The sequence below is a fragment of the Mesoplodon mirus genome, assembly GCF_964341445.2.
Source record: "Mesoplodon mirus genome assembly, chromosome: 4".
Taxonomy (NCBI): Eukaryota; Metazoa; Chordata; class Mammalia; order Artiodactyla; family Ziphiidae; genus Mesoplodon; species Mesoplodon mirus.
This window is the reverse complement of record NC_138979.1, coordinates 63,612,187-63,743,065: the sequence shown is the minus strand read 5'-3', so window position 1 is coordinate 63,743,065 and position 130,879 is coordinate 63,612,187. Positions and strand designations below refer to the sequence as shown.

General features: G+C 54.3%; 3 protein-coding genes across 8 annotated transcripts; 1 reads left to right on the top strand and 2 right to left on the bottom strand.

Annotated features, from left to right (window-relative positions):
* Window positions 1-15,359: 15,359 nt before the first annotated feature.
* LOC309802853 (coiled-coil domain-containing protein 33-like) lies at window positions 15,360-87,668 on the bottom strand (the record flags this gene model as incomplete). Its single annotated transcript, XM_082618740.1, is given in 15 exon segments — window positions 15,360-15,539; window positions 16,183-16,377; window positions 29,163-29,234; window positions 30,201-30,334; window positions 37,186-37,195; window positions 37,949-38,034; window positions 38,037-38,043; window positions 41,289-41,405; window positions 43,012-43,068; window positions 43,072-43,121; window positions 47,117-47,250; window positions 61,723-61,886; window positions 86,155-86,466; window positions 86,468-86,511; window positions 87,353-87,668. Coding segments are annotated over 15 exon segments (1,878 nt in total).
* A 7,219-nt stretch (window positions 87,669-94,887) lies between these two features.
* On the top strand, window positions 94,888-123,918 carry STRA6 (signaling receptor and transporter of retinol STRA6; the record flags this gene model as incomplete). 5 transcript variants are annotated; one of them, XM_082619003.1, is made up of 19 exons in its annotated part: window positions 94,888-94,932; window positions 101,524-101,654; window positions 106,774-106,840; window positions 107,144-107,229; window positions 108,792-108,931; window positions 109,518-109,541; window positions 109,725-109,891; window positions 111,243-111,365; window positions 113,592-113,659; window positions 113,826-113,902; window positions 114,175-114,236; window positions 115,176-115,338; window positions 119,181-119,256; window positions 120,293-120,426; window positions 121,565-121,682; window positions 121,772-121,873; window positions 122,520-122,683; window positions 122,948-123,097; window positions 123,749-123,918. In XM_082619003.1, 19 exons carry the CDS (start codon window positions 94,927-94,929, stop codon window positions 123,916-123,918), a joined length of 2,028 nt encoding a protein of 675 aa, XP_082475129.1. The 5 variants fall into 5 exon arrangements, with proteins under 5 accessions (XP_082475129.1, XP_082475128.1, XP_082475127.1 ...); XM_082619002.1 differs by lacking the exon at window positions 94,888-94,932 and adding an exon at window positions 101,347-101,392 and having other exon boundaries at window positions 101,522-101,654; XM_082619001.1 differs by lacking the exon at window positions 94,888-94,932 and having other exon boundaries at window positions 101,539-101,654; window positions 108,819-108,931.
* Window positions 123,919-126,971: 3,053 nt separating this feature from the next.
* On the bottom strand, window positions 126,972-130,110 carry ISLR (immunoglobulin superfamily containing leucine rich repeat). Of its 2 annotated transcripts, none has more exons than XM_082618709.1 (2): window positions 129,844-130,110; window positions 126,972-129,013 (listed from the first exon to the last, which is right to left on the bottom strand). In XM_082618709.1, exon 2 carries the CDS (start codon window positions 129,003-129,005, stop codon window positions 127,719-127,721), a length of 1,287 nt encoding a protein of 428 aa, XP_082474835.1. In that variant the 5' UTR covers window positions 129,006-129,013; window positions 129,844-130,110; the 3' UTR covers window positions 126,972-127,718. The 2 variants fall into 2 exon arrangements, with proteins under 2 accessions (XP_082474835.1, XP_082474834.1); XM_082618708.1 differs by lacking the exon at window positions 129,844-130,110 and adding an exon at window positions 129,211-129,353.
* Window positions 130,111-130,879: the final 769 nt, after the last annotated feature.

Here is a 130,879-nt window from a genome sequence, read left to right as displayed (position 1 = left end):
CCATCTTTCGGGGGAGGGTGATTACTGCTTTTCCCCCAACCCGGGCTAAGGATACTAGGGTCCATCTATTCAACACACACTGCCCAGCAGCCCCATCAGGCCAGGCCCATACTGGGCACCAGGAACACAGATGTGACCAAGGCTTGGAGCTTGTATCGTCCCCGAGGAGCTTGTCTTGTGGTAGATGTGGCAGCAGGACCCAGTGTGATATGATACATCAGTACGGTCGGTGCATTAGTGGGGGAGCCTCTCAGCCAGGCCCTTCCCCCCACCAGGGTGCAGGCAGAGGAGTAAAGGGAGGGCATCCCAGAGCCCCAACGACTCTTGAAGGGTGAGAGGATAAAGGACTAAAGGGGTGGGTTCCTGGCAGAGGGAACAGCAGGAGCAAAGGTGTGAAGGTGAGAAGCAGCCTGGTGCACTGGGTGAAGTGCAGACAGTCAGGATGTGTGGGGAGGAGGGGTGGTGAGAGATGAGGCTGGGGTGACTGCAGGGCCCAGTCACAGGGACTTTAATGCCAGGCTGAGGCCTAAGCATGGAGCCTGTTATAGTCAAAAGAGGTGGGCTGGGCTGGCACCAAGCCTGACTATGAATTTCCCAAGACCTTCCCAGGATAAGACCTGGTTGCCTTGTAAACATGCCCAGTGAGCTGCAGAGGGCACCAGAGCCCAGAGAGGGCAAGAAGTTGCCCTGCTTCCCACAGCCCCTTCGTGGCAGAGCCAGCTCAGCATTCGTAGCTCTTCAGGGCCGGGAAAGCCTGGCCGTCTCAGGGATCTGCTGGAAGCAGTCCAGAGGGCTGGAAGCACAGTCTCTCAGAGTTGGAAGGGGCCGAGACCTTCTGGAGGAAAGAGTGGCCCTGATGGGGTAGGGGTGGGATGTTAGCCGCCAAGAACCTGGGGATGGGGAGCCAGTCACGGGCATGCAAACTCAGGATGTTGCCCTTTCTCAGTTCTCTGGGTGGGCCACCTGCCCTGGCAGCTTGGAGCCACCAGGCCATGCCCCACCTCGCCCTGGGGACTGGGCAAGTCTAGGCCCTGTACCACACTTGACTCACACTGCTCACGGGAAACAGACTTGGCTGTGGCTTCTCAGCCCCCGCCTACCCTATGGCTCAATGATGTCCCTGTTCTTAGAGCAGGGACCTGAAAACCTCAGGCTGTGGGAGCCGGAGGTGGGACCAGGACCAGAGCCCTGCCTCTCAGCCCCCCGGGGCGGCCAGCCTTCTGCGGGATGGCTTGATTGGGACTAGAGGGCCAAAGCCCTGCCTGGCGGGGGAGGGCTCGGAGGTGGTCTGCAAGGGCCTCAGGTCAGGCACGGCTCACCAGGGTGGGGGGCTAGAGGTGGGGAGGGAGATGAAGGAAGAGGAGGACTTGGCCTCACCTTCAGGAGTCCTAGACTGAGTGGGGGGACAGTACCCCAGCTTGTGGAGCCCCAGTCTGAGGGGAGGTGCTATGTCCTTGCCTTGGAGCATATCTGAGGGGGAGGCAGGACCCACACGCTCCCGATAAGGACGCATGAAAAGAACAGATGGTGCCAACAAGTGCAAATTAATTGAGCGAAGCCTGTGTACATAGGTGCTGTGAACAGGCAGGCTGACAGGCCCGGGAGGGGGTGGACGGGGGACAGGGCAGGGAGCAGGGAGAAGCTATAACGAGCACTTATCGACGTCTCGCTGGATCTGCAGTCCCAAGCACAGTTATTGACAAAGCCTGTCTATAAATCTCCTGGCCATGTCTCTAGAAACCTTAATTACGGGGCCTCATTACCCCTCACACCTCTAGGCACAGGGGACCAGCCTGAGCCAGAGTGGCTGCTGACACTGAGGCTGGCCTGTGACAGCCGGGCTAAGCTGCTGCAGCAAGAGATGCCCAGCTGGGATGCCTGGAGAGACACAGCTTAGGGTCCTGTGCCCCAAGGTGTGGGCGGAGGCTCAGCCTCCAGGCCAAGGGCAGGGGTGTGGAAGAGACTTTGGTGCCAGGGAGCTCAGGGTTCATGTCCCAGTTTTGCCAGTTACTCTTGGCTCTGCCAAGCACTCTGCCTCTCTGAGCCTCAGTTTCATCATCTGTACAACGGGGACAGGGCTGGGGTGAAGATTAAGTGGGCAGTGATTGTCCAGTGTCAAGCACAGTGCCCAGCACGGGTGCATGTGTAACATGCCCTTCCCTCTCTTCTTGGTCACTCTGCTTGAAGCTACCGGGAAAGAAAGCAGTAGCCCCTCACGTGCCAGGAGCTGGCCTGGCACACTCAGCTAGACCTTGGTGTGTTCCTGTGGAACATAATTTCACAGCATCATACAAGGCTACTCTCTGACCAGCAAGACAAAAAGAAGACCACTCCATAATCGTGTCTGAACACCGATGAAACACGAACATTGTCCAAACCACACAGATGACGAGACGGCAGCCTTTCCTGGCTAATACGAGTGCCTGCTGCTTCTTTACCAAGGACAGTTGCAGCCTCGCTGTTCCCCTGCCTTCTGGATAAGAATCACTAAAATCCCCACTCGTAGAATTATCCCCCCTCCTGAGAGCATCTGACCAGAGCAAAGCCTTATGTCCTTGAACCCTCCCCTGAATCACCTAACAGGAGCCTGAGTCCTTTATGTCCTTTCCCAACACAACTTCCTAATACCCTCCACCCACCTTCTTGGTTGTCTTTGGTTGGAAGGAATTGAGATTATTAGTAGAACATCATCTCTTTAGATTAGCGTGCTCCAGGCCTGAATTCTAGACTCTCATTTTCACCCTCCCCCATCTCATCTTCTGTGAAGTTGTGTGCCCACGGCTTCCCATTCAGTGTTCCCTCCCTAGGCCAGGAGGAAAAAAGCCCTGGAGCAGGCCTGTGGAGGGAAGAGGTCCCAGGGCCACCTTCCAGATCTCTGGTGTGGGGGAAGGAGCCCCAGGCTGGACATCTGGGCCTCTAGTGGGATTCAAGAGGGGGCAAGACAATCTGGAGCTGAGAGAGGGACAGTGAATGGGGGAGGGACTGGGGTGACAGAGGAGCTGAAGGTGGGGCCTCTCTTCCTTCTTCCCAGGGCTCACCTTAGCCCCTGGAAAGCCAGCACCGGGAGGGGTCCTCTGTTCCAAGTGCCTAGGCCTGATGTGCCAGCAGGGGCCGACTCCCTGGGCTTTCTGCGGGAGGCTGGCATGGATGGGCAATGCCTCAGTGTAGTTGGGAATGGGCAGGTGTAGGTCCCCATCCCTGGGAGCTCACTAACCTTTTCTCTGCCTCTCTGGCCCCATCTAGATTCTTTTAAAAAGGCTGTTATGGCTTCTGCCCCCCATCCTCAGTGACTGGACCCTTTCTGGCTGGTTCTCCCTGCCTGCCTCCAGCCCAGTCCTGAAGTGCTGAAGACTGTGCTCCACTTCTGCCAGGCTCTGGGCTCACCCCATAGTTTCACAGAGGGTTTCTGCTCTCAGACTCCTGGAAATCTGTGTTACACTTTGCCTTCGGAGCCTTGAGGCACAAGGTCTTTTCAGAGCCCCTTCTCACCTGGCTGGTGACCCAGCCTCTTTTAGCCACTTTGCCCTCATGACTTGCACCCCTCCCATCCCTGGGAATCCCCCGGGCCCTAGCCCTCACAGATGCAGGCAGCAATGAGGGGAGGGGTTTCATGAGGGGATGCTCCCATTGCCTGAGGGCTCCTTCTCTACCCAGTGTCTCTGGGTACCCCTGCCCCTGTCTACCTCTGGCCCAGGGTTCAGTCTCAGAATGCAAATCCTGATTAGTCAGACCTGCCCCAAGCACATCTCCAGTCCTGCCTCAGGGCCAGCTCCCCTCCCACTTTTAATGTCAGGCCTCGAGCCCATCCTGCTGAGATGGCAGTAAGATCACTCACTCCACAGAGGATCTGGGAAGGTCTGGGGTGGGTAAGGCAGAGACCCATACATGGTGGAGGAATGTATTCCCCAAGGGAGTGGCTGATGTTCATCTGATATGAGGGTCGTGGAGGGGCTGAGAGAGAGGAAATCTGGCCTCCCCCCATGCCCCAAACTCTCCCATACTGTCCTTCTCACCTCCTGCTATGAATGTTAAGGCACCAGAGGCCCTTCACAGCTCACAGAACACTTTCCAGGCACCACGGGGTTTTTGCAGCCAGCCTGTGGGGTAAGCGTTATCATTATTCCCATTTCACAGCTGAAAAGACTGAGGTTCCTATAGGTGCTGAGTGGGTGCTGAGTGGGAAGCAAACTTCCTGCCTCTGATCCAGACCTGTCTTCTCCCCTGGGCCATGTGGCTCCTTAGGAAGGGACACTTTATGCACCTGTGGAACCATTTACGGAGCACCTACAGTGTGCCAGGCCCTCCAGAGTGTGGGTGGGGAGAGGCTATAAGGCAGAGAGAACAGGGGAGCAAAGGCCTGGAGCTGTGAGTGAGTATGACTGGAGTTGGGTGTGGGTAGAATATTCTGGGTTGGGGCACAGGTTTCAGAGGTCACAGGGGTCATCAGGCTGAGGGGCTCATGCAGCAGGTGAGGGAACTATTGGAAGGGTTTAGAGCAGGGGCAACACACCTGGTGGCTGTGTCCTAGGGTGGAGACGGTCAAGCGGGCAGGAGGGTTCCATCTGGACTGGCTCCTGGACTGAGCCAGCTTCCTGAGAGAGCCCCTCTGGCACTCCACAGGAGCTCCCACTTCTTAAAGGAGAAGGTGGGAGGGAGAGGCCTTCATCTTGGCCTCCACAGGACTCTCCCCCACTGGTGAAGCAGGGCTCAAGAGTGCGCTCCCCACCCAACCAGAGGAGGGACCCTGAGATGCCTCCAGTCTCCCAAACCAGTCTTCTGAGGGGCTCCAGTCACCAAGTCCTTGCCTTTGCTGCCCCTTCGATATTCCTGAGCCACTATCCAGCCATCGCCTGGGTCTACCACAGGGAGGTGGATTTGCATATCTGAGCGTAAAAAAAATTCTGCCGCAGAAGCTTAGTGTCATCAGGGCTGCTGAGCTCCCTTTTGTCTGTCTGAGTAAGAGCTGGCTAAAGGCTGAAGGATAATTAGTCCCCTGTGGGCAACGCTGTCCCCCCTCCTTGAAGATTTAAAGGCACAGCCCACCTACTCAACCTGCTTCTCCTCGCCACAGTTCCCACTGGCATCTCGGCCCTTCTCTTGCAGCCCCTCCCAGCCCAGCTGCTCAGTCCTGGTGGCGCTGAGGAGGGGAGGTCCGCCGCTGGAGGAACGATGAATAGGCATTTTATCTGATTAAACTGGGAGTGAACTGGCTCTTCTCTATTATCTTTGGACCTGATTGGATATTTAACACCAAATGTAGTGTGTGTCAGTGCGTGTGTGTGTGTGTGTGTGTGTGCATGTGCGTGTGTGTGTGTGTGTGTGTGTGTGTGTGCACGCGCGTGCATGCGCATGAACTGGGCTTTTCTAGTCCACGTCAGGAGGAAATTGGATTGTACTGAAAAGCATTTAATCTGAGCTCAGGAGTCCACCCTCATAGAGGCACTGAGCTGGGGGAGGGACAGTTCTGCCCTTAGCCCTGGACAGGAAGGGGCCCTGCCCTGGGCCCTGTGTGTTACAGGATCCTGCTCTGGCCCTCCTAGGGCTGCACCCTCCCCATGGGGAGAGAGGAGTTGGTGAGGCCAAGGGATGTGCCCATCCAGAGCCTGAGTATTGTTCTAGACCGCACCCCGGTACAGGGGACCCCAGAATCCTCTCCTGCTTCCAGGGCCTCTCCTCCTAAAGGGGACCGTGCACTCTTACGCAGACGAAAGGTCTCACAAGATCATTGGGTCATTAGGGTGTGGGACCGAAACTGAGCTGCATGAGAAGGAAAGGGGACGTCTCCTGCTAGATATGAGGGGACTGGGGAGGGACTGCTCTCCCCATGTCGCCAGGGTCCAATGTGGAATCCAAGAATCCTCTGAGGTGGTTTCTAAGGTATATTTGTCAAGATAGAAGAATAGAACATGTGTAATAGTTTGTGGGCTCCGGCTTGATTTATAATTTTTCCTTATCTCTGGTATAGGTAATGTGGTGTGTAGACCTCCACATGTATTCTCAAAGGTTTGGAGTGGGCCTGGGGAGGGGACCTGCAGCCACAGAGCTCTGTTTGGGGGTTTAAGAGAAACTAAGGCAGCCATCCCACCCAGACAGGCTGGGAAGACGATGAGTCAAACTCACCAGGCTCTTGACTTGAGTCATGAGGCTTGGCCAAGGCAGCTGCAGGAGCAGGCACTGGGCTGAAACCCCAAACCTGCGATGGACCAATGAATGCTCCCCCACAGTCTTGCCCTGTGGCCCTGGGAGGGTTACTGAGCTACCAGCTGTTTCCCCAACTGTAAAATGGGGATAATCATTGTATGTCCTTCATCAGATTGGCACAAGGATGAAACAAGATTATGACAAAGTTCTGGGAGCAGAGTAAGAGCTCAATAAAGATCGATGGATATAATTAGTATTATTAAAAGGTGGGCTGAGCTGGCAGTTTGCAGAAGGGATGGGCCCCATTTCCCAGGTTAGCAAATCTCTCCCAGTCCCCCCTGGTTCTGGAGTCCCCCCTCCAACCCTCACCCATCGATGATTTGAGCCCTCAGCAATTTATGGCCTCATCATCTTGGCTTTATTTACAGAGAGAGCTGCACTCCTGCCCCGCCCACCCACCATTTAATCAAGAAACTGAGATGGACAGTGATACAGGGCAGCAAAAGCCATCTCACTAAGGAGCGGAGCCAGGAGGCTGTCCTATCTCCACCTGCCTTGTTGGCCGGGATGAAGGACGAAATCATCAAGACCAGGCACCTCACTCCACAGAGGAGGAGGCTGAGGCCCAGAGAGGGAAGGGGGTCAAACAGGGTGACTCCTCAAGTCAGTGGCAGAATAGAAACTGGACCCCATGTCTCCGGATACCCTTCCCGTCCAGTGCTCTCTCAGCTGTTGATTTTCTCTCTTCTGGGGGCCACTGCCCCAGTGGCCCTCTCATCCCCATCTCCTCTGAGCCCAATCTTTGGGTGCTTGGGGCTAGGCCCTGATTTGGCCAATCCCCATTTTATAGACAAGGAAACTGAGGTCCAGAGAGGGAAAGGACTAGCCCGAGGGCCCCACAGTGTCTCTTGGTGAGATCGTAGGCCAGGGTTCCACCTGGGAGATACGGACATACACACATACACACACACACACACAACACACAAATACACACACACAAACACACACACGTAATCTCCACTCATCAGATTGCTCTTGCAGGAACAAGTTCACCCACCTACACTTCTCTTCTACCAGCAAATCAAAGATCTATTGTGGTTTTCATACTAACAACCACCGGCAACAGTGCTGTCTGTATACCCTGCCCTGCATTCCGTATAAATTGTGCCCTGCCTGGCAGTGGAGGTTAGAGTTAGGTACACTCCCCTCTGTTCTCCTACAGTCCCTTGAGCAGACTGCACCCCAGTCCTGGCTACAACTCTCCTCCACTGAATTCTGATGTGTCTCTTCTGCTGAATGGGGGCTTCCTGAGGACAGGGACCTTTGTAGGGAGTTATCTTTATGTTACTGTCACTTAGCCTGGGGACAAGCTTCTGGAGAGGGATCAAAAGGGAAGGTCTGGGACTTCCCTGGTGGCACAGTGGTTAAGAATCTGCCTGCCAATGAAGGGGATGAGGGTTCGATCCTTGGTCCTGGAAGATCCCACATGCTGCAGAGCAACTAAGCCTGCGAGCCACAACTACTGAGCCCGTGTGCCACAACTACTGAAGTCCGTGTGCCTGGAGCCCATGCTCCACAACAAGAGAAGCCAGTGCAAGGAGAAGCCCTCGCACAGCAACGAAGACCTAACGCAGCCAAAAGTAAATAAATAAATAATAAATAAATTTATTTTTTTTTAAAAAAAGGGAAGGTCTGGGTGAGTTGTGCCACCTCCCCCTTTCTCCCTCCATTTCAAAGGACCCCATGAATGCAGTGACTATTAATAAGCTTCCTGCGGGCTTCCCTGGTGGCGCAGTGGTTGGGAGTCCGCCTGCTGATGCAGGGGACGCGGGTTTGTGCCCCGGTCCGGGAGGATCCCGCGTGCCACGGAGCAGCTGGGCCCGTGAGCCATGGCTGCTGGGCCTGCGCGTCCGGAGCCTGTGCTCTGCAATGGGAGAGGCCACGGCAGTGAGAGGCCCTCATACCGCAGAAAAAAAGAAGAAGAAAAAAAAAAAAGCTTCCTGCAAAGTGGACCACCTTTCATAGTTTCCAATGCACTGCCATCCACTCTCTTTTAAATGCACTCAAAAGCCTCAAGAGTAGAGTAGGGGGAGAGTATTCCCTCCTTTTAACAGATGAGAAGGCCCAGAGAGGTGGAGTGACTTATCCAAGATCACACAGCTCCTGAGTGGCGGAGACAGGACTCAGACCTGCTGTAGCTGCACAGATGAGTAGATGGGTCTGCAGTGGGAGATAACAGGGCTTGGCACATAGTAGGTGCTCAGAAACTGGACAAATGAGTGAATGAATGAACAAATGAGTGCATATGCCTGACTGTAAAGTCAATAGGGAAGGGGAGTGGTTCAGGGTGTGTGGGGGTCAGGGAGTGCTTGACATTTTGTTCCCTGTGCTCACGTGCCCGCTTCTTGGCTCCTCAAGCACTGCTCAGACTTGGGGCAGAGCTCTTTCCCTTTCCCAACCCCGGGGAGGCGCCACTTTCTCACTCACCTCCCCAGGTTGTCTCACTTCCCTTGGCCTCTGCAGGCTCCTCCTCAGTTAGGCTGGGGACCTTCTCCTTGGAAGCATGCCTCCCCATCTCCAGATCTGCCCCTGATGTCTGTGAGGCCCAGGACAAGGGCATAAATGGAGGCTCCCTGCAGGTGCCCACCCTCCCCCCTAAACAGCCATCGCCTGATCCTATGGGTGCATCCCTGAAAGTATTTGACTCTTGGGAGGATAGGCTTTGGGAAGAGACCTGCAGGGCCCTCAGAAGCAGGCTCAGGTCCATTTGGGCAGGAAATTCTGGGGTCTTGGATACCTAAAGACTGGTCTAGATTGTGGGGTTTGGGCTCCAGAATACATTTACCTGGCCTTGTGGACCCCTTGCTCTATGGGGAGAGATGAGGCTGGAGGAGGCCCAGAAAGGACCCTCTAAATCATCTAAGGATGGTATCCCTCTCCCATCCTGTCTAATACCCTGTTCCATGGCCCTGGGGACCTTTTCTGGAGCCAAGGCCACTTGCCCCTCTGGTCAAGTTGGTCAGAAAAACAAGCCCACTCCAGCAGCCAGTGGCTTTCCCTGGCTGGTCAGCCCTGGGCTCCCTACCAGCTCCAGGGACCTGGCAGGGGTGGGAGATGGTGTGGGGGGAGTGAGCCCACGAGTGAGAGAGATGTGGAGTGGGGAGGTGGAGCCAGCCTGCAGTGGGCCTTGCTCAGCCATGCTCACACACACACATACACACACACACACAAACACACCAGGACAATAAATCGACAAACACTTAATCTCTCTGCAAATGGAAACGGAGCTGTAAATATCTGCTGTATCCCAGCAGCTGAGTTATGAGTCTCGTTTATTAATCTCTTTAGTCCCAGGTGATGGATGGAGGAGGAGAATGGCCCACTGGGGAGATTCTGGGGATGGGGGAAGGAGGGAGGAGAAGCGGGTGAGGGGTCTAAGAGTAGCCCTTCCGGAGAAGGGGTCAGAGCGGGGAGGCCTGGGGTGTGTGTGCTTTCCCCCCTTTTATTCTCCACCTCGGAAAGCTCCATCAACACAGTGACTATTTATAAGCCTCCTGGCAAAGTGGACAGCCCTTTACAGTTTCCAATTCACTGTCATCCACTCTCTTGTTATTCCTTCCCACCGCCTCAAGACGTTGGGGAGAGGGGGCAGGAATCTCTTTCACTTAACAATAAATAAGGAGACAGGCCCAGAGAGGTGGAATGATTTATCCAAGGTCACACAGCTCTTGAGTGGTGGAGACAAGCTCAAACCTGCTAGAGCTGCACGAATGAGAGGAAGCCAGAGGAAGGGTCTGCAGGGAGAGATAACAGAGACGCACAGGATGGGGTCCTTATTTCTCTCAAATGCTTGGTAAGCACCTTTCTCTCTCTGTCTCTCTGTCTCTGTCTCTGTCTCTGTCTCTCACTCTCTCTCTCTCTCTCTCTCTCTCTCTCTCTCTCTCTCTGTAGGAACTGGAGGAGGAAGAGAAGGACAGAGAGGAAGAGGAGTGGAGCTGGTGAGCGCTTTCAGCCAAGCCTGGGAGCTGTGACTGTTGCACCCTCACAAGATTTATTTTTAGAAAGCCCCCGAGTGCCAGCATGCAGGGCTCACCACTCGGGCTGCAGGAGTGCAGGGGAGAAGCCGAGGAGGGCTGGAGTCCTCAGAAGACTTCTTGCCTGCAGGAGCTAGGCCTGGGAGGGGGAGTGGGGTCCGGTGCCTGTGGGTGATGAACACGTGAGGACAGGTGGACAGAACAGGGGTGCTTGTAGAGTGACAGGGACAGAAGACTGACCTGGGACATGGGACCACAAGCACTGGGCAGTGGAGTCGGGACTACTGAGACTGGGGTGTTGGAGCAGGAGGGATGGGGTGACAGTGATGTTTCTGGAAACACCTGGTGGCCTGTAGAGGTCACGGAGTCAGGGCCCTCTGATTGGAGGCTGTTGAGGTGGGCACCAGAGGGCTGTGCTCTCTTTATCTCTGTCTCCATCTGCTTCTCTTGTATTTTCCCTCCCTCTTGTGGTCCAAAGATCTGGGTGGGGCTCAGACTCTCAGGGACCTGGGTGATCTGCCTCCCAGGTTGGGCTCGGTGTCACTCTGGTTTATGGAGGCCAACCCCAGGCTCCTGGGCTTTGTGATGCCAACACCCTGAGCTGACGTTCTTGCTACTAGGTGCCACTGACGTCAGTAGTGTCCATACCCAGGCGACCACTGCTGGCCGCTGCCTCCTGCTCAGGACCCATCACCTGCCACCAGGTGGTGCCCAGGGAGCCGAGGTTGGGCCTGAGCTTCTCAGCCTCACCAGTCTGCAGACCTCCTCCTGGGCCAGAGCCTGGGGGCAGGACCAAGGCTCCAGGAGCCCCAGGGGACTTTGGAACATCTGCTCCAACCTCCTCTGCTGACAGAGGAAGGGACTGGGGCCCAGAGAAGGGAAGGGAGTTCAAGGTCATTTCAAGGAGGTGGTGAGAGTGCTGTGAGTGCAGGGGGTAGTGTGGAGCTGGGCTGACGGGCAGAGGGTATGTGTCCTGTGGCTGTGGGGTGCTGAGGGGGCTGAGGGTGTAACCGTCATGAAAGGAGCAGGGCTGGGGCAGGGGAGGGCGCACGCCATGACCACATCCTGATTTGCCTATAGGACTATCGGGTTTAGCACTGCACGTCCTATGTCCCGGGACCCCTCAGTCCTGGGAAAACAGGGATGGTTGGCCACCATAGGGCCACCCCTGGGACACTCACAGGACCACGTTCACAGGTGTCTCTGCTATACTGCCAGCCCTTTCTGAAGGCCCCTCACCTGTTCCATTTGACCCTCAGAGGTAGGTAAGGCAGGTAAGCAGCTCTCTTCTATTACAGACAGAAAAATCAAGGCTCAGAGACACAAAGTGCTCCAAGTCACCCCGGGAAGGCATGGGAAAGCCAGCACCTCTCCCCCTGGCTGGGAGGGAAGCAGTCCCTGGGCTGGGAAGCCTGCCCTCCTGTCACCCGAGCCCCAACCTCTGCTGCTGTGTGACCTGGGAGGAGCCACAGCTTCTCTGGCCTTCCTTCTTCTCCTCCTCCTTGAAATGGGGCCCTTTGTCCAGAGGAGCTGAAGTCAACCTACCAGATTAAATGGCGGTGAGGACAGCTGGAGAAGGGGACACTAAAAAACCAGAAGGTGAGGGGGATCAAGGGATCATTCTGGGCTCAGCAGACTCAGGAGAGGGAGAGAAACAAAAGTGTTATGCTCAGAGCAGGGCGGGCACGTGGGGACTGGGGAGGGGAGAGATGAAGGGAGGGGTTTAGGCTTTCAAACAGAGAATGAAAGAAATGAGTTATTCCAGTGTGGTGAGGTTGGAGAAACTCCACTGAATCTTTAAACAACCCTTGTCAATTATTCATCTGCTGGTAGGAGGGCCCTCTGGTCTGCCACAAATCTCCTCTGAGCAGTGGAGGAAAGGAGGGAGGGGAAGAAAAGGGGGCTGGGGGAGAGGGAGAGAAAGAAAGGCAAGTATTTACTGGCTACTGTGCACCTACTCTGTCACTCCTGCCTGCCGGGGAGCTCCCAGAGCTCAGAACCTTGGCCTCTTCCCCCCCACCTGCCTCAGGACCCTGCACTGTTGGGCACAGGGCTGGGCACCTGGCGGAGGTGGGGGGTGTCTCTTTTCCTGGCTGATTGGAGGAACTGCTGATACAGCTGCTGGGGAAGGGGAATCTGCACAGTGGCAAGGGTTTTACAAGCCCTGGTGAATGGAGCTGGCTTGTCTGGAGGCTGCATGGAACCCCTCATCTCACCAGCTCTCACCGGTGTCAGAAGACATTGCCTGGCTCAGCATGAGGTGGGCTCAGGGGATCTAGGGGGTGAGCGGGGAATGCTTACAAGTTGTTTAGTGTTTGGAGAGTTACAATGTGTGGGAAGTCTCTTAATGTCTCATTCTTCACCCTCACTTAAAAGCCCACCTCTTCCAAAAAAGACTCCCTGGGCTGCTCAGAAGGGAGGTGAAGGCTTCCTCTAGCTGTGCCCAGGCCTTACACTTGACCCAAGGTCATACCCACAAGATCCTGACCCTGGTGGGTCCACTCAGACTGGAGCTTTGCACCCACTTTGATAGAATGGAACTTGAAAGGCCTATGTCAAAATCAGGTGTCCTGGATAAAGGGAGGAAGAATTGACTGGACTGAAGGCAAATCCAAGGGCACACTGTGGGTAAGGGCGTCCGGGGGTGGTGGTGGGGTGGGACTGGCAGGCCCCAGGGCAGCAGAGAGCATCCATGGCATCCTGTCTGAAGAGAGGGTACAAACCCTGGTCTCCTCCACTCCTTTCTCTGTTCCCAAGGTGATCCTTTCTCCAGAAAGTGTTGAATTTTCTATTAAGCTCTGGAGGAAATCAGTGGCAGAATTGTTTCTTGGGCTCTGGGGAGTGTGCTACAAGACCAGACACAGACTTAGGCACTCCTGGAATTGAGAGGCTCACAGCCCGGATACAGTGGACGAGAGCTGAGGGACACGGTTAATCGTTTGCTCACTGCACAATCACTGCCATGTCACTGGGGCCCACAGCTACATCCCCAGGCTCTGCTGCTGGTGGCCACTCCCTGACCGCACGTCCAGGAGTCACACATCTTGCAACAGTGCCATTGCTACCCAGATGTGTTCTAGGGCAGTCAGGTATTTTCCATGTTCTGTGACTCTGTCTACAGTGTACACGCTGTATCCCGTGCTCATTGCCGTGTTCTATGGCTTCATCTTCCTGGAATGCAGTGTTGTGTGATATCATTGTATGGCTTGGGTCTATTGCTATGCAACTACACTCCACTGCTCCTTCACCATGTCCTATAACTTGTCACTGTGTCTGTTGGTCGCATGAGCTCGCTGACTGCTATGTAATTTTGTTTGGTTGCTATGGAACAGTGACCCATTGCTTCATGCTACCTGTCATGGAGCTGTGTGCTGTTGCTACTCACCCATGTTCTAGTGTTTGTTACTGGGCTCTACTGGCTGCATGAATGTTTGTCTGGCTCCTACCCTGGTCCTTCTGGGCTCTGACTAGGTGCTTGGAACTGGAGCTGGGGGCTGAGTCTCTAGGACCCAACCAAGGCAGAGGTGGGAATAGCCAGCGTGGTAAATCTGTGCTGACAGAGAGACAGAGAGACAGTGAAGAATGATGCTTCAGAGGACTGAGGCAGGGGTAGAGGGTAAATAGAATGAAGCCAAAAGTCAGGAACAAGGAGGGAATAAGATGGAGGCTGGGCCTGGGACAGGCTGGGATGGGCAAGGGAGAGGGGCAGGCCTGCTGGGTCCCAAAGCCTTTACCTACATCTGTGTAGTGTCAGGCCTGGCCTGGGCCCTGGAGCCCAGAGATGAGGAAGGTGGTGGCTGAGTGTACCTACGTCAACGGCAAGCTAGGGAAAGCAGCCAGTGCTTGTGACCTTGCCAGGTGCCCAGCAAGGGGAGGGTAGAGGGACCAGCCCCCCGATGGGAGTTCTGGGGTGATACCCAGAGCGGGCATGCTTGAATTAGTCTCCATATAGACACAACTCACAACGTCTCTGACAGTGTAAAGGGCAGCCTTGAGCCCCCTTGTCCATACTCAGAGCCTCCCCAAATCCTGCCTTAGTGCCCTTGGGCCACTTATTTCTCCTCCTGCCCTCTGTTTACTCAGCCCCTTGCTCAAAAACGGTTCCTCCTCATGGCTAACCATGACTTCCCAAATGCAGTCTAGTTTCATCTCCATGGTTTAATCCTTTAGAGGAGATCCACACTAGCTGGCCTACTACCCAAGTTATTATGCTTTAAATATTAAAGGATATGAAAAGTATATATATTGTTTGAATTGCTCACCTATTGGATCCATCCTATATGTCCAGGCCCTTCCCCCTCAGCTCTGCTTTTTTCTCCTTCTTTCCCCCATTATCACCATCAACAATATCACCATTGCATTTTATAAGCAGAATGAAGATTCCAACTCAGCCGATGACAGCCCTTTCTACATCTTACCTCCCCAAGCAAATATATAATATTAAGTCATCTCTAATTTCTCTCAAATAATCCAGACCCTGAGACCCATTGACCTCCACTCAGACCTTGGATCCTTTGCCAAGCAGAAATGTTCACTGGACTCCAAACCAGAGAGGGCCTGCCATGCACGGTACCAGGAGTGGGGCCAGCAACGAATGGCTGAGATGAGAGGGTCATCCTACTCCCCGGGGTAGTATGAGATCTGCATCTGGCGATGAGGTGAGGGCCTCCCTGGGTGATGCCTGAGGCTTGGCTGGCTCGGCATCCCAGGGAAGGCTCCTGGAGCTGGAGGGGTGAGGGGAGGAGAGAGCCCTGAGCTCTCTGCAGGGTTGTGACCAGGGAGGGATGCCTTTGTCTTTCCCCTTCCTTCTTGTCTGCCTTTCCCCTTCCATGGTGCCTTCCCTTTTCCTTCCTTCCCTGGCCTTTACCCCTCCTTCTTTCTCGCCTGCACTACCTCTGCTCAGAGGCACAAGAGGGGCGTCATGAGGCCAGGCTGTGGAGGCAGCAGGCATTGGTTTATTCAAAGTCTCCAATGGCAGGTCTCAATCTTTACTTTCAACCCAACTGATGGCTGAGCTGGCAGGTCAGGCCCGGGAGCCGCCTTCCCGAGGGGCAGAGGTGAGAGGAGTGAGTGTAGAAGATGGCCTCGGAGTGCTCTGGACCTGCCAGGGAGGGTCCCACTAGGGGTGGGCAGGGGTGCTCCATGTGGGAGCATCCTGGGCACACCCAGCAGACAGCACCTTTCCTATTCGTCCGATGGGACATGTTCCAGGAAGGTGCAGAAGTGCCAGGGGAAGATGCAAAGGCTGTCGGTGGAGAGGGTCAGGTCCTGGGAGGAGGAGGCCCAGGGCTTCCCTATGGCTCGGTGGCCTTGGCTCCGGCCTTTTCTCAGGATCTTCCGGAGCAGCGTTCCCCATGGGATCTGCTGTGGAAGAAGGGAAGAAGTCACATGTGAATTCACCCATGGTGGTTGGGACAGGACTTCAATTGGAGCCTTTGACTGGACTGTCTTTCTGGTGGCTTGTCCTGGAGCTTTCTGCATCAAGGGGCTAGGACTCAGCACTGAGCCTTCAACAAATTAAGGCATCACCTCGGCTGGCTGCCTGCACCATCCCTCTCCCAGCATCTTGTCAACTGGTAATGGGAAACCAGACCAACTCCCACAATCAAGAGTAGAGACTCTGTGACCAAAGACAATATCCTCTTTGCTTTGAGTCCTACTTTCCTCTTTCAAAAGTTAAAACTAATCTTTCTGGGGCTTCCCACTACCCAGAGGACAAGCTCTCGAGGAAGTTCTTAGTTGATGGCTACTTGAGTCAGAGGAACCCAGTCTTACAAGTGTTGCAGGGGTTGTTTTGAAAGAAATCACCTAAAAGTTCCATTCAAAGGTGAAGAAACTCTGTAAGATGAAGACTCCACACCCTCCACCAGTTTAGGGTGACTCATATATAGAGTGTGCCTAAAGCGAAGGTCCACTCGCCACCCAAGGAGTGAACAGCTCACAGGTGGCAGGCAAGTCCCTTCTCCAGGCCCCATCCCCACTCTGGCCCTGGAGGGGAGACACTCACCACTGATTGGGACATCTTGGGCACCTGAGGCTCTTCTTCTGCTTCCTGAGAAGTGGATGTGTTGGAGCCAATTGTGGAGCTCACTGTGGCCTTGGACCAGGACTCACAGATGGTACCTAGCTTCTCGTCTAAGATCTTGGGGTCCAGGATGGGCAGAACCTTGCTGTTATTTGGTGTCAAGAAGTTTTCCGGCCTCTGGGAAGAGAAGGTGCAGAGACATTGCTCTCTGCCTTTCTACCATCAGTGTGCCTTTCTACATCCCCAAGCCGCTCCTCCTCATGACTCAGGAGGCCCTGCCTGCCTGGGCCCTGTCTACCTCCCACCACCTGCCCCCTTGCTCACTGTGCTCTAACCACACTGTCCTTGCCTTTTCTCCAACAAGCCGAGCTCTTTCCTGCCTCAGGACCTTTTTATCTGCTGTTCTCTCTACCCAGAGAGCCTCACGAGTCTTTACATGCCTGTCCCCTTCTCATCATTCAGGTCTCAGCCCAGATGTGATCTTCTCAGAGAGGCCTTGCCTTTGAGATAGAGGCTCACCCCACCTAGAGTAACCCCTCCTCCAATATACTCTATTCACATTATCCCATTTTACTGTGTTCACAGTACTTACTCTACCAGAAAATTCATTTCCAAAAAATGTGTTTACTTGTGGACTGTCTGCCTTGCTCCTCCACTCTCCACACTCAAATGCAAATTACCTGTAAGCTGGGAACTCATTTATCCCTAGTGTCTGCCTCATTGTAGGTACTCAAGAAATATTTGTTGAAAGAATAAACAAACCGTGCCATCTATGACCCCCACCCTTGGTGCAGTAACAACAGATTCGAAAATCTCCATGTTCCTTTGACACCCTTTGCTGTGTAGACTTGCTTTCCATTCCGTCTCCTTGTCATCCATCCTCTCATCTTCTCAACCATTAAACAGTGTCTCTTCTCTCTCTACTCTGATGGGACTCTTTCTCCATCCATGTTCTTTTTCCTAATTCTCTTCTTCCTCTCTTGACATGACTGCCACTCTCATCTCTGCTTGTTTAGAATTTAACCCCACTCAAATACCAGCCCTTCCAGGAAGGCTTCAGGGCCTCCACCCACACTTGCTCAAAGCTTTTCCAGGTTCTCCCAGCCCAGCAGTTGGTTCTCTCTGCTCTCACACTGTCCTCTAATTCCAGGCTTATTTGCCATTATTGTTTTTCTGAGAAAACTTTAAGTTCCTCGGGCTTAGGGACATGTCTTATACTCCCACTGGGGAGAGGTTATTTGAAAGCTCTGCTGGAAATCCATGGTTAGCCCCCAAAACATGCCCATTCTTCAAAGAATCATGCAGACTCAAGTTTGTAGGGACCTCAAAGATGACCCGCTTCCACTCTACATCAGCTGTTGGAATCCTGTCTTGGCCATACAGTAGACAAATATTCCACTGTCTAGAGTGTTGTGCTAGAAAGAAGCAAATAGAACAGTGGGCACAGTGCCAACCAAGACAGATGTGCTCAGGGTTAGAAGTGCCCAAATGTCTGACCCTGAACAAACAGAGAGAATGAGTGCAGGTGGGCCTCTCTTTAAGTGGAAGCTCTATATGAAAAACCACTAGGATCCTTTAAATAACTACCCTTTAAAAATAAATTTGGTGTGCAGAAATTCATTAACAAAAAGCATTTTCAGTCTTGCATCAATAGATTAAGGGACATTCATACAAGTACAGAGGTATCCAGTCCAGTCTGGGCCTCATCCGCCCCTCCCTCTACCATCAAATAGGTACCAGGAGAAAGCTGCTATATGAAGACTCCTGGGGTGGGAAGAGTGACGCATTGGATGGCTCTGAGGCTGACTTTGGCACTGACTGCACTTTATAACCAAGACTTCTGGGGCTGTGTTGTCCCTGGGTATTAGACCTGGCTGTCTCTCTCACCTGCTCCTCTCAGTAACTTTCATTCATTCGGAGGCTCCCCACTGAACATGCCCTCTGTACAGCATCTGAGTCAGATGGTTTGGGGTTTTCTAGTTGTCTGTGTGTTTTAGATAAGAAAAAGCACCACATCTGTCTCCTGTTCAGAACAGCTGAACACAATTGGCTGTAGCAGAAAAACTACAGAATGTGTATTAGATGGATGGCTGGGTAGATGGATGTAGGAGAGAGGGAAGGAAGAAATAACTAGCCAAGGCAAAGACCGACTCGCCATTGACCAGGTGGCCCCTGGGGCTGGGGTGAGATGCTGATTCAGGACGTGTAATGACATTTCTCCTCATTTCCAGGCAGAAAGCCAATCTTGATGCCCTGGATTTCATAGACTGCCATCTAATCCAGTTAGGGGAGGAAGTAGAAGTAATGAAATCAAGGGAGAATTCTCCAGAGGCGCCCTCATCAGTTCTGAAAGCAGGGACACACTGTTGAGAGAGTCTCTTCCTCCACAGCCTGTCACCCTGACATCCACCCTGCATGGCCCCAGTACCAAGTGGGTCAGCTCAGTGACCCAGAGCTGACACTTACTGGGCCCCTGATCAGAACTGGGCACTCACTAATTTTATGTGGATTCTGAAATTTATTATGTATAATTAATTTAATTTCATCACAAAGATGAAATAAAAATGAGACGGACCCCTCAGTCCAGACCACCCCATGAGTCTCCAGTGGACAGAAGTGTTGTTCCAAGAAGAAGGAAAGGCAAGGCAGAGTATCTATGGACTTCAGTCTATTCCGCCCATCCCACCCCCTCCTGACCCCCAGCTGCTCTTCCTGTAGCTTCTGCCAGACTCAGTGGTCCTGCTCTGCCCTCTCCATGGCTGGCTCTGGCTTATACCTGCTTCCACAGCTGCTTCACGAGAGTACCTCTCCAGCCCTCACCCCTGCAGGTCTCCCAGTGAACTTTGCCAGGATCCATCCCAGCCTGGAGTCTGGGGTAAGATGGGTGGGTGACTTTTATAGAAAAATCTTTACACTTGCACATAATGCAGGCCCCAAAGGGAAGGTCAGAGGCAGTTGTTCTAGTCATGTGAGGTAAGGGTCCCAGGAGGACCACAGTGCTTCACATAGTGCTTAAATTCTCTCTATTGTTCCCTTACATTACCTGTCCAGACTCATCAGCTTCAGTCTGCCTACATTTTGGGGAGGGGCTTGTGCCCCCCTCTCCTTGCTCCTCATGGGAGGGACCTTGTCTGAGACTACAGGGAGGAGCTAGGCTGCTGGAAGCGGTGGGTCAGGGTGGAGAATGGGGGAGAAACAATGCTAAAATGGGGATGGAAAGAGGGGGGAACTCTGGGGACTAGCTCTTCCGTATTCGGGCCCAGACTTGCCTTGCTCTCCCGCCTTCCTCCAGGTGGGGGAGGAGGCTTCTGGCTCACCCCACAAGCCTGCTTATTTGCTTTTCTATTTGGCAGGCTTTGCCCTGCCTGCAGAGGCAGCTTGGGGCTGACAAGTGGCCCCTCACTCTGTGGCTCCGTGGCTACAGCACATCCTGCTTCATTAGGACTGTAATTAGGAGACCTACTTTGAAAGCTCAAAGTGATGCATGACCGCGCACTGGCTCAGACTCAGCGCCCAGCCCACTGTTCCTTGTCCTGCTGCAGCTGTCCCACACCACATGAGTGGATGGTGGGGAGAAGACACCCCTTCTTCTTCCTTCTCAGCCCTCACTGTTGCCTGCAGAGGGTCTGTTGAGACAGACCAGGCCAATAGCATAACAGGTTCGAGGATTCTTGGGTCACCTGTTTCCCCCTCCTCCTCTAACATCTTCTGCCTCCCTCCTACCCAGTCCATCCCCTAGGTCCCTGATCATGCAAAATGCAACTGTTCCAGCCTGCCCTGGCAATTACAGACTAGCCGAGCTGCAGCTGCTGTCCTCGGTGCTGAAAGTGCCCGTCTTGCGGCCTGCCTGCCTCTCGCCCCGCCCTGAGCCTTCTTGCTGGAGCGCACAGGCTCTTAATTCAATTAGCTGGCCCTGAACCCTCCCCAGGGAGCCTGGAGCGGAAACTGACAAATTCTGTTTAACAAAGACATTTGTCCCCCGCCCCGCTGGCTTTGGGCTCTGCCCGCCTGTATCCTGCTCATTAGGTATCTAACAAAGTGCGTCCCAAGAAATCTGCTTCCAATCGCTAGTAATTCAGGAGGCCTGATGCAATTTTCTCCCTGATAAGGGTGTCTCGCCCGCTGGCAAGTGCCATAATAAGCCCTGTGCAGCGGATCCCCCATCAGTCGCTGCTTTGTCATTTCCTGTGGCTGCAGTTGTATGTTCTTATCTCTTCAGCTGAAGGAGTTTCAACGGGTCCCTCCAAGGGGGCTTGCTGCCTCCCCTGCATATCGTAGGCCTCATTTATGACAAGCCATGTGGTCTTGCAGCTGCGGTGGGGTTTGAAGCTCTGAGTCTGTCTGCCAGCCAAGAAGGGCCCAAGTGTTAATCCTCATTGGGGCCATGATTCAGTCTCCAGAAAATGGTGTCAGAGGGTTAATCTAAAAGCAAGTTGTGACGTCAGAGGAGGGGAGCCAGTGATAAAGATTTTTTAAAAATTCTGGCAGGGATTTTATTTATTTATTTATTTATTTATTTATTTATTTATGGATGTAGTACCATTCTTTTGTCTATCTATCTATTTATTTATTTATTTTTGGCTGCGTTGGGTCTTCGTTGCTGCCCGCGGGCTTTCTCTAGTTGCGGGAGTGGGAGCTACTCTTCGATGCAGTGCACGGGCTTCTCATTGCGGTGGCTTCTCTTGTTGCGAAGCACGAGCTCTAGGTGCGTGGGCTTCAGTAGCTCTGGCTCACAGGCTCTACAGCACAGGCTCAGTAGTTGTGGCACAGAAACTTAGTTGCTCCGCGGCATGTGGGATCTTCCTCGACCAGGGGATCGAACCCGTGTCCTCTGCATTGGCAGGCAGATTCACAGCCACTCTGGCAGGGATTTTAGTATTAAATAGAGCCCTGCCTATGGCTCAGTGGATAGGCTGTGGGTTCACTCTTGTTAGCCTGAAACCTGGTCTTTCTGCACTTAATTTTTTCCCTTGGGTTCCTCTTATTCATATCTAGAGAGACCCTTCCAACATATAGGTCAGATGACATCCTACTGCTGCTCAAAGATCTTCCTTAGCTTCCTATTACTCTATGATGAAGTCTATACCCTGTATTCTGGCGTTCAGGCCCTCCAGAATCTAGGCCCCATCTCACCCTCCAGTCTCACAGCCCACAACAGCTTCCTCATGTCCCACGCACTCCAGACACTGTCGTGTTTCCATGGCTTTGTACTTGTGGTTCCCTCTCCCAGAAGAACCCTTGCCTTGCCTATTTCCAAGCCACTCTTTGAGGCAGAGTGCAAACCATGCTTCTCTATGACTCTTCCCCTGACAATGCAACTACCTCAACTAGAACCCTTAGCAAGATGAATAGTGATAATCTTTTGGGGTGCTTTACTGCTTGGCACAGGTTAAGGATCTAACAAATGGTTGATGAATTCATGCCTGAATGACCTTGGCTGGACCAAGGGTGCACATGGTTTTGCTAAAAAGAGGTCTAAGGCTGTGGTAGTCTGGCTTTGAGATGGGAAAAAACCCAAGAGCAGCCCCCACTTTCTGAGAAGTCTGGTCTGGAAGCTTCTGCCCTGTCTTACTTCCTCTCCTCCCCCTTCTTCAATCCTTCAGCTATGCATCGGGCTCATGTGGAGAGCCGAGCAGGCCAGGGGAAGGCCCAAATGTCCAGTTCCTTAGTCATCCCTGCATCCTGACTCAATCCACTCCATCTGTGGCTGGGAGTCACAGGCTCACATTCTCAAGGCAACACAGGGTGGTTGGTGAGGCATTCAGGATGAGCCTGCAGTATGGCTCTGGGTCCATTCCTGCCCACCCTGGCCTGGGAGCTCACAGGCCAAGAAGCAGGTCTTCATTTTCTCTATCTCCTCTATAGCTCCCAGCTCAGGGCTCTGGCCTCTAGAGAGATGATTGTCTGTCTCTTCTCCATTTCTTCATTCTCTGAAAAATGGCTGTGAGACCAAATGTGGTGCTGGTGACGTTTATCTTCAGCACTTGACAAGGCCTCCTGATGTCCTTACGGATGTGAATCTGGTGGAGCAGCTGTCATGAGGGGCGGGCGCCGAGTGATGGATTAGCAGGGCTCTGTCGTTTCCCTCCCCCTGGAGCTCTGTCGTCATCCCTGATGAGTTCAGCATGTTTGTCAGCAACTTGGGTGAACGATAGTAAGCGCTCCCTTTACTGAGTGTCTGCAAGACCCTTTGCTGGGCACTTACACATGCTCCCTTATTCAATTTTCACTACATTTCTGGCTGGTAGGGATCACAACCCCTTTCTATGGATAGAAAAGTAAAACTCATGGTGGCTAAGATCATGTGGAAGATCCAGAATTCAAACCCAGATCCAAGGAGCACGCTCTTTAGTGCACATTGCAGCAAAGTGTCCTAACTACATGCACAGATGACCCGGAGCTTGGAGTAGGGGTGGAGGTGGGGCTGTGAATGTATGACGCATGATGAAATCAGGGTCCAGAGTGATCTCAAGCCCAGACAATATGCTGAGACAAAGAAGGTGCGTTCAAAATAGAGCAGCAGAGGTTCAAGGTGAAGGTGTGCCCCCTGACAGCGGCTCACATACCACACAGGACTCCCAGGCTCTAAATGGACCCCACAACCTTGGTTAGGAATAAAGCGAATGATAGACTTTGGCTGCACCAAAGGGGAGAATGTGTTTGCAGAGAAAGGATGATAGTCCTATTTTACCCACCAGTATTGATCCAGCTCCACAGTTTGGGGCGACACTTTAAGAGGAGTGTTGTCAAGATGAGACAACCAGGAGGATGAGAAGCAGAAACCCAGTGTGACAAAGAGCAGTCAGAGGGAGAGTTGGTCAGGCTGGAGATGACACAACTAGTTTGCAAACAGCAACAGGGCTGACCTGGACATGGGCGCTAACTTCTCTGGAGCCAGTCTCAGGAAGGAAAAGGCAGGATTGGGGGAGGCAACTGGAGAGAGATAGGAGGAAGAGGTCTACAAGGGAGCTGATAGAGGCTGGGGAGGGCTTCCTGAGAGGAAATGAGGTCCCTGTCACAAGAAGTGAGCAATCAGAGTCTGTAAAACCCTGTGTGTTGGAGGGAGTGTCAAATGCCCTCCCTGAAGTGGGGAGCATGGGGGGAGTCTCATAACCAAGAGACTGTTGGGGGAGCATGGAGCACTGCTGGGAGGGGTTCAGGCATTGTGAAAAGCAGGCAGGAGCCTCTTACGGTGGGATGGTGAGCCCTGACCCGACGCTGAGCATCTGTGAGCCAAGGGCCAGGCTGTCCCCGGAGAAGCACGGGCTCTCCCCTCTCGCTCACCTGTCCCCAGCTTCCTTGGGTCATATGTGATGATCTCTGAATTGGGCCTAGAGTCTGAGCAGGTGGGGAAAAGGGTACCTGTGAGCTGGGGAGGGATAGGTCTTTTCCTCTGTCTCCTGCCATGTGGCCTGGGAGAGTGGGAGGACAGGGAGGTAGGGGTCGCAGGGTGAGGTTGGGGGCCTGCGTGTAGGGCAGGGAAGACAGGCAGGGATGGTGTGAGGTTGAAAGAGGGGAAAGGGTATTTTTCTTTGGATTCATCATTAACCTTACGGTAGTGTTTTCAGAGCTGGAGTCTTGGGCGTGGAACAGAAGCTCCCAGAGGATAGAAGCAGCTGAGGAGGCTGCTGTGCCACCCTGGACACTGGGCCTTCTGGGCAGCTGGGCTTGGTGAGGAAATGGAGGACGGCTTGTGTTGGGGCTTCTCTGAAGACCAGCCCAGGGCTGACATGTGTGGCTTTCCAAAAATCCATAAGAATTCTTCAGAAGTCAACATGTTTCTGCCTGTCCCCTGCCCTCCACTCCACATCTGCTAAACAGCCACTTGTCCCCACTCCAGGCTGGTCTCCAGAAAGAGTGGTTTGAATAAAAACACCGGGGCAGCCTTTTACACGGCATCAAGGACCTGCCCGCACCCCACCCTCCCTTGAGGGGAACAGGGAGGGGAAGGTCAGATGGGGCTGTGGGAGCCGCCCCTTCCCTCAGTGGGGGATAGCAGGGGCCACCTCATCCTCTCCTTAAAGGCACGCTGTCTGTGCCAAATCCAAAGAAGCAGTGGGTTTTGAATCCTCCAGCATCTCTCAAGTCTGTGGGCTAAGGAGAGGGGGCTGCTCATCTGAGAGGCTCTGCCTCTGCCTGGTGCCCTGGCACGCTGCCTGGGCAAGACCCTGGATCCCAAATCCCAGCCCCAAGTGGGCCTCTGTTGCTGAACACCCAGATGACAGCATGGACTTGTCCTACCTCATGGAGAGGCACATTTCCAGGCAAGGAGGCAGGAGTCGACACACTGAGCACCTACTGTGTGCAAACCAGGCTCTAATCCACATAGTCAGCCTAGGAAACCTGGTCAGTTGTCTCACTTCAAAGAGGTTGTCTGCAAGCTGGAGGGCACCCAGGATGCTGTGGGATCTTGAAACCAGTTCATTAAAAGAGGCAGACTGCTTAGCCTGGAGAATCATAGACTCCTGGGGGACCAGATCACACTCTTCAAAGAGAAGAGGCCAAGATCAGAGAGTGAATGGAGGAGACTAAGGGTTTATTCATGTATGTATATATGGAGTAGTCATAGGCTCATGGGTTCTCAGAGGCTAATGGACCTCCAAGGTGAACTCCCACTGAACAGGGAATAAAGGGAAGTTTTCTGTGTATACACAGATGTCTGTGTTTTTCTAGTTTTTTGTAGCTATATGTAGTTATACATGTATGTACTCATCTACACACACGACCCTAGCTTAAGGCAGAACACTCTGAGCAGCAGGTGTCCACAGAGAAGTTCCATCAGAGGGAAAAAGCTCAACCCATCACCAGCAGAACCAGCTTCAGGCACAATATCCCAAACCAGGAAACCACTCCTTCTTGCCATTGACTATGACTGCTAGTCTGCCTGCCAGCGTGCTGGAAGGAGGCTTGCAGGGGTTGCATTGCAGCCCCAGAGGGCAGAGTCAGGAGCCTGGGGCAGAGGGAGAGCCCCTGGAGGTAGGGTGGGCTCAATGTGGGGTGAGCATTTCTATCAGCTGTAGGCACTGAACCATGGGATGGACTGCTTCTAGAGACAGTGAATTGCCCCCTGACATGGCAGAGCAAGAGGAGAGGCTGGGGGCTTCCAGCTCTGTGGCATGTGGGATCTTCCCAGACCGGGGCACGAACCCGCGTCCCCTGCATCGGCAGGCAGACTCTCAACCACTGCGCCACAGCGGCTGGGCCTGTGAGTCATGGCCTCTGAGCCTGCGCGTCTGGAGCCTGTGCTCCGCAACGGGAGAGGCCACAACAGTGAGAGGCCCGTGTACCGCAAAAAAAAAAAAAAAAAAAAAAAAAAAGTCGGGGGAGAGGCTGGGTTGACCACCCATGGTGGATGGCATCAAGGAGATTTCTGTCCCGGGTGGGCGGTGGAGAGACATCTCTGTGGTTTCTGCCTATTTGGAAATACCACATGTTCTTGTTCCTGGAGCTCTGAGAATGGGTGATATGGAGCAGTGGGTGTGGGGAAACTGTGTTCCCCAAAATGTCAGTTAACCAGGATGGCCTGTGCCCAAACCTCCAGGGCATGAAGGCTCTCAGGAAAGAGGCTGTGTCCTCAAGTGGGAGGTACCCAAATAGGACAGACATATTCATTTGTTCTGAAGCATCTCCTCTCTGTAGTACAGCTGTCTATGAGCAAGGAGTTGCCCCAAGATGATGCTGTTAGCCAGGTGGACGAGGGGCCCTGAGAGGCCCATTATCACAAACCCCGCTGCAGATGGAATATCCACAGGACTCTAAGATCTCCAGGCTTCAGGTAGTGGCTCTTGGGGTTTTGAGCAGTGTTTGATTTAAACAGTGGAAGAATCGATAGTTCTGGTCCTAGGTCTGGCGCTTCCTTCCCACGGACTGGAATGCAGAGATGAAAGCTGGGTACCTCTCACCATGAACTGGTGGCCAACACCTTAGGTGAAACAATAAGATGGAAGGAACCGGGTCTTCTCTGTTACAGCGGCTTGGCTGGTAACCTTACTCAGAGAGCACATCAAATCCAAAGAGCCTGTCTGAGCACTCCCTATCGTGTAACCTCGTTTGAGTTTCATCAGGCCTCATATCATGAGCTGATATCTGCTCATGAATTGATTTGCTCTTATCTGGTCCACACTCCCTGCTCTCTAAGAATGCAAGTTTTATGAAGACAGGGCCTTTTTCTCATCTTTTTCAATGGAAGATTCCTAAACCCAGGACAGTATCTGCTCCACAGCCAGGTGCTCAGCAAAGATTTGCCATTGCATGGAGAAGAGCTGTGGTATTACAGAGAAGCCGATGGTGAGGAATGGAGCTGGGGACACGCTGTAGATGCAGTGCCATCTGATCTGTTCATCAACACTCTCCCACCTCCACATGAGGAGGATGACAAAAGGGCTCAGACACTAACAGAGAGCCATGTCCACGCCTGAGGGTAAATTCAAGCAGACGGGCTCCACGGCTGCCGGCCTCTTCCTCTCCTCATTGCATTCCAGAAGGGCAGCCAAAACTCTAGTCCTCATCAAATATATGTGGGATAAAAGAACGAATGAGCGGGTACCATGGCTGTAAGATTATGCCAAGTCCATCTTAGCTTTTCATATTAAGGCCCCCACATTGGACTTCAAGCTTCTAGAATCAAAGTGAGTCAGTTATTGGCCAGTTCTCAGATAGTTTCACCAAGAAACAGTTTAACCACAAAAAGACTTCTCTTCTGTGTGTGCCAATGCGGGTGTGAAAACATCTGTGCATCAGTTTGCTCGGGTGTGGGAGCATGTATATATGCAATAAATGTGTGCACTCTTGCAGAGGGATGTGTATGTTTGTGTTGCATGTCTTTGCATATGTGATTGTCTGTGTATGGGTATTCAAATGTGATTGTGTGAGACTCTGTATGTGTAGAACTGTGTGTGTGAATTCTTGGCTGCAGAATTTGAATTTCCTCCAGTCCTATTTTCCTGGTACACACCCAATCTTGATCTCCTTTCTTTTCCTTTCTTCTCGGAAATCCACTACTGAAAGGTTTTTTTACCCGCCTCCAGGGGGAGGGGGCTGGGGGAAGGGGAAGCTAAAATCACAAGGCCCAGATCAAAACACTCAGCAGCTAAATGAATTCGGCAGCATTTTCCCGCATGACTTGGAGGGATAATTTAGTGAAGCCACCAGCTGGAAGGAAAGGGATTAATTCTGCACTTAGCCCAGCTCCAGTGAATAATTCATCACTGAGACCTTTGTGCCCAGCCCCTGGGCAACTGGGGAAGTGTCCTGCCCACCTGCCTGTTGCCTGCCTGGGTCCCCCAGTGCCCTGACCAGCGGCACTTGACACTTCTTTCGGTTCTCAGGACACACGTGCCCTAGCGAAGGTGTAGGAGGCAGGGGGAGGTGAGAAAGGGGCTGGCAGTGGCCACTGACAGACTCTAGACCCTGAGAAGAGCCATGGAGGGTTGAGCTCCAATCTGGGATATCTGGGATCCCTGCTTCCCCTTTCTTGGGGTCTTTTGTTGCCTCTGTGTTCCCTCCCCTCTCCGTAACTTCTCCATCCTGTACCTGGTTTGGTGGTGATGGTGGTGGTGTGGATGTCAAGTTGTATCTAACAAACTCTCTCTCACCAAGAATTAGAGGAGTCTCTACAGGGCAATGTGGAACATTCCACAGTGGGAGTGTTAATGGGGAGGTTTCAAACACTCACGAGAGGCCTTGCGGGGAGACAGTTTTGGGTGGGTACCTTCCCAGATAGACCTCTCAGACCCTCCAACAAGGAACTCCCTGCATTCTTCACAGGTAAGGTCACAGGGCCAAGTGTTACCCCAGAGCTGGTGACTATTTTTCCTGGCATGGGAAGCTAGCAGGAGTGGGCTAATCCAGACATCAGCCCCTGTAAGCATTTCCAGAGGGTCATGGTCCTCAACTGCCCACATCCCAGTTTCATGCCTCTCTCAGCACCACAGAGAGAAAAGTGGGAAAATTCCAGCCTGTCAGGTGCACTGGAGCCAAATGACCCGAGTCCAAGCTGGACTTCAGAGCCCAAGTATAGCTGATAGAGGAAGTGATCCCATCCATCAGGCAGGGCTCAGTCCCTGGGGACTTTCAACTTGGGGCAACCCAGCTGTGGTGGGCAGGATTCCAAAACTGAGCCTACAAGATTCCACACCTTAATCCCTGAAACCTGTGAATATGATGAGCTTTCACTCCTGTGATTATGTTAACATGACACAGTTGACCTTAAGATGGGGACATTATCAGAGTGAACCTGACCTAATCACATGAGCCCCTTTAAAAGCAGAGTGTTTTCTCTGGCTGCTGACAGAGGAGAAAGTCAGAGAGCTTTGCAGTGTGAGGGGGATTTGATATGCCTGCTGGCTTAAAGATGGTCGAGGCATTGTGAGAAGGAATGTGGGCGGCCTTCAGGAGCTGAGAGAGGCCCCTGGCCAGCAAGGAAACAGGGACCTCAGCCCTCCAACTGCAGGGAACTGGATTCTGATGACAGTCTAAGGGAGCCTGGAAGCACACTCTTCCCCAGAGCCTCCAGATAGGAACAGAACCCTGCCAGTATCTTGATTTCAGCCGTGCTGTGTTGCATTGCCTACCTACAGAAGTGTGAGCTCATAAGTGGGTGTTGTTTTAAGCTACTAAGTCTGTGGTAGTTTGTTACACAGCAACAGAAGCTAATATCCAGTTCACACTTGTAGAATCTTGATCCCAGTAAGCCAGGCTTGGCTTGGGCTGAGTTAGAGGCTGACTCCCAGGTCTGAGTGGCCCTCTGTTCTCAACTCTCTCTTCCTAATCTCAGGTTTTTCAAGCCTTAAATCACCCTCAGAAATTTCCATCCAAAACAGCAGCCCCATCCTTCTAAAAGCCCCTGGCACCAGCCCCTGAATAAGGCCAGCGATTGAAAAGGAGGTTGGAACCCACGGAGAGGCTACAAGAGCTGGCACATGGCTGCCGGCCCCTGAGCTTCCCCTGACCCACAGTCTTACCTCAGAGGAAAGCAGCTGGAAGGAGAGATCCGCCATGGGGACCTCACCATTTATGGTTTTCAGCTTGGTGTCCTGGAGGAGGAGAAGGGAATAGTCGGCTACACTGGACAGGGCAGGCAGCTTCTGCCTCTGCTCTGCCCATTGTTTCAGATTCCCTGGGGAAGTACCTGCTGGACGCTGTGCCCAGAGAGTGGGAGGGAGGCGGTAGCTGGTCTCCCACTCTGCTCACCCTCACTGCTTCCCATACTACCCTTCCCAACTCCACAGGGGACCTGACTGGCTCCTTCAGACTTGCCTCCTGGCAGAGTGGGGAAGCTCCAATTTGTTGAGGTCTATTATGTCAGGCTGGCCAGAGTATTTTAGGGAAAAAGGTGGCATAGAAATAGACAATGATCATAATAACACATTGATTCTTATTGAGAACGTATTCTGTTCTAAGTGCTTTACAGGTATTTCCTCCAAAAAACCTCATAGCAACCATATGAGAAAAGTACTATTACTATGAACCCATTTTACACACAGGGAAACTAAGTCACTGAGACCGAGTAATTTTTCCATGGTCATGTAAGCTGGTAAGTAGTAGAACCAGACCGTCTGGCTCTAGACTCTCTCACTATGCAGAGAAAGAATGTACGGCATGTTGTTGCTATTTTAGAGATGGGCATTCTAAGGTTCAGAGAGGTTAAGTAACTTGCCCCAGGATCTACAGTGAGGACTAGGGCAAGTCAGGATTTGAACCCAGGTCTGGCTGGTTAAAAGTCTGAACTCTTGCTGCTATCCCCTAGGGCCTCCCTGTGCTTCTCGCAAGTTGTCTGGGGGCAATTTCATCACAAGCCCAGGAGTAAGACTGAGTTTTGGTGTTGTGGGTACTCCTCACACCTGACAGTGGTCAGATTACCTGGTGCGGGTTCTGGTGGAAGCTGCTGGAGAAGCCAGATTCGCCTCTGTTGGCGGGGGCAAGGTGGAGCAGGTTGGGGAGGGGTGGGACCAGGTGGATCTGCCATGGACCCTGTCTAGGGGACGGTGGTGGGTACTCACGGTAATGGGGAGCTTCTCCACACTCAGCCCATTCAGGCCCTTCCCTGTCAGCATCTTGCGGTACAAACGGCTCTTTAGCAGCAACACGGAGATACCCAGGGGTTTGTTGAGGGTCCATGGTTCACTGCCTTTCACTGTGGAGGTAGGACGGGCTGGAGTTCCCATCAAAGCCCCCAGCCCAAGCTTCTTGGATCCCAGTGTCTGAGGTCCTAACGGGGCCCATCCTTTGGTACCTGACATCTAATCTCCCATCCCTCACCGCCCACCTGTTTCCTGCCTCCTGGCCTTTCCCTGCAAAAATCTCCCCTTCCTCCTCTGCTCTTCAGGGCTTCCTGAGTTCAAGACCAACTCTAAACATATTCTGTGTCTCTGGGTGTTCATACAGCTCTCCCTTGCTTCTGTCCTTTGGGGGCTTCACTCTTATGGTGTGGAACTAAGACTGTGGATCAGCCGGTCTCTGAATCCTGTCTCTGCACAAAGCTCCCCCTGTGAGCTCTGAGGGCTCCTCCCCTCCCGGAAAGGCACTGTGGACGGGGTGGTGGTGTAATAATACGAGGGTCTAGTGTGGGAATAGGGCCCACGTGTCCTGGCTCATATCCCAGTGTTGTCATTGGGACAAGGAAGCCAGCCAGGGGCTCCCCAACCTGTCTGCGCACATGGGGAGGCTGCCTCAGGACCCCTCACCCACCCCCACAGGAGGCAGAGGCGGGATGGTCTGAACACCCTTCCATACACATGTCCTGGTATGTGGCAGCCCTGACATGGCAACGGGGGTCACTTACTTGAAGACGAGGAGTAGTACTCCAGCACCAGGGCTGTGTCCTCTGAGAAGCTGGTGGCTCCATCTCAGCCTTGGAAGAGGAAGGACTGATTCCACAGGGGCAGCTCTGGGGGTCCCCCAGGCTTGGACAGCTGAAAGGAGAAGGTGGGAGAAGGTGGTGAGGCCACAGCTTCTCCCAAATCAAAGGATGTCCAGATATTTGGTTGTGTGCATGTCTATATATGTCACAGATGTTTGTCCCGATTATAAAAGCAATAAATACACACTAAATGAAGAAACTTTGGGAAAAAAAGAAAAGTAGAAAGATGAAAAAAAAATACCCACCTAAATTCTTACACTAAAGACAATGGTTCATAAGATTGTGTGTTTCTTTCTAGTTTTTTCCCTATGCCTATTTTGTATATAACTGTCATCCTAACATCCTGCCTTTTTCATTTACCATTAAAACCTAAGCATATCCAGAGTCCCAAGTAACACTAATTACTCAGCTTTAGTAGCTGCAGGATATTCTGTCATGTCCAAGTGTCCTGGTTTCTCCCTTCCCATTTGTTCAATAACACTGCATTGAATGTTCTTTGATACATAGCTCTGTATCTCAGATTATTTCCTTAGTTCAAGTACCCAAAATAGAATTGCTGAGTTAAAGGACATGCATATTTTAAGGTACTTGATTCATCCTGGGTAAACTGTTTTCCTAAAGAGTTGCACCAGTGTTCCCACCCATGGCTGGTGGTGTCATAGATGCCAAATTAGACGAGACCTCTGCCCTTGTCACCAGCCCTTCTCTTCCCTGCACGGGTTTCCCAGCCCCTCGCAGGAGCCACGGCAGGTCTTCAATAGGGGATTTGGGGGACTCGATGGCATGCTAAGCCAGCAGCTGGAGCACACATGTGGGTAATATTTAAACAACAAAATAAGACAACATAACTACAGCCCCTAAACAAGGGACTATCTGAGACACTCCCGTGGGTGATCAGAAAAGCCATCTTGGAAGAAACAGGACCAGAGGAAGCCTCTGAGGGAAGATCTGGCAGACTGAAGGGAGGGAGGATGTTATTCTGGGTGGGAAAACAGCCTAAGCAAAAATGTGGAGGTGGCATCAAGCCTGGCATGTGTGGACACCTAACATGAGGAAGGACTCCAGGGGAAGGAGGTCTGGCATCTGCAAAGGCCAGAAGGTAGTGAGTGAGGAATGGGACTTGGGGGCATCAGCCTGTGACACCCAGCAGGCAGACCTGCATGGTCCCAACACAGGCAGAGGCTGGGGGCCATTGGCACAGACTCTCCAAGTGGCTGCCTTGCCTCTGCCCCCAGCCAGGGGCTGTCAGCAACAGTGGCAGCCACTCCCACCTCCCGCTCCCCTGCGGGAATCAGTCATCACTTGAAAAGGTCAGCACAAAGGCACAGCCAGCCCTAGGAGTTATTGATGCAGGATCGCGAAATATCATTGTGGGTCCACTCCCCCCGCCGTGGCAGGGCCCTGATGCCTGTCACACTAATGTGTCTGCTCCTGTTCTCCCAGGCCCAGCCTGTGGCCCAGCTGTGTCTGCCCCTGCCCCTGGGGAGATGAGCTGCAGTCACTCTGAGGCTAGGGGGCCCTGAATACAGGGACAGTGACTGGGGTGATGGGAGTGGTCTTGAGAGCAGGTTCTAGTGGCAGCTCAGGGACAGCCACTTGGCCACCAGGCCAGGCCAGAGAAGCTTCTCTGGGTTCTGTGGTGCCTGGGAATGGCTGTTCAGGATTTATCCCTAAACCAGGCTTTTCCCAGAGCCACCCCATTCTCCTGAATCCCCAAGGGGCATCCACACAGCCTGGACCATCTGCCAGACACTAGGGCACTCAAGGAGGACCTGTGACAGCCCCCTCCGCCCCATCCCTTGCTCCCACCCAGGAAGAGGGGTGTTTAATGGATGTTAGCTGTCCTCTCTAGGGCCTATTAATGTGTCTAAATGGAGTCTACAAAGCAAGAAACAGTGTCTGCCTGCCCAGGAAGGACAGCTCCTTTCCTGAATGGTTTCCCAGATAAGTCCCTGAGGAAAGAGCCCTTGAGACCTAGAATTGGGGAAGGAGGGTCAGCCTCTCTCATGTGTGTATGGGGTGGGGCAAGGAATCAAGGTTAAACCACCTTCAGAGTCTGATGCCAGGGAGCTGGCGAAGGTGCTGGTGGCATGTGTGGTGGGGGGAACACTACGAGTGGGGAAGCCATTCCCCACAGATGCTTATGGGAAAGACTCTGGCAGGCTGTGCAATAAGGAATGTGATTAACCTTCAGCTGTGATCTTCAGCAAAGCCATTAACCCCCAGCCACTGAGGCAGACCTGCCTTCTCTGGGGACAAAGCCTTCATTACATGGGCCTATGGTCCCTCCTCCCATTTCCCCAGGGCCCACCCACACCTACACCCACACCCACACCTGCTGTTGCCTGCTCTGCCCAGATGTAGTGGTGGCCATCCTGGGAAGAGTAGCTGCTGGGGCAGCTGATGCTGGGTGGCTAGGACACCTAGGCTCTGGGCCCAGGTTTGCCTCAACCTTGCTGTGTGACCTTCAGCAAGTCCTTTCCCCTCTCTGGGATCTGGTTTTGTCATTGTCCGGTGAGAAAACATCTTATGCTCCATGCTTTGAAAGGCTGTTTTGAGGGTGGAAGGAGGCAGTGGATGTTTTGCTATGAAGGTGCAAGTTCAATTTAACTGAACTCAGCAAATGCTGATTGGCAGCTTCCCCATGCTAGTGGCCTCTGGGGTTCAGCAGGGCATATGGGAGAGCTAGAGCCAGACCCTGCTCCTCTCTGGAGCTCATCGTCTTGCAAGAGGATAGGACACACACACACACACACAAAGACACACACACACACATCCCTATGATCCATGCAGAGGCCTAAGCAAGTCGTGGGATGTGGAAGCTGAATGTCTGAGGGGAAAGCTATGACTTCCAACCTGGGGAGGGGAGGACCTTAGGGATCGTGCAGTAGGTAAGAAGGTGGAAGGGCATTCCAGACTCAGAGTACAAAGCTCAGGGCTTTGTCCTGTCCATGGTAGGGACAAGGAGTGCAGGGGTAGGACCTAATCCTGGGCAGGGGGTCACCCTGACCACTTGTCACAGGATGGATGGGATGGGAGTCTCCTAGTGGAGGCTGCTGCAATGGTCCGGGCAAGAGAAGATGCCAGCGAGGTCTATGGGATGGACAGGAGCCCATGAGAGCTTGGGTACAGACTGCTGTGGGGGCTGAGCAAGGAGATGAGAGTGGGCACAGACAGCTTTTTTCACCACTGCTTGTGTTTCATCAGCCAGGAGCTCTATCAGCTCTGTAGCAGGCCAGGCCAACAGGAGCCACCTGTTGGGCAATGGCCCCCCTCAAGAGTACAGGGTGCAGGGCAGGAGTGACTCCCAAGTCCCACCCTATGTTGGGTCCCACAGGCTGGGCCAGGTCAACAAGTGCATGTGATCAAATTCTGGCAAAAATAATGAGAGGAGGGAGTCTGCTGAAGGGCAGCTGGAGGGGAGGTTTGCAGCTCCTCATAAAAACCATGTGTGGGACTTCCCTGGTGGTGCAGTGGTTAAGAATGCTCCTGCCAATGCAGGGGACACGGGTTAGAGCCCTGGTCCCGGAAGATCCCACATGCCGCAGATCAACGAAGCCCGTGTGCCACAACTACTGAGCCTGCGCTCTAGAGCTCGCAGGCCACAACTACTGAAGCCCACGCGCCTAGAGCCCGTGCTCTGCAACAAGAGAAGCCACCGTAATGAGAAGCTCGCGTACCGCAACGAAGAGTAGCCCCCGCTCACCGCAAGTAGAGAAAGCCCGCACGAAGCAACAAAGACCCAACGCAGCCAAAAATAAATAAATACATACAGTTATTTTTTTAAAAAACACACACATTTGTCGGAAGGGGAAGCTCTCTCTTCCACTGGTCTTGGTCATGTCTGCTGGGGGGGCGGTGCTAGGAACATTTTGCCCGCTGAGCTCCTAGCCAGCTGAAAATGGCAATCCAGGGGTGTTGGAAAGATCCTGAGTCCTTGCAGATGCTGCTGAGCCCAGGCATCAACCAATTCTGGCAGCATCTTCATGGGGACCCCTCCCAATGTGTCACAGTAAATATCCTTAGAGTTTAAGTCCATGTGAGTTGGGGTTTATATTACTTGTAGCCAAATGTAACAAGAGCAATGGTGAGGCTGGCCTCAGAAGGGGCATTGGCACTAGGGGAGGGGCAGCTCTGAAAGTGTCTGAATCCGTTTAGCTTCCACCTTGGACTTGGACATTTTGCACAGGTTATCCCAGTAAGTTCTCCTAATAGCCTAATAAGGTAGGAATCAGGAATTGGAGAAATTAAGAAGCTTGCCAAAGGTCACACAGCCAGTAAGTCACAGAAGATGGGTCAAACCCAGGTCTGCTAGGCCCTCAAATTCCTGCCCAGAGTGATTTGTCATGATGGGCAACTGGTGGGACATCACAGCATCCCAAGATGTCAGAGAGACAGGTCCTAGAAATAACCCAGTCCAACCGCCACCCGCTCAGCTGAGATGAGGGGACTGATGCTTGGAGAGGGGACAGGGCAGGGGTCTGTGTGAGCTGCTGACTGGTGCCCCTTCCAGGTAGGGCTCTGCCCACTCCCCCCATCTCCCCACCTGGGCCACAGAAGCCTGCCCCTGTCCTCTCACTGCTGGCACCTGGGCACCTCTGCCGGCTGCCAGTGAGTTCTCAACCTGGCCCAACTGCCATGGTGCCGGGTGACTTTCAGCAAGCATCCTGCCATCGCTGGACCCCTGGCCTCGAGTTCCACACATGCAAGAGGCACTGGGGACACCTCCCTCACCCAGACTAGTTAGGCAGCAAAGGCAGCAAGAGAGGCCCCGGGGTAGGGAGGGGGCTCACTCATTAAAGCAGCCAGCGCTTCCTGCCCCTCGGGACTGCCTGCTGATTGGTTCATAATTTTCTGGGCAAATGCAAGGCCACGTGTGAGATGACTCTGGGGAAATCAGGTTGAGGATTGGTTTGGGTTTGAAGTCTCTGTCCCCCGAGTCCCCCTTTGTCCCACCCCTCCTCATCACCATCACTCTTGTTCGTGTCTAAGCCTTCTTCAAATGTCTTTGCCTTTAAATGAAGGCTGGGGCTCCGAAGGGGTACCTCATTCTGTATTTGCCACGCCAGACATGAACTCTGGTTGGCAGACAACAGGAAGGACTTCCCAAGCTCTCTTCTTCAAGGCCCCTACGAATGTTGGGACCGTCGTGTGGGGCAAGGTCCCACTGAAGTGTAGACTATAGGAAGAGATTGATGAGGCCAAGGCCCTGGACCCAGCCACAATCTGCACACCCCTCCCCGACGTACTCAAACCCACCACCCTCCTCTCTAACCCTGATGTGTATCATGTCCGTGCATCCCCAGCTCCACACCTGTGCTCTTGTTCTCAATCGCCCTGCACCAACATTCCCCTATTTAAAACTCAGGAGTCCTATGTCGGGACACCTGTTCAGGCTTTACATTCCTCTCACCTCCGGTTAAAAAAAAAAATTTTTTTTATTGTGGTAAATAGGCATAACATAAAATTTATCATTTTAACCATTTTTAAGTGTAGAGTTCAGTGGCATTAAGTACATTCACAATATTGTATAACCATCACCACCATCTATTTCCAGAACTTTTTCATCATCCCAGACAGAAACTATGTACCCATTAAATAATAATAACTCCCCATTCTCTCCTCCCCCAGTCTCTGGCAACCACAATTCTACTTTCTGTCTCTATGAATTTGCCCGTTCTAGGTACTGAATGTAAGTGGAATCATACAATATTTGTCTTCTCTCCTCTGATTTTTATAGCTCTGACAGTCCCTCCTGGTTTGTTATTAATTATACATTATCTTGTGTTGATATTTAACCTTTTCACATGTGTGACTCCTGTCTTCATCAAACCAAGGGCTCCCTGAGGGCAGCTTCTCCACAGCACAGACAGGCATGGCCCTGGGTTGGGATTCAGTAAACTCTTAATCGTTAAGTGAACGGCTGACTGAGTGAGTGAACGAACGAATGCACACGTTGGTGAGTTACTAGAGGTATAAGCCAGAGAGAGGGCAAATGAGGGAAAGAGCCATTCCTGAGGGCACCCATCCCGGCTGACCCGAGGAACATCAAAGTTCATCACAGATGGGATAGGGAAGGAGAGTGGGGTGATGGGAAGCCCCAGGGATGCCGGGTCCCAGTTTACCTGATTGACTCTGGGAAGGCAAAGAGACAGGGGTCAGCACAGGAGTGCTATGGGTGTCCAGCACTGTTGGCTCTGCCCAGCCAGGCAGCCAAGGACTCCCACGTGTGCTCTGGATTGACGTGAGAGAGGAGAAGATGAAATCGCCCATGTAGTTCAGGTCTGGACACCCTGACAGGTGGTGGACATTGGTCCTTCCGATCGCTGGTCCAAGCCTTGAGAAAGCCTTGGTCAGGAGATGGGCTGTAGCTCCCAGGTTCCCTTCCCCATGACTCACTGTGGCCTTGACTGAGTCCCCTCCTGTGGACTGTGAATCCATCAGACCCAAAAGAGGCCTGGGGAGGAGGGGGGATGAGCCAGGGTTTGTGCCAGGGAGACCTCCAGGAGGGTGAGGAAGGGGACTCCTAGGCAGGGCTAAAGGTCATGAAATTGAGAAGACCCTTAGGCTGCCTCCTCTGGGGATAGCCACTTGATGGTGCCTGTCCCTGAACTAGAGTGGGAGAGGAGCTGTGGATGTGGTGGGTATAGATGGGGGGACACTTTTGGAGGGGCTGAGGACCCTTCTCCTCTACGTGCTGGCTCCCCCCACTCCAAGCCTGCTCTTGTGAAGGGTCTGAGCTGCCCCTTTCCAGGGCTGTGGCAGCTTCCTGGGACCTCAGCCCCAGTGGGGAGGTTTGTTGGGCCTTATGGGGAGGGCAGGTTTCTAGCCTCCCCCCTCCTCTATCCCCCACCCCTCCCTCCCTTCCCAACCCCGCCTGGGCCCCACTCCCTGAAACTCCTCGTAGCTGGGAACCACCAGGGCAATGACTACCATGGGGCCGGGGCTGTTGACCACGGGCTCGTTGACCCCCAGAGAACGACCTGGGTAAGAGAGGAGGCAGGTGAGCCCTGGGTGGCCTTGGGCCCTCTCGGGGACATGGCCAGCCCACCATCTTTCTCCCCAACAATGAGACCATCCCTGCATCCACGTCTCTGCACATGCTCCCGCCTGCTCCTGTCTCGGTTCTTGAACAGAGGTTCAATGCTGCCCTCCTTTAGGCCCTGGGCCAGACATTGGGAAGGCAGCAGGAGAAGACACCGAATCTGTCCCCACATACCTCCACTGCCATCCCGGCGGCTCCTGATCTGGCTCCTGGTCCTCACCTCTGTCCGCTAATGGGCTCCCACTCCCCCTTCAGCCCTCACCCCAAACCCCACCCCCCAGCTGTGGTTCCTTTTACTTCTCTGACCCCTCATTGGCCTCTGCTTCTACTCCTGCACCCAACCCATTCCCTTTCCCAGGCAATCTGGTACCCGGTGACAAAAGCTGCCTTCTTAAAAATGAACTGGATCATCTTATCCCCCTGCCTGAACCCCACTGCCCTTAGAATGGATTCCATAATTCTAACCATGATAGCCAAGGCCTGTACGGGTTGGCCTGTCTGCTGCTCAGCCCACATCTCCTGCAGCCTCCCAACCTCTTTTGTCTCACCCCTCCAGCGTGCCCCACTTGTTTCTGCTTCAGGGCCTTTGCTTGTGCTGATACCTCTGCCTAGACTCCCCACCTCCACCCCCACCAACTCAGTGGCTGGCTCCTTCTCTTCTTTTAGAGCTTAAATATCACCACCTCGGAGAGGCCTTGCGTGACCACTTTTACTAAGGAAGCCCACCCCCACTCTCTCAGCCCCTGGATTGCCTCTTCATAGCATCAGCATCACTTGTGTTATTCTGATTTCTTTCTTGTTTATTTTCTGTCCATTTGACTAGAACCCTGGCTTTGCAGGGGCAGGGACCATATCTATCTTATTCACTGCTGTATACCCAGCTTTTAGCAAAAGTATCTGACAGAGAGTAGCTCAATATGTGCTTGTGGGATAAATGAGTGACCTTAATGAAGGAGAAAAGGGGAGAACAGGCACGAGAGAGGTTGACTGTGCTTATGAGTGTGAGAAAGAGAGAACAAGGGTCCTGGGAGGGTGAGGAACAGGAAACAGGCAGTGGCCTCAAGGAGGCGCTGGGGTTGAGCTGGTCTTGGAGGATGGGTGGTGATACTGATTACACGGTGCTGATGGGAAGAAAAGCAGGAAGAGGAAGGGAATCTGGACTTGGCTAAGGGGCCATGTCTCAGGAACACCTCAGGATGGGAAGAGGTCCCTGCCAGGTTGGACCATACCTTCCCTGGTCCTTCTAGCTCTGCCTTCAATGGGAGGAGAGAGGCTGGGAGTAGGGGCTTGTTCTGGATCTTTTCCTTTTTCTCCTCCCCCTACTCCCTTAGCACCCTCTCCTAAGCCCCTCTGCCAGGACCCATCTCAGCTGGTTGTCAGCTCACTCCACACAGGTGTGGGCTGATAAGGGCTTGAAATAATGATGAGAACTTTTCAGGTCTCACTGGGGCCTCTGGAGACTGAATCCCTTTACCAAATTCAAAGGACTGAATCTCTGATGTTGGCATTTCAGACTTTGGATGGGGATGAGGTCTGGGCCTGAGGGATTTCACTGGAACCTGTTAGACTCTCTATTGCTCACAGGGACTCCAACAGGCATAAGGGCTGAGAGGTGGGTCTGAGGTGTGTGTGTGGGGTGCTAATTTACAACTGTTCTGTGATGAATGGTCAGATGTGAATGAGACAGCTGCCCAAGCAATTTCTTCTTCCAATGTGCTCCCTGGTCTGCCATCAGGAGCAGACAAGGAGGATATCTGTGCTGGGGCAGGGGAGTGGGCAGGGTGTTGGAGGGCAAAGGGGCCCAGACTCTGTGGGACAAGTCAGAGGGCTGGGGTGGGGTTGAGGCAGATCCACAGGGAGGAGCCCTGCAGGCCAATGTTCAGCCTGGATCTCAGAGGTGTGGTCCCCTCTCTGTGAGGCATGGCCTGGGTCAGCAAGGCCAAGCTGTTGTCACTCTTCCTTGTTCTGTGTGTGTGTGTGAGAGAGAGAGACAGAGAGACAGAGACAGAGAGACAGACAGACAGAGAGACACAGAGAGAGACAGAGACAGAGACAGAGACAGAGACAGAGAGAGAGAGGGAGAAGGCTGCTGGCTGTCCTCAGGAAAGACCATGATCAAAAGGCAGGGGGAGATGGGAGCAGAGGGTGCCTGCAGGTCTGACAAATGCTGGCATCCAAGGATGGCTGAGGGGAAGCAGAGATGTGGGTCAGGAGCTCTGGGCTCCTATACCAGACTCTCCTTGGGTCTCAGTGTCCCCAGCTGTGAAATGGGGCTAGTGTCCTGCCGGGCTTACAGTGATATGGGGCAGATCAGATCAGCCCCACTAGGGCAGGGGAAGCCCAGAGCTTAAGCCCCCTTGGCTCCCACCCTGATCATACTCAGGTCATGACTGGATTTGAATCTGTCATCCTGGGCAGTGTGAAGGCTGAGGGAAAAGGAGAGAGGCTAGGTCCCAGGACCACATCTTCCTGGAGCATCTCCAGTCCTCCTGGGGCTACTGAAAGACCTAGGGATAGAAGGTAATGGGGGGTGGAGAGCATGTATGGAAGCTAGGCTTAAGCTGGGCCCAGCCCCGGCCTGGTTAATGGAAGAGGCTCCAAAAATAGTCGTTGAATGAATGAATGAAGACCTAATTGGAAGACCAGCCAAACAGAAACAGGACTCAAGAAAGAGTGGAGAGGCCCCTAAAATTTTCATTTAGGGGATGTAGATCCTAGGTCAGGAGTCACTACTCCAGAAGGGAGCGAATAAGAGAGAAAACACCAGAAAATGTGGGCCAAGGTAGGGGTGCTTTACTTCCCCACATGAGAGTCAGGGAGACATAGACTTTAGGAGCCTCCTGTCCTCCCTATGGCACTCCCTGCAGGGTGTGTGAAGAGCACAGCAAGGGAAGGCAAGGTTAGGGCAGGGTCATATGCCTGGAAAGTGCTGGAAAAGATTAGGCAACATCATCATCATCTTTATCTCCATCATCCCTGCCATCCCAGGGCAGGTTCTATACCAACTACTTTAGGTTATTTTTGAAGAACCCAGTTGCTTTTTTCTTTCTTGATTTCTTCCCCAGACACCCCTGTCCCACACCATCAGACCAGCCAGAGGTGGCCAAGGGCAGAGCCTGGGGCCTGCTCAAAGGTTGGCCCCTTCCCACCCCATCCCACCCCTGAGGGTCCCGGTCCCAGCACCTCCAGAGCTGTGTGGTTGTGGCCCATGTAGTGGGGGATGAAGCTGCCCTTCCGAACGACTGTTGCATAAAGTTGGGTCTTGGCGGTGGCTTCATCGGCTTTCCCAGACTCAGTGGGCTGGGGACAGGGTGGGGGAAGAAGACACACAAGGAGGAGAGTGACTAAGGGCCAGACCTTGGCCATAAATCCAGCCCTCTACAGACAATCACTTGGCATTGCTCCACTGGGGCTCCAAGCTGATAATTAAAGTTCATGGTCCCTGCGAGCCCTTCCAAGGAGATCAATATAATAAATCTTCCCTTTTCTATTTGAATATTTCATCACCCTCACAACGATCACTGCCTGCCTGCTCTCTTTGTAAAGATGTGATAACAAGGTCTGGGTTGTAAGTGCACAGAGAGCCAAGAAGTCTGGATGATGCTCCCAGAATTACAGCTGAAGTGCTGAGTCTGCCAGGTGAGTCACTAACCTCTCTGGGTCTTTGCTTCCTCATCCTGAGGCCCTGGGCTTGGGGTTCTCCTTAGAGTCTAGGGAAGGAAAAGACCCCTGGGGCCATGGTTGAAGAGTTGCTTGGAAAGAAAGTCAGTGCCAGGGCCTGGGGGAGGGAGGGAGGAGGGGAACTAATCTGAACTGAGCACTTACTATGTGCCAGGTCCCTTGCTAGGTGCTTTACGCCCATCATTGCACTTGACCCTCCAAATGGCCATGCTAAGAGGGATATTATCTCAATTTTGCTGATGAGGAATTGAGGCCTGGGGTTTTTGGATATACAGTTAGCAAGCGGCAGACCTGGCTTAGGAACCCAGGCTAACTTCACATTGTTCTTTACTCTAAACAACCATAGTGGTCTGGAATGCACATGGAGAGAGGGAAAAGTGATGCTTCTGCCCATCTCTTGCCAGTGCCTGGCACACAGTAGGTGCTTAATAAAGTACTTGAGCAATGAAAGAGTGAATTCTCCCTTCTATCAATCAGCACTGGGGAGAGGGGTTGGGCAGGAGGGCTGGCCTGGGAGGTTTAGGCCATGGACTAAGGGGCCCTGAAGCTCCCCACTCCAGGCTCATGCCCTATTGCCCACTAGAGGGGTGCATTCCAGGGAACACTTTATTTCCCACACACTCCAACTCTCCTGGGCCTTCTTCCTGTCAATGCAGTGTGAGGAGACAGCACAGAAAGAACTGGCTTGGGAGAAATGTGACCTAGGCTCACACGTGACTCTGCTGTTCACTTGCTTTGTAACCCAGGATGAGAGGATTCTGCTCTCTGGGTCCCAGTTCTATGTATGCAAAATGTGATTCACGTTGAGGATTAGAGTTGGTGTGTGTGGTATCCAGCCCAGAACCTGGAACTTAGTAGGTGCTCTGTAAACACTGTATGTCTTTGATTTTTAGGTACATTTCCACTCTTTAAACATGTATGAAATGAGAATACAGCTTTACTTGGTGTATTCATGTAATGTGGTAGATGTTCTATGCTTATTGGGCTGTTTTATGGAGATGAACTTGAAGAATTCCAAATTCTTATGGAAATCATTCCTGTCTATCTTCCAGTAGCTATTTTTCCTGAGCCCCACATGGGCCAAGAATTGTCATACTTCCAGGTGGGCATGGGATGCCCAGGGTTGCTCTGAAGGAATAGCTAGGGACATCAAGGTGGTTCCCACCCGCTCTCCCCCTACTTGTCCCAGGCCTAGATGGGCTCAGAGCCCAGGGATCCGACTCACTTTCACCAGCTCAAAGTGGTAGGGGTGGAAGACACGCAAGTACTTGATGGGGATTTGCTAGGACAACAGCTCCTCTTTCTTTTTATTGTCCACCACCTTGAGGATCACATCTGGAGAGAGAAAAGATGAACACAGGGTCATGGCAGGGCTTAGCTGACCTCTGTCCCTCCCAGTGAGGTGAGACAATGAGAGGTGAACAAGGGAGCAGGGCCCACACTGAAGAACCAACATGCATGCACATGTGTGGAACACACAGATGCACACAACTTCACAAGCACTGTTTGAGCCCCTGCACAGGGCAAGGCTCCTTGCTAGGTGCTGTTAGGACTGAAAGATGTAATTCTCTCCTGTTCCAGAAACTCCCAGCCCAGAGATGAACACACACAGAACTGACCCCAGTCCCCTTAGCAACAGACACATGTGCAGACACAGAGACACACACATAAGCAGGAATAGGACCCCTTCCCAGGAATAAGGCCCCCTTCCTCTGGTCACAGACACTCTTGCTAACTCCTCAGGCAGGAAGGGGAGGGCTTATCTCCCATATGCTGTAGAGGGGGAAACTGAGGCTCAGTAAGGAAAAGTGATTTGCTCAAGGAATCTTTCAATGCAAATATCAATAAAAGTTTACTCCAAGTAAATAAAAACTGGTCTAAACACTAAGAATGATGCACCACTTAGGAAACTCCTTCCAAAGAGACTACGTTTTGCCATCAAGTGCATGAACTTCGGGATGAACCCTGAGGAAAATACCAACGACCTGGAAATAATCATGGTGGTCCTACTTAGAGAGCACTTACTGATTGCCAGGCATGGGGAAGGGCACGCCTGAGCCATTATTCCAACAAATTCCCGGAGTCCCTCAAGTAGGAATCACCATTTCTGTTTTCTAAATGTGGACACTGGAGCTCAGAGAGGTTATATAACTTGATCAACATCACACAGCTAGCAAATGGCTGATGTGAGAGGCTGGATTTAGTGACCTTGGAGTCATCTTCCCACTCTGGAAGTCTATGATATAAGGAAGAACAGGAGATGGGGAAGGAGGGAATGAAGAGGTGGATGGAGGAGGGAGGGAGATAAAAGACAGATCTATAGAAGAATGGGAAAGGGAGGAGCAGGGTGGATGGGCGTACCCGAGGGAAACTCTTGGGTAGCTCCTTGCCCTCTGCCTCACTTCTTGAGACAAGGACGTTTCAGCACCAGGGACAGCTGCCACTCTGCTGCTGGGTCACTTGGAGCTGGGTGGGTCATTTGGATGAGGGGGTGGAGGAGGAAGTTGACAGCTTTGCTGATTACTCTTCCTTTCTTCTTCCTCCCCACAGCTACCCGGGATGCACAGAGAGGGAAAGACACTTGCCAAAGTCCCTCAAGGGCAGGCCATATGGGATTCATGTTCAAAGGAAAGGGGAAAATGGTCACCAAAAGGACTTGAGGCTGTCTTGAAGAAACTAGAGTAAGGGGCTTCCCTGGTGGTCCAGTGGTTAAGACTCTGCACTTCCACTGCAGGGGGCGCAGGTTTGATCCCTCGTCGGGGAAATAAGATCTATACGCCGCGTGGCCAAAAAATAATAAAATAAAATAAAATAGAAATATGAGCAAAGTAAGTGATATATTAAAAAAAAAAAAAAGGCAGAGTAAGGCAAGAGGTGTGAAGTCAGCAGACCTGGTTTCGAGTACTAACACACCAACTTGCTTTGTGACCTGTAGCCAGTCATTTAACCTCTCTGAGCTTCATGTTCCTGCTCTGCAAAATGTTAATACTTTAAAGAAGAAAAACTCTGTCCCTCTCCTAATAATTGCTGTAGGGAGGGGAATATGATTTCCAACCTATAAAATTCTAAGCAAATGCTCCTCCTAGCTGTCACCATTTTCCTGCTCATTAACCATCTGTAATGCTCCATACGCTTACCCAGCCCTGAGCAGATTGAAAAAACTCAGCTGGGGGATTCCAGTGCTCCTAGCCAAAGCTACAACAGTAGCTGTAGAGGCTGAAGCCTCTCATGGCCACTATGCATGGGTCCTGAGTCCCCAAATACAGTTGGAATTTGCTGAGGCCGAACAAGGGGTGAGTGCCCTGCATTTTTCCCCCTGCCCCCCAGTCTCTGCAGCTCTGTGTGGGCAGCCACACAGATGAGCTGTAATTGGAGGGAATGGACAGCCATTCCTCCCTGTTCCTGTCTCCATGCTACAAACACGCTTCATCAGTTTCTCCTCTGGGCACTGTGCCCCTCTCACCTCCTACAGCTCCCTTTGTGCGGCCAACAAGCCATTTCTGCTGCCAGCCTGCTTTAGCCCTGACACAGCGTCTGCAGCTCCCCTTTGCTTTTCATTAACACATCCTCGAGCTACCTCCTGCTTTTCCCCCACCTCTTGGTCTGGACCCCATCTCCCCCACCCTCCACCGCAGATATCACCACAGCAACCGGTTCCAACCAGGTTCTAACAAGCATCCAGCTACTTCAATCTGCAAAGAGCCTCCTGCCAATATTCTCTGCTTGCCCATGAGGCCTCCCCACTCTCCTGTCCTTCCTGCAGTGAGTCCTGCTTCCCTCTCTGCTACACAGATGGGCCCCAAGGCCACTGACTCATCACGCCCTTTCCTGTAATCACCCCAGATGTGTAGAGCCCAGGACAGGATCACAGCCCTGGTCCACTCACCACAACCCCTAACTTCCTGTCAGCCACATAGATGTATACACACACACAAACTACACACACTTAGGTACCAACAGGTACACATCAGCTCCCAGGTAAATCTAGGTACACACATAACACATTGTTAAAGCCAGACATGTGAATGCACACACACATACAAGACACACAGACATGCATGCCTGTAGGCATAGTCACAAGCACATACTCACACACTCACACAATGTTCACACATGCACATGAACCAGCATGCAGGCATTCACACACAGGCACACACGAGCATTTGCATGAGATCCTAGGTCAATTTCTCCTCCTTTTCCACATTTTCTCGACAGCTCCACCTATCCCTTTACAGGCAGAAGAAAATCCTTGGGCTTGACCTAGAACTAGCTTCTTCTCCTTTTACTGATGCTCCTCTTCACCCCTTTTCTCCCTCCTTTCCACCGTCTTTAACAGCTGGCTTTCTGCTCTTTGTGAGGTAGACAGGGAGCTCTAAGTCCCTGGCAAGATTTTCAAGGGCAGAGGTAAAGCATGTCATCTGAGGTGTGTCACTTGCAAGACGGGAGCCTGAGGCTCTTCTGACTAGATACAACCAGAGACATCACGGGCACCTGCGAGTCTATGCTGACAGTGCCTGATGCCGGTACCCACAGCTGTCCTGTCATCAGCCAGCCAATATCCCTGTGTGCCCGGCTTGAGTTCTTACTTGAGAGTGGAAATCAGGTGGGCCCCCAGTGTGGAAAACACAAGTGTGCACACATACGTGTGTACACTGGTACCTTAAATTGCCTGCAGTGTCAGAATTTGCCAAAACACAGGGACTGGAAAGCCTTCTGGGGGTGGAGGAGTGAGAACTATTAAGCAGTTTCTATGACAGCAACCCCCGACTTTGGAAGCACAGACACACTACTGTCTGACAGTGGGCAGTGCCCGGGGAGGACTAAGCAGGATATGAAGCCATTCTAGGGAAGCAGCTAGACCTCAGGAGATATTCTGAGAGCATGGGATGCTGATCCTAGGTTCCCCCACTTACTGATTACTTGAGTTGAGGCTGTGATATAAGTTCCCTGAACCTCAGTGTTCTCATCTAAGCAATGGGAGCAGCATTGCTCCTCTTGGGAGGGGTGATCCAATGAGCAATGCATGGGGATGTGCCAGGAAGCTATAATGTGCCATTTCAGTGGGAGATGGTGGTAATAACAACCATGAAAATAATAACAATGGTCGTAAAATAGATAAGCTTTCATTGTCTGGAAAATTCATTTATGTGGAACAACTCATTTTTCGAGCAGGCTGGGGAGATGAGGCGTGACAGCATTATGATTTTTTTCCTTTAAAGTGCTTTTAACTGAGCCCAAGGAGACGTGCAGGTGGCTTCCAGCTGATTGAGAGGGAGGCTGGTTCTGCCCTGCACCCCTCCTAAGCCCCACCTGCCCCCTCACCGCCTCACCTTCATGCCCCACATCCTCAGCTTGGATCTCCACTTTGACCGTGTCCCCCCAGATGGGGGCTTTGCTGGGCTCCGAGGGCACAGATGTGACTGCCTTGGAACTCTGGTTCTTCGCTTCCTCAGATGTGGTTTTCCTGGGGAGGGGTGGGGCAGGCTGAGTCAGAGGGAGGGTGCCCTGCCTGCTGCTCCCCTCCTCTCAGACTCCACCGTCCATAAATCTGAGCAAAGAGTGGATGGGGCATGAAGTGCTCCCTCTCAGGCAGAGACCCTCATGTCATCCCAGGCCCAGGGAATGCCAGGCCTCTCTCCTTGGCTGCCCTGCCTGCCCCGGTGACCAAGTCTCCAGAGGATGAGAGTGGGGGTGGAAGAGGAGGTAGACACCTAGCCTGTCTGACTTCCCGCCCCCTGTCAGGTCAGGGCTTCCCAGCAGGCGCCTGAGTGCACAGACTCCCCATCCTGATCCTCTTCTCGAAGTTCTGTTTGGTGGGAGGAGACCTCTGGGCAGGGAAGCTGTGCAGTGCCCACCCGGCTGATCTCTCCTTTAACTTTCATCTCCCCAAGCTTCTGGCCCAGCTACCTGGCTCAGAACCTTTTCAATGGGGTACACAGGTGCCACTGTCTTCTGCAGCAGCCTTCTGCGGCCCTGTGTGCAGGGCCCCGGGCAGGGCACTTGGAGCTGGGCACGGGGCAGGGCAGGGTCTGGTGAGGCGTTTCAGGCCTGCAAGCCCTCAAGGTCCTGCAGGGTCAGGCTGTCCCAGGTGAGGTGGGAGCTTGGGCCTTCTGCATCCCAGCATATCCCACAGGTATCTGGGATGTGTCCCTGAGATCCTGAGCCACCAAGCAGTTCAGGGAGAGAGTTAATGTTTCTTCTGTTGAGGGAGGAGGTTATTACATCAGGGCTGTAAGCGGTGCTGCTACATTAACTGAAGCAGTCGTGGGTGAGGACTCATCTCAGAGAACCTTGGCGGGGGAGCCACGCCACACACTCGTCCGGGAGAAGCAATGTGCACAAATGGTACCCCAGGGGGGGAAGCAGAATTGGCGTCCATACCAGCCCTTGGCCCCCACCCCCAGATGCCCCTAAAGAGAGTGTGGGGCAGGCGAATCGGCCCAGAAGCTCAGAGCCAATGTGCCCCATGTGTTAGCAGCCCCCGCCTTGCTCCTTCCCAGCCCAGCCTGTTCCTCTCTTCCAGGAAGCCCTCCGGGACCCCCTGGCCCTCACTGCTCCCTCTCTCCTCTTGACTTGAGTGACACAATGGCCTGGATCTTTCCTTCTAATCATTACAGCCCTACTCCTGTGGACACCCATTCTTGTGGGAGTCCTGTATCCAAGCTCCAGGGGTCAACTAAGGATTCCCCTCTGCTTCAACTGAGAGGCAGTATGACATGGTGATGAGGACGACGGGGTCCCTGGAGTTAGACCACTTGGGTTCCAAATCCCAACTCTAACTCTTAAGTAGCTGTGTGACTTTGGGCGAGGTTCATAACCTTGCTGTGCTTTACTTCCTTCATCTGTGAAATGGGGACGGTAGCGCAGGGTTGTTGTGGGCATGAAATGAATTAATATGTGTGAACCACCTGAGACGTTGTTAGATACCATGAGAGTGTTAATAATAATAATAGTATTAGTAGTAATAATAATCATCATTTTAATTTTGCCTCAGGTCTGGTGTCTCCCTATCTTGATCCCCAACTCTTGGTCTGCAACTGGAGGTCTCTGGCTGCTGTGACCAAGGTAAGTCACAGCAAAGAATACACAGAAAGAGTACCGGCTTTGGAGTCACACTGACTGGTTTCCAGCCCACAGTTCTGTTCTGGCCAGGTCCCCTCCTCTCTCTGAGCCTCAGTTTCCTCTTCTGTAAGTAGTACGTCCCTCCGAGGGTTGGTTATAAGGACTGGGGAGAAAGCATGTTAAACTCTGGCACACAGAAGGCCCCCATTCATGTTATTCCCTCACTTGTGATACAAAACAACCTGGGTGTGTCCAAAGCCACCTGACTGAGGGCAGCGTGAAGGGGAGAGGGAGGCACTGCGGGAGGGCTGAGGTGAGAAGGGATGTATTGCCCAGAGAGCCAGAGCGATGGAGCCGGCCAGACTCGGTGCCCACCCAGACACAGCCATCACCTCCCCACGCCTGCAAAGTGGGTCCCTCTGGCCCAGGGCTGTGCGGGAGGCTGCCAGGCTGGAGAGAACAAGGCAGTGAGACTGGCGGGTGGTGGAGCCCAGCCTGCCGATGCTCCTCAGGCCCCTTCCTCCCGGCTCCATGACCTCTGCTAACTGAGGGGTGTGACCTGGATCCCTCCACCTGCCACTCTGTTCTGGTTCCCCCTCTGCCCTGGTTCCCCCTCTGCCAGCCACCCCCAAGGTCAGAGACCTCAGAGCTCTCAGCAGCCTCCCACCAGCCCCCATTCCACCTGCTCTGTTCATTCTCCACGCCTCCCTTCCTCTGGGAAGCAGGAACTGGGCTTCACAGGGGACAGAGGGCAGAGAGCAGCGGAACGGCAGAAACATTAAGCGGAGACTCTTGCAATGATGCATGTGAGGAAGATGTCAGACCTTCTACACCCTAACAGCAAGCTTGCTCCTGCAGGGCACGTGGTATTTGCATCCCTGGGGGCTTCCCGGTGCAAGGAGAGGACAGAATGGGGGGTGAGCGATGGACTTACGTCGCAGCAGTGCAGTGACGCAATTCAGGTTGGAGCCCATGACCCCAACTTGCCAGCCTGTCTTCCACGCTCCTGATGTCTTCAGCCCCTTGTCCCCTCCCCTGGGCATCTGGCAGGAGGAATTCTAGGAGGAAAGAGATGGGGAAGGGCAGTGGACAAGGCTAAGGGACCCTGCTGGTGCTGACTTTGCTCAGGCATAGAAAGAGTTAAGCAAGCACTTCCCTCAACACGCACCACAGAGGTCTGACAGGGCTAGGTGAGCAGAGAAGAAATAACTCTGGAGGGGTGGGGCCCCAGGGGAAAGAGGGAGGCTTTTAGCAGGTGGAGGGAGGCTGTCAGAGTAATGGCTTTTCCTGGCACAGCTGACTCCTCTGGGCCTTGATGCTATTCTAGAAACAAGAGCTAGAGGGGCCTCTGATTCCTCACAGAATTGGAGAAGGGGAGCAGCTCACACCCTGCTCTCAGCCCCCATTCTGTGCCCTCTGCTGGCACAAGAGAAGCTGAGTTCTAGGGTCCCCCAGGCCTCTGATGGAGCTCGGGTCTCCCAGTGCAGTCTCAGAGGCCAGGGGGCCTCTCTGGGACCTGCCTCCACACAGCCGCCTGCAAGCCTGAGATCCTCCCTCCCTGTCCCTAAAGCCCTGGCCTGGCTCCAGCAGGGGCCCGGGAGGAGCTGCCAGGTGCTGCCAGCTGTCCTGAGGCTCAGACTTCCAGCCATGGGAGCAGGGCAGACACCCCAGGATGGAACCGGGGTTGGGCTCAGAGGCACAGTGCGGTAGTCCTGGGTCCAAAGGTGCAGGAAATGCAACCCCCGCTTCAACCTAGCCCACCCCTCAGGGCCCTGGAGGGGTGTGCGTATGTTTGACAAACTCCAGCCAGGCCCAAGCACAGCTGTGAGTGGGAGGGGAGAAGGACTTGGCTTTCCTTCTGTGAGGTCAGAACTAAGGGGAACGTGTCTGGTTTCCGGGGGCTGCAGCTGTGAGTGGAGGTGAGCACTGGAAACGCACAGGATGTTGATGGAGAAAGAGGGCAAGCTCCTGAGGTACTCCCCACCCTCCACTGTCCTCTGAATGCCCCCTAGGGCACACACCTCACGAGTGGAACCTGTGTGCCACTGTCCCTGTGTCCAGGAAGTCTCCCCTCACTCCTCTCTTTCCCCTCCCCCATTACAAGCACATATGTGCATGCATGGATGTGTGTGGACATACACACACATACACATGCACAGGATGCCCCAGAGAGGTTTGTGTGCCACACTGTACCCGATCTCTGTACACAATCCCCAGTCTACCAGCCCTCAAGCTGCCTCCACGGTCTCTAAGCCCACCTCCTGCTCTGCCTGTCCTCTTGGTCTTCCACATTCCTCAAAGCATCAGAGCACGAACAACTGTCAAGGTCTGGCCTCCTCCTGGGCAGGGCTTTGGAAGGATGCAGGCCACCTGTCTTGTCCTGAATGCCCATCCCAGGGCAGCCCCTAGGAGATCATGGAAAAGGGGAGCACCCCAATTTGGGTCTGTTCTGGCTGCTGGGGTCCTGGCTGGGAAGGCCCCTGAATCCTGAAAGACCAGAGGGATATTCCCAGAAACCCTGGGGAAAGAGGTGGCTGGGTAGATGGAGAACGATATGACAGAGGGCAGAACCTTTAGGTGGATGGGTGGCAGAACAAGAGGTCTTGTGACCTTTTGACCTGTCCTCCACAGCCCTGCTGCTCTCTCCCAGGGAAACTTAGAGGGAGGTGGGGGAACAGGTTCAGATTAAGATTCCTGCAGGCCTAGCACAGGGAGATCAGCTCGGTGCTTTGTGACCACCTAGAGGGTTGGGATAGGGAGGGTGGGAGGGAGGGAGATGCAAGAGGGAAGAGATATGGGGATATATGTATATGTATAGCTGATTCACTTTGTTAACCAGCAGAAACTAACACACCATTGTAAAGCAATTATATTCCCATAAAGACGTTAAAAAAAAAAAAAAAAAAGATTCCTGTGGGCCAGATGCTGGTGTGTCATGATTGGGCCTTATCCTGTCCTGAGAAGGCAGGGCAATTCTGTTCTACCTGGACCCTCCATGCAGGTCTCTGAGCCATGAAGGCCAGCCTCCCTCATCCTCCTGAAGTCTAAGAGGCATCCAGACTTCCAGGTCACAGGTCTACCTCTATCCCTGGAAGGCACAGAAAAACCCCATGACCTCCTCCTCCCCCAGAGGCCCAGCCTTGTGCAACAGGGACAAGATGGGAGAGTTGGCCTCTGCAGAGATGGTCGTCTGAATGGGCTGATCAAAGGCTGGATTCTTGTGTTGCTGACCCTGCCTGGGCTGGACCAGGGAAGGAATGTTTCCTGGAGGAAGCAGGGTTTGAATAGATGGAAAGGAGGACCTTCCCAATCGGAGGATAGAGCCTGAGGCTCAGAGGGGCCATGAGCTCATGGGCAGCTCTGGGGAGGGGCTGGCTGGCCCATCTAGGGTCGGTGGGTTGGGAGCATGGGTTGGAGTAGTCAGAGAGGAAAGCAAGGCTTGTGGTCCTCCCTTACCTCATTCCCCCTCCAGCCCCTTCTCTCCACACTCAAATGCGTCATCCTCTGAGGCCAGAGAGGCAGGAGGGAAAACCCCTGGCCGTCACAAGGCCAGAGGATAGCTGGGCATAGCTGGGCAAGAAGATGCAGCCTGAGGCTCCATGAAGGAGGAGCTGAGATCTGAGGCAGGGAGTGTCTGGTCTGAAGCTCCCTTCTCTCGCCTCTCCCACTTCACCAGACAACAGCCCATCCATGGCACCCCCCACTCCATGATTGCCTCTCCCCAGCCCCCAGTGCATCTGGTCCTTGTGGGTTTTGAGCTCTTGGGAGGCTGCCACTTAAAGGCATGAGCGGGGCTGCTATTCTCAGCAAAGTGATGGGCTCTCATCCTAGGTTTCATTTATTAATTGGACTCTAATGAACCATCGCTAATTGTTGATGGTGCTACACCACTACAGGCGGGCCTCAATTTAGAGAATTGAGGTGTAACGGGGGTGTAAACCGGAGGCCAGCCATCTCGCAACCACGTGGGCGTGGCTCCTCCCCTGCACTTTCCTTCAGAGAGCGGGGACTGCTCTAGAAATCAGAAATGGCACATTCCAAGGAACTCTGAGATGAGCACTCTGGCAAAGGGAAAAATCTTTCTGTAAAACCCAGAACGCTCCCCACATCTCTACCCACACATCATCTGAAATAGTCCTGCTGTTCTCAGGGGAGCCCCTTCTGGTCAACAGGCACCCCTCCGCATGGCATCTCAGAAAGGCAGCAGGTCAAGGATAATCTTTCCATATGGTCCAGGGGAAAACCAGAGCCCAGAGAGCTTTGTGACTGGTCCAAAGTCAGACTCAAGCCCCAGTCTGTCAGGCACTGTCACATCCTTTATCCTCTCCAGAGGAGAATTTCCTTGTTTTCCAGAGAGCCCTTTTTTTCTCTGTTGAGGCAGGAGATGGTACGGGGCCAAGAAGGGCCCCTGCCTGTGCCATCTGCCAGCCTTCGGAATATCTAGCTGTGGCCTATCCTGTGGTCTAGCTTGGTGGGGGGACCTGGGAGCCATCTTCTTAGGCGGAGGAGAGAGGGTCCAGCTGTCAGTCAACACCATAGCCTTAGGGGATGGAATGACAGTCCCCCTGACAAGGGGCAGCCCTGGGTGGGACAACCCCGTGAGATCCACCATGACTTGGAATTCTTCTTGATAGGTCACTCTGAACATCCCCTCCTCTGAGTATCCCCTTTCTCATGGATGCAGCTTTAGAGCAGGAGGAATGTGGGCAGACATACAAGTGAACTTCCCAACCTCAGAAGAATGACTTGAGACGCAGAGCCCTACCTCCTGCCCCCTTCCAAGAGACAGCCTCCCTGAGGGGTCCTGGTACCCAAGTTCTGGGGCCTGGAAACTGCTCAGCTGCCTTCTGCCTTGGGAGACTGTGGGCATAGGACAAGTGAGTAGTGTCTACCACCACTGCCCTCCTCCCACTGGACTGTGAACTCCTGGAGGACAGGGATTTGCCTTGTCACTGCTGTAGCTGTTCCCAGCTCCCAGGCTGGGCACAGTGGGACCCAGCAAGTGTTTGTTGAGTGAAGGGAGGGGTGACAGACCCTTGGAAAACCACGTGGAGACAGAGGTAGTCCCTCCTCTCCAGCTCTGTTAGGCCAGCCCCCAGTCCAGACTGCTGGGACCCTGCTTTAAACGGTGGCAGCTCATCAGTACTGCTCTGGAAGCAGCTCTTGGGCTGGGAGGAAGGTTCAGATTCCAAATTCTAGTCCAAACGCATGTCCTCAAAAGGAGGGAAGCAGAGCCCAGCTGTGGGGACTGGGGTCCCTTGAGATTCTGGGGCCTTGGGGCCTTGAGACCCTTGGTCCAGCCTGGGTCCTGGCCTCTCTCTCCCTGCCTGGGGCCCTGTGGCTGGATCCTGGGTCTGGTCCTCCTGGCCACACTGACCATCCTGATTGCCCGCAGCTGTAGTCATGGTCTGGGCCCCCCAGGCCCTGCTTTTGAACATCCACAGAATACCTCAGCATGTACACAGCACTCCCCACAGGCCCTGGGGCTGCCTGGGAAGTCAGAAAATGAGAGACGGGGGAGGAAGAGGGGCTGATGGGGGACCACCACCTCCCCTCACTCAGGGCGAGCCACACCTCTATCTCTACCTTTGTGGGAGCAGGGAAGGAGGAGGCCATAGCCTGCCCTCCCCAGAGAGAAAACCACTCAGCCTTCAGAGCATTCCCGGGCCAGACAGACTGGATTAGTGCTCAGGCTCATGGGTTGTGGGTCTGAGTCCTGGCTGTACTGCCTACTGACTGTGCAGGCTCATCCTTTAAAAATCTCTGAGCTCAGCTCCTCCCTATAATCGCTCTCTGTAACACACAGGTTTCTGGATGGACGAGAAGGCCAGTGTGGGGAAGGCTGAGTCTGGGGTGGAGTGTACACTCAACGGTGGGTCCAGGGGCTGGAGCTTAGGAGAAAGGCCTGAGTTGGATCTAGACATTCTGGAGCCTTCAGAATAGGGGTTGGGGTGGGTAGCCTGGGGTGAGGGAGATCTCCCAGGAGAGTCGAGATGCAGGGGAGAGTCGAGGACTGAGCGGGAACATGGGCATTCACAGGGTACAGGGAGAAAGGACCCCACAGAGGAGTGGGCAGAGAGAGAAGGGGGAATCAGGATGGGAGTGTCCTGGAAGCAAAGAAAGAAGGGGCTTCAAGAAGGGGGATGCCTCTCAGACTCGTATAAATGCTGAGCAGCCGTGGGGAAGTATCTGGCCTCTGGGAGAGGAGGACAGTCGGTGAAGCTGGCTGTGGAGGTTGAGTCTGAGCAGGCTGAGGATTCAGGTTGGGAAGACAAGGAGGTGAGACTCAGATCCAGCTGAGCAGAGGTGTTTGTTCTGCCAGTAAAAAGTGGTTGATTTGGGCTTCCCAGGTGGCGCAGTGGTTGAGAGTCCGCCTGCCGATGCAGGGGACACGGGTTCGTGCCCCAGTCTGGGAAGATCCCACATGCTGTGGAGCAGCTGGGCCTGTGAGCCATGGCCGCTGAGCCTGTGCGTCTGGAGCCTGTGCTCCGCAATGGGAGAGACCACAACAGTGAGAGGCCCGCGTACTGCAAAAAAAAAAGTGGTTGATTTCACATAACAATCTGGATTTCTGGCTTCTTTTGAAAAATTGAGAGCACCGACCACCCAAGCCTGCATTCCTCCCTCCTTGGCAGAAATCAGTGGGGGTGCCTGGGGGCTGCTCTCAATGAGCCAGTGCCCTCAAGTTTGCCAGTGGATTCAGCTCTCTACTGCATCATACACCCGGCTGACTTCAGTGTTTATTTACTGGCTTGGGCCTTGAAGGCACTGACCGTGCCATCCCTGGCCATTCTTTCTGGTGGAATCTCACTGTGTGTGTAGGGATGGGAACAGACAGATATGGGGAGAGCACAAGGGCTGAAGGAGCTGAATTGGAACCCGAACCCTGGCTCCCTGGCCAGTGGCCTCCCTCCCTCTTCGATAGATGCTAGACCACAGGGCATGTGACCCTGAAGCCCGTAGGCACCAGGCAAGGGCAGAGCGAAGCCAGACCGAGCCTGGAGGGGGCACCAAGCCTCCTGGCTGTTCATGGTGTCCTGGGAGGGAGGAGGAACCCCGTCAGCAGCAGCTTTGTCCATGCTCAGAAATAAGCAGACCAGACAGCCTATGTCTAATGCAATGAGGACAGCAGGAAGGCCCCCACTGGCTTGCCTCATTTCCTGAAATCTCCCCACTAATACTTGCTTCTTTTGGAAAGCATTGTCCTTTTGGGCTGCTCCTCCAGGATTCCAGCAGTCCTGGGGGAGAGCTCAGGCTTTGGGGGTTTGAATAAATGTTTCGGCATGAGAAGACCTCAGGGGCCCTTGGCAGAGGTGATGGGGGAACATCTGGAAAGAACCCTGTGGCTTCAGTCTGGCTGGGGGTCTCGGGCCAGCCTCCTTTTAAGCACTGATGACAGCTGTGTTTATAGCCCTGGGACATGGGGATGTTCTCACTGAACAAAAATTCTGAGGCTCTGAGCCTCAAGGGACTGACGTCATTTGGAACAGGTGCAGGTAAGTCAGGCCACGCCGTAAGCAGGAGGCCCTGCATGGAAGATAAGACCCAGGATTCTCCGGGCCTTCTCTACCACGTGACTTCTCCCACAGGCATCCTGCTGGGAAGGAAGGAGGCTTGGCCTCTGCCAGAGCAAGTGGCCGGTTGTCAGATGGGGACAGTCATCTTCATCTGCTCCACTCCCACTGGCCAGCCATGTGATCTTCGTCAAGTCCCTTCACTGCCCTGGGCCTTGGCCTCCTTGGCTATCACGTGGGGCTACTGCTACCTGCCTCCCAGGGCTGCTTTATTAGAGCCAGAGTGCCTGGAGACCCAAGCTCTGAGTGAGGTCAGTGTGGGACTCACCAGCAAACGGGAGCTGCTTTTTACTCCTGGTGCTGTCCCGTGACCACTGTCACTGTGAGTGTTATTGTTATTTTTGCGAGTCCAGCCCTCTGGCTGCTGAGACGATCTCCCAGGTCACCTGTGGTTCATACTGGACCTCCACCTACTTCGCCCAAATTCCTGCCCTCTGGGGCCCTTGGCCAAGGCCCACAGCCAAACAAGGGAAAGTGTGAGGTCCCAGGAGGGGTCTTCAGACTGGTCACTGGATCTTCTCTGCAAGTCTGGGTTAGGACCCTGATGCCAACATCCCCTTCCAAGGGCAACAGCTATGTGAAGATCGAGGTAGAGAGTGAGGTGGAAAGAGCTTTTGGATTTTGGAATCCTGGATCCTGGATTGGGTACCCACTAGTTCTGTGACTTTGGGCAAGTCACAAGAATGCTCTGAGCCTTAGTCACCGCATGTATAAAATGAGGACAACGTTACCTAGTTCATGGGACGGAGTGATGATTAAATGATATCACACACACACACACACACACACACACACACACATACACACACACACCCCCCTAGCACATTTGACAGGTATCTGGTAGACACTTGAAAAATATAACCTCTTTAACCTTCCTTTCTTACTAGGACCTCTGACAAAACTGCCCTACTTTCAATATCTTCCTCAGTTAGTCACCAGGGTCAGGCTCAGTCTGGGGCCAGGGTCAGGGCTTTCAGTCTTATCCAAGAAAGGAAGCAGCCCTTCCCCTCCCAGTACTTGCTCTGTCCCTGCTCATTAGCTCTGGGCAGCAGACAGTCAGAGAAGCAGCTGCCAACTGGCAGCCCAGCCATCCAGCCTTTGGCCAAGGGTCAGAACCCCACAGGCCGCCTCCTGGCTGGCCCCTTCTCCACACTCTGCCTGCTGGGGTACTCCCCACCTGTCAGGGCCACTGCCTTCCTGATCCCTGCTGTGCTCTGACAGACAGGTCTCTCTGTGCCAAGCTGGGAGGTAGGTGCTGGGCACTTCTCAGGCCCCAGAGCCTTGAGCCAGGCCCAGACCACTCGGGGGAGACCCTGGGCCTGGCCACTGACCCAGCAGACCTGGGTGTGGAATCTGTTGGGCAATACAACTGGGGCTCTTGTTGCCTCTAAGGAAGTGAGTCCGTTTCCCAGGCCAGAGCACAAACCAGCCCGGCAAGCCTGTGACAGCGTGGAGGCCAAGCCTTATATCCTGGCCATGGGAAGGCCAAGACTCAGAGAGGGGCAGCGACTCCCCCGAGGTCACACAGGGAATCAGGGGCTGTGGGCCAGACTCTGGGTTTTCCTGATTCCATTCTGGCTTCTCTCCACTGACCTGTGGTTTCTTCTGCTAGGTCTCACGTGCCCACTGTGACTCTTACTAAGGATATCCCCTCTCCCTGTGTGATACTTTAGACCTGTCAGCATCTCCCAGATGGTGGTCTGGCTCCACCATCTCTTCAGCCCATTGGGACAGGTTCCCAGGTGAGGTATTCAGCATCGAAAGGTAAAGTAACTTTCCTAAAGTCACAGAGCACGCTTGAAACATGACCAGATTCATTCATTCATTCAACAATTATTAATTGAGAACTTCCAATGTTTCAGAGACTGTGTTGAAAGTAGGGATAGGAAGGAAACAGACCTGGTGGTTGCTCGTGGAACTAGTGGGGCACAATGGGATGAGGCACTGATGAAGAATAAGCCAAGAATCACATCAAAGCACATAAAACATGTGAAACTGCAGCTGCAACACTGGAGAAGTACACAGTCCCATGGAGGCTTGTAACGGGGGAGGATTTGGCCTGATCTGGGAGGTCGGGAGGGCTTCCTTGAGGAGGTGACAACTGAGCTGAGATCCAAAGAGGGGAGGGGAAGAGAGAATGTTCTGGGGGAGGGAGAGTGCAAAGGCCTGGGGTGGGAGGGAAGAGGGTCTGCTCAGAGCATTGAGAGATGTTTGTCCATTGGGTGTGGCTGGAGCAGAGAGAGGGAGGTGGGGTCATGCTGCTGGGGAGCTGGAGGGGCTGACAAAGACCCAACCATACTGGACCTAGAATCCTCTTTACCCTGAGAGCAATGTGAAGGGTTCAAAGAATGGGTTCCTCTGGTACTATGGCACCACAGCATCGAATGGTAACCTGCCTTTGAAGGGGGTTTGAAGAGGGGCAATATTAGATGTACCAAGAGCAGAACAGTGCAGTAACCTAAGCTGGTGGAGCTGGCAGAGAGAAGTGGATAAATTCAAGATCGGAGAGGAACTGACACGACTTGGCAATGGATTGGATGGGGGCAAAAGAATGTGATTACTGATGCCAGGATGCAGATGAGCTCACACGAAGAGAGAGTATAGAGAAATAAGAGAGACCTAGGGTTGAAACCTGGGACAGGCCAACATTTAATTCCAGGTAGAAGTGTTGAAGAGGTACACATAGAAGAATATAAGAGTAGGGCATCTTGGAAGCCAAGAAAAGCAAGGGCCGCCAACACAATCAGTGGCCACGAGGGGTTAATGCCACTGAGAGACCGCGAAAGATGAGATACCCATTGGAAGGAGAGCTAGGCATCATGATCTCTGGTGACTTCAGAGACAGCTATTTCAGTGGAGAAGTGGGGTCAGGTTGGAAGCAAGTCAATGGCTTAGCTGGAAAGAGGCAGAACCAACCAGAAGATGAGCCAAGTGGACCTGTTGGTCTGTCATAGTCGCCACTGGAGGACACACCCTATTACTAGATTGGCTCAAGGCTAGAGCCTGCATGGTGGAGGGAAGTGGCTACACCCCAAACTAGGGAGGCCCCATCTTGGACCTGAACCCTATTCTGCTCCTCACTAATGGATTGAGTAAGTGGCTTTGGGGCACTCTCAGGTCTGTGCTTCAACCCTCCCCCACCTTTGGGGCCCCACAATGGGCCTGCCTGCTGAGGATGCAACACCCCAGAGAGGAGGAGGGAATTAGGCAGAGACAAGAACCTCCAGGACCCCATTCCCAGTCTGAGGTGAGACAAATGGGATGGAAGAAAGTAGGAAACTAAGCCAGGAGACCGAGCTGAGGGCACCAAAACACAGGCAACAAAAAGATGAGAAAAAAATGCTTTGAAAGACTATAAAAATTATATATATATATTCAATATATATTATGTAATATGGTTTAATAGTATTTAATATATATATAGTATATAATATATATTTTGAGCATTGAAATATTCATTGTGAGAAAAATGAAAACTTTGGTGGATTTGCTTATGCCTATTATATGCTTTGTTACTGTGTATTTGGAATCAGACATGGTGGAGGGGTGGATATCATATCCTTTCCAGGGGTTAGGGCTTCTGAGGGTCTCGGTCCTCCCTCTGGGGTTCCTGCCTCGGGCTGGGGGCTCGCACTGAAAGCCCTTTTCAGGTCCTGACAGCTGGGCCTTCTTTCTCAGAAGCCCTCCCTTCTGCTTTCATTTGCATCTCATTAGCACCTCCTCGGCTGGTGGCAGCTCAGCCGCCCGGAGCCCTGGAACGCAGGCTGCAGGCTCGCCTAAGCCCTGCTCCCTGCCCCCTCTCTGGGTGGAGATGGGTGCAGGGATGCCCTCCCCCGCCCCACCAACCCCTCCACACCCCTCACCCAGGCTCCGCGGCTTGGCTCCCGCTGCGCGTTCCCATGGCAACCGGGTGATGGCGCAGGTCGCGGTGGCTCTGTCGAGAAGCCATGGGCCGCCCAATTCCCCGCCCCACCGCCCAAGCTGGATTGGTGATAGGCGGGGCCTCAATCTCCCGAGATGATCGGCGATAATTGGTTTATGGAAATAGCTGAGGGGAGAAGGCGAGCTCCCTGCCAAGCCTGCTCTCAGCCACCTGTCCTTCTTCACCACGGAAATGGAGTTGGGGGAGGGGAGGGCCGAGGAGCTGAGCAGGGGAAATGGGGCTTTCGAGACAAGCGTTTCACCTGTTGGGCTCCAGCACCTCATCTATCCCACTTTCACTGTGTGTGTGTGTTGGGGAGGGGTTGTTGTCATAGTAACCTGGGGTGTTTACCTCAGTGCTCCTTGACCCCTAAGTGTGCTCAGGCCTATACCGGGCATATTGTTGGGGAAATGGAGAGGGAGACATGGGATCTGTCCCTGGGAGCCCCAGTTTAGGGGACAGAGGAGCAGCACATAACTTCATTTATATAAAGTACGTCAGACCAGTGTTGCCACTGCTGTCCGTCTCCAAAGGAGAGAGAGCTCAACTTGGACGGGCGCCTGGAGGAGGAGGCTCACAAACAAGGCTTTGACAGTGGATTTTGGCAGATGTTGGCGTAGGCACTCCCCAAAAGAAAATGTGGGCAAAGCCTGTAGGCAGGCACTGAATGCTGCTGGTATTGGTAGAGGAAGGGAGGGGTAGGTAGCTTGGTGGGGAGGCCCCAGTGGCTCCCAGTGTCTACAGAAGGGGCTAAGGGATGGCAGGCTCATGGGAGGGGATTACTGCACAGGGCTTTACAATCAAGACTGAGTAGATGTCCAACATCCATATAGAAGCTTGGCTGGATGGAGAGTCCGTCACCCCAATACCCTTCCAGGAGAAGTGAGGCCCATGAAGTGGCAAGTGGACATGGCATGGCAGGCCTCACTGGGATACCGGGCTGTGAGAAGTGTGTACCCTGACTCCGGCTGGTTGGAGGGGAGCATGCATTAAATGATCAGAAGGAACTAGGGAGGCACCTGTAATAGAAATGACCGGAGAAGTGGTGGGGGCCAAGGAGGAGGACGGTCTTGAGGATCCTACCCCAGGACTGGGCATGGTAAGACGGGGCACTCAGAGCTGGGAGAGCAGCCCTTAGGCCTTCTCTTTCCTTTGACCATCACCTCCCACTGAGTCCAGCCCAGGCCTCTGCATCCAGGGGCCCTGCCCCACTGAGGTCGATTTGTGGCCAAACACTGTTCAGCTGGTTGTGGGATCACAGAGTGGCTCTTCCCTCCTTCCCCAGCCCTTTGGGTGCTCATATCCCAAATATCCACACCCTGGTTTCTGCTCCAGCTTGGACACCATCCCCTGCCCTCACTCTCAGCCAGCTACTTACACTACCACATAGGGCCATGGCTCAGAGCCATCCTTAGAGGTAGGAAGGTTGGTGGCCCCATGGAGAGTGACTGTGATGACCTCCTTATCAGAGGGAGACAGGTGGCTGATGACAGAGTCCACATTCTGGGAGGTATTCGTGGGCTCCTCTGGGCCCTCGATGACCTGTGGGGAAAGCCAAGGCCGAGCGCCTCTTCCAGTGTGGTCACCTCCCTTTACTGCCTCCCTATAACTCTAGCCCCCTCTTGGTTCCCCTCCGAGTGGCTGTTTCCCTCTGTCAGCCCCACAGCCAGTCTGGAACTACAGGGGCAGTCGCCTTTGACCCCGTTTTCTCCCTACCTCTGTCCCACACTCCACATCTCTGTCTCCCTCTTGCTTCCTCCAGTCCTGGATCTATCACTTCCTGCAGAATGAGACAGGCCACTCCACCTTTCAAGTCCAGTCCCACCTCTAAGCCTTTGCTTTTGCTGATAGCCTTGCCTGTGATTTCTAAATCCTGCCCTACTTTTGAGGTTCTAGCAATTGGCCCTCTTTGCTCCTGCAACCTCACCCCAGGCCAGCTGTCACTTCAGGTCCCTCCTGTGCACAGAGCTTTATAGTTTACAAAGCCTCTCCACATGCATGGAGTCACCCAAAGCATTAAGTAGGGATGAATGAATGTGTCTTTCCCAGATGCCTCATCCATCGTCTACCCAGAAAACCCTGCAGACCAGGAAGGAGGAGAGGTGCCTGCCTGCACATGGGGCCTCCTAGGCTGCTTGCCCCAAGCAGACATACGTGCAGGAGCTCAACAGCTCAGCATCTTGTGGATTCACACGCTGGAAAGCAGAACCCTGAGCCAAGGCAGCGAAGTGGGAAAGGGAGGGAGCTTACCAAGGCCCAGGGCAGGCTCAGTTTGACTCTGGAGGCAGTGGGGAATCCAGGGAGGGTAGCAGAGTCGGGGTATGGACATGGGGCTGCTGAGGTTGAGGTGTCCTGTCCTCCCTCGGCACTGGCTGCCTGGCTCTCATTCCCAGTCCCGGGAGTTGACACAATTGACCCAGATTAAGCCTCATCTGGCAGGAGGCCACCCCCCCCCACCTTCTGTCCCTCCTGCTGATTAATCAGCACCAGTTGATGTGAGAGGCCCTCCTGGCCCTGGAAGAGAAGCAGTGGACCTCTTCAGGTTGGAGATGGGGCCCTGGGGGAGGGCGTCACTGGGGGCTCACCCTCTTATCTGGGAAGCTTGGCCTGTCAGTCCTGCATTTCAGGGCAGGCTGTGGCAGGGGTGGCGGAGTCCTCAGAGTGGGAAGAGTCCACGGAGACCATAGAGAACGATGTGAGACAGAGGCCCAGAGAAGAGGAGGGCCTGGTCCGAGGCAGGCTTTGTGCAGGTGGCAGCCCCAGCAGGCTGGGTCCCCTGACTCCGTCCTGATGAGCACTGAATGTCTGGAGGGCTGGCTTTAAACCAGCTCTACCTCTCACCACGGCGGGACCCAAAGCCAGCCTTGCTCTGAGAATCGGTTTCCCCAACGGAACGATGAGTGCTTAAACCAGAGCGTCTGAAACTTACCCTGCTTCCTCTGTGAGCGTCCAGGTTCCCCATACATTTCTCCCCCTTTGAGCCTGGGAGTCCCGGGCACATTTGCTTCTGACTCTGGGAAGCCTCCGGGATGAGGCAAAGGGAAGAGCTTTTTATGGCTGTTATTTCATGCAGTTCCCTGCGCTACTCCAATCTGTCAGCATCTCCTGCCAGCTCTACCTTCACACCATGTCTAGAATCTGACCTCTTCTCACCATCTCCACTTGGATTCAAGACATGGAATTCCTGCACTTGCCTTCTCATTGCTTTCTCGTTTCTGTTTGTTCTGGCCCTCCCTCCACCCTGCCCCATCTCACAGAACAGCCAGAGTGATCCTCTACAAATTTCAACCAGACCACATCACTTCTCTGCTCAAAATCCTGCAGTAGCTCCTTGTTTCACACAGAGCCTCACTGTGGCCTGTAAGGACTATACACTCTGGTCCAGGAAACTGACCTCGTGTCATCTCTGGGCCCCTTGCCCACTCACTCCAGCCACACTGGCCTTCTAGTGGTTTCTCGCAACCACCAAGCTGGCTCTTGCCTCCCAGCCTTTGCCCTGGCTGACCCTTCTGCCTGGACTGCTCTTCCCTACATGTCCATCTCTGTGGCTTGTTCCTTCACTTCCTGCACAACTGACTCTTTCTCAGAAAGACCTTCCTGGTACAGGCTGTGGTCCTTGCCTAACAAGATGACTAATTAGGAGGTGAGAACATCAGCCCCCTCCCCAGCCCCAGAAGTGCCAGCCCTACAGACACTCTCCTTCCCTTCCTCTGGCTGAGGAGCCCCTCCCCCAACCCAGGACTCAGCAGAAGCCATCGCCATCTGCAGAGGTGTTGAAAGCTGCCCCCTCCTCCCCTATTCCTCTGCCAGGCCAAGGCGGGAGGAGGGGGAGGGAGGTCAGTACTCAGAAGGAACGCCTGCCAGGTGGAGGGGGAAAGAAGGAGAAGCAGCCACAAAGCCACCCCCATCCTCATAGATCAGTGTTCCACCCTCACTGCACACCCTGTAACCCACTCACTCCCCAGCAGGTTTGATCTGGTTTGGTGATATAGGAGCAAGACTAGCAGCCTAGGGGTCGAGAGACCTAGGTTTCAGCCCAGCTATGCCCCCAACTCTCTAGGTGACCTCTCTGAGCCTTAATTTTCCCACCTGGTCAATGGGGATATCTGGAACGGTTTGTAATTCAGCCTTCCTAATAACCGGCCTGAGGTTCTTGCAGTGAGGTCAGGAGAGGTGACTAATGTCCCTCCCACTCCCAGATTCCCAGGAACTGCCTAAGATGGTAGGTAGCTCCAGCCCCCTGATTGCTGTGATGAGCTCCCTAGGGCCCCAGAAGTGAGGGCCCAGCAGCATGGCAGTTACCCAAAGGCTCTCAGTGACTCCCTGGCAGCCCCAAGTCCAGCCAGGCATTTGGCAGACCAGGCCATGAGTGGCGCCTCATCTACGTCCTCTGCTCCCGCTGCACCCTCTGTGTCCTCTGTGCCTCCCCTCTGGGACAACTGTCCGGGAAATAAAGCTTGCAGGGGGTTTGGCAAGAACTGCTCATGCTTTACCATTGGGCGTGAGGCCCACTGCCGGGCTGGCGCCTCCTGGTGAGGCCTGCAGGCGTGTGTCCCCTGGGCAGGCTGGGCCCAGGGCCAGGGAGGCCTGGGGCCAAGTAGGAGGCCTCGAGGGGGGACAGTGGGCCAACTTTTCTGCCTTCCCCTCTTTCCTGCCTATGTCTGGATGGGAATCTGCAGGCTTCCCTCAGACGTGTGCCTGCATCAGGACTGATGTCTTCTCCAAGCCCCGCCCTTACCAGGCCTACATTGGAGACTTCAGGGAACAGAAAATGTACAAGCTGAGTTACATGTGGGGGAGTGAACTGTGGGTGATGACGAAACTAAGTATGAGGTCCTACAAACCCATCTATAGGGGTGACATGAGCCCGAGGAAGGGAAGTCACTTCCCCCGAAGACACCTCCTGCAGGCCAGGAGCGGAGCTGGATACTTACACACCACTGGTTTATTCCCTGTTGACTCATGCCGCACTGCTAGGGTGCAGAAATCAGTGGGCAGTGTTTCTAGGCAGAGGTTTGGCTGGTTTACCACCACCCAAGACCACTCAGCCGGTACTGGCAGGGCAGGGTTATGATTCCAAAGCACAGCTCTCTCAGCTGCTCCACCGGGGCCTGGCATGTGGGAAGGCTCAGAAGTTGCTAATTCCCACGTCTTACCCTCCAGACAGCCTGCCTTGCCCTCAATAAGCCAGGATTAGCCAGCAGATGTCCTGAGGGACCTGTGACTGCCCATCACTCAGGGCATTTGGGGATATGTGTGCTGGGGGGAGGGGACAAGGTGGGAGGGAGTAGGAAGACTGCACCAGCAGTGAAGGAGTTAATGGTCTATTGGGAAGGGACTTAAATTGGTTCTCCTGAGGGGAGAGATGGAAGAAGACAGTCTCCTCCACCCTTCCCTGGCCACTCCTCTGCCCCAGCAAACTGGGAGGCCATAGGAAGCAAGGAAGCCAAGTTCCACCCTCCAGGATGCCCCTGGATCCGAAAGCCATGCCACTGGAGAGGCTCTGATGGTGGCCAGAGGAGGGGGCACTGGGCTGGGAACAGTCATTTGGGCTAATTCACTCCAGGGGCCTCTGTTTCCCCAGCTCTATCACCAGGGCTTAGAGTTGAAAATGGTCCCTCAGGTTCCTTCTCGTTTCAGCGTCTAAACTTGCCTGGGAGCTATGATGGCCATGGTGAGGCCCTTCTATAGGTGCGGAAACAGGCTCAGGGACACAAAAGCCCTTGCACCGAAGCACACAGCTTAGCTCACAGGCACAGAGCCAGAAACAGAACCAGGGTCCATCCACCTCCACTTCCTGCTGTCTCTACTCTCCTCTCTCACCAGCCGTTCTTTGTAGGTGACGTGTTTTCTCTGGGCCACAATGTATACACTCTAAAGCTCATAACCCAAGTAGCTAGTACTAGCACATGGTACTAACAATATGAGTTGCGGTGTTTGGAGCAGTAGAGGCTTTTCAAAAGGACACAGAAGTTAAAAAATCATAAAGAAAAGTATTGATATGATTACATTAAAAAATCCATACTGGGGCTTCCCTGGTGGCTCAGTGGTTAAGAATCCACCTGCCAATGCAGGGGACACGGGTTCCAGCCCTGGTCCCAGAAGATCCCACATGCCGCAGAGCAACTAAGCCCGTGCGCCACAACTACTGAGACTGCGCTCTAGAGCCCGCGAGCCACAACTACGGAGTCCACGTGCCACAACTACTGAAGCCTGCGCGCCTAGAGCCCGAGCTCCGCAACAAGAGAAGCCACCGCAATGAGAAGCCCGCGCACCGCAATGAAGAGTAGCCCCTGCTCGCTGCACCTAGAGAAAGCTGCACGCAGCAACAAAGAACCAACGCAGCCAAAAAATAATAAATAAATAAATTTATTTTAAAAAATCCATACCAACTTCTATAATGGTTCAAAATTCACCACAATACATAAAAAAAAAAAAAGACAAACTGGAGGGAATATCTGCAGTATATATAAAAGGATGGATATCCCTAATACATACACAAAGAACACTGAAACCTGTAAACATTACCATAACAAAAAAGACATGAATGGAGGACTCACAAAGAAATACTAATATGTGACATGTAATTATGTACGTTATGAACATCCTTATAGGGGATTCTACCCAGCTATCAAAAATGTTTCCCCGGGGCTTCCCTGGTGGCGCAGCGGTTGAGAATCTGCCTGCTAATGCAGGGGACGCGGGTTCGAGCCCTGGTCTGGGAGGATCCCACATGCCGCGGAGCAACCAGGCCCGTGAGCCACGACTACTGAGCCTGCGCGTCTGGAGCCTGTGCTCCGCAACAAGAGGCCGCGATAGTGAGAGGCCCGCGCACCGCGATGAAGAGTGGCCGCCGCTTGCCACAACTAGAGAAAGCCCTCGCACAGAAACGAAGACGCAACACAGCAAAAATAAATAAATAAATAAATAAAAACTCCTACCCCGAACATCTTATTAAAAAAAAAAAAAAAAAAAAAAAAACAGCTCACCTACCACCCCTGTGTTTAAAAAAAAAAAAAAAATGTTTCCCGGGCTTCCCTGGTGGTGCAGCGGTTGAGAGTCCGCCTGCCGATGCAGGGGATGCGGGTTCGTGCCCCGGTCCGGGAAGATCCCACATGCCACGGAGCGGCTGGGCCCGTGAGCCATGGCCGCTGAGCCTGCGCGTCCGGAGCCTGTGCTTCGTAACGGGAGAGGCCACAACAGTGAGAGACCCGCGTACCGCAAAAAAAAAAAAAGTTTCCCAAAGCTATGAATCAAATAAAACAAATCTGGTTCCTTCTCAGGGCTCCTAAGCACCCTCCCTGGATCCCCAAATCCAGTTGGGTGGGCAGGTGGGAATGAGCTTCCAGAACCAGCTGGCAGCTTAGGGCCCCCAGGTCAGGCCGGCTGGGTGCCTGGTCCCACGTGTGTGACATTCCGGAAGGAGGCTTAAAGCAGGAGGGTGGAGTCAAGAGGAGGAGCCAGCTATGGGTAGAGAACACAAGGAACCAGAGACACCATAGTCAAGGGTAAAAAGTAGAAACCACACTGGGGTCTCGGTACCCTTAGCTGTTTGGTTTATTTGACCTAAGAGTGTAACTGCAAAGAGGGTGTTCCCTAGTTAGCAAATACCTGTGTACCTTTGGCAAGTGACACAGTGAAGGGCATGGGTTCAGCCTTGCCAGTTAGCACAAGTAAGGGTCATGCTGCTCTGTCACTGCTATTTATTAAGCACCTATTATGTGTCAGGCACTGTTCTGAGTACTGGGAATAGCGTAGTGATGGAAACAGACAAAAATCCCTTCTCTCCAGACATTGGAGCATTTGTGGCCGAGGGAGAGGGCTGGGCCAGGGCTGGGAGACGGTGGAGCAATGGGGCATGGGCACTGCCAGGGCAGCAACCTGGGAATCTCCTGGAGGATCTTGGAGGATGATGGTAAGCCATCGCAATAGGCTCTCTGAGCCTCTGTGACCCCCCAGCAACAAGAGGACAAAAACTCCTTTCCAGGCTGTGTGTGTGGGGGGATGATATACCCAGTTCAAGCTACGTTTCTCTCTGGGTCACAGGGAGATGGGCAGAAATCCCCAGATTGAGTTGATGACACCTGCGGGCACACCGCATTTCAGAGCCCATGTGTTCCAGGAGTATAGGACGCCTCACCGGGAAGAGCCACAGAGCCTACCTCCTTCCCCATTTCACAGCTGTGAAAACTGAGGCCCAGAGAAAGGAAGCTTCTGTCATGATTCAGGAGCAAACAAAACAAGGGACTTTGAAGGAGAGATGAGTTCATGCAGGTGCACGCCCCATGCCCCCAGGCCTCACCTTTTTCTTTTTCTGTACCATCCTTTTGGGGGCAGGAGTGTTTGGCCTTGTTTCCCAATCTTGGGGACCAGTACTTGGTATTGCTGGGTGATCAATCCTGCTCAGACAGCTGGCGTGGGTACCTTGGAGTCTTTGGGGGTGGCGCCCAGTATGGAGCATCAGTGTGGTCTCAGGGGTGCCAGACACAGGCTCTGGGACCTGGGCAGGGGGAAGGGGGAGGGCAAGGGTCTGGCGCTTTCTCAGCAGGGAGACATTCTGCGAGCGGAGGTGATGTGTGGGCTCTGGGCCATGGCCAGCTGGGCGGGGGTCAGCAGCTGGGCAATCGGCTCTTGGCACCCCCAGAAGGTAAAGATAGGGGTGGACCGCTCTCTGCCCAGACCTGGAAAAGCAGTGAGCTTTTCCACCCACTTGGGTCACCTGGGCAACACTGTGTGTGCTCACAGGGCAGAGCAGAAGCCACACAGACACCTGTCAGGTGCAGTGGCGGGGGAGTCTGAAGCCCTTCCCCCTTTTCCTGGGGATGTGTCCTGCCTGCTCTCTGGCATTCAGTCCTCATCCTTCCTGCTCTGGGTACCCCAAACAGCCCATCAATCAAGATTCACCAGTGGTCCTGTGTGCCCAGTCACATGCTGACCACACTGCAGGAAAGGTGGAGACCCAGACACTGCCTGCAAGGAAGTTGCAGCTTGGTTGGAAAAACAGCTATTTCTGTTAGTGAACCTGCCGGCATCCTGCCTCTTTGGATGCTTATAGCCTTCTGTTTGTTTAATAGTAATAAACACAAAGTTCAGGAGAATGATTTCCTCTTGGAGGGTGTGTGGGAAGATGGGGGAGAGAACGGGAAATAAGTACATGTGGTATTGTAACGTTGTCCCCTTAGATTGGGTGGTCAGTTAAGATGTGTTCATTATATTATTTTTTTATTTTTTATTTTATTTTATTTTTTTTTTGCGGTACGCGGGCCCCTCACCGCTGCGGCCTCTCCCGTTGCGGAGCACAGGCTCCGGACGCGCAGGCTCAGCGGCCATGGCTCACGGGCCCAGCCGCTCCGCAGCATGTGGGATCCTCCCGGACCGGGGCACGAACCCGTGTCCCCTGCATTGGCAGACGGACTCTCAACCACTGCGCCACCAGGGAAGCCCCATTATATTATTGAAAATAAATGATAAATAACTAAAAGGGCTATGTACGGTCAACAATTGTTCTAGAGTACGGACCAAAGATTATGACTGATCCAATTCTGAGCTCCACAAGAAATTATTACATAAATAATGACTCTTTTTTTTTTTTTTGAGCACTTACCACATGCCGGGCATGGTTCTGCCACCATGAGATGCAAGAATGAGGAGTGACTGGCCCTTGGCATGGGGGTGGGGTCTGCTCCATGGGGAGACGAGGTGTGAACTGGCCTCAAAGGATGATCAATACGGGGTGGGGTTGAGAGATGTCTGGAAGACCCCTGTGGCCTGCCCCATTCTTCTGCCAGCTGCTTTAGACACCATATGGAGGGTTCTTCCCATTTTCCTTGGTTTGGGGGCCAAGAGCAGGCCCACCCTGGCAGCAGAAAAGCTGAGGACTCACCTTTGATTAGAACTGAAAGGTCACCAGCCGAGGTCACCCAGATGGTTGGGGATGCATGCTGTGCGTCCCACTTCCAGGTTTCTACCCTCCCAGGCCTGGGCCGACACTGTCACAATGGAGCATGCGTGGAGAAGACCTCAGTGGGTGGTTCCGCAGCCTCCCTAGAGTGCCTCCCCCTTCCACACAGTCCCGAACGCTTTGGCAGCAAGTCGTGGTGGCGGGAGGGGACCAGAACTACTCCAGCGCCTACAGGGCTGGCTCAGTTCAGGGCCCTGCAGCAGGGCTGGGAGAGGCCAGCAGGTCTCTTAGGGAGCAAACACTAAGGAGGCACTTGGCTCTCAGGGCTATGTGAGTATTCCTGCCACCGCACCTCCTTAAATCCTGCACCCTAACTGCCTTGCCTGCCCAGCCCTGCAGCTCCCTACTGGCCTCTGAGCTTTCTACAGCTGCAGCTCTCACCCCGTCGGCCTTCCTGCCTGGGAAGAAGATAATGCAATTGGGCACTGGTTCCAGGCCGTCTGGCTCCAGAGCCCTAGTGAGCCCTGAGCCCTGCACACTCAGCAGCCAACGGAAAGAGGGCCTTCCCACCGCCTCACTCGCTGGCTGCCCGGCTCCCTGGACCAAGGCCTCCTGGGACACTCACTCCTGTGCTACACTAACCTTCCCTCCAGAACTGCTTACTCCTCACCAGTGAGACGGCCATCAGCCTGGGGACTGGATGTGGCTCTCCTACCTAACTACCCCGCTCACGCGCGCGCGCTGTTCTACCTGCCTCATTGCCCTTTCCCAGTAAGGGGAACTCCGCCTCCCCCAGCCAAGGGAAATGAACCTGCTCCCCAAATGTCCAGAAGACCTTCTGCTCCCCTGCCCAGGGCACCAGCCCCAAGCTTTGATGACTCAAGGAGATTCCACTGTTAGGGGAAGCAGGTAATGATTGATCTCACAGCTAATAAGTAACCCTACCCAACCCCTTCCCTCAGGAGAGAACACTTGGTGCTGCATCATTTGGTAGGGCCAGGGGTTAAACACAGCCATTAGGGAGCCCACAGTCACTGTGCACTGGATCTGAGGCTGGCTCTTGGGGAAGGAGGGGTTCCTGCTTCTTCTGCTGGCTTTGTACTGGGCTTGCTGGGCAGCGGGAAGAGCCTCCCCCTCCGCCTCCCCCATTCTTTCACCACCACTTCCCCACCCCCATCACTTTCTCTCCATTTCTTTTGGGCAGTTGAATTGGGCTTCTGGGAAAGGGAAGGTATAGATGAGGTGGAAATTTAGTGTGATTTTTGTAGTAAATAGCAGCCAATAGCTGTGTGATCTTGGTTCACATACTAACCCTCTCTGAGCTTTGGTTCCCTTCTTTATACAGTGGGGAAACCAGGCAGCCATGAGGACTGAAGGAGACAATGCAGGTCAAGCCCTTAGTGTTGATACTCATTTAAGTTCTCCAGAAATGTTCGCTCTTTTCCCTGCTAAACAACCTTGGACTTGGCAGGTTGTCCCCAGAAGAAATGGACCAGAAAAGTGAGAAATATCTGCAGGTTGCAGTCTCCCCCCACCACCTGAGCCTTCACCCCCACCTCAAATATCCCAGCCTCCCTCTTCTCTTCCCCAGACCCACTCTGTTCCCAGCTTCCAAGACCATGCCCACAGCCACCTTTCTCCAGGCAACCCCCTCGCCAGAAATCTCTTCTCCCTTCCTACCTAAATCCAATTTATCCTCAGGGTCCAGCTCAAGACATTTCATCCAGGAAGGCTTCCTGACCCCCCTTCTCTCCTGCTCTGAACAGTCCTCTGTCCACAGTAACACCTGCCTGTGCCTGTGTTTGTGAGTTCACTCCCGATAGGAAATAAACCTGAGGTCAAGCGCCTGCCCCTCCCCGAGTTATTGGCATTGTCAGCCAAGGCAGTTCCTTTATTTTTTTTATTTTTATTTGTTTATTTTTTTGCGGTACGCGGACCTCTCACTGTTGTGGCCTCTCCCGTTGTGGAGCACAGGCTCTGGATGCGCAGGCTCAGCGGCCATGGCTCACGGGCCCAGCCGCTCCGCGGCATGTGGGATCCTCCCGGACCGGGGCACGAACCCATATCCCCTGCATCGGCAGGCGGACTCTCAACCACTGCGCCACCAGGGAAGCCTAAGGCAGTTCCTTTAGAGGGTCTCTACACTCCAAATGCCACTTCCCCTCAGCGCCAGCAGTGTATACAGCAGATGCTCACTCATTGGCTGAAGGGTGGCAGACTCCAGGAGGGCCCACTCCTCTGATTACAGTGGTGAATCCACAGCCCGCTAGGTCAAGGTCATCAGGGGCTGCTCTGACCTCACATCAGCTGAGGCTCAACCTGGGAGTTTCTGCAGAGAGATTTGGGGGTGAGTAGGGGAGGACTGGCTCTGCCGTGTGCTTCAATTTCATCTCCCACTGGGGCCCCTGGGGGCCAGTTCACACCCTACCCCTTAAGGCACTGGCCAGAGTTTGAGCTTAAGTCACTGCAGCCAGAGCTCTGCTGGGGGCACCCGGAAGCCCCTCTCTCTGTGGTTCCCTCCAGCCTGTCCTCCTTCCTGCCCTTAGTCCCGCCCACACCAAAGAAGCAGCCCAAGGACAGGGCCACCGGCTTCCTCTGAGAGTGTTCCAACTGGGGAGCAGGTGAGTGTGGCAGGAGGGTCCTCTCCCGTCACCTGTGGTGCTGGGCGGCTCCCATTTGAACCGTACATCCATTCTCCCTCTTCTCCACCCTGCGCTGTGCCCAGAAAGCTGACCCATGTGGCCACTTCAGTGGGTTCTGGTTGAGTTGGGTTTACGGGAGGGCCATCAGAGAGCTAGGAAGATCCTCCTGGCTGGTTCTCTGGGTTGGCTGGTCCCTCTCCCCAGGGCCACCCTGCCTGGCAGGCAGCACTCTCCATACAGCTGACCCTCCAGGTCATCGTTCCCCCTCTTGCCTGTTCAGGTCTAAGAGTCAGTGACGACTCTTCTCACTTACTAGCCCCCAGGGGACTACACCGTCCCTCTTGTTCTTCCTAAACATGACCCTCAACTTTGCAAATAGCCCCTCTAATAAATTCCCCTCAAATGACAGAATTTGAATGCCTTCTTTTTCCTACAAGGCCCTCAACTGATGCACCTGCTGCGTGAGCCCCTCTTTGTGGGCCTGAGTGCTCATCTGATAAATACCCTGGTATTGCCACCAGTCTCATCACCTCCACATCTTCACACCCTGCTAACGATGAGTGAGCTCTTACTTTGTGCCAGGCGCTGTGCCCAGAGTTTACCTCACTGTCTCATTTCATCCTCTCATTCACAGCCCCAGGACTTATTGTTTTTACTCCATGTTAAAGAAGAGGAAACAGATGCTCTGAGAAATGAAGGGACTTGTCCAAATTTTGAAGCAACAGAGTTAGGATTTGAATGCAGATCTGCTTGCTCCAAAGCCTGTGGTCATAACCACCAAAGCATATTGCTTTTTCCTTTACTCCCAGGGCAAGGGGTCACATCTCTCCATCCTTCACTCCTAAAACTGGGACAACACGTAAAAGGTCAAGTTCAGAGATGAGAACACCTGACCTCTTGAATGGGGCTAAAGAGCTGCTCTGTGACAGTGCTGTCCACAGACACCAATAGTCAAAGGAGAGAGAGGTGGAGCATCCTGGAGGCTCACTGGGCACGGCTGGGCCAGGTCCCTGTAAACCAGGGCAGAAGTTGGGGTGTCCAGAGGAGGCCATTCTATCCAGCACAAATGGGTGGCAGTGTTGTTTGGTGGAGTCCTGGTGCTTGGGGGCTATGCCTGGGATCAAGCTCCCAGTTCCAGCTAAGCCTCTTCAGTGCAGCTTGTCTGCTCTCTGGGTGGTGGATCCTGGAGGCACTGGGCGGCTGCCCTCTGACCTTCCTCTGGTGCCCTACTATGCAGAGGTGACCTGCATCTGCTCAGTCAGTGGCTGCTGGGCCTAATGCGTGTGCCTCCATCATGGCGTACTTGATAGTCCCAAACTTGTCACTGCGCCTCGTTTCTGTCCCTCAGGACTGACCGACCAGCCTGGCCCAGCACCATCACACTGGGCAGCAAAAAACACCATCAACCAGCTTGGAATCCGCCAAGCGAGGCTTTAACTGTGGCTCCTCCAGCCCCAGCAGCAAGCATTTGCACAAGTCCTTTGACCAGCTGGGGCCTCAATTCCTCATCTGCAAAGCAGCAAGGGGTGCGGTGAGGATCAGGTGAGAGAATGGATGCCTGGCACATGGCAGGTGGCCCAGAAAAACGAGCTTCCCCCATGTTTATGCCAGTTTGTGCCAATCTGGAGCCCCTGCGGCCCCAGCTGTGCAACGGGAGACTTGGGGTGATTGTTATGGATATGCTGTTCTCCTTGTTGGCTGTCACCGCGTCCCTTAGCTCAGCAGGCATGTTTATTGATCACCGCATTGAAGGAGTCCTCTCAGCATTGGTAACCAGAACTCTCGTTTGGGGCGGCCCAGGTCCCATCATCACACCATGAATCACTTTGCTAAAGAAGCAACGTGGCTTTTGGGCATTTTTCTTTTGCAGAATCAATAACTCGTTAACAAAGGACTGAATAAAGGGGTAAGCAGGGAAGGCGACCTGCCATTCCCTTCCATCAGGAGGGGGCGGAAGAGGGACCCTGCCAAGGTCGTGGGGTCCACTCAGGGCAGAGAGGCCTTGGGGGGGCAGTAGGTTCAACCAGTTCCCTCACCCCAACTCTTCTGACCCGCAAGCCTGACCAAGTTCCTCCTCTGCTTTGATAAACACTTCAGTAGGCCCCACTGCGCTCAGGAGAGACGCTGACTCTCTCAGGAGCCTCATGGTTGGCTCACCCCAGCCCCTCCAGCCTCATTGCTGTCGATCCCTGCCTCACACCCACGCTCCAGCCACACTACACGTCTGCAGTCCCCTGAAAGGGCTCTGGTCTCTCCAGCCTCCTGGCCTTCACCTAAGCTCTGCCTGGACTGTCCTCCCTCTACCAGCCTGAATAATTCATCGTGTTTCTTCAAGACACAAATGGAACAACCTCCAGCAAATCTTCCCTGAAACCTTCCCCCACTGCCTCCACTTCCACCCAGGGGCATCAGATCCATAGCCCCTGGGCCTCCCCCTGGCCTGACTCATGACCCACTATTGACTTTTCGGGGAGAGGGTCTGTCTCCTCTGAGGGTAGAGACTGTGCCTGGTGATGCCTTGTCCCCAAGGCCCAGGCTGTTGCCTGGTACAGAATTGGTGTCAGGTGGGTGCTCATTGAATGAGTGAGGGATGACGTTAGCAGCAGATGCTTTCCTCCTCCCTGCTAGTTCCCCAGATGCCCCCACTTCAGCCTGGGACAGTGATGCCTGCTCCTCAAATAGCCCTCTCTCTTCCAGAGAACAAGCCCTCAGGGGCCTTCTTCCCCTACTCGGGCATGAATATTTGGTGTGAACCTCATAAGAAGAGCTAACAATTAACAAGCGCTTGTTATGTACCAGGCACTATTCTATGCATTTTACATTTGTTAACTCGGTGCTCACAACTGCGTGTGAGGTAGGTACAACTGTAACCCCCTTTTACAGATGGGAAAATGGAGACGGTACCAGGAGCTGAACAGCCAAGCTTAGACCCAGGCCATGTGGCTGTAGAACCTGCATTTGTCATCACAGCCCTCTCCCTTAATGAGGTGCTTGTGGGGAGTTTGGGGGTGGGGGGGACAGCCCAGAGCACCCCACTCCCAGGATGGGGCCTCAGGGCCCACTCTGCAGCTGGAATGAGCCAGCAGGTCCGAGGAATTCCAGTTACAAGAAACTGCTTATTCAGGCTTTACCTGCTGGGATCCCTTGATTCCCTCCCTCTCATTCCCTCCTCAGCACCAGCCCCTCGTCCACACCGGCCGCCCACCGTCTCTACCAGAGAGCAGAGCCTCTGGCCCTAATCTCATTTGCGGCCATGAAATCGCATTTGCAGCGTATTAATGCAGCATGGAGCTGGCCCAGCCCTGCCTGTCTTCCTGGAGGAGAGGAGCCTGGAAAGCATTCTTGTGGGGAGGCGCGTCCCGGAACACCCACCGACAAAAAGCAATTATGCTTTAAGAGGAAGATTAAAATAATATCCTCCGCAACAATCCCCACCCGTGGGCCTCAGCTCCACCCAGCCTCCACCACCTCCCGACAGTGATTCAAGGGAGGCTTCCTGCTGGGGGGCGGGGGTGGCAGACTCAGTTCTCTCCCTCCGAGGAAGATGTTCCCCCAAGGCCTGGCCCCTCACCTGCCCCCGCATTCACCACCCTTTACCTCCCTGAGTTCCCCAAAGAAACTATGCCCTCTCAAGCCTCTGGGCCTTTGCCTAGGCTGTTCCCTTTGCCTGGAATGTAGCCCCCCAACCCTTGTTTATCTGGCAGGCTGCCATTCACTCCGCATAATAATCATAGGTTAAGTTTTTGAGCATTTAGTGTGTTCTTTAAATTTACTACATATTCAATTCAACAATTCTGTCAGGGGACTATTGTCATTATTCCCATTTTATAGGTGAAGAAAGAGGGCCACAGAGAAGAAGTCCCATAGCTGGAAGGTGGCGGAGCAGGAATTTAAAGGAGAACATTCACCCTTTCGCTCAGGGTAAGCCCAGCTGCTTCCCCCTCCTGTACCCATGAATGCAGTGGTCTCACTGTGGTGTCTTATCTCCCTGAGGACTCTGAGAGGCCAGGCCTGGAGGAGAATTGGGGTTCAACAAATAATTCTTGGGTGGAAGAATCGACACACCTCCCTGCAGGGATAGAAGGGGTGCGGATGTGTGTCCCATTCCTGCTCCCGAAGCTGTATCCTTCCAGTGGTGCCTTCCAGTTTATCCGTATTGGAATTGGAATGTATTTGGAATCCCCTCTCCTCCAGGAAGGGCTCCTGGACTGCATGCAGTCAGGTTAGCATATCATTTAATCTTCATAATCACACTGCAAAGTAGGCATCATTATCCCCATATTACAGAGGAGAAAACAGAGGGTCAGAGAAGTGAAGTGACTTGATCAGGAACACTAAGTTTGAGGCAGAGCAGGGATCTGAATTCATGCCTGAATCCAGCATCGTCGATGTTTATCCACAGCATCTTCTTGGCAGTGACTCACTCTCACTCCTCAGATAGGGTGGGTAAGGGCTTAATTCTGTGCTGGGGCTATTTATGCAACACTTTTTTCTAAGTGGCATCAGCCAACTCCAGTAGGCCAGGGGGTTTGCCTGGGGACTCTGAGTCACTGACAGCCCCAACCCCATCCCCAGTCCTGCTCCCAAACCACCCGGCACAACAATGAGCAATTGCTGTTAGGGTCAGCTTAACACTGAGTAATCTGTCTGGGCTGGACTTGGTGTGAGATGGGGCCACCAGCAAGAAATCTGTTGCCCCAAATGCTTGCCCATGAGCCTGTCATGTTGCCTAGAAAGCCCATTGAAGAATGATCTCCCTGGGAAAGAACACTACAAGTCATTCCCTCCTCTGTGCTGATTACTGTATCAGAAAAAGCAAAATATATGGTGGGGACCTGGATTCTAGCCTGGCTTTGCTACTGAGTCAATAGGAAGCCATGAGTAAATGGTTTACTTCCCAAGGGCTCAGTTTCTTGCTCTAGAAAATGGACATTATCAAGGCTAAACTGCCCACCTCCCAAGACCCATGCAGTGCTCTAATGGGCTTTGTAGTTTCCCCCCTTTGCCAGCCTGGCTCCAAGCAGCCTGGGCAAATGGTATAGCAAAGGGCTCAGAGCCCGGGAGCCTCCATTCCCTCGGCATCCCCTGCAACTCCTCATCCCACAGACATGCTCTCTCCACTCGATCCTTTCTCCCTGCTTACTGTTCCTTCACACACCTCATGCTCCCACACCTTTGCTTACCCTGTTCTCTCTGCTTGAAAACGACTCCCCTCAGTCCCTACTGGAATCGCACCCATTCTTTGAGGCAGGGATCAGATGTTCCCCATTTGTGAGGTGGGTTTTAATGAACCAAGCAATTTTCCACCCTCTTCCTCCCTGACCCTCACAACCTCCATGTCAGTGGGTACTGCTCTGCCCACTGTACAGATGAGGAACTTGAGGCCCAGGGAAGTAAGTGATTTGTTCAAAGTCATACAGCTCTTATACAACTGCAAAATGGAGTCCTAAATCAAGGTCTTTTGATTCCCAGTCAGAACTGGCTTTCCTACGGCAGACTGAGTCCTTGATGACCACCCAGCTCATGCCCATCGCTTCCTCCCCAAGCTCCAGCAGCCCTCACAGTGAGCTTTTTAAGTCATGGTCTTCCAACTCCTATTTCCTCTCCCCACCTAGCCTGGTGGCTCCCCAAGGGCTGGGAGATCAGCTACCTTGTTTACTGCTGGGGGAGTGGATGGATGAATGGTTGGATGGACAGATGATCACTGTGGGCCAAGGGAGGTTGGACTATTGGACCCAAGGGCAGGCTGTCAGATCCAGGTAGAGAAAGGATACCCCTGACTCATCCTCCATCCATCCTGCTGGCCTCAGCTGCGCCTGAGCCCAGGGACTCTGCAGAACCAGCTGGGGACCCAGGCTGGGGTGTCTCAGCTGACGGGCCAACCCCTCACCAGGGCCATGGCAGGCCAACAGGGTACTGTCAGCTTTCTTTCCCTGCTGCCCTCCCCCATCCGCTGTTTTATTAGAGACCAGTTATTTATTTATTTTTTTAAAAATATATATTTATTTATTTATGGCTGCGTTGGGTCTTCGCTGCTGTGCATGGGCTTTCTCTAGTTACGGTGAGCAGGGGCTACTTTTCGTTGAGGTGCATGGGCTTCTCATTGCGGTGGCTTCTCTTGTTGCACAGCACGGCCTCTAGGCACATGGGCTTCAGTAGTTGTGGCTTGCAGGCTCTAGAGCGCAGGCTTAGTAGTTGTGGTGCATGAGCTTAGTTGCTCCGCGGGCATGTGGGATCTTCCCGGCCCAGGGATTGAACCCATGTCCCCTGCATTGGCAGGCGGATTCTTAACCACTGTGCCACGAGGGAAGTCCTAGAGACCAGTTATTAAAGACTGGTTTCACACGGGGTTTTAATTTAACCTCATACATCACACATGCCATATCCCCAAAGCTTCTTTCTCCTCTGCTAGAGGCTGCACTTGGAGGGTTTGTACAGAGATAAAGCCAGGAGGGTCCCAAGGAGGTATGGGTCTGTGTGTGGGAGGGGGTGTGCCTCATGTATGTCCGTCAATGAGTTGGTGTGAATCTATCATTGTGATGTGGGGAGTGGGTCTCTGCATGTCCAGGATGTGGTGGGTTTGTGTATATCCAACATGTGTGTGTCCTTGTGTGTCTGCACGTCTGTGAGAGTGGCTGTATTCCCGAGTGTCTGTTGGGGGAACATCTACTTTCCAAGGGTGTGAGCGAGGGAGAAGAGAGAAAGATGACCCTAAAAGGCATGACAACTGGACCCTCCTGCCCCTCCTCCCTCCTTTCACATGAAGGTAATTTCTGGAGGTGAGAAGGCTACCATAGTCCCCCCTGCCACCCCACCCCCACCCCGGAGCCCCTCAGCTGCTGGGCCTGGGCTGGCTGGGAGGACATCAGAGCCGGGTACCCCCTTCCTCTCCATTTCCCCTTCACCACACACATAGCACACATTCACACACACACACACACACACATACACACAGAGGGCCTCCAGGAGGTGTGAGTGAGCGGCAGCCCCTGGCTGGGGTGGGGGAAGGCAGTGATGGGGGAGGGGCAGCGGGGCCATCTGGTATGCTCAGATATAACAATCTGCTAATGGAGTTTCTTCCCAGACCAGCGCTCAGGCTGACCCAGCCTTCTCTACCCTGAAAACTGGTACCCGGGTCCCAGAGACAGTGGGCTTCACAGGTTCCCAACACCCTTCCCATGGGAGGCCAGCTAGGCAAGCAGGAGCTACCCTCTTTTCTAGATGCAGAAACTGAGGCCCAGACGCATCTGCTTTGCCTAGTACAGACATCCCAACTCATTACTAGAAGAGCATTTATTAAACCCTGCCTGCAGGGCACGGCTAACCGTATACCAGCTCATTTAATTTTCCCAGCAACAGAGGGCATAGGAATTGTCCTCCCCCACTTTACAGATGTGAAAATGGAGGCTGAGGGAAGTTATATAACCTGCACAAGGTCACACAGCTACTAAATAAATGTTAGAGACTGATCTGAACCCAGATCCACCTGACCCCACTGTACCTGCCTCTCACTGCAAGTTGGCTGAACCCCAAACTCTCCTATAACCCACCCGTCTGAGCTCTAGGCACCGACTCCAAAGGCATATATAGAGACTTGGAAATCAGGCAGGCGGGGTGAAGAGACTGGCTCGGGCAAGGACATAAATATGGGACCCCCCCAACTTACATATTTTCAGGTCATATCCACTATGTCCAGGGACTTTTGAGGCCCTTCAGAGGCCCCTGTGGGCAGAAAGTCTTTCAGGGCCACCCAGGAGCAAGAAGGGCCAGCAGGTAGCTTGCAGGGTCATTGTGGTACAAATAGCCAAGGGCCTTTCTCTTCCAGAGGAGGGTCTGGCCACCTCCCTCACCACCCCCCTCAACCCCCCGGGCGAGCCCTGGCAAGCCCCGCCTCCCCTGCCAGCCTTAGCTCTCCTCGGCGACTGGTGATGGGTCTACACCCCTCCCTGCATGGGTGACAGCGCTCTCTGGGAACGTCTTGACAGTGCCTTTGTTCCCCAGAAATAAAAGAAAATCGAGCTACAAAGGGAAACCTCAGGTAGCTTTTAAGGGAGCTCAGCCGCCTGGGGCAGAGTGTGTTTAAGCTGGAGGCAGTTGTCACAGGAGCAGAAGGGGGAGCCGCCCTCAGTCCTCTCCCACCCCCCTCCCCCCTTGATTGAGTTTACACAAGGAAAAGGCTCTTCCAAACAGCAGCAAAGGAGAAAAATCAATGAGAATTGATAGAGAAATGTAAAGCAGCCGTGTGTGTGTATATGTGTGCGTGTGTGTATATGTGTGCATGTGTGTGTGTGTGTGTGTGTGTTAGGCACAGCAGAAGTATGCTGCCTGGACCCAGGCTGACCTGCTCTGGGGCCCAGGACAGGGGAGTGGGGGCTGGGAGTCACCCCCCGGCACGTGCCTGTGGAGGGGTGCTGGTGGCTGGGGGAGGGGCAGCAGCCGAGTCTCTCACTCGAGTTAAGAGAGAGATTAATATATTCAATCCACTCGGGGTAATTGAGGGAACAATTGGAGTGTTTTTCTAAAGCCCGTAAAACTGCCTCATTTGCAAGGAGCTGACCTGCTCACATCCTCGGTAGGTGATGGAGCACAGGAAGGGAGGGGGAAGGGTGACATTGGGCCCCCAATACTGAGGGACTGGGGCATTAGCTTGGGAGGGGGTTAGCAGTCCTGATCTAACCTGTTCTCACCTTTCGCACCTTGTTAGTAGCAGTCCAAGCCTCTGTTTCCCCACCTGTGAAATGGGCTGTGGGCATCCCCCTACACCATGAGATTGGATACAGGAGGGAAGCCGACACTGACCCTGAAGGTCTGGCACTGAGGTGTAGGGGCGTGCGCAAAGAAGTACCCAGCTCCCCCGCCAGGCCAGCTCCCCACCCCCACCCCAGATGAACCGGGCAGGAATGTTAATGAAATCCAACAGTGTGTGCGCCTTTAGACCGTTCGCATCTCCAGGGAAACAGAAATAGTATATACAATAGTGCGCAATAAAAGGCAGAATGAATTGAAAAGCAGAGCAGGAAGGGGAAGAGAGTGAGGGCCTGGACTGCGCTGGCCCGAAGGCAGAAAGACACCTGGGGATGGAAGTGTGCGGGTCTGGAGATCTAGCCAGAACTGGGACCCGAAAAGGATGGAGAGAATCAGAGAGGGGGTGGGGGAGGGGAGGAAGGAAGGAACAAAGGCACACAGACGCAGAGACAGAGTTTCGGGGACCGCAGGCAGCAGGGACGCCAGGAGAGCCACTGACTGCTCGTTCCCCTCCACTCCTTTTTATGAAACCCCCCCTGCCTGTTGGTGCCAAAGCCACAATCAGAATCCACAGGATTAGAGCCAGGTGCTCAGCATTTGGTGATTGCTTTATTAGCTTTTTCTTCTTTTTTTTTCCCCTCCAGGGCAAAAAAAAAAAAATGTTTTAAATGGAAAGAATTAAAAAAAAAAAAGACCCTTGAAAGCATCATTTAAAAGGCTCCTCGGGAACAGAATCATTTCCTTGAAACAAAACTGCGATTGTTTGCAAGAGGTAAATGCAGGGGAGGGAGCCCACCTCGCCCCCTCCTTCCCCTCCCCCCACCCCTTCCGCGTGGGAGGAAGCTTCAGGGCCTAGCAAGAAGGAGCCCCCAGGATGGCTCACAGAGCTACCAGCAAGGAATTTTAAAGTTCATGTTTCCCGAAATTTCTTGACTGGGAATTTCCAGTCCACAGTTTCCCTCGTAAAGGGCGCTGCCCTGCAGGAGTTTGTCCTTATGCCTTCAGGATCTCTTAGAGAGGTGAGTGAGGTAGAGGAGGGATTGCGGCCCCTGAGGGCCCTGCGGCTCCCAGCCCAAAGCTGTTGTGGCCTCCCCTGCCCCGTAATTCCCCAGGAGGCCTCATATGCCCTTAAAAGAGTTGAGCGGGAGTCACCCCCAAGGGTTCAGCAGCCAGATTTGGCCTGCACCTTGCTGTTTCCCTAATCCTTGGGGGACCTACTCTGCCCGGCACTGGACAGGCCACCCTCATTCTGGTCAGATAAACTCTCTCTTGCCCTGGGGAGAAAGGGCCTTGGGGGTGCCAGGGTGGCACAGCCCTGTGGTCTCAAACCTGCCAAGAGGCGAAGGACGCAGCATCAAGGGACAGGATGAGTCTGGTGGAGCTCCGCCCAGAAAGGAAGCCAGTAGAGGACACTGCAGCTGGCAGGAAACCTGGAGCTGATTCCCTCCCATGCACAGTAAACTTCCCACTCCAGCCACTGCCTGCACGGCCCAGTCCCCCAACTCGTGGGTCAGGGCCCGAGGGAATGATCTCTACCCTGGAGTCTGTTAGTACCTGCTGGAAATACTCATGGGGGATAAGCCCGCACTACCAGCAACCCCCACTCCCTCCCCACCCCCGCCACCTCCCTATCTCCCCACACACATAACAGGAAACGTGAGTACTGAAGAAGGGAAGATGTTAGCTCAGGGGAATTCATTGTCCCAGCAGAATCTCCAGGATTTCTGGAATGCTATGACCATGGCTGAGAAGCAAAGTGATTCAAAGTCAGTCACTGAAGCTTCACACTGAGCCCTGCCTCCTGTTCCCTACTCACTCTTGATCACTGCATTAATAATCCCCCTGCCCTCTGCCCCCCGGCTCCACACTTACCCCATCTCTCAACCCATAACTATCATCAGTTCTGGCTTAAAAAACGGACACACAAGTTGGAGAGCAACTTGTGAGCTTACAATAAAGTTTGAAATTGAATAGATTCAATGGTTGAAATGCCTGACCAGACAGGACCGAGGCTAGTTTGGAAGGGACAAAATCAATGCAGGGAAGGCTTCCTGTACGAGGTGGCCTTGAGGCTATCCATTGGCATCTAGAGCCTAGAAATCCATTCCTGGCCTTGAACTGAATATTGCTGAAGTTGGTCTACACTCAAGAATGCAGTTCCCTCCTCTCCATCTGTCCTGCTCACCGCCTTTTCCCCTCACCAGCCCCACCCGCCCCAAGATTGCTTTCTCCTCCTCTTCAGTTGAGAATCAAAGAGAGCTGGGTTAAGTCCTTCCGTCCTGGGCTTCATTTTCCCTATCTGCAAGGAGGGGAGGGAGGATGGTTTTAAAGATCCCTGTGGTTCTAGGCCACATCCACTTCCCCAGGGAGCTGGCCACAGGCCTGGAGGACAGCCTGCGGCCCCACCCCACGCTGAGAGCCTGGTCATGGTGCTGTCCTACCAGCTGTGTCTTTGAGCCTCCAAAGACACCAGAAAGGTGCCCCCTGCTTCCTCAGGCTAAACTGCTGGATGAGTTTGCCTGAGCTGAAAGAAACAGCCCCTCCATTCTCTGAAGGACCCCTCTCCGTTGTCTGTTCCCCTCTGGCTTCCTGGCCCTGTTGTCAGGGCTGTGATGGCTGACCCCACCCCCAGGAGGGAAGCGATTTTCCTCTCCCTTGAAAGCCATTTTCTTGTCTTGGTAGAAGCAGACATCTGACACTTTAAGAGGGAGAACGGCAGGGAAATGACAGCATTAAATAACAGAAATTAGAGCTGCCTCGGATGGCTCAGCCATCTCACAGTCCCCCTTCCCTGCAGCAGTCCCACCCTCCCTCAGAGGCATTCAGAGCTGCAGCCTGCAAAGAACTGTCCACGTGGCCCCTGGCTCAGGTGGCCAGGGCATGCTGGGACATCATAGACAGCAGGGGACTGCTTCTCCCTGAGCTCTGAGCTTCTTGCGTATCTAGTCCTGTAACAAACTGTAGAACATGTCGGAACCCAGGTATCATCCATCTCACTCACAAGCTCACCGCTGTATCTTCAGCACCCAGCACAGAGCTGGGCATACAATAGGTGGTCAAAAGTATTTGTTGATCGACTGACTAATGAATGAATAAACAGGGGCCAAAGTAGTCCATGTAACAGACTGAGACCTGGGCAAGAGAAGTCGGTGCCTGGTCCCTGGTCCATCCTTCCAGTTCTCCTGGCACATTCTGCCAGATTACTCTGTCTAAACCACGGGTCAGATTGTCCTTCTCATGCACAAACCCCTCTGGTGGTCCCCCATTGCCTCCTGAATTGATTATCCACCTAGCTCTTTTGTCACTGTTCCTGATTCCTTCCACTTTCTCCCATCCATCAGCCATCTTCCAGCCCAACTCAGCCCACCACAGTGGGCTCCACTTCAGCCCAGACCAATGCACTGTGGGGTGGGGGTGCTGCAGGAGAGCCAGGCACCTTTGGCTGTAAACTTTTGGTTTCAACCTCAGCTCATTCTGCTGCCAGCCAAACCCTTTCCTTTTCAGCCAGCTCATTCTGGTCCCTGCTCCTTGGAATATGCTCCTCAAAGTCCAGAATTGCCATTCCTAAATCTTACCCACCTAGCATGGGATCTGATAGAGTCAGCACTTAACAAATGTTTGATGGATGAATGAACGGATGAATGAGGGAATGAATGAATGAAAGATTCACCTCAAATGACATCTCTTCTGAAAAGCCTTTCCTAGGCTCCAAAATCAGACCCACACACTTCCTCACCAGAGCTCTCCTTCCAGCACATAACTTTTGGGACCATATGATGCCCACAATACGCCAGACTGTTTTCAAGCCAGGTGGCACCTTGAACCTGGGGTTTGACCTAGCTTTGGATTCCGTGCACTGTTGTGCACTAAGGTCCCCAGGAAATGTTGTTGGCATTAAATGGAATCAAGCATCCTTGGGGATGATCCTCAGTTTCTCTACCTGTGAAATGGGCTGCTTGCTCTACCAGTGTCTATCTATACTGTCTGTGAGGCCCACCAGACACACTGTCTGGTTGCAGAACACTACTGCGTGGGGGAACCTTCCTCAGGTTGGACAAGGACTAGACCCTCTCACCTGGGCCTGAGGCTGCCAGGGTCCTGGTTCAGGGCCGAGTCCCTCCTGGCCATGGTGGGAGCTGGGTGGGCTTGAGGGTGGGCACAGAGAGACTTCTGTCTCCCGGTCACTCCAGGCCTCCCTCAAAACCTGGTGAGAACGTGCGAGAGTGAGTTTGAGGACTGAAGGGTCTCAGGGGACACTCACCCACTGGGCAGAGAAACCCTACCCAGTGATGGCCTTGATCTGTGTGGCCTTTGTTCCATTTTCTGTCTCCTCCTTCAAACTGGGACTCCCTGCTGCACCCTCAGACTGCTTGTTCTTAGAACTGAATGAGGCAAACTTGGCAAGTCCTGCTGCTCTGCTCAGTGAAAGATTGTGGGGACAGCCAGGCTTATCGAAGACACAGGTCTTCTACCTGGGGGAGCAGTGATGCTAGAACCTCCTGGGGACCCAGGGAACACCCACCTGCAGCCTGGGCAGCTGGGGCTCTGGGTGCGGTGACATTGGTTCTGGCTGGCTGGCGCTAGGAGGGCAGTTTGTGGCAGGAGGCTGAGGGGCCTGGTGCATGTGGAAGGCCACCCTGTAGGCCAGGCCCCCGCAGTGGCAGGCCGTGGGGTCTGCACTGGCCCAGAGCAGAGCCAGGTTGCTGCAGTAGTGGTGCGGGTCCTCGTGCTCCCAGGCCGAGAGGTTCATTCGGGGTTGGTCCAGGCGCGGATAGATGGGAAAAATGGCCTTGCCCACCCACTGGGCCGCCCTTCCGGAGGTCCCTGTCAGCCTTCAGGCACAGCTGTGCGTTGTGCTGTCCATCATTCTTGCAGAAAGCTGGGTAGGGAACAGGGGTCTCAGAGGTGGTCTCTGGGGTCTCTCTCTGCCTCCCCCAGGGGATGAGGAGGACAGGCAGGGCCCTTGGGAAGCCCGGACTGCCCGGCCTTTGAGTTGAAGCCAGGCTTGGTTTCCCTGTGGATGACGCCCTCTCAGGCCCCATCCATGGTCCCCTCCCTTTACTGATGTGGGGAGTGGAGGGCTCTTAGCCTGTGAAGTGGTCCTGAGTCCTGCCACCCAGAGGGAGGAGTTCAACCTGACTCTGATCTCTGACCACATGAAGGTCTGGAACTTAGGTTCCCTAGTCCCGCACGCGCCTCCTCCTCCAGGAAGCCCATTTGGATGTCTTCACAGTCTAGGCATGGATCTTCTGCTCTTTCCAGGTCACTTAACTATTCTCTCTTTGGAATTCATCCCTCTCTACCTGATGGCTGGAATCTTCCTGATGGCAGGGCCCAGGTCTCCATCTCTCTGTCTACCCTGCCTCCCCACAGTCCAGTGGCTCTAAGGCTACTCAGTGTGATGGCCGGTGGGACTGGCCCCAAACCTGCTGTGTGCTCAGCTCTTACAAATTCACAAAGCCATTCCTCAGCTGTCTTTTCATTTCTTCCTCACCAGACCCTGGGTGACCAGCGTCAGCATCCCCATGTCATACTGAAGGAGACAGGGGCTCACAGAGGGTCAACTTGGCCCAAGTGACACAGGCAGAGCTTTGGGATTCAATCTGGAGCTCCCCCCCTGCGCCTCTCTGTTCCCCTGAGGCTCCCTGGAGTCCCTGACAGGGGCCTGGCAGGATTTGCAGGGTCCCTGTCTCTCCCTAACCTCCACCCTTACTTCATACCTTTAAGCAAAGTAAAGACAAACTTGTTCCTGGTGAGGGTGAGGCTCTGGCCAGGGTCCTTCTGCTCAACGACATCAGTGACAGCAGAGCAGGCAGGGATGGGGTCCCCATCATTCACTTGCAACTGCACCCCAGCCCCAGAGCCGGCCTGCCGGGGCCTCTCAGCTAACAGCCGCAGGGCGTATCTGCCCTCCTCGTTAAACCCCACGCTCAAGACCTCGAACTCCAGGTCCAAAGTCTTTTCATCGGCCTTCAGCCTCTGGCTCAGCAGGGATGCAGGGACCCAGGGTTCAGGCCCCCTGAAGGCCATGCCCATGTCAGGGACTGAGCCCCGGGCTGAGCGCTGCCCCTCCCAGCCACGTCCCTGCCTGGGCCCAGTCTGAAAGCCTACATGCTGGGCGCTCAGGGCCACACCCCCACATTTCTCTGTTTGTTTGAGGAGAACCCAGGTAACAAGCCAGGAAGCTTTTTCCCTGTCCCAGGGAAAAAGGCAGCAATGGATTCCCCCCATTTAGCTTTCGTTCATTCAGCAGGTATTTATTGAGCGTCTACTTTGTGCCAGGCACTATTTTAGGCATCTAGAATATAGCAGTGAGCCAAAGATTCCTGCCCTCCTGAAGCTTATCTTCTAGTGGGAGAGGGAGGTGGGGACAGATAAAAGTAAACACTAAATATAGAAAGTAAGTTAACTATGATGTCTGCTAGATGGTGATAAGTTCTATGGAAAAATTAGAGCAGGGTCAGGGGCAAGGAGAACCGGTGTGGGGAGCACACAGGTATGGGGTAATCAGGGCTTCCCATTTCCAGGAGAGCCTATCTCCACATGCCTGTTCATTCCCTAGAGTTCTTGAGTTGGGGGAGTGTCTGTTCCCTGGGAGCATACCCTTGGCACCTGCTTCTAGAACCAGTTTGCTTACCTTCTGAATCAAAACGCAGAATATGGGGCACAGCTTCACTTTACAGAGAGCCCAGAGCTTGTCGCACCAAAGAATTGTCAAGCTGGAACCTATCCTTCCTGATCTTGGGTCTTGCTGATATCCAGCGGGAGAGGGTGGATTCTGGACACTCCTCAGGAAGAGCCATCTCTACCATCACCACTATACCACCATCATTATTCTCATCATTAGCCAATATCATCACCATCATTTGTGATACTCTTCATTGAGCAGCTACTGGGTACCAGGCACTCTATATGGCTCTGTGAGATAGATATAATCATCCTCATCTTACAGATGCAGAATATGAAGCTGAGAGAATCTCAGATAACGTAGCTAGTAAGAAACAGAGCTGAGATCTGAACCTAGAGATTCTAAACCTATCTACATTTTCCCCTACTAAATGTGGCCTGGGACTGGCTCAAAGATTTAAATTCAAACTATTAGGGACGGGGGCTTCCCTGGTGCCGCAGTAGTTGAGAGTCCGCCTGCCGATGCAGGGGACGCGGGTTCGTGCCCCGGTCCGGGAAGATCCCACATGCCGCGGAGCGGCTAGGCCCGTGAGCCATGGCCGCTGAGCCTGCGCGTCCAGAGCCTGTGCTCCGCAACGGGAGAGGCCACAACAGTGAGAGGCCTGTGTACCGCAAACAAACAAACAAACAAACAAACAAACTATTAGGGACTTCTGTACCTTCGTTATGAGTCTAAAGAGTAGATTTATGGACAGCATAGATTTTATTCAAAAGAGTTCATTTGAAGTCACCTTGACTGGAAGGCATCATTTTCAAAAAGTAAGAGATAACCAGTCTAAAGATGGTCTGGCCAGCCCAGATAAGGGTCCTGATATATGTGGCAGGCTCCCTCTGCAATTATTAAAATTCAGTTTCTTCAGGTCCCTCAAGGAGAAACTGAGGCAGAGAGGGTTTATAAGACCAGAGTTCTAGTCACCTGACTTGCAGGTGATCTTGGGCAGATTCCTTTCCCTTTCTGGGTATCAGTGGACCCACCTGTATGATGGGTAGGAGTTGGATGGATAAGTCTTTGCAGATAAGTTCTGGCGGTTTAAAATTCTGTAAGTCATGTTGGAAAAGGCCACAGTCTGGCCATTTTGGGAAGAGGGTGGCTGGCAGAGGTTACCTGGAAACCTTTGCTTCCACAGCTGGGCCTAGCCAACCAGCCTGGGTCTGGAAGCCATGATTTGCCTCTGCTAGGTCTAAAGTCTTGGAGACTCAGTGATTCGGTAGAAGTAGCTCTCTTCTCTTGCATGTTTGAAGTGACCCTCAGAGATGTTACAAGACGGGAGCCAGTCTCTTCCGCCCTCGGGCAGACCTCTGTGCACTACAGCCAGACCCACGCCCCTGCAAGCAGGCCCCATGCACACCACCATTCAGGGTTTATCCTGAGCCCCTTCCTCAACGCTTCCCTCTTTCCCCCTTCCTCCCTTCTTTTCCTCCCTCCAGCTTTCTGCAGAGGATCTGAGGTGACTGTGCCAGCAGCCACAGCATGGTTTGAGGGCCCTCTGCATCTGATGACCCACCCCTCCCACTTCTAGCCTCCCCTCCCTTACTCAGTCTCTGGGCAGAGCTCATGTTTTGGTGTGTATGTTTGGTTATTTTTTTCTTTTTAATTCTGGTAAAATATACACAAGATAAAACCGACCATCTTAACCATTTTTAAGTGCGCAAGTTTGGTAGTGTTGAGTATATTTACATTGTCGCACAACCAAGCTCCAGAGCTCTTATCATCTTGTAATACTGAAACTCTACACCATTACACAGCATCGCTCCATTGCCTCGGGCAACCACCATTCTACCTTCTCTTTGTGAATGAGGTTACTCTAGGCACCTCATATAAGTGGAATCACATGGTATTTGTCCTTTGGTGACTGGCTTATTTCACTCAGCATAACGTCCTGGGGAAGGCTCACTTTTGCCCCAAGCCAGGCCAGCCCCGTCTCTCCTCCCTGCCTTTGCTGGTGCTCTGTCCTCTGCCCAAACTGCCCAGCCCCACCTGATGTCATGCCACTCCTCCTCCAGTCTGGCTAAAAGCCTCCTCCTCTGGAATCAGGCTGGTGACTCCACCCGATTGCCACACACTGCACACACCTCAAACTTGCCCACGCTCAACTGCAGGTGCCTTCAGGAATCACGTCTGTGTGCCCAGGACAGGGCTGGGCAAGAGATAGGTGTCTGGGGGACCTCTAACGCCTTCTAGAAAGAAAGGGAGGGAGGGAGAAGTGATCAACAAGCCCAACCCAGCTTTTGCTTGTGCATAAAAGAATAAGGAATATTTCTTTAGGCTATTTCATTGCGAGTCCGTTTGTGAGAAGGGAAGACCATTTTGGGTTTTTGACTCGCACTTGGACTCAGAGATGCATCCTGGTGTCTCAGTGGGCAGGCTGGTGCCCAGGAGGGAGGGCAGTGGCACCGGGGGGTAGGCGGCAGGGCAGGAGGCAGTGTTCTGATGCTCAGGCTTCTCTGGGCCTGGCCTCAGTTCCACCGAAGAAGTCTCTGGACACCTCAGTGAATTTTAGCAGGTCAGGACCAGATAGTTCCCCCATGTTATAGATGGAGAAACTGAGCCCGGGATAGTAGAGCAGGACCAGATCCCAACTCCCTTCCCAGGGTTCTCTCCACTCCCAGCTGCCTCTCTGATTCAGCCTCCTGTGGTTTTTCAAAAGGTTTAAACTCCAGGAAGAGTCCCGACTCCCACAGAAGGAGCCAAGGAGGGGCAGAGTGTGAGGTGAAGACAGGAGGCGACAGTGCTGACTTCCAGGCCGCCTTCCAGGCCGCCTTCCGCAGTCCCAGCATGAAAGGACTTCATGGGGCCCTCAAGTCTTCTTTCTTCTCCAGAAGAATGGCCACTCAGAGGCTGCTGGCTTTGTCTGGAAGAGCCTGGGCCTGTAATTAGCCTGCCCCAGAGAGCCCCCTTCCTGCTTCCCACAATAGCTCCTTTCAGCCTCCCCTGCTGACAGCCCCCATGGCTCCTGTGGGCCCTCAGACCCTCATCCCCAAAGGCCCACCTCCAACTGCCCCTCTCTCACCCGCCACCTCTGCTCAGAGCTGAGTCCTCATGGCAGGGACATCTGTGAGTTCACTGGATCCTCCCAAGGCCTGGGAGCTGGGACTATTAATCCCAGATGGGGTTACACATGGCGAAACAGGCACAGAGAGATCAGGTGGGTGAGTGAAGGGATAGACCTGGACCTCAGATTCCTGATTCCCAGGCCAGTGGGATCAAGCAATCATCACTGCTCCACACTGGGATTTCAGCTCCCAGCTCCCCTCCAGTAGCCTCCCCTCCTCCACAGTGGAACTGCCCGAGGTCCACATCCCACTCCCTTCAAATCCACAGTGCCAGAGGCTCATGGGATGATAGACCAGACTCCAACGGGCAAAGTGAAACGTAGCAGCCAGTCTCTCCCCACTGCACAGATGAGAAAACTGAGGCCCAGAGCTGGAAAGGGCCTTGTTTGTGGTCACTCAGCTAGTAAGTGGTAAATGCAAAATTAGAAGCCTGGTTTCTTCCCTCCATTGATTGTGGGTTAGGACTGGGACCTGGCTACCTTGAAACTCTCCCTTCTGAGTGGCAGCTGATCCAGCCCCCATGCCTCCGGCCCCACCAGGTCTCATACCCTTCCCCTCCCGGTCTTTTGCTCCAGGCTCCAGCATGGAACACTGCCAGGAGAGTCTTGGGTCATCCCTGAAGGCCTCTGGCTCTGGCCTTCAGCCGAGCCTGAGCTAGGGCCATACCCATGATCCCTGGGCTCTCCCCAACAGCCTCCTCTGCCAGCTTTGGCTCAGAAAGAATGAAGTTCCCGGGGTCGCAGGAGGGCGAGGGTGCTAGCCTCTCTGGAAGCATCAACGGCACTGACTTTTGACTTTTCTGTGCCCAGTTGCCCAGCTGCTTCACTGGCTCCAAGGACTCAAACCCCTGAGAGGGCGTCCAGCCTGCTTGGGGGCCAGAGCATGTAAGTGGGGGAGAGAGGAGGCAGGAGCGCTGGCAAGGGGCAGCACCAAGTCAGCACACAACATGACCCAAGAAAAGGTACTGCCTAAAACCTTTAGGAAGAGAGATGCACTTCACAGTCAGGCTCAGAGAGAGGGAGACGGAGAAACAATACAAGAGCAGGAGAGAGAAACAGAAAGGGAAAGACAGGAAGGGCAGAGAGAGACAGAGATTGACAGTGAAAGAATGAGGCAGAGACAGAGGTAGAATGAGAGATAGAAAGATAGCAGACAGGCAGACTGAGGCGGGCAGAGAGAGACGATAATAAGGATGAAAAGAGACGCTAATGGACAGGGACAGACAGGCAGACAGAAGGACAGAGAGATAGAAAGAAAGAAAGAAGCCAAATAGGAGATACTGACAGACCCACCAGTGGGCAGAGGTTCTGCTGTGTTTTCATCAGAGTGCTGAGAGGTGTGTCCCAGGCCTACCACTTAACCAACTCTGGGGGCCTTCATCCAATCCTCAGACTGGGCCCCAGAGGGTGGCCCCTAGCCACAGAATGGAGCAGCATTAAAGCTCTGGGAAAGGAATTTTTCTGGGGAAAGAACCATGAACTCTGTGTGTGCATGTGGGTGGGGTGGGGTGGGGGTGAGGGATCTCAGGCAAAACTCCTAGCTCAGTCACTGCCCCTGACACATCATGTGGCCTCTCTGGTCCTCAGTTTCCTCTGGATGTGAGGGTGAGTAGGGGTAGAGCAGGGGTCTCTGAGGTCTCCTCCAGCCCTAAGATCTGGTCTTAGCTCAGGCTCCTCCGTCTTTGCAGCTCACTTACTGCTCTATCCTATTTAACTCATGACCTTCACTTCATAGTCCAAGATGGCTGCTTGAGAGTCAACCATCACAAGCACATTTCAACCAATTAGAAGGAGGAAAGACTAAAGAAAACACCTGTCTTTTAAAGAACACCTCTTTGGAAGTTATGCTCAACATTTCTTTTTCCATCTTATTGGCTAATACTTAGACTCAGGGCTGCATCTAGCTTCAAGGGAGGCTGTGGAATGTGCAATACTAGGTAGGAGACAGAATGTATTTCACACAGTTCAGTGATGCCATCACAGCTCCTCACAGCAGCTTCAACACAGCCTTACAATGTTTTCCTTTTGCTTACTAAAGATAGATAGATAGATAGATAGATAGATAATAGATAGTTTTTACTAGTGCAAATCTCCCTTCATTTCCCCAAACTCATCCCTCCTCTGAGTGTGATCACTGTGAACAGTTTGCTGTGTGTCTTCTAGATTCATTTTTTATGTATTTACACACACACACACACGTATACCTAGTTTAAAGGAACATAGGTGTGTATTATTCTGCAACTTGCATTCTTGGTTATTGTTACATGGCATTATGTCTTGGAGGTTCTGCTGTGCCAGTCCACAAGGAGGTACCTGATTCTTTGTGACAGCTGAATAGTGCCTTACCATATAGACTTATCAAAGCTTATTGATGGATATCAGGCTTGTCAAATTTTTACATTACTAACAGCCTTGGTTATCTTCTCTGCATATATATGCAAGTGGTACTTGAGGATAGATTCCTAAAAATGGGCCAAAGTTTAATTCTCTCCTAGTGTCGTGGGTTTAACTCTTTCTATGAAAATCCTTCTTCTCCATGGGGAAAATAGCGGTCAGCTCAGAGACCCCTTCCATCTTGGTTTGGACTGCTCCCTCTCCCTTTCTCTCTCCCTACCACTGAGCAAGCACAGCCCTGGCACCATCCTCACTGTGCCCTCTGTTCTGGGGTCTTTACCATCACTGGAAGCCAATCTCACATCTTTTTTTTTTTTTTTTTTTTTTTTTGCGGTACACGGGCCTCTCACTGTTGTGGCCTCTCCCGTTGCGGAGCGCAGGCTCCGGACGCGCAGGCTCAGCGGCCATGGCTCACGGGCCCAGCCACTCCACGGCATGTGGGATCTTCATGGACCGGGGCACGAACCTGTGTCCCCTGCATCGGCAGGCGGACTCTCAACCACTGCGCCACCAGGGAAGCCCCAATCTCACATCTTAATGCTGCCTGGCTTCCCCACCCTTTTGTTGACTGTACACCCTTTCTCCTTTGAGGAGGAAGAAGACACCTCCCCTGGTATCCTTCTCTTGGGAATTTAGGGCCCTTCTTCTGGTCCCTACCTTTATCCCTTCCCTCCCTGACTACCATAGCACCTTTTGAGCCCTTTCTTCCTTCTCATTTACCCCCCTGCAGGGCACCCCTGCTAGGAGGGGGAGGGAAGAGCATGGTGAATCTGAACTAATCACCTCCCCTTCAAGTTCTGGAACGGTGATGGGACAACTGTCCCTGCAGACTTGGGGGTTGTAGGAAGGTGCTTGGGGTGAGTAGCAGGCCCCAGAACCCCAGACTTCTTCTAGAGACAGACTGGGCTATGAGGAGTTGAAGAGAAAGCTCTCTGAGAGAGCTTTTTGGCTCTCCCCCTGGAATGGATCATACCTGAAATTTGAGCCCCAAAGCCCCATGAAAGTGTGACAAATTCCCCCGTTCCCATGGTCAGGGCCCTCAGCCCAGTTGGGCAGCAGCAGGTTGCTGATCGGGTTATTAAAAGCTTAGCTGGTGGTTCCCCTCTGGCTTGGTGCAATTCATCAGGCAATGGCTCCCCGGGAGTGATGGATGGTGACAAATGAAGGTAGGTAGGGGGTTCCTTAGCCCATCCTGGGCCACAGCTGGGGAAACTCGGCCATTAAATCCCTGTACAGGCTTCTCCACTGAGGTGACTCTGAGGGCCAAGGAGATCAAGTTTCGGGCAAATGGTTTGGGGGTTGGAGAGTCTCCGACAAAGACAAGCCGCCCTGTGTGTTGTGTGGGGCCCCAGCTGGACTGTGGCCCTGAGCTGGCGAGGTGGGGGTGGGGTGGGCTTCTCTGATGCTGGAATCACAGGCGGGAGGCCTGCGAGGGTGGGAGGAGGGGCAGGGCCAGAGCTGGTGGGAAGGAGGGAGCTGCCTTCCTGGGAGGAGGAGATCAAACACCTTTTAAAGCAGGTGCTGGGGACTCTGCTCAGGGCCGAGTGCTGAGACTGCACAAGCCATCCCTCCCGGATCCCAGCCAGAGCTGGCGCTGGCGCTCAGAGGAGGAGGCCCCAGGGGGTGGGGAGCACCTTACCTGCCTGGAGGTACAGGACTCCCCAGGGTGACCACTAAGGAGAAGGAAGAGATACAGAAGGGAGAGGTCAAGAGAACGCCTGGTGGAGGTGGGGCTGGAGCCAAGCCTTGCGGGCCAGGTAGGATCGGGACAGGTGAGGGAGCAAGGAAAAGGCACGGCGGGGAGGGGGTACGACAGAGCACAAACAAAGGTGTAGGGCAGGAAGGGGGCAGGAATGGTAGGGTTGAGCAATTCTGAGGGATGAGGTTGGAGACCTGGAGATGGCTGTACTTGGGGGACCCTGGGGAGCTAGTACGAGCTCCAAAAGGCAGGGAGACATCAGAAGAGTTGTGTCTGAGTAGGGTCTGCTGGTGGGCAAGAGATTGATGGAGAGCCCTGTCCTGTGGTCAGCAGGGAACAAGGAGAGAGAACTCAGGGGATCTGCTCAGGAGTCGGTGTCCTCAGTGAGGAAGGAGGGCAGCACGAAGCCCACATCTCAAGACCAGACCATGGTGGCACCACCCCAGGGAGGACGTGCTGGGAAGGGAGAATCCAGGTCTCTAATAGCTGGGGGCATCTTCATGGCCTTTTTGGCCAGTCCTCCTCTGAAGGCATCTTGATGTTACCAGCCTATTCTTGATTGCCTCCTCTGGTGGGGTCTCACCGCTCTGTGAGACAAAGAAAGCTACCTTTGTCCTGAGCTGAAACCTGCCTCCTCTGAGTCAGTTCTAGCTGGCACTCTGGGAGGGGAAGAACACACTGCTCCCCTGGAACAGTTGGCTACCCTCCTTCTCCTCACCAGTGTCCACACTCATAGCAGAACAGTCTGGCTAACATCCCTCATGCTATGATGATGTTATTGGTGAGGGGGGCAGGAGAATTCTAAGCAAGACATGTCTTAGATGCTTCTGATGCTCCCACATGGCAAGGGAGGTAGGAGGTAGAGAGCCATCCACACTTTCCTGTCGTGAGCTTAGCAGCCAACAGCACTGCCTTCCGGCCACTGAATGGGGTCAGGCTGGGTCTGGAGCCAGGGTTAGGTGCCTGTGTGTGCCGGGGGCAGTTCTATATGTGTGTATGTGAGTGTGCTGTGTAGATGGGGGCAGACCCAGAGCTCACTGGTCCACATGGGGTTGAACCCACCTTGGCTGCTTATCCATGGGTTCATGGTGGGCTGGGCTGCACAGGCAGGCACATGGGCCACCCCCCACTCCTGGACTGAGGCAACCCTTGGCCATTCTCTGCTGTGCTGCTGGGGATTGGGGTGTTGCTGAGGCTCTGGGTGTTACTGAGGTTTGGGTGCTGTAGATCTTTTGGGGGGTGCAGTTGGACTCAGAGAGCCAAAAGCTGGGATGGGAGGGTGGTGAGCAGTGAGGGGTCTCTGGGCCTTTTGCAACTGCTTACCATGGTTTTGACCATCTTGCCCCTACCAGTGCTTGATTTGCCAGAGTTTGAGTGTCCTTGGAATGTGGGCCGAGGTTCTGAGGTGTTATAGAGGTTCTGGGGGCTCATGGTGGGTGATACTGAAGTTCTGGGAGTTCTTGTGGTGTTACTAAAATTCTGGGGATATTGCTGAGATTCTGGAGGTGCTCTGGAGGATCTGGGAGTCCTTGGGGGTGTTTCTGAGGCTCTTCCTCACTCCTTCAGGCCCACTGTCAGCTCCTTTTAAGCTTAGCACTTTACCCTTTGAGGATTTTGATAACCACAGGCTGCTGAAGGCACACACGTGGGCCTCTGTTCCTGGACGCCAAAATTCCTCAGATTTAATCAACTTGAACAAAAACATGGGAAGGAAGGAAGCCCTGTCCCGAGGGCTTCGTGGTCCAACTCCAGCCCAAGGGGAGCTACGTGCCAGGTCCAGATGGCAGATGGCCTTCGTCTGCTCAGAGCCCAGAGGCTTTTTGCAACCCCCCTCTCAGAGTGAGCAGGACTTAGCCACCCCCCCAATCTGTGCTCAGCTAGGAGCACTGCTGGCATGGGCTGCTCCCTGGGTGTTGGTGTCAGCCTCATCTGAATGTGCCCATGTGGGCTCACGAGGGCACAGCCAGGCAGCCCTGAGCCCTGCCCTGCTCTCTCCTTGCCTCTCAGACTCCCCTTCTCAACTCTCCTATGACACTTACACCTCATTCTTGCTGCCATTGCTGACTCTGTCTGAACTCAGGGCCCTGCTCCAGGCCCCCTCCTCCAGGAAGCCTTCAAGACTGCTCAGTCCACCTCCTTATTCTTCCTCCTGTCTTCTCCCTCCTCTGAGTTTTTACTGTCTGTCTTCCAAGTAACTCCACCGGCCAGCTCCTCCTCTCCTGCAGGTCTCTGACTTTTTTGGATACGAGTCCCCCTATAATGGGTAGGCCCAACTCCAGAGGGTAGGCCCTGGACTCTGCCGCCAGGCCTTTGGAGAAATTCTTCAGGAGTACATCATTACCATCTTTCTCCTCTCAATACTTTTCCTTGCCAGCTTGCAGTCTGGCTAGGTGGCATCCTTCCTTCCTGAAGGTTACCTCAGAGGTAACCTTCCATTTCACAGATGTGAGCTCTCCTAGCTTCAAGCTAAGGAGGTACTTTGGGCTCAAGGAGTGGGGCCCCTTCCCAGCCTGAGGTGTGCAGCCACCTAGTAGCCATGGATCTTTGACCCAGCCTGCCTCCCTGCCCCCATCAGTGTGTATAGGGGAGCGGGGGGCCAGGAGGGTGGGTGGAAGACAATGGGGGACGCCTGGGCAGTCACAGCTGCTCTCTGTAGCTTTGACCTTCTTACTACAACCAGAGCCTGGTGTGCTGGCTCCACATTCCTGGGCCATGAAGTCACTGAGGGCAGGGAGTGGGGGCCTTGGGGAGAGGAGAGCCCACAATCAAAGAATCTCCTGGCTGGATAACCTATCCCTCCTGGGAGAGAGGCAGGGCTGAGACTCAGAGAAGCCAAGGGAATCACTCAAGGTCACACAGCCAGTCCCAGGGCTCAAACCCAGGTAGGCTGCCTCCCCAACCAGGGCATTTCTCCCTGCCATATAGAAACCCAGCTCTTTCCTTCTGGACCCGCTTCCTCCCATTTCAGCCTGGCCCTGACTAGAGGTACTGAACAAAAGACTGCCCTCTGTCCGCTGTGCTTGTACCTGGGGAGAGAGCCGAAGCTCACACTTTCTCACCTCTGCTTAGGGCCTCCCTGAAGGTGGCCTCTGCATCTCCCCAGTAAGGAGGGAGGTGGCACCATGGGCCCTGGGCTAGCCCGGGGGGATGCGGGGAGGCGCTGTCTCCACTTGAGGTCTCTTTGGGGGCAGAGCAGGGTTTGGGTCGGGGAAGAGTGCAGTGGGGAAGGGACTGTGCCTGGACTTAGCTTGGGCCCCTCCCTGCCGGTCTCGCTGTAGCCCCTGAGGCTGATAGAGTCTCCTCCAGGCAGCCTGAATGTCTTTCCTCAGCGCCCATTTGGGTACCGCCCCCCTTCATTCAGGGGTCTGCTCAAATATCACCTTCTCAACTGTGCCTGTCCTCACCATCCTGCCTAAAATAGCCAACTCCTGTCTGTCTGTCTCTCCTCTCGTATCCCACTGTATTTTCCCTCTCAGCACACATGACACGTGTTTTGTCCCCCCCTGTCCCCCCCACTACACACGAGGTTCCCTGGGGCACAGGACTTTATCTATCTTGCTCGCTGCTATATTCTCAGCGTGGAGAACCTTGCCTGGCACACAATCGGCATGCAGTCAACATCTGTGGAATAAATGAGGGAATGAACAAACCAGACTGAGGAGGCAGACTCAGGCTCCCTGCAGGGTAGAAAGCAGTTTCGGACAGGGATTTATCCAGCTATGAACTTCTCTACCTTGTAGAGGGAGTGAGCTCCCTGGCACAGACTGGACTCCAACTGTTGGAGGAATCATGAGGGGGATTTAAAATCAGATAGTGAGTTGCTCCCTAAGCTATGGGTCTAGGACTCCTGAGCAGTGAAGGGAATGCAGGGCTCTGGTGTTGGGGCAGAGGGCTCGGGAAACCTGGCTGGAGAAACAGCAGCCTGCGCGGGACAGGCCCACGGAGAAGCGAGGTCACCAGAACAAGCAATGGCTTTGCCAAACCCAGTTTAGAAAGTCCCTGGGGCCCCAGTGCTGGGTACTGTGCATCAGGGGAAGGAGGCATGAGGAAGAGAAGAGGTAGAACTCTGCGCTCAGGAGATCCTAGCCAGGCCTGATCCCTGGGATCCGATGGGCAGTGTGGGCTCCTGCATTGCATCAAACAAAGTTCAGGTCCAGCTCTGAGTCAGCAGATGCTGACATCTCTGTGGGGTGGCAGAGGGGAGGCCAGAGCCCTCTTCATGGAAGAGGGGTCATTTGGGAAGGAGGGGGAGGAACCAAAGCCAAAAGAGTCCTCAGGCCCTAATTCTGGAAGGCCTTGTGAGCCTGGCTACAGAACTTGGATGGGGAGCTTTTAGGACTTCAAGCTCTGTCCTTCTGAGCATCCCTCATGCTGTTCCCTCTGTCAGGAACATGCTTCCCTCCACTACCCACCCCACCCACCAACTCCACCCTCTGCGCAGCTGACTTTTCCCTGCCCTCGGATCTCCACTGAAAGGTTTCTTCAAGACACACACCGCACCACCCCCGCCCCCCATTCTTTCGACCAAATTCAGTTTCCTGGGGTGTACATCAGGGCACTCTGTGCTTTCCCTTTGTAACCCTCAGATTGGAGGTCATTTACCTACTTGGCTGTGTCCCCCTGAACTGTAGACTCTCCCATCCCAGGACCCCAAACAGTGCTGGCACTTAGTAGGTGTTCAATGAATTTATGTTAAAATAATAAATGGATGAACGTCCTTTTGAAAAGCTTGTTGAATGAATGCCTTAGCTGGGTAGGGCCATGGCCCAGGCACCCTATGGGGTATTGGAAGGACAGGGACCCTCAAAGTTTCAGGGGGCCTGACTCCCACCCAGGGATAGGGGGCCTGAGAACTGCTCTCTGCCTTGTCTGCATCTTGCCATACCTCCACCCCCGGTTGGGGGCCAGGAGGGGGAGAGGACCCTCCATCTCCTGCCCAGGCCTTGCCTTCCTCACCCTCACTCTCACCCCACACTCCGGGAGGAACAGGAGGCAGGCAGGGTTCTTGCCTACCCGTGGATCTGGTTCGTGTTTAAAGGACTAATTTCTGCCTTGTGGGGGTGAGTTATCTCCTTGTGAAATCAAGTTGGAGAAACAAAAAGATTTTACCAGTGAGACACATGTTCCTCCAGGAGAAGGAACGGACGGGCTCCCTCCCCTCCTTCTGGCCCTGGCCCAGCAGTCTCCCTGGGTTGCTGGAATGCCTGACTTGTCTGTAGGGCCCTGCAGATGTGTGGGAGATTTGGGGCAGGCACTGAAGGCAGGTATGTGCTTGCAGTCAGGTGCCGGCCCTCTTGGCCGCACTCCTCCCAGGCTCAGGCCGCCAATGGAGCCGGACCTCCACCTCCGGAAGGGGGTCTTGTGAGGACCACAGTGTGTTCCCATCACTGAGGCCCAAGGGGGCCAGCGAGGGGCAGGCTGAGGCTGGGGGATGGTCTCGAGGGAGCCTGAACAAAGAGGGGGGATTGGGCTGGACCCCTGAGAGCGGAAGGGGCTGGGAGCCCAGCTGGGAGGGGCCGGCAGACTGTGCTGAGCCCGCCCGCTGCCTGCCTACCCTTTCATCTCCGCAGCTCCTTCCTCCCTGGTCCTTCCTTGAGTGTGTGTCTGTGGGTCCATCTGGGGGGGCTTGAGGAGGGGGAAGGAAGGGGGTGCTCTCTGTGGGCAGCTTGGATTGGACAAAACTTCTTTGAAAATGGTGCTTTGAGTCAAAACCTACCGGTGGCCAGTCATAGAGAGAGACAGACGGGTGCTCCAGCAAAAGCCCAAGGACCCTGAGGGGGCACCATCCCCAAGGGATAAATACCTCCTGCAGGACCTCGCGAGACTGGGCGGGAAGGGACAGGAGGGGACAGGAGAAGCCCTTCCCCTTCCCCTGTGCCAGCCGGCCCAGGCCCTCACTCCCAGGAGGGCTTTTCCCAGAGAGCTAAAAGCAAGAAAGTAACCTTTAGGATTAAAGAGAAACGTTTCTTTGTTTGAGTTTTCTTTCTTTTATTTTTTCCCCCCTAAGCCTCTTTTCCCATCTGTAGTGGCTTTTTTCCCTCTGGTTTGGAGGTCAGAGGAAAAGGGCCAGAGAATGTCGACCCAGGCAGCAGGGAACCAGACCTCATCCGGGGCCACAGACGACGATGACTCCTACGGCAGCTGGTACATCGACGAGCCCCAGGGTGGCCAGGAACTCGAGCCGGAAGGGTGAGTCGGAACCCCTGGCCCTGTCGGCCAGTGCATGGGGTGTGGCAGAGGTTACTGATGGGGGGCGTGGGGAAGACCCTGAGCGAGGGCTGCTAAGAGGGGCTCTGCCACTCATTTGCTGTGTGAACCCTTGGCAAGTTACAGCCTCTCTGGGCTGCAGTCTCCTCGCCTGTCAGGTGAGAACAGCCCTTGCGCTGGTGTTAAGAAACTTGAGGTGGAGGACCTGGGCCAGGCTAGTCACGTAAAAAGCACCTGTGTGGTGTTTTTTTTTTTTTTTTTTTTTTTGTGGTACGCGGGCCTCTCACTGTTGTGGCCTCTCCCGTTGCGGAGCACAGGCTCCGGACGCGCAGGCTCAGTGGCCGTGGCTCACAGGCCCAGCCACTCCGCGGCATGTGGGATCTTCCCGGACCAGGGCACAAACCCGTGTCCCCTGCATCGGCAGGCGGACTCTCAACCACTGCGCCACCAGGGAAGCCCGTGTTTGTTTTTTTGACTTTATTTTATTTTATTTTTTGGGGCTGTGCCATGCGGCTTGTGGGATCTTAGTTCCCTGACCAGGGATTGAACCCCGGCCCTGGCAGTGAGAGCACTGAGTCCTAACCACTGGACCGCCAGGGAATTCCCTGTGGTGTGTTAAAAAAACAGATTCCTGGGCCCCATCCTTGCAAACTCAGATCCAGCTGGGCTGCGGTGGCTCCCTGGGTGACTCTGGCCTGTAACCAGGGTGGAGAGTCCTGGGTGAGTGGTTGAGGGAGTCTTCAAGGTGTTACTGGCCCCTGTGGTGACCATCTGGGGTATGCTGTTAGCAAGCGTCAGGTTCTCTGGGCAGGCCTGGGGCAGGGGGAGGTCTGAGGAAACATGCTGCCCCAGTTGGCTTTGGCTGGTCTGAGGCTCCGTGAAGATGAGGAGGCCTTGTTCTCTTCAGCAGGATTGCTCGGGCCAGCCCAGGAGAGGGAGGCGGCCTCAGCCCAGCCCAGTGTGGCCTGAGGACTCGGCCCACAGCCGCCTCTGCCCAGATCCCTTCTATCTTTGTTTAGTCTGGGTACCCTGGCGGAGGAACTGGGCCTCCTGGTGCCCCCATGCTGCCAAGGACGCCTTGCCTGCATGGGCCCCAGAGCCCAGTTCTCCCCTTGTTGTCCCTGGCCCTGGCCCCATCCCCTACCTCCCTTCTCTGTCTGAAGGTTTGGGGAACTAGAAAGGTGAGGCTGGGGGTTGCCGAGCCAGATGTGTGCACATCTGTTCTCCATCAACAACCAAAACCAGAGAAGGGAAAAATGCTCGTGTGCCTCCCCAGGGGCCAGGGCTGTGGCCTGGCCAGTCTGGGGTCACCCGGCAGGGATGGAGGCCCCACCCAGGCCTGGGGGAAGGAGATGTTGTTTGGAGAACTCGGGGTTCTGACCACCTGGAAAGCAGCCCCGCTGTCAGCAAAAGTGTGCCCTCTTCCCCTGCCCTGGCTGACCCCGAAAGCCCAGGGCTCCCCAGGTTCCTGCTGTGTATGTGTGAGGTGGGAGAAGCAGCAGAATGGAGATGGGCCCAGGAGCCCCAAGAGGACACAGAATCCGACCTGAGTTAAGGCCCTAATTTGAAGCTGTGTCCTTAGCCACTTCAGGGCCCAGGCATTGGCTGGGGCCAGGTGCCTACAGCCAGCTCTGTGGCTCAGGTATTTAGATATGGCCTTAGAATAAAGTTGGGTGCATGGCAGGGACTAGGTGATGAGGAGTACTACCCCTAAGGTGGGTGTCATCTAGAATTTGTAGCTCCCTTCTCCCACTGCAGATAAGAATGAAGAGCTTTGTTTGAATCTACTTACTTGGCCAAACCAAGTTGAACTTCCTGCCAAAGGTGGGAGTGGTAAGCTGGGATCCCAGGGCAATCCCAAGGAGGCAAACTTGGACTCACTTCTCCCTGTGTGAGTCAGACACCCCGGCGAGGTGGTGCACCAAAGCTTTGAGGAGCTCTGGACAGTGGTCCCCCCTGTGCCTCAGTGCGCCCCAGCAGGCTGGAGTCGAGGTTGTGGGCACTGGTGACAGTGTCTGGGATGGACTCAATCTCCTGGTCACATTTATCCAAGTGCCCCCTGGGTGCCAGGACCTGGTTGGAGAGGTTGGGGGCGGGGGTGAGCCTGATGGCAATGGGATGCTCTGTCTGGGGTCTTCTGTGGACATAGGATTGATGTGTATAAGCCGAGCTGGCTCTTTCCTGCCCCCAGAGGCTCCTCTGGTCAGGTTATGGGCCCTACTTGCCATGTGCTCGTGTGTCATCCACCCATACCATCAATACCGAGCTTCCCAGCCAGAGCCTGGGGATACAAATACATCTGTGGCAGCCATCCAGGATGTCAGTCACCTCCCCACCACTTCAAAGGGCTGCCTGGAAGGCAAAATTGGGAGACTTCCTTCACGGCCTTCCCTCCCACCAAGAGAGGTCAACGCCAGGGTGATCTGCAGGCTCTTCTGCTGTGGAAGCAGGGAGAGGGTCAGGCAGCAGGGCTCCAGGCCCCCCGGGGACCACAGGCCCACAGACCCCCGCCCCAGACAGCCAGCCTTTACCTCTCACCCACACAGATGTGTTCTGCGCTCCCCTCTGGATGGGGCCCTTTGCAACCTCTCACTCAGAGCCAAACTTCTAGAAACAGTTGCCTTGCTTCTTCTCTGTCTCAGTGTCCTCACCATACTGCAGTCCGGCCTCTGTCCCTGAGTGCCCATCACCACCTCCGAATTGCCCAAGACCAAGCCTCAGCTTCCTTGGGTTCCATTTGACTCTGTCCTCACTCTTCGTCTTGGAATTAAGGCCCAGAACCCTACAGTCATCCCAGACACTCCCCTTCTCTCTGCTCCTCTACATTAAGGCATGTAAAGTCTTCCACCTAAATACCTCGGAGATACTGCCTGACATTTATGCTGAACCATTTGAAAATGCTGATACTCAACTGTTTTTGATGGAAAGAAATGGCAGTTTCATAGGGTTCAACTTAATATCTTCCTCCACGTACTCCTTGCCTCTCGCATCCTGGTCACATGCGGCTGCTGAAGTCAGACTACCTCAGTTCGAATTCTGGCTCTGGTGCTTTACTAGCTCTGTGATTTGGGCAAGATACCTAGCCTCTCTGAGGCTTGTTCTCCATATCTACGCAAGGGGGATACTAATAGCACCCACCTCTCAGGTAATTCACTGAGTTAATACATAGAAAGTGCCTGACACTTACTCAATGCTTAGTAAATACTAGTTACTGTTGTTTGTGTTATTCAAATCTAGCCACAGAAATCTCCTAAAATCCAGAAAGCTGTCCTGCTCAAGTGCCCTCAGTGGCTCCCTAGTGCCTCCCATGCCTGCTATTACAGGCTCTCAGCCTGCCCTCTGCGCTGTAATCAAGCTGAAATCCTTGCCTGGCCCCAGCCACACTGTCTACTGCCTGTCACTCCACTTTCTCATGCTCTTTCCTCTACGTGGAGCTCCCTTGCCCCTTATTTGCCTAAAGAGATGCCACCATCTTTCAAATTCAAATACCACCCCCTCTGAGGCCTTGCCCCCAATTTCTCTCCCTTTTCTGCATCCTTTAGCATCTGCTTGTGCCCCTTCAAAGATCAAGCTCCCACCCTCCCTGACATAGCGTTCTCTGTGTCTGTGCCATCCTGCCTGTCCCACAGCACAAAACATGGGTCCACGAGCTGTCAGCCAAACATTTGCTAAGCCAAATTTCTGTCGCTCAGACCTCAAACATTTGAGGGTCCATGAGCCTCAGCCAAACTGAGCTAAGTAAAGGGTAGATGGGGGGCCCCAGATGGTACAGAAAGGGCCAGAGATGCCCCCCCAGACAGGGCCCTGGAGGGGTCCATGGGGGTGAGGGTGGCTCCTGGTCTGGGGTGAGTGGGAAATGGTCAGGCTGCTCCAGGGACAGTTTGCAGAGCCCCTGCCCTGGCTGGGCCTGGTGGGGGGCGCAGGATTGAGTAGAACCTTGTCAGGTGACGGGATGCAGGCTGAGAGGGCCTGGAGTGGTGGTTCTGAACTCTTGGGGCTGGTGAGGGGCCCTGCCTCACCCAAACCCCACCCCACAGACTCGAGTAAAATGCCTCAGAGTTGCAAGTGGGGAGTGTGAGGCCTGAGTTCAGACAGCAGGAACCTGATCCCCTACACGGCACCTACTCTCCTGCTTTGGGAAGAGGCTGGCTCTGCCCTGGCCAAGAAATTGCACAAAACACACGTCTTCTGTCCCTCCACCCCAAGGACAAGCCCATGTGACCGGGTTCTTTCCTGTTTCTCACTCTCTGGGATTTCCAAGCTCAGGGTGTTCCACCACAGAGTACTCAGGCTCACCCTTGGGATACCTCTTTTCCACACAGCAGGAGGGAGCCAGCTGGGTGGGTGAACCCTGCCTGCGGCAGGGAGGGCGCAGCTGCAGGGCTTCCTCTGATGCCTCACCCACCAGAACTTGGTGGCCTTGCCCACACTGGTTACCTCCTTCTGGTGCTCCCAGGCTCCAACTGGGCAAACCCAGAGGTCTACCCCTCCCCCAGGAACCCAGTCCTATCAGCTCTCCCAGGTTCACATCCAGCCCTGAGCTCAGGGCTCCTACCTGATACATTTCTCTGCCATGTGACTCAGCCCTTAATAAAACAGGTAAAGAAGAGACATAAATCCTGGAAGACCAAGGTAGATCATTCCAGTCAGAGACACAGACCAAACTTGGATTCCAGTGAGTGAAGGATAAATCATAGGACCAATTGCTGATTGCCGGACCCAGGCAGTACGCTCAGCCACAGTTTTGAGGAGAGATCTGAGGCCTGGAGCAGTCAGGGAGGCTTCCTGGAGGAGGGAGGAATGAAGTGGGCCTTGATGGATGGAAAGGCCAAGCTGGCCCATTCTGTTTCTCCCATGTCTTCCCCTGGGAGCCCCCTGTCTCCTTCAGCCCTGTAACCTCAGAGCTGGGCATGGGACTGGCTCACTGCAGGGTCATGAGAGGCCCAGAATGGCCCTGAGAAGGTGAACTGTCTAGGAGAGATCAGAGGGTCAAGGAAGGTGGTGGGTGGAGCCTCAGTATAGACAGCCTGGAACCCCAGACTGGACTGCACACCTGGGGTTTCCCTACCTCGGCCTGACCCAGCCTTCACTCACTCTGCAGGCTGGTGCCCTCCTGCCACCCCAGCGTGCCACCCGGCCTCTACCACGCCTGCCTGGTCGTGCTGTCGGTGAGTCCCAACTGGCTTGCCGCCTACTGCCAGCCTGAACAGGGGGATGTGTGTTCTTTGCTGGCGCTGGTGAAGGGAGACACGGGGAGCCCAAATATGGGAGTGGGTACCGGGAGTTCTCCCAGGGTGGGGACCCAAACCAGGATGCAGACCAACCTTTCAAACTTCTGTCACCTCCTAGCCAGTCCCCAGTTGCTGAAGGACTGTGCACTGTGGGGCAGGGGGTCCTGGGATTGAGTGCTCTGACTCAGCCCCTCAGGGAAGGCCTGGGCACCTGAGCCCTCCTCTGTGCTCTCCTTTCAGATCCTCGTGTTGTTGTTGCTGGCCATGCTGGTGAAGCGCCGCCAGCTCTGGCCCCACTGTGGGCACGGCAGGCCTGGGCTCCCCAGGTTGGTGCCTTGGCCTGGGCACCCCCGCTCAGGGGGCCCAGCTGACAGGGCCACTCTGGGAGGGTGGTGGCTTTTTAGGTACCTAGAAGCCAGCTCTGGCCTCTGGGACACCCCAAACTCTCTCAGTCTGGGGGGGCCTCCCCATCCCCACCCAGATCTCCAGGCTTAGTTGGGACCCCCTGAGGGAAGGGGAGGGACCCACTCAGGTACACCCACTCCTGTTCCAGACCCCAGGGAGACCGAGCCCAAGAGGGCCCACCCAGCTCTAGGACACACCCCCTCAGGCAGCCCATGGTCTCGACAGGCTATGATCACTCCACGCCGTCTTTTTTTTTTTTTAATATTTTGGCTGTGTTGAGTCTTCGTTGCTGTGCGCGGGCTTTCTCTAGTTGCGGCGAGCGGGGGCTACTCTTCATTGCGGAGCCCGGGCTTCTCGTTGCCGTGGAGTCTCTTGCTGCGGAGCATGGGCTCTAGGCGCACGGGCTTCAGTAGCTGTGGCTCGCGGGCTCTAGAGCACAGGCTCAGTAGTAGCGGCTCACGGGCTTAGTTGCTCTGCGGCATGTGGGATCTTCCTGGACCAGGGATCGAACCCGTGTGCCCTGCATTGGCAGGCAGATTCTTAACCACTGCGCCACCAGGGAAGCCCCACTCCATGCCATCTTGACCCTCATTTCCCTGAGGGTGTTACCTGGACCCTGATGCTTCAAGGCAGATTTATGAGGGATTGCCCTCCAGTCCCTCTGGCTGAAAATTTCTCCCCGTCTCCTTCAGCCCTGCAACCCCAGAGCCTGGGACGGGGATTACCCTGAGGAGACAAGACTGGGCAGCCTTGTGTGGGAGAGACCAAAGGCCTGGGGGAGGTGGTAGGTGGAGCCCCAGTGTAGACAGCCTTGCACCCCAGGCCTGGGCTGCACACTGAGGTGGGGCCTGCCATGTTGGTTTTGTGAGGAACTAGCCTGGGGTTTCTGCCACACTGGCTGGCCCAGGAAAGAGCGTGCCCTGCCTGGGGGAGGGCTGAGGGAGACCGAAGCAGGATGGAGCCCTCAGGGCATGAAGGCAAGCTGGAGCACAGAAGCAGAGGGTCTGAGTGGCTTGCCCTGAGCCCAGAGGGGTGATGCCTGGGACAGCTATGCCCGCTGTCTGCCCTCTGCCCCAGGGCCACTCCCAGGCCAGGGTGGCGGCTGTTGCATAAGGATGTTGTGACTCTCCAGCTCTCTGAAGGTCAGCCAGCCCAGACAGACCGATTAGTGTGGAGGCGGCTGTTTCCTGAAGCTTCCGGAGTGGGCGGAGGGAGCAGTTCTCAGGCTTGTTCCTTCTGTGTCTGCCTGTTGCAGGGGGTGGGGCAGGGGATGTTCCTGAGTCACTTTGCCACAGGGCCCAGATCTGGTTACATAGGAGGCACTACACAGACATCTGTGGAATGAATACACGAAGGGACCTCAGTTTCCCCATCTGGAAAGTGGAACTGACTCCACCTCCCCGGTTTATGGAACTTGGTGTGTGGCAATGGGCATGCAGGGCCTGAGCGAGTCCCCCCTGTCCTGCCCCTGCCTCTGCACCAGCCCTGTGGATTTCTTGGCTGGGGACAGGCCCCGGACCGTGCCTGCTGCCATCTTCACGGTCCTCTTCAGCTCCCTGTGTTTGCTGCTCCCCACTGAGGACCCACTGCCTTTCCTGACTCTCACCTTACCACCCGGCCAAGGTACCCAGAACAGCTGAGGCCCTGGGCTGGATTGATGGGAGGGGGCAGGTGGGAATCCAGAGTACTGGGGCTCCCCATTCCAGTCATGAGCCATAGACTAGAAGACGCTGTCCCGTTACCCTCCCCGACTGTCCCACCACAGTGCCTGAAACCTCTATTGCTCTGTCCTGAGTCAATACTGCCCTCTCTGCTCTTGTGCAAATCCCACCCTCGGGAGGAAGGGAGCACAGTCTGAGTCCCCCAGTCCCGTGTGAGCGTGCAGAAGGGTGGGGAGGGGTGTGGGGAGGGGTCCTGGAGACTTGAGCTGGGCTCAAGGAGGTGATGGTAAAAAGGACAGCTGCCATCCAGAGGAGCCACCGCCCTGCAACATGACCTCCTTAGATCATCCGATCCTCACAGCAACTCCACAAAATGCAGATATTCGCCCCATTTTACAGTGGCAGATGCTGAGGGTCAGAGAAGGGAATAGTAATAAAATAGTAGCCTAATTTATTGAGTACTAATTCAGGCACTGGGCTAAAGCACTGTACACATACATTCTCATGTTATCTTTGCTAATGTACTATATATTATTTCCATTTTACAGACGGGGAAACTGAGACTCCAAGAGGTAACTTGCCCAAGATCACAGAGCTGATACTAGTCAGAGCCTGGATTTGCATGCAGGGCTCTTGCCCACGGAATCAGCTGAGGGGCTGGGAAGAGGGAGACAGGAGAGAAGCTTGGGTGGGTTGGACCCAGGCCCCACATCTGCCCCTCCATCCTGTGTCTCTCTGCCTGTCTTGCCTTCCAGGGCCGTGGAAGATACTGGCTCTGCTCTATTACCCTGCCCTCTACTATCCCCTGGCTGTCTGTGCCACGGTCAGGCATGGAGCTGCACACCTGCTCGGCAGTGTGCTGTCCTGGGCTCATCTGGGGGTCCAGGTCTGGCAAAGGGCAGAGTGTCCGGTGTCACCCAAGGTAACCACTGCCTCACGACGGCCTGGGCGGTGGGGCGTGGAGGAGCTGCTTAAACCGGTGTGGCTCCTTTCCTCTCTGTCCTGCTTCCCTGTTGCACAGGATTCCACGCCTTTACACACATGCTCATTCCAAGCTCCGCCCCTCTGTGGGAGAGGCTGGGGACCAAGCAGCCTGGCCTGCCCTCAGGAGCTTCCAGTCTGGGAGGGGGAAGGAGGGGGGGAAGGGGCAGAGAAGGAGGGAGAGGAAGCCTGAAATCCCCCCATTATTGATCTCCCAGACTTCCCTTGGCCAGGCTGGAGTGGGAGTGAAGAGAGCTGGAGGACGCAAGTGCTGAGCTGGGGGATGGTCTCAGAGGGCTAAAAAGAGAATTCCAGAACCTCAGAACCTGGTTCACTGGAGCTGGCTGGGGTGTGAAGCTGACCAGTCCAGAGCCCAAAGGGTGGGGGTGTGGCCTACAGAGTCAGACAACCCAGGTTTGAATCCAGCTTTATCCCTTCCTTCCTTTGTTCATTCCACAAACATATCTGAGCATATACTCTGCACCAGGGACATTTCCAGGCGCTGGAATACACCTGTGAACAAGACAGATGAAGTCCCTGACATCCCAAGAGCTGCCATTCTAGAAAGGGACATACAGTCAAACAAATATACGAAATGATGCCAGGTGGTGCTAGGTGTTTTGAGGACACCTTATCACATTTCTGAGACTCAGGTTCCCCCCCACCCTGCCCTGCCCCCATAAATGAAGTTGATAACACGAATCCCTCAGGGTAGAGTTGAAGATTAGGTGGTTTCCGTGAGAGCAGGGACTTCGTTGGTCTTTTTCACCAGCCAGGACCTGGCACATACTAAGCTCTCAATAAAAACATATTGAATTAACAAATAGATGAATAGATATTCAACCCTAGGAGGGCCTCAACCCCAGGAGGCAGATCATGTACTTCCCAGATGCCCAGGTTGCAAACTGTAATAGAAAAAATCAGGCCTGTGTCAAAGCACCAGGAACGTAGGGACATAGAAGGTGGATGTCCCCCATTTCAGGCCCCATCCCAGCCCCCTGGGGTGGGTAGGAGGGGATTACAAAACATACTCCCTTTGGCTCCTGTAAGGGACCTGGGAGTCCAGGGGCCTGGGAGAGGGGCAAGCAACTCTGCAGGGCCTGAGAAGGGGAAGTAGAAGTTGGTGCCAAGTGGCCCTGGGTGGGGGGTAATGAAAGAACCAGAAGCCTTCCCATGCACCCTAGACCACCCTCAGGGCCCCCTGTGAGCTGGGAAGGGAAATGGACCCTGGTCTTCGGTTGGGGGAAGGAGGCAGAAGGTAGGTATGTCTAGGTGTTTGTCTGTCCATCCAGATCTACAGGTACTACTCCCTGTTGGCCTCTCTGCCTCTCCTTCTGGGCCTCGGATTCCTGAGCCTTTGGTACCCGGTGCAGCTGGTGAAAAGCTTCAGTCATGGGGCAGCAGCGGGTTCTAAGGTAAAGGGGCAGGGCTGGGGTGGGCTCGTACTCAGCACCCAAGACACCCTGGACTTGCCCATATCTATTGTTCCCCTACATGTGGTCATGGCCGGTGTGGAGCCTAGAACATAATAGGTGCTCAGAAAATGTTTGCTGAGTCGCAGAGGGACTAGTTGGTCCTCCCTCCCCAGGCAAAGGCCAGGCCAGGCCCTCGGCTGGCACCCAGGATGCCTGGGGCACCAAAGTTTGCACAGTGGGAACTCAACAAAGGAGAAGTGGGCCAGAAGACGGAAGTCATAGCTCTGTTTCTGAAACACTGAGGATCCTGCTGGAGAAATGAGACAGGCCAGGAGCCTTGCACCTAGTAGGAACTCTGCAGATGCTGACATGATTCAGGAAGCACCCAGGGCAGAACTGCATTATGAATCAACCCTAGGTTGGATAATATTAGATAAAGGGGAGTGCTGGGAGAACTAAGGCAGGCTGAGGGGGCTTCCTGGAGGAGACAGACATAGCATGGACTAAAGGACAGGGAGGATCTGGAGTGGGGAGAGAATAAGGAGAAAGTATTACAGGCATAGGAAAGAGCATGAGTGAAGGGGCAGAGATGGGTTGCATCTGTTTCATTCATTCATGATTTGCAGCACTGGACAGGTCTTAGCACATAACAGACACTCAGCAAATATTTCTGAAGTTTTGGGTAAGTGGGTAGGTGGGTGTGTGGATGAATATATCATGGCAAGAGAGAATTCTTACAAGATATGGCAATCTTATTTGAGATTAGGTAGACCTTCTAAGCACCTGCCCTGTGCCAGACCCTAGGCTGGGTTTATGGACTTAGCCGAGTGACTTTTGTCGGACCTCCAGGACTCCCAGTGTGCTGGGGGAGATGGATGCAGCAACATATATTTACAGTGCACTGTGAGAAGTGCAACCAGGGCTCATCCAGCTGACCTGGGAGCATGGGTGGAGGCGGGGCCCAGTGCTCTTCCTGGCGAGAGAGGAGGAAGAGGGAGACTGTTCCGCAGAGGCCCTTGAGAAAGGTTAAAGACACAGATGCAAAAGGCTGATTGCTCTGCAGATGTGGAGGGTGAAGGAAAGGCTTGAAGGGTGGCATCTAGGACAGACAGCAGGTGGGTGGTGGCGCCAGTTGCTGACATACACAACGCTGGATGAGAGCAGGTGTGCGGGGGACAATGTGTAGCTGTAGGGGTGTGGCGCTGAGGGGTCTGGCGGGGAGCTGGACTGTGGGCCTGGAGCTCAGGAGAGGGGCTAGGACTGAAGCCAGAGAAGGAGTGAGGTCCCCATGGAGGGATGAAGAGTGAAGGGAGAAGAGGCTGGTGGGCTCAGCATCCCCGGGGTGACCCTGAGTCCCCCACAGGCCCACCTGACTCTGGGTTTCGCTCTCACAGGGTAGCAGTAGTGTGCTCAGTACTTGTCACTACTGCCCTCCAGATGCTCAGAGGAGGGGAGCAGCTCCCCAGGATACACAGCACCTTGTCCAGGCCCTTCCCTTCTCTTCCAGGGATCTTCTCGGCCTCTCCTTCCATTGCATGCCTTTCCTCTTGGGAAGTCTTAGGAGAAATAAAATCCTCTTTGGCCCTTGGTCAAAGAGTTTTAAGCCTCAAAGGACACAGTCAAGCTTTGAGCTGACCCACACCTGCCCTGGATCTCAGGGTTGCCATGGCAACAGGTGACAATGGCCTATATTTGCCTAATCGTCAGGGGCCAGGGGCTCACTGCATCTTACTGTGGGCCTCTGCCACTTGGCAGGGAGTTTAAGGCCTGGAATGTGGCTTAGACAAATCAGGTCACCCTTGTGATCTCCCTGGAGTAGGAGAGGGCTGGGGGGATCTGACCTGAAATGGCCCTATCCCGTGTCCTGGTCACGGATGTGCTCGTGGGACATAAGTTCCCTTTTGCTTCAGTCTTAGCTACTAGAGGCCAGAGGGCCAGGAGGAAAGCAGTGATGTGATGTGACTGAGTAAAGCTGGAGAGAGTTGGAGATAGACCTTAGGAAGAACTTCCCTGCATTGAGAGTTCTTAGATAGGAGACTGATTAGTCTTTTATTTACGGAGGAGGAAAGGGCAGCTTTGGGGGGCATGGACTTCATCCCCACGGGATGGCCCTTCTCTGTACTCCACCAAAGCCAAGAGGTTTGTACGTGCACCTACCCTGAGCCAGGGCCCTAGGGATGGCTCGAGACAGGTCCCATCTGCTTGTCCATTTGTCTGTCGCCACAGGGGCTGCAGAACAGCTACTCTGAAGAATATCTGAGGACCCTCCTTTGCCAGAAGAAGCTGAAAAGCAGGTGAGGTCCTAGGGCCAGGGGACAGGCCTGGGCAGGCAGGCTTGTTTGGGAGGCTGGCACTGGGCAGCATGGTGGGGCAGAGATGAGGAATGAACCAAACCCTGGGGCCCAGGCTCAGGGCAGGGGCTTCTCCTGAGAGCTCCCTCCTGCCTGGGTCTTTCTGCAGCTCCCACACGTCCAAGCAGGGCTTCCTGTCCCGGGCCTGGATCTACTTCAGACACTACATCTACACTCCACAGCGAGGTATGGCGTGGGGAGCTGAGGTCAAGAGTGACAGGTGACCTCACCCCTATTTTGCATAGAACAGCTGCAGTAGAAGGTCCGCTCCTTTCCCCAAAACTCTTGTCATCAGGAAGAACAACCCCAGCTTGGGACAAGGGGAAGCCCCTGGCCTGGCCTTGGTGGTCCAGGTTCCTGTGAGCCCTGGCCCTTTTCCTAGGCCTCTTGGGAGGGATGGGGCTCCTGGGGCTGGATGGTGCTGGGGTTCACCACACCCCTCCTTTTGGGGACTGCAGGATTCCGACTCCCCCTGAAGCTGGTGCTTTCAGTCACCCTGACAGGGACGGCCATCTACCAGGTATGTCCTGCCTCTGTAGTGCCATTTGCCTCTGGACCCCTGCTCCCAACCCCCGAGCCTGAGATGGCTCAGGCCCTCAGCTCAGCTCTCCAAAAGCCCCGCCCCAAATCCTGTCCAGCTGCTTCTGGCCATCTTGGGAATGCTGGCCTACCCAGAAGAGAGGGGATGGGAACTCTTGTTGCGCTCACATAGGGTCAGAGCACGAGTTTTGGAGTCACATAAATGTGGATTTAAATCCTAGCTCCTTTATTTACCTCCTGAGTGACCTTGGGCAAGTTACTCAACATCCCTGAAACAATTAGCTTAGCTGTGAAATGGAAGAAATAGAATTACTTCCTTTTAGTTGGGAAGATTTAGTGAGATAATACATGTTTGATAAATCCCCACCACCACTACCCACCCCTCAGAAAAAAAAAAAAAAATCAAAAACCCTGGAAGGTAGGTATGATTTTTCTCCATTTTACAGATGGAGGAAATTGAGGCTGAGAGATGAACTTGACTTGGCCAAGTTCCTACAGTTAATATCTCAGGGTAGCCAAAATTTGAATCCAGGTCTGTCCATCTTCAGCGCCTGTGCTCATTTATAGGACACTTTGCTTTCTCCAACATGGAAAAATTGGAAATTTTATATTCTGAAGTTTAGATAGATAGATGATTGATAGGCAGTCAGAGATAGACACATATACTTGTGCTGCTTGAAAGCATATCTGAGGCCTATGAGGCTAAAGTCGTATCTGTTGGTAATGTGCTGATTAGATGCACAAGGATGCTGCTCTAAGGGACAGATAAGAACACTGTGAAGGGTGGTGGGCATGTGGCTGCAGCCCGTGTGCTGCCAGAGTTTCTTCCCTGAAGTCTCAGAACACACTTTTCCTGGGATGGGAGTGCCTGGTGTGAGCACAGCCAGGCCCTGCCGCCCTGATTTGGAAGTTCTTCCAGGTGGCCCTGCTGCTTCTGGTGGGCGTGGTACCCACCATCCAGAAGGTGAGGGCAGGGATCACCACGGACGTCTCCTACCTGCTGGCTGGCTTTGGGATCGTGCTCTCAGAGGACAGGCAGGAGGTGGTGGAGCTGGTGAAGCATTACCTGTGGGCTGTGGAAGGTGAGGCCTCTCGGGAGCCCCTGAGGGCCAGCAGTGGGGACCTCAGCTGGGATACCTGAGCTCTGTCGCAGGTGCTGCGGACATGCGGGGTGTCCTTGGGCATGTCCCTTCCTCTTTCTGCGTCTTGGCTGCTTCATCTCCAAATTGGGGTGGTTGGAGCTTCCAGTTCCAAGTCTCTGAGACCTTAAGGTCACCTGTGCTAAAGGCCCCCGTTAGCTTGTGTGGTGTCTCCCACCCCTACCCCTAGTGACTTTGCCCAGCTCTGCAGGTGTGGAGATGGGGGAGGGTGTGGTATGTGTGAGCTAAGGGGACAGTCCCAGGCCTTTGCTGCGGGTGGGGGAGGGGAAAAGGAGGCAGTGAAGTGGGACAGTGTGCCAGGATTCTGAGCTATTCCTCATGGCAGGTGGGTGGGTTCAGGCAGGGCGGATGCTTTCTCTTCCCCAGTCCCTGTCCTCCAGGCACTTCCTTTCTCCTTCCTTCCCTTGACAATGAGCTCCTGGGCCCCGGAACTATACTAGTCTCCCCTTCTGTGGTCTGATGCCTCCTTATCCCTTAGCCCTGTTTCCCACCTACGCCACCTCCACAGCCCTGTGGAGGAGACTAAGAAGTATCCTTACTTGACACACGGGGAAGGAATCACCTGAGGTTGTACAGCCAGACAGACGGGAGCCAAGAGAAGAGCACAATCTCCTGATGCCCAGGCTGGGGCTCTCCATCACCTTGAGACAAAGCCTGGTGGTCAGGTGTCATGGGGCCTGCACCCTCTGCTGGCTTGGGAGCGCCTGGCAAAGGCACCCTGGCTCTTGAGGAGTAACATGTGATGGTCAGAGTCTAGGCTGCCAGTATTGCAGGTGGAGGTGTGATTGCTCTGCAGCTCTTTCTTTCCATTACCATCAGGGAGGGAGTAGGAGTGGGCAGAGGTGTGTGCAGTGACTGCTTCCTTCCCCGACCACCACTCCCACCACTTTCCTGAGTGTGTCTGCTCCCTGGAACTGTGGCCAAAGCCCATAAGATAGACAGGTGACAAGTTCTGGATGGGCTGAAAATGACATCTCCAGGGAGATTTTCCAAGTTGGCTGCAATCTGGGCCACAGGCAGGAGCAGACATGGCCCACATCAGTCCACATCCAAGCTCACACCTTGCTCACAGCAGCCCTGTTTGGTCAGCATCATTGATCTCATCTCACAGAGCAGCAAATCAAAAGGCAGAGGGAGGGCTTCCCTGGTGGCGCAGTGGTTGAGAGTCCGCCTGCCGATGCAGGGGACAAGGGTTCGTGCCCCGGTCCGGGAGGATCCCATATGCCTCGGAGCGGCTGGGCCCGTGAGCCATGGCCGCTGGGCCTGCGCGTCCGGAGCCTGTGCTCTGCAGCGGAAGAGGCCACAACAGTGAGAGGCCTGCGTACCGCAAAAAAAAAATAAAATAAAAAAAGGCAGAGGGAGGAAGTGACGTGTCCAAGGACAATGGATTTGGTTTCTACTCAACATATCTGACGCTTCTAGTCACATGCTGTAGTTTCCAAACCCAAATGCTCCCACTTTGGATCTCCTTGGATGCAGGGGTCAAACAGATCAGTGTTCAACCTTCTAGTTCACAGACAAGGAAAACTGAGGCCCAAGAGGATTAGAGATATGCCACAAGCACTCAGCAAGCCAGGGATGGAACTGAGATTAGATCTGAGCTTGGGGACTCTTTGGTCTATTCTTAGCCTAAGAAGCGAATGTCTTCTGAGCTTCGAGAGCCTGTTTTAGGGCTACCCACCTGGCACCTGGACTATAAGCCTGGCATCATTCACAGAAAGCTCACACTCTGAGTCAGGCAGACTAGATTAGAATTCCTGCTCCATCACTTACCAGCTGTGTGACCCGGGCAAGCCACTTTACTCCTTTGGACCTCCATCTTTCTACCTGCAAATTGGGTGCTGAAGCTCTAAAGGCAACCTCGTCCTAGAGCCGCTTGATTGAGTAGGGGAGAGAGAATGATCCACAAAATCAGGGCCCAGAAGGGGGAAGATGCAGAGTCCCAGAGGAGGCAAAGTGCAGGAAGATTTTATGGTACCAGGATTAGGAGGGACCCAAGTTTGGACACATTTGAGGTTGAGAGGAGCAAGAGGTAGACAAATGGAGACCAACGGCCAGGCTGGGGCCAAGGGGGCTGGCTAACCCTTCACCCCAATTAACCTATTCACTCACCTGGGCAGGCTCAGCAGGCAGGTTCCTCACCTCCTGGCAGAAACAGTCCAGAATGTACCTTCGCTGGCACCGTGTTGGCTCTAGGAGGGCAGCTGGAGCAGGGCAGAGCTGCGCAGACCCAGGGCTTTCTCCTAGCCTTACCTTTCAGAAAAGTGCCCCCTTCTGCCCCTGGAGGAGTGAGCCAGGGACAGGCAGATTGGCCCCGGGTCTCTGTAGCGGTCATCCTCAATACTGGCTGTGCCTGAGAATCACCTGGTAACTTGTAAGAAATCCCAAGGCTCAAGCCAGACTTCAGAAACCTTGAGAGTGGGGCCCAGCCTCTGTGATTGGACAAGCCCTCCCCACGATTCTGATGCCAGCCTGATTCTGAGAACCACTGTAGCAGGAGGTCTACGCATGTCGGTTGGCTGATTGATTTCAATCAGTTGCTGTTTGAAATAGATCATTAAGACTCTATCTTTGGGGAAAAAAACAAAAAAAAACCCAGTTCAGTGGTTCTTAACCCTGACTGCACGTCGGAATTACTGGGGTTGCTTTCCCAAAAGCTACGGCCTGGGTCCTATGCCCAGAAATTCTGATTTAATTGGTCTGGGGTACAGCCGGGGCCATGGGAAGTTGAACAACTCCAGGTGATCCTAATATGCTGTCATTGCTGAGACCCACATCTCCAGAAGCTGTGGCTACAAGGACCTAGTGCTTGCCTTTCCCGTGTGTGTTTGCTCCCCTCCTGAGTCTCTGATGGGAACCAGGAACACTTCCCTTGGCTGACTAATGAGATCAGAGTGCAGACACCCTGGGCTCATTCTGGGTCTGCTTGGAAATGGCTGCACCACTTGCTCTGTCACTTCCTAGGAGTGTGGCTGGCAGGCCAGGCCCTCTCTCTGAGTTTCAGCTTCTTTGTTGGTCCCATGTCTCCCTGTGCCTCTCCTGTGGGGTTGCTATGAGGGTGTTGAGTAAGACTGGATGTGGATATAGGGTGGAAGGGTTGTAGCCCTGCATCCCTGCTATGCTAAGTGCCAGGCTTGTTCACAACACCATGCATTCTCCCTCAGCTGCTGGTGATACAGGGAACTCATGATCTGTGCAGATGGACAGGGTGGGTGGCGACCTGGGGAGGAGATGGGTAGCAGTGGTCACTTCCCTCATTCTGATGGACTCAGGCCACACTGACGGGTGCTCACATCTTCACAAAGGCCATTGACACAGGCCCTGATGGGGTTTTATGGCTCACAACATGCTGGGAGATGGGCAGCCCAGCAGTGGCCCGGCATGGGCAAGCTGAGGCTGGGAGATGAAATGACCCCATGAAGCCCACACAGCCAGGAAGCCATGGAGCTGAAGGCAGATGCCACATTGGGTGGAGTCTCTCACGGGGGGTCACACAGCAATGGAAGCAGCAAGACCAGGGTGAGGGCCAGGTCTGCAGCCTCAGAGCCGGCCTTTCTCTGTCTTGGCCACCAGATGTCACCTGGCAGTACTGGTCAAGCAAGGTCATCGACTTATACTGGATCTGAGAACAGGGGATGTGACAAGAGGCCTCTGCTCAGAGTGGGGCGTGGGGCAGGGATAACTCCCACCCAGGTACCACCCTGGCAGCAGTTCGGGGTCTCCCAGGCCCTGACTTCCCACTTTGCTCCCTTTCCACCTTCCAGTTTGCTACATCTCGGCCTTGGTTCTGTCTTGCTTTCTCACCTTCCTCATGCTGACCCGCTCGCTGGTGACACACAGGTGAGTGACAGGCTCTGACTCCGCCTGGTGCAGACGTGGGGAAGGGGTCAGAGCCCTGTGGGCCTGCAGGACCCCTGACCCAGGAGGCCTGTGGGGAAAAGCTTGGGGCTGGAGGGAGGGAGAGTCCCTGCAGGACCAGGCTGTTACTGAGCCCAGCTGCCCAGCTGCCCTGTGGTGGGTGGAGAAGTTGGGGCATCCCTGTCTGGTTGGAGAAACATCTGCGACTGATGGACGGCTGATGAAGGGCTGGCGTCGGGCCACCTGGGAAAGCTGGCATGCTACCTGGGAATGGAGATGAGGGAGGAAGGGTGCCACAGGCGGCAGGAACTGTGTGGGCAAGAACAAGTGTGAAGTGTGGGTGAGGAGTGGACTGGCTGGCGCTGGGGCGCCAGAGAGATTATTGTGGGACATGGAATGCCAAGCCGCCTACCTTGCCCTTTCATGGTGAATGGTAAGGAGCACTGAGGAAATGTGGGCAGAGAGGGAGAGAGGCTTCTAGTTGGGAGTAGAGTGGGTGGGGAGGGGAGGGCCAGGGACTTGGCAGGGAGCTGGTCCGTATGCTGTACATTTATCAGGCCTCAGGGTTCCTGCCCCAGGATCTTTTCTCACAGGTTTGGCTCTACTTAGGCTGGCATATCGAGGCCCTCAAGCCTCTGCCAGCCTGGAACCTTGCCTCCTGCCCTGACGGCCGAGCTGCAAATCACTTTCCATCCCTACTGTTGTGTCCCACGTTCCTGACTTGGCTCAGGTTGAGCCTTCTGCCTTAATTTGTCTCCCTTGATCCCTGCCCCGCCCCCCACCAACTCAGTCTTATTCATCCTTTAAGACACAACTCAGACATCACCTCCTCTGGGAAGCCCTCCCTGATCTCCCAGGCTGGGTTAGTAGCTCCTCTGGGCTCCCACAGCTCTGGGCTTCCCTGCCCATGGCCGTGGGTTGTATTAGACTGGGAGTTCAGCCAGAGGCTGTCCCAGAGCAGGAAATTAGGGAGCGTGTGTGCTCCCTGAGATCTCTGGCTTCCTCACTCCCACCCCAGGGCCAACCTGCAAGCTCTGCACCGAGGGGGTGCCCTGGACCTGGGCCCCCGGCCCCCGAGCCCTCGCCCCTCCCGCCAGACCATATTTTGTTGGATGAGCTTCACTGCCTACCAGACTGCTTTTACCTGCCTTGGTGAGCACCCCCTTGCCCGCTCCACCTGACCTCGGCAGGCCCCACTGGCCTGAGTGGGGGAGGGGAGGGTGCTCAGCAGGTCTTGGCTGCCTCTGGGGGTGCCTCTGCCTGTGCTGGAGCTGGCTCTGGCGCAAAAGCAAGAGGAGGGACCCACCTTGCCTTCCCTGCCCTCAGGGAGTCCACACAGGTGGGGTGGGGGTGTAGGTGCAGGGGCCCTTGGTGAAAGGATACCTGTCACATGAGGATGGCTCCTGGGTGCCACCAGGGGTTTACACAGAAGGTGACCCAGGGCTGGAAAGTTCGAGGAGGCATATTCCTGCTTCTGTAAGGGAGGGCAATATCATGATGGGCTGTCTCAGGAGGTCATCCCTGTCACTGGGAGTATTCAAGCATGGTTGTGGCCATGGTTGGGGGCTGCAAGGAGGGCCCTGCTCTGAGAGAACTGGACTAGATTAACTTCAAGGACCCCTCCAAGCTCCGAGTTTCTGATTCTCCCCTTGGGCACTGCAGTGAATAAAGTCCTTGCAAATGCGAGGGGGCTGGGGCCATTGTTGCCAAAGCAAGGGCCTGATTTCTCCCTCTGCTGCTGGTTCCTTCAGTTCTCACCTTGCTGGCGGAGGTGGAAAAAGATTATAAAGGGGTAGACGAATCACTGGCACTAAAAGTCATAATTCCTCGTACAGGTAAACTTTATGCCTCTGAAACCCGTTTGTACATATACCATGTAAACAATTAGCCAATTGTTTCAACAGGCAACTTTCAGGTGCCTACCATGTGCCAGGCTTTGGCCAGTAGGAATGCAAACATTAATTTCAAATACTGTCTTGTCCTCAAGGACTCAGGAGCACCTGGGGGAAAATAACATTTGCAAAGCACTCTGTGGTTTTCAAAGAGTTGCTACAGATACTGTCTCATTGGATCCTCACAACAGCCCTCCTGGCTAGGGGCTGCTTATCCCCTTTTTACAGAGGAAGAAACCAAGGCTCAGAGAGGTAAAATGACTTGCTCAAGGTGGCACAGCTAAGCAGCAGCAGAGCAGGTGTCTGAAACCAGGTCTGCCCAGTTCCAAAGCCTTGGACTCCTGGGAGTGGCAAGGGTGGGCTGATGCCTTTCCCTGTTCTCCTCCCCATGCTGGCAGGGCTGCTGCTGCAGCAGATCCTCTTCTTCCTGGGGACCTTGGCCCTTGCCTTCCTGGTGTTCATGCCCGTGCTCCACGGCAGGAACCTTCTGCTCCTCCGATCCCTGAAGTCCTCGTGGTGAGTGAGGCAAGGGGCTGAGGGCTCTGGGACTGCTTCCCCGAGGACCACTAATAGTGACACCCGCCCCATCCCCTCACCCCCCACAGGCCCTTCTGGCTGACTTTGACCCTGGCTGTGACCCTGCAGAACATGGCAGCCCACTGGGTCTTCCTAGACACTCACCATGGACGCCCAGAGCTGACCAACCGGTGAGGTTGCTCCCGGGCTTGCGCCTCCCTTAGGCCCTCAGCTGCTTCTTCGGTGTCTTTGTTTTTGTGCCCTTCTCCCTCGTCTGCCATTTTTCCCCTTTCTCTAATGGGGAGCCCAGTGAGCAGTAAAAAGAGCTTGCCTTAAAAGGGGTCAGTGACCCAGCTTAGTCCAAAATACCTCTCTGTTTACCTGTCACAGGGCCAGAAATACCCCCATGAGCCTTTCCTGTTTGGGGGATCAATACTGCTCTCCCCTTTGCAGGAAGGAGGTTAACAGAAATATTATTTCTGTGCTAGGCTGTGGGAGGACCTTGGCCCCAGGAGAGACTTAGAGTCGGTGGACAAGGGACCCAGAGGAGGGAGGTGGGGAAACCAGGGTCATAGAAAGATCCAGGTGGACCTGGACTTAAACCCCACTGACTAGCCAGACAGCCTTAGCGAAGTCACCCAGTCTCTCTGGGCCTCTGTCTCCCAGATGGGTGGGATGAGTGAGCTGGGTTAGGACAGCAGACCCAGCCCAGAAGATGGGTACCCAGAGGTGTACTCAACGAATACACGGCAGTTGTGGTCATCTAGGTCTGACACTGACCCTGAGGAAGGGACTCTGTGTGAGGACCTGCCTCAGCTCTCTTCTCCCTGACCCCAGACGAGCACTCTATGCAGCCACCTTCCTTCTCTTCCCCATCAACGTACTGGTGGGTGCCATGATGGCCGCCTGGCGAGTGCTGCTCTCTGCCCTCTACAATGCTGTCCACCTTGGCCAGATGGACCTCAGCCTGCTGCCACCTAGAGCCGCCACTTTTGACCCCGGTAAGGTTACTGGGCAGGAGCTGGGGGCAGGGGATGCTCAGGCTGCCTAAGCAGTGCGGGAGGGTCTGCCCTGACCTGGTCTCTACAGAGGATGTCTGTAACCCCAAGCTGTGGGTATGTGTAGCGGGCCATGTGCAGTGCACGTGCAACATGCTCAGGTGCCCACGTGATCGCGTGCAGGGTGTGCAGGGCACTCCCTCTGTCTGTGTTAGGTGCCGGCTGGGCGCCCCCCCGCACTAGCACTGCCATTCCCCACCCACCCAGGCTACCACACATACTGCAACTTCTTGAAGATGGAGGCCAGCCAGTCACATCCGGCCTTGACAGCCTTCTGTGCCCTGCTCCTGCGAACTCGGAGGCCCCAGCCCCGCACGGTCCCCCGGGATGGCCTCAGACTGGGGGAGGAAGAGGAAGGTGAGCCTTTCCACTGGGAATGGGGGGAATTGAGCCCACCCGGCTTCTCCCAGGAAGGAGGCACGCCCCCTCTCCAGCAATGCAAGGGAGAGAGGGCTAGGAAAATGCCCACTTTCTCTCTGGGCTGCCTGTGGGAGACAAGAAGTGAGAATTCTCCTGGTCCGTCTCAGGGTAATTTTTCCCATAATACTAACACACACACACTTTCTGTCACGTGTGTGCACACACACTCACTCCTCACATGGAGAATGAGATAGCTGTCTCAGAGCTAAGGGGCTCTGTCACCCCTACCACCCCAGGCCACCCCCTGCCTCTCCTAAGCAGTACGTCCTCCCCTGCCCTGCTGCCTGGGAAGTGTGTAGTAGGGAGGGGGACCCTTGCCCCAGCCCTGCCTCCAGTCCCCTCCACAGAGCTCATCCTTTCCCTCTTCTGCTGGCCACCCAGAGGATGACGCCCTGAGCCTTAACAAACACACTTGTGCACTGCACACTCTCCTGGCTTCCCACCCTGTGAAGGTGCACCTGGAGCCCCAGGTTTGGCCTCCCTCACCCTACATACACAAGGGGTTTTCAGACTCTGCTCAGGTCTTGGTGCTGGGGGTGGGGCTTGGCCGGGTGTGTGTTGAGTGACTCACGGAAGGTCTCTTTTCAGGGATGCAGCTGCTGCAGACCAAGGACCGGGTGGCCAAGGGATCAGGGCCCAGGGTAGGCCGAGGCAGGGCCCGCTGGGGTCTGGCATACACGCTGCTGCACAACCCAGCCCTGCAGGCCTTCCGGAAGACAGCCCTATCAGATGCCCGGGCCAACGGTGCCCAGCCCTGAAGGTGGGGAAGGCCACCCCGCCGTGTCCTTGCCTGTGCTGGAGCACTTCCCATCCTCCCAGCCCACTCCCTCCCCAGCTCTCCCAGCCTCATCACTCCAACTGTGGCAGCCTCTCTGCTTGGCACCAGCTCTGCCAGCAGGTCCCGGGGGTTCAGGGCCAGCCGGGGGTTGCTTTGCTTTGGTGGGAGTCTGCCAGCGCTGTGAGCCTCAAGCCTTGGGAAGGCTCTGGTCTGCCCCTTTGATCTTGGGAAGCCAGCTAGGGCTCTGGAGAAAGCAATCGGTGGTTTAGGCCCTTGGTCCAGAAGCCTCCCAACGCTGGCTCTGCCGCCAGCCTTCAGGCTTCACGGAAGCCTTCTCCTGATCGGGGCTGGTGATGCAGGCCAGGACAACCTAGGATTCCAGCTGGGCCCACTCAGCCTTGGAACACACCACTGTGACCAGACACAGCGCTTCCTCTCTCCTGCAGCTTTCCCCGCTCCTCCTGGGGGGCCCCGTGGCCTGCAAGGCAGCCCAGGAGGAAGCCATGGGCTCCTACCTGGCAGCAGTCACGGCTCAAACCAGGCCCCACAGTGAGCTGGCCACACTTGAGAGCCTGATATTTTTGTAGCTGGTATGCCTTTAGATATTATGAAAGAGGTTAGTGTGCTCCCTGTAATAAACTTGTCCCTAAGAAACAGTCTTCCTGAAGGGGAGGAGTACATGGGGAAAACCGCCCGGCATCTCAGTCAATCAACACTGTGTTTATGGGGCTTGGGTGGGGTTGGGGTACTCTGGTCAGTGCTGGGCTGGGCACTGGGTGGGGGGCAGAATGGGAACCATGGCCACATCCCTTGAGGTGGTGGAGAGACTGGGGACCTATGGTGCCACCCCTGAGCTGTGTGAGCATTGGCTTTGGAAGTAAGACTGATTCTGGGTCTTCGAGAATGAGCAGGATTTGGGGAGGAGGAGAGATTTCAAGAGATGGGGAGACAATATGAATAAAGGTATGGAGGTAGGAGGAGACTAGTACGCAGAAGGGAGGGCAGCTGAGGGGGTCCCTCCCCCTGCTGGGGACTGAGGTGCGGGCATGTATGAGTGAGGGTTTGGGGGCCACTGTGGGGCTGGGGCTACCGAGGGTGGGGCAGATGTGGCCACCCCACACACCTGGATCAGTGGGGCCTCCAGAAATATCCGCACAATTACACCACATTCCTGCACCCAAACGACAGCCTCAAACTCGCAGGAAGCCAGGCAGGGCCAGGGAGCGTCAACCCACCTTCGAGGATGCCCAGGAAGAGGGCAAAGAGGGCAGGGTCTGATCCCACTGCAGCCCACTGAAAAAGGTCTTCCTAGCCCTGTGTTAGTGATTGACGGGGTCTCAGGAATGAGAAGGCAGACTGGGTCTCTGCCCTTAATATGGAAACAGAGTCATAATAAAGTGTAATCAGGCTGGGACACTGGACACTCAGGACTGTGTGAGCCAGAGGAGGGGGCCTAGTCCAATTTGGGGGGGGTGAGGGAAAAGCATCCAGGAAGGCTTTCTGGAGGAGGTGGTACCTCAGCTGACTCTCAAAAGCTGACTTAGCCAACTGAGGAACAGGAGAAGGGTGTCCAGACTGATGGGACAGTATAAGTAAACGTACAGAGGATGAGACATCACAGACTGTTAAAGGAACAATTAATTAGCCATTCCAAGAGAGAGCCAGTCAGAGGGGCCACAAACATCTGGCTGGGGAACTCGGGCTTCACCTTGAGGGCATGGGGGGCCACGGATGACTTTAAAACAAGCGAGTACCTAGTTCATTCAGAGCACAAATGTTCCCCAGCTGCCCCCGACTCAGGTCTTAGGCCCACATCCTACTCCAAGAAGCCAAGCGTGCTCATCTGTGAATGGAGCCAGAGATGTCAAGGGGTCCAAGCTGGGTTAGGATTATCAAGCCTTAGATAATCAGAGTCAGTGGGTCAGAGTCAATGAGTTACCATATCCTAGCCCGTCCTTTGTTTTCTGAGGAAACTGAAGTCCAGAGATGGGCAGTGACTTACCCAAAGTGGCACAGCACAGGGGACTCGGCACCATCCTGCTGCTTTCCATCAGAGGTGCAGTCATCCTTGACATGTGCTCTGGTGACAACAGCTCAGCAGGAGCTGCAAGCTGACGGCGGGGGGGGGGGGGGTGGTGGCTGGGGAGGTGCTGTGTGTGGAAGGAGGAGGAAGTGGGGCTGGCCAGCCGCCAAGGCTCACAACTGCTACCCCACGTTCCTTGGCCTCCCTGCCTCCACTTTGCTGGACTCAGCAGTTCTGGGGGCTCTAGTCAGAGGCTTCAGAGCCTCTCTCATGGGGTCTTGTCCCTATGCGTAGCACCATTTGATCGGAAAAGGGGCAGAGATGAAGGCAGTAGGGAGACGCATCTCTGACTCAGCACAGGTTCTACGGTCTCCAGGTTCTGACCCCATCCTAAGAGACCCACAGGTTGCTGCCAGGCCCTCCACCCCCCAAGTCAGTTCCTGATCCCCCTGCTCTGTGAGGAAAAGACTTTCCTCCAGGAATACTATTTCCTCTTTCTGGAAATGTGGGAGGAATTACCATTCATTTCCTCTGGCTTCTCCTTCAAATATGTTCTCTTGTCCTCAGTCTCTCTGGGTCTTTCTCTTTCCCTCTCACCCCATCCTACACCCCCTCTCTCCTCCCTTCTCTCTCTCCTCCATCTTGCCTTGCCCATCCCCGCTTTCCTCACTGTTCCCTAACATCTCTTCCAGGAGCAGGAATGGGAAGAGAGGCCACAACCCAGGCACTTGATTTCCCCCATGACCCCTCCAAAACACCTCTTTCGGGCCACTGCTCAGGGACCCCAGTGAAGCCTTTGCAATGGTTGTCAGGCTCATGCCCCCATTTGTGCCATGGGCTAGGTGGGGGGTGGAGGAGAACATCTGCAGCTCAACCCAGACCTGAGCCCACCACCGGGCCACCCCTCCCTGCCTCACAGGCCCCGGAACATGTGGACAGGAAGGCTGGCTGTCCTTCCAGTCCTATCCTCCACCGGGGGCCCCCTAGATCCAGACAAAACACCAGGCAGATGCAGGGGAGCATCAGAAATGTTTATTTCTCTGCCGCCCCCAGGCTGCCTGGTCTCTCTGGAGGGGCAGGCTACAGATGCATACCTGGAGAGGAAGGCAGGGCAGGTGTCCAGGATGGAGGGGCACACTGAAGGGAGGAAGGGTGAGGAGATGAATGACATTCTGGGTACTCCAGGCCTGTCTGAGATGAGGGCAGAGCCTCCCAAGCCCCCAAGTCGTCAGAGAACACCTAAGGTCAGCAGGAGCTCAAGCAGGTCAGAGAGCCTCAAAGCCACGCCAGCCACTTCCGCTACATCCTACTCTACATCTCCTGTGCCCTGTCTGCTTCCACCTACCTCCCTGCCAAGCCCCAAGCCCCACCCATAGCCTTCGGCAGCTTGTCAGTCCCAGTGGCCAGAATTCCACCAGTGAGTCCCCCCGGGTTGGTTAGGGCACCGCCCTGTCAGCACGCTGCCCCGAGAAGGAAGCACGGGCATTGTGGTTAGCAGCAATGAGCACCGTAGACGGTGAGTTACGGGATCAAATTCTGTCCTAGTCACTAGCTTTGAGCAAGTCTAGAAGTTGGGGCGGTGAGTATTCCAGAAGAGATGAGAAAGGGAGGTAGGAAGATGGGAAGTCCCCGATGCAGGCTTCGAGAGTTGCCGAGCCCAGACCCCTGCAGCACTTGTAAGGGACGGCTGCAGAGTCAAAGGGCAGGAGTCAGCGAGGCCTTGGGCCTGCTCCAGCCCAGCCTGGGTGGGGGTGGGGCTAGAAGGCAGTGAGGAAGAGGAGGAGGAGGCTCTGGCCCAGCAGAAGCAGCCCTGGGGGCTGCTTCCCAGAGACCCCTCCTCCTGCTGCTGCAGCCTCGGGGCCCCCAGTACGGCTGAGGTAGATGATGACGACGTTGTCCTCAGGACCCGACGGCTGCACCTCATTGTCAACCGTGTAGCAGCCCTTACCCTCGGCCGCTTTTCCATGGAACCTGCGCCCCAGTGCATCCTCGCCACCCTCGCCTGGTGTGGCCAGTGCCACGTTCACTGAGCTCTCCGCACTGCCCAGCTCGTTGGTGGCCAGGCAACTATAGGTGCCCTCCTCCAGCTTGCCAAAGTCGGGGATGAGCAGGCTGCCATTGGCAAAGGCCTGAAAGCGTGGCCGGCTGCTGGCTGCCAGGACACCGGGCAGGGCACGTCCATCGGCACCCACGTTGGGGCTGGCAATCTCCACGGTGCCGCCGGGCGTCTGGATGTGCCAGTGAACCTGGGGGGCTGGCTGCCCATCCACGTCACAGTGGAGCGCCAGCACGAAGCCAGGACGCAGCTCGGCGCCGTCCTGGCTGGGCTGGTAAGTGAGCTGCACCGAGGGTGCCGAGCAAGGCAGCGGCAGCAGGCGGTTCAGCCGTGTGCCCTTGAGCACATGCGGTGAAGTGCAGGTGATGTTATCCTGCTCTGGGATGGACACAGCAGTGGTCAGGGCCCACGTCTTGAACCACACGATGCCGCAGGTACAGTCGAAGGGGTTATCGTTGATCTGCAGGTGGGACAGTGCGGTGAGCGGTGTGAAGGTGCCCTCTGCCAGTGTGTGCAAGCGGTTGTGATTGAGCTGCAGTGAGCGCAGGGCACGAAGGCTGCGGAAGGCGTCGCGGGGGATGAAGGTCAGCTCGTTGCTATCCATCTTGAGCAACTGGAGGGCGCTGAGGTTGTTCAGGTCACTCCAGGCAAAGTCAGAGATGAGGTTGTGGCTGAGGTCCAGGCTCTTGAGTTGGCCCAGAGGGGCCAGGGCACCAGCGGCCACCCTGCGGATCTCATTGTGCGCCAGCCACAGCGACTGCAGCAGGGGCACCTCCCTGAAGGCGCCCTCTGGTAAGCTCGGCAGCCGGTTGGCCGACAGGCTTAATGTGGTCACGTTGGCTGGGAAGCCGGGTGGCACGGCCTCCAGGTCGCGGTAGGCACAGTCGGCGATCTGGAAGCCGTACTTTTCCCCACAGTCGCAGGACTCGGGACAGGCCTGCACCAGGCCCACAAGGAACACCCAGCACAGCAGACGCAGCTCCTGCATCCTACCTCCTGCAGAGAAGGACATGCCACCAAGGTGACCCCGAGGACACGCAGAAGGCACTCGTCCCTCTCAGCACCCTGACCCAGAGCTCTTCCCCATCAGAAGGACCTGCCAGCATCATCCAGCTAAGACCCAACACCACCTAGCCCACCACCCCCATTCTACAGGAGGGGAAACTGAGGCCCAAAGAAGGTCCAGGACTTGCCCGAGGTCATGCAGTCAGGAGCGGGTGAAGACCGGACGGAAGAGGACCCCAGCTCCTTCTCTGAGCAGAGAGCTCTCCCTGCATCGGCCAGCTCCGAGCTGACTTTATGGCTCAAGATCTGTTTTCCAGCCACCTCCTCCCCCCAGCACTCGGCAGAACCTCCCTCCTGCCCTCCCACATCCTGGCCGCAGTCCCTCCCACTAGAGCCCCCCATAGGTATGCTTTGCCCCGGGCCTAGACAAGGCCCCTTGTGCAGTGCACACCACCCCCATCCGCCCCACCCACCGCTCTCCCGTTCCTACCGGCCCGTGACCACAGCAGACACCAGACCCTTTCTACAGAATCACACCCTTGGCCTATTCGGTTCAAACTACGCCAGGCAGCTGCCTAAATAAACCCCTGCCAGGACCTCTCAGCTGGCTTGGGTGAGGCCAGTGGCTCAACCCAAATACTGCTGAGATTTCCAGGGCTGCGGTTGTTAGAGGGACTGAGGCCCCCTGGACAGATCCAAGCAAGGGATTGTCCCAAGCACCCCAAACCAACAGGAAAGTGCCCAGGGGAGCCCAGCCCCTGTGCCCGGCAGGCTGCCCTCTCCTCCCACTGGCCCTTGGAGCCCTCTTCCAGCTGGCTTACCTTCAAACTACTCTTTCTTAGTCAAGCAGAGCCTCTTCTAAGATGGGACCAAAAAAGCAACAAAGGAAGAGTTAGCCCTGGACAGTCTGCAGGGCCAAGGGAAGATGAAGATGCTGGAGGAAGGGGCAGCCTGGTCCCTGCCCCACCTTCAGTCTGTACACCTGGTCCTGCCCTTTCCTTATCCGGACAGGGTGCCTGAGACCGTCTGCTGAGAGGAGGCTACAGGAAGGGAGCCCAGGCAGCCTGTATACTTCCTCCTTCCAGCAAAACAACTGCTTCTCTGTAGCAACAAGGACCCGTGTTTCATAAGTGACACCAGAAACTTGAGGGGGAAAAGATGCCAAATTTTTTGATTTTTTTTTCTCTCTCTCACTCACTTTTAGCAGCTTCAACTTCCTTAAAGACACAGCGCTAGCTGGACAAGACCCAAGAAAAGATGTGGCCAGAAGGATTTTTATGGGGGGAAGGGTGAGAAACTGAATCCCGTGGAAGGTGGGAGACTTCTAATCTCACTTTGAACAAGAAAAAAATGTGCGGGGGTGGGGGGCATTCTCCAAGCTGAGACCGTGTGAGAGATTGTGTGTACACTTGTGTGTGCATGTCTGAGTGTGGGTGTGACATCTCTATGTGCAGATGAGTTTGTATGTGTGTTTGTGTGGATGTGGGTGTGAGACATCCATGTATGGGTGAATTTGTGTGTTTGGAAATGTTTGGGTGTGTGTATTTGTGTAGGTGTGAGGCTGAGTCTTTGTGTGTCTCTGTGTTTGTGTGGGTGTATGTGAGTCTGTATATTTGGGCATGTGTGTGTGTGCATGTTTATGTGTAGAAGTGAGTGTGCATATCTGTGACTGTGTGTCTGTGTGGGTGGTGGGTGTGTTCCAGTGAAAAGCTGAGGCCAAAGTGTATAAAACACCCACGATGCTCCAAAGCCTCAGTAAGAAGCCAAAACGTTAGAGCTGTTTTTGTAAGAAAACACATCCTCCTGGCCCGCCCGTGTCAGGCCTGCCTGCTGGCTCTGAGGCTGGGCTGCCCTAAA